Genomic DNA, 144179 nt, shown 5'->3' with positions numbered 1-144179 from the left:
GATATGGTAGGGATAAAGAAGTATGAGTGTAGTGAGGCTCTAAACTGTTTTCTGTGTTAAAGGCTTGAACTTCCCCTGAAGGCAGGGGAAATATAATAGTGGTGGTGACAAATGGAAATATTTAAACAGATAAGAATCCATCAGTAATAATCTGCATTTGAATCCCTCTTGCAGCCAGTGATGATGAAATCTCTGAGTGATGGTCTTTATGTTCCTCTGCCTGCACAGCAACTGGAGTCATCTCCATGTTCAAGCCTTTCTGAATTACAAAGCTATGCAGAGCACAGCAAATTACTGCTAGGTGGGAGACAAGCTTGGGAGCATATTACATTGCTCCTGCTGATCTGTTCAGGCAATGAATTCTATCCTCCAGGACCCATATTGTTCACTCAATGACCACTTAAGTTGTTGAATGGGCCACATTGTAGCGCTCTTCATCTTCAGTTTTAGCCATTTGCAGAGGGGTCATGATCCACTGAAGCAGAGGGTAAGCTATATTACCCAAAATCCATAAGAACACTTCACACTCTTCCCTGACTAGATCAGGAAGGCCTGAAATCCTGAGCACAAAAGCATTGTGAAAAATCCCTACAAATTTGACACTCATATGCTGAATTCTTTTGGAGCTGGTCACAAACAATTTGCACATTAAGCGAGCACTATCCTTTCCTGTTAGAAAGTTCAAAGCATTGACTGTTGTAGCTCTTAGTGGACCATGACTGTCAACTATTACACATTGAACTTTGGGGAAACCTGCAATATGATCAACTGTACAGTCACCCCAAATTGTATGAATTCCCCAACTTTCCTGAAGATTGAATTTCTGACTAGGCCCCCCTCTGCCCTGGGCTTCTCCACCTCTGCAATTGACATGAACCCCCTCCCCCCCATCAGTAAACCTGCTGAGGACCGTTTCCTTGTGCTCCAGTGATGGCCTGAAACTGTGCGATTTCTCCTTCCGCCCACTGGTCTGACATTTAAATGAGGCCCGGGAGTAAAAATTGTCTCGGTCTCACGCTGGCACCATTGTGGGTGCTCCCCTCATGCTCCAGTCCCAGGTTAAATCGGGCCTAAATTGAGTCAAAGTGACAAAAATGCAAATAATGGTTTTAGCGGCAGAGGGTTAATGTAGGCGCTGAGGTGGACTGCAGCAGTCAAGGTTGAAATTAAGGCATCTTAAAGATGGATCGTATAGAGGAATGTAAGACAATAAACCATAAGGAAAAGTTAAATTGAGAATATTACTTTCAATTAAATTGCAAGAGTAGAGCAGAAGACCACAGCTTCAAACAAATAAAAGACAAATTTAGAATTAATATCAGGAGGTTCTTCTTTGCACGGAGTGATCAACATGTGGAGCAAACCAATTTTGTAAGAACTTAGATGGGTCAAATGGCCTTCTTCATCAGTAATTATCTTGTGATTTTATGAGGTGGAAATTAGCAGTTTTGTTGATGGATAGGATGTGGAATTTGAAGCCCAGCTCTATCTAACGGCGCCAAAAGTTCGCATGATCTGGTTCAGCTTAAGCAAGTGCCAGGAGGGGGATGGAATCTGTGGTGAGGATGTGGAGTTTATGTCACTGGACAAAATTGATGGCTGCTACCTTCCCAGTGTTCAACTGGAGGGAATTGTGTAACTCTCCTGAAGGATTTGTGTACTAAGCCCCCAGTGTGGTGGGCAAGAAGCACGTGCACATTCCCGGCCAGAAGTGCACTGGCTGCCATATTGGGAAAGAAAAAAAATAGACGACCTTTGCCAACGCCCGAAGCAGGCATTATGCCCTTTGTATATGCAAATAAGGGGCCTAACGTCTGCTTGAGGCCCCCTCTCCAAGATCGGATTGCTCTGAGGCAGCCGAAGCCATCGCTGGCTGCACTCAGGGAAACCAGTCCTTGGGATTACCTGCCAACCAAGAAGGTATGTAACATAGGCGTGTTCGTCCCAACTCCATACTAAAGGAAACAATCGCTGCCTCTGCCCCCTCCCCCATCACCACTGTTCCTGATCTGCAATCAGCTCCCCACCTTCTATCCCGATCCCCAATCAGTTTCCCCCCAACCTCCTCTGCCGACCTCTGATCGATCCCCCCCACCCCAATCGGTCCCCGTGATTCTTGAATGCCCGATCCCACTGACCTGAGGGCCGCTGTGACTCTACCAGCAGCCTGATATTGCCCAATTCTTTACTGTTGGGCTCTGGTCCTGCGTTGGCTCCATTATATTGAGGATGAAAACCCAATATGAGGTGAGCCTAGGGCCTCACCATACAGGAAATATCCCTGCGCACTCCGCTCGCCCAAAAATGGGCGCTCCTGAATTTCTGGGGCAGCGCCTTCTTTTGTAACTGTATACATGAATGTACTCGCAACCATCAGCAAATAGGTACTATTGGCTAGAGTAACATGCTAATTGCTTTACAGTGAAAACCAGACTGTTAAAAGAATTCTGCCTGGGAAAGGAGAACAGCTGAACAGTAACATCTCATTTTTATCAAGTGCAAAAAGTGCAATGACATTTTTGTGAAATAATGGTCTGAAAGGGCCAGATGCCATTCCATTCCATTCACTCAGCTAGAGACTTGGCTGAGAAAGATGTTTGGAAACCTTGTGCTCATGCTTCAAAGGATAGGCATTCTACTCATGTTGATACTTTGAAGGGTTGAACCCCACCCCCCACCCCACCATTGTACAGGCTTAGGCACGTGACAGAGCAATCTTTCTCTCCCACTCTCAAACACAAAGTAAGCTGTGTGTTCTCGGAGGAAGCAATAGAAAGTTGCTTGCATTTTGAAAAGGTTCTACGTCAGCTAGCTATGAATAGCTTAGCTAGAGAAGTGAGCCCACGTTTATAGAGTTAGTAAATTACGTCTTCAGTATTTTCTACCACAAGTACTGAAAATTGATGTTCTCACTTTGAAAATTGTATTCTGTTCGTTCATATATTTTAGCCCATATTGGCCAGATCCAGGTCAAATCACCGAATCAAAGAATCATAGAATGGTTACAGCACAGAAGGAGGTCATTTGGCCCGTCGAGCCTGTGCCGGCTCTCTGCAAGAGCAATCCAGCTAGTCCCACTCCCCCACCCTTTCCCCAAGTACTTATCTAATTCCCTTTTGAAAGCCATGATTGACTCTGCCTCCACTACCCTTTCAGGCAGTGCATTCCAAATCATAGCCACTCGGTGTAGTTTTTCCTCATGTCGCCTTTGGTTCTTTTGCCAATTACCTTAAATCTGTGTCCTCTGATTCTCGGCCCTTCCGCCAATGGGAACAGTTTCTCTTTATCTACTCTGTCTAAACCCCTCATGATTTTGAATACCTCTTTCAAATCTCCTCTCAACCTTCTTTGCTCTAAGGAGAACAACCCCAGCTTCTCCAGTCTATCCACGTAACTGAAGTCCCTCATCCCTGGAACCATTCTAATAAATCTTTTCTGCACCCTCTCTAAGGCCTTCATATCCTTCCTAAAGTACAGTGCCCAGAATTGGACACGATACTCCAGTTGTGGCTGAACCAGTTTTTATAAAGGTTCATCATAACCTCCTTGCTCTTGTACTCCATGCCCAGGATCCTGTATGCTTTTTTAACCGCTTTCTTAACCTGCCCTGCCACCTTCAATGACCTGAGCACATATACCCCCAGGTCTCTCTGTTCCTGCACCCCCTTTAGAATTGTACCATTTAGTTTATATTACCTCTACTCGTTCTTCCTGCCAAAATGTATCACTTCGCACTTCCCTGCGTTAAATTTCATCTGCCATGTGTCCACCCAATCCACCAGCCTGTCTATGTCCTCTTGAAGTCTATCACTATCCTCCTCACTGATCACTATATTTCCAAGTTTTGTGTCATCTGCAAATTTGGAAATTGTGCCCTATACTCCCAGGTCCAAGTCATTAATATATCTCAAGAAAAACAATGGTCCTTGTACCAACCCATGGGGAACACCACTGTGCACCTTCCTCCAGTCCGATAAACAACCATTCATCACTATTCTCTGTTTCCTGTCACTTAGCCAATTTTGTATCCATACTGCCACTGCCCCTTTTATGCCATGGGCTTCAACTTTGCTGACAAGCCTATTATGTAATACTTTATCAAATGCATTTGGAAGTCCATATACACCACATCGACAACGTTGCCCTCATCAACCCTCTCTGTTTACTCATCAAAAAACTCAATCAAGTTAGTTAAAGACGATTTGCCTTTAACAAATCTGTGCTGGTTTTCCTGAATTAATCTACACTTGTCCAGGTGACTGTTAATTTTGTCCCGGATTGTCGTTTCTAAAAGCTTCCCCACCACCGAGGTTAAACTGATGGACTAGTTGCTGGATTTATCCTTACACCCTTTTTTGAACAAGAGCATAACATATTGAATCGGGGACAGGACTTGATAAAATTAACATAAGAAAAGCAACAGTAATGAAGAAAATAATAGCACTAAAGAGTGACAAATCCCCAGGACCAGATGGTTTCCATCCCAGGATTTTAAAGGAAGTAGGTGAGCACATTGCAGATGACCTAACTATAATCTTTCAAAGTTCTCTGGATTCAGGATCTGTCCCTCTAGATTGGAAAATTGCACATGTCACTCCGCTTTTTAAGAAAGGAGAAAGAGAGGGAAACCAGGGAATTATAGACCAGTTAGCCTGACATCTGTTGTGGGGAAAATGCTGGAGTCCATAATTAAGGATAGGGTGACTGAACACCTCGAGAATTTTCAGTTAATCAGAGAGAGCCAGCATGGATTTGTGAAAGGTAGGTCGTGCCTGACAAACCTGATTGAATTTTTTGAAGAGGTGACTAAAGTAGTGGGCAGGGGAATGTCAATGGATGTTATTTATATGGACTTCCAGAAGGCATTTGATAAGGTCCCACATAAGAGACTGTTAGCTAAGATAGAAGCCCCCATGGAATCGAGGGAAAAGTACGGACTTGGTTCGGAAGTTGGCTGAGCGAAAGGCGACAGAGAGTAGGGATAATGGATAGGTACTCACATTGGCAGGATGTGACTAGTGGAGTCCCGCAGGGATCTGACATGGGACCTCAATTATTCACAATATTTATTAATGACTTAGATGAAGGCATAGAAAGTCTCATATCTAAGTTTGTCGATGACACAAAGATTGGTGGCATTGTAAGCAGTGTAGATGAAAACAAAATTACAAAGCGATATTGATAGATTAGGTGAATGGGCAAAACTGTGGTAAATGGAATTCAATATAGACAAATGTGAGATCATCCACTTTGGATCAAAAAAGGATAGAACAGGGTACTTTCTAAATGGTAAAAAGTTAAAAACAGTGGATGTCCAAAGGAACCTAGGGGTACTGGTACATAGATCATTGAAGTGTCATGAACAGGTGCACAAAATAATCAATAAGGCTATTGGATTGCTGGCCTTTATATCTAGAGGACTAGAGTACAAGGGGGCAGAAGTTATTCTGCAGCTATACAAAACCCTGGTTAGACCGCACCTGGAGTACTGTGAGCAGTTCTGGGCACCGCACCTTCGGAAGGACATATTGGCCTTGGAGAGAGTGCAGCGTAGGTTTACTAGAATGATACCCGGACTTCAAGGGTTAAGTTATGAGGAGAGATTACACAAATTGGGTTTGTATTCTCTAGAGTTTGGAAGGTTAAGGGGTGATCTGATCGAAGTTTATAAGATATTAAGGGGAACAGATAGGGTGGATAGAGAGAAACTATTTCTGCTGGTTGGGGATTCTAGGAGTAGGGGGCACAGTCTAAAAATTAGAGCCAGACCTTTCAGGAGCGAGATTAGAAAACATTTCTACACACAAAGGGTGGTAGAAGTTTGGAACTCTCTTCCGCAAACGGCAATTTATACTAGCTCAATTGCTAAATTTAAATCTGAGATAGATAGCTTTTTGGCAACCAAAGGTATTAAGGGATATGGACCAAAGGCGGGTATATGGAGTTAGATCACAGATCAGCTATGATCTTATCAAATGGTGGAGCAGGCGTGAGGGGCTGAATGGCCTACTCCTGTTCCTATGTTCCTATATAGCATAGTCAGCTGCCAAGTAAGTCTCTTTCCAAGGATATTAAGTGAAATTAACAGGGGCAATTTTGACTTTTTGTGATAGTGTAAAGGGTGCATTATCAGCTCGGCCGCCCGTTAAAGACTTCTCCTGATTTTCGTTTCCATTGAGATCAGTGGCCGAGCCAATATCGCCCTTTTCACATTATCGTCTGAAGTCAAAATTACCCCCATTGAGTTTAGGTCAGTCACTGGCTAGGGGGTGGTGGTGTGTGTCAGCTTCACCTCTGACTTCTGAGCGGTCCGAATCGCTCCCATTCCCTGGGTTCTTGACCTTGGGCTTATTTGGGGGTTGTGACAAAGTGCAGCAGACAAATGGTTTTGGTGCAAGAAACTTTGACTTTTATTCAAGAGAGATAATACAACACAATAATCTTAACACTCTAATAAAATGGGGAACACTTTGGTACACACGAGGGAAATTACAGTAGAAAGATACCTCACCCCTCCCAATCCCACTGTACTAGCTAACTTGGACTCTAAAGGACCAGAGATAATGCTCACCAAACGAATCCTTGACAGTAATTCACCCAGAGGTAAGTCAGAAATAGATTGTAGAGTGGAAACTTTGCGGATCTTCGGTTTTCTCCCGAGTTGGTTTTCTTTGGTCGCGGTGGCCCAATATTACCCGGTTGGTTGGTGGCAATATTCAGTTGGTTGTTTCGCAAGGCCCTTGTTGCCGCGAGGTGTCTGATGGCCACTGGGGCTGTTGCTCTGGTTTCTTCTTGTGTGTCGGCCTGCTTCTAGAGCTGCTGGCCTTCCCTGTCGAACTGCTTTCCTTGTTGTTCGCTAGAAGCTGCTCTTCCTTCCAGAGACAGGCAGAACAAGACAAGCAGAACACAAGCGCCAGCAAGAACCAGAGAGAGAGAGAGAGAGGTTGAGTTTCCACTTCTGTATCCCTCTCTTACAAATGGTCTTCGTCACTTTAAAAAAAACACTTCATGTCTGTTTAAACAGTTCTTACAAAGTCCTTAAGAATCTTTGATGGCTTTTTGATGGTCCCTCATCATGTTGCAATTGCTTCTCCCGATGGGTCATTGTTAATTCCGATTTTTAGAGCTTGTCACACAAGGCTTCCTTTTGTATCCAACGTCCTAGGTGTTGGTGGGTTTTGCTTTAAAACAAAGGCATGGCCCCACCATGTCTGGAGCAGTTGCCTCTTTCAATGGCCGACTGCCTTTTGAATTCGTGCTGAGTGTCGACCACCTGCTGTAGGTTTTGCATTAAAACAGAGACATGTCTGAAGCAGTAATTCTCCCACATTCCATGTGTGTGTTGTGGATTCCTCTGGTGACCTCTCACCTATCCTTCCATCTTAGGATTTCAGTCAATGGCCAAAGTTTTCCCATACTCAGGGATTTTTAGGGTTTTTCTCCGAGTTTTGGGGGATCTGTGAATTTTGAGAATCTTACAGAGGCATGTATCAACGGCCCAAAACTGATGCTAATTTGGATCTAGTCAGCAACTTAACTCAATATATTTGATATGGGAGAGAGATGTCTTCTGTGGGGCTAAGGCAAGTTATTGGGGCAGAGGAGAGAGATCCTGGGTGGGGCCTCGATTTTCACCGCCCCCGCCAGGCGGAAAGCAGGGGTTGGGGCAGTTAAAATCAGGCCAATCACTTACACACTCTGATCCGACGGCCTTTCCGCCGTGTCCCAATCTTAACCTGCTCTTTTGAGCAGATGAGCGGGACACCCGCAGGAAGGCAGCGAGACCCTCTTTAAATAAGCAGATCGGGTCCGATGATGTTATCAGCACCCGATCTGCAGATGTAGTTGAAGGCCTGAACGGGGGTAGGGGGGTGGTCAGTGACGGCCTCTCCGTCAGGTCAGACCTGCTGGGAGCCCAATCGTGCGCCAGTAGAGGCCCAGCTGGTAACTTTTAAAATTTTACTTTAGGTTTCCCTGTGGGCAGCAGTGCTCCTCCAGGCCTCACAAGGAAGCCTTGCCCCGGGCTCCCCACATTCCCCGATCACAGCCAGAGAGAGCACACCAGCCGATTGCGGCCAAAACCCTCCCAGATCTCCTCCAGACCCACCTCCCCCACCACCCCCCACCAGCCAGGGTCCTCGTCTGCAGCCTCCTGCTGCCGAATTCCCCCCGGCTGCGGCCTCCTGCTGCCGAATCTCCGCCTCCCCCTCCCCCCAGCCAGGCGGTGGATCTGGCCAGGTTTGGGCTGGACTTCGGGGATATTTATGTAAATGATGCCCAGCCGTTAAGATCAGCCAGGCCTCCACAATGACCCCAGCCTCCCCGGACATGTTGCCCACTTCACTTCTGGACTCGCAACCCCCCCCCCACCAACTCTACAGCTGGCTGGGCTGAGACCTGATTTGGAAGCGCATGATGTTGACATTTGTTGGCAAAGGTGGGAAACGTTATCCATTCTGTTGCACTGATGAGCACAAAGTTCACCCTCAGTCGTTTTTGTGGGATCAATGGTTAAATGTTAATTTCCCAGGAATTGTGGGGTGATTGAACTTTGGAAGGCATTAAGATTCATTTGTCAGCTTTACTGCCACTTCAGATATTCCCCACCTCTTTTGGTTTAGGTTCAATTTCTTTAGTACAATGTACCAGGGACCAAAGGAGACAGAGGTAAGCCATAAAATGTTATTGGGTTGATTATGGAAGAAGCATATTCACAATTTAAATAATGTATTCAGACTTATGATTTAAACCTTGTGTTTACATTAAAATCTTTGTATAGACTAAATCCAACTGAGAAAGTATCAGTTTTATCTGAAGTCCTGACGACAAGGTCTATAAAATATTACAAATGTAGTCATATTGAATACAATGCACAACAAACTTTTATTAACAATCTTACAATAAAACAAAACTGGGAACAGATACTTGATGAGAAGCCTTGGGAAACAATTTATATCCCATGAGTGGGTTGACCTGATAAATCACCAGTCATGAAATCACAACTGAGTTGTTGTAAGTGTCACCAGGATAGATTGTGGCCCACAGGTTGTCATCACATATTCTGTTTATACTATACGTTAGGTAAGTAATCAAAATGAAATGGTAAAAGTTAAATGGAAATATCAGCTGGTTGCACTCTCACTTTTAAGTCATAAGATTATGGGTTCAATCCCCACTCCAGAGCCTTGAAAATTTGCATCCATTCCAACTAGGCTGGTATCTCGATATATTAGAAAGAAGAACTTCCATTTATATAGAGTCTTTTATGACCTCAGGTCATCCTAAAACACTTCACAGTCAACAAAGTACTTTTGAAGTCTAGTCACTGTTGAAATGTAGGGAATTGCATCACCAATTTACACACAAGGCCCCACAAACAGCAATGAAATAATAACCAGATAATCATCAGACTGATTCCTGGGAAGGCAGGACTGTCGTATGAGGAGAGATTGGGTTGACTCGGCCTGTATTCACTGGAGCTTAGAAGAATGAGAGGGGATCTCATTGAAACATATAAAATTCTGACAGGGCTAGACAGACTGGATGCAGGGAGGATGTTTCCCCTGGCTGGGGTGTCCAGAACCAGGGGTCACAGTCTCAGGATATGGGGTAGGACATTTAGGACTGAGATGAGGAGAAATTTCTTCACTCAGAGGGTGGTGAACCTGTGGAATTCTCTACCACAGAAGTCTGTGGAGGCCACGTCACTGAATATATTTAAGAAGGAGCTAGATAGATTTCAAGGGGTATGGGGAGAGAACGGGAATATGGTATTGAGATAGAGGATCAGCCATGATCATATTGAATGGCGAAGCAGGCTCAAAAGGCCGAATGGCCTACTCCTGCTATTTTCCATGTTTTTATGTTTCTATAATTTGTTTTAGTGATATTGATTGAGAAATACATACTACCTAGGACAGCGGGAGAACTCCCCTGCTTTTCTTTGAATAGTGCCATGGGGTCTTTTACATCCACCTGTGAGGTCAGGCAGGACCTCAGTTTAACATCTAATCTGAAAAACAGAACCTTTGGCAGTGCAGCACTCCCTCAGTGTTACACTGAAGTGTCAGCCTATATTATGTGCTCAAGTCCCTGGTGTGAGGCTTGAATCCATAACCATTTGACTGAGAGGCAAGAGTGCTACGACAGAACCAAAACTGACATATTCTGCCCAATGTTTTAAGAAGGCCTTAAGGGGGCAGAGCCTAAAGCAGGGAAGTACCCATGCTTGGGTCTACATTGAGGCTTGCTTTATGGTAGATGCAGGTACACCTGTTGAGTTCAGGCATTCCTACTAACCATGGGGTGGATGTGGGGGCCGCGTGGGGGTCCAGGCTGGGTAATGATTTTATGCCAGCCCCCTTACGAAAGTGGCCATTGGGGCAGCTGCAAGCTGTTCCAGACCAGGGCATCATGTTCCTCAGGGTTAGTCAGAAGATTGTCTTGGATTGGTTCAATGTTGATAATGAATGTGGAAAGAAAGCTGAAGGGAGTACTTCTGTTCCCAGTCTCTTTCTGAAAAAATAATCATAGGTATAAAAATTCACCTTATTTTATGAAGTGTTGTCAATTTTTCTGGCTTTGTAGAGACCTGACATTTCAGGTGAACTGAACTGAATGGCTGATTGGGGACAATTTAGTGTGCACTTTTTGTACATTTACACTATTTGCTGTTCTTTGTCATGTGTTACTTCTGAAAGCTACTGTTTGCTCAAGTATTGATTGCTGGTTAAATAGAATACTGTCTGATGACAGGAGAATTACCCTTAAGGTTTTAATTGTTTTTGATTTTTAAAAAATTGTTAACATATTTTCTCAATCACCTTATGGAGTAATTTCCTGTGAAACCATGTTAGCCATGGTAGGTTTCTTCAGAACCTCAACTACTGTTGACATAAACATTTTCAATATCATTGCGCAATTTGTTTGACATTTCAGTAGATTTTCAGAAAGTGACCATTGTTTGATGATGCTGTTCAACTCATTATCAGTGCTAGCTGTCACATGATAGGTGATCTTTTGGTATGCCTGTGATAAACCATGCAGAAGATTATTTTTCCTGAGATAAGCCCTTTTAATTCGCTATAAAATATATAAATAATTAACCTGGAGGCCTTTTGCAGCCAGATTCTTACGATGACTCCAGTGCAGTAAATTTATATTCACTGTTTTTAAAGTTACATGCTTCTTTTGCTCTAATTTTCTGTCTAAATTTAACTAGATTTGGATATTCATTTACATTACAAAACTTCACTTATGTGGAGAGGCCTGAGAAACTAGAATTATTCTCCTTAGAGCAGAGAAGGTTAAGGGGAGATTTAATAGAGTTGCTCAAAATTATGAGGAGTTTTTATAGGGTAAATAAGGAGAAACTGTTTCCACTGATGGGTGGGTTGATAACTAGGTAACACAGATTTGAGGTAAATGGCAAAAGAACCAGAGGGGAGACGAAGAGAAATTATTTTATGGAGTGAGTTGTTATGATCTGGAATTCACTGCTTGACAGGTTGGTGGAAGCAGATTCAATAGTAACTTTGAAAAAGGAAATTGGATAAATACTTGAACATAAATTTTTTTTACAGGACTATGGGGAAAGAATAGGGGAGTGGGACTTTTTTTTATTCATTCATGGGATGTGGGCATCGCTGGCAAGGCCAGCATTTATTGCCCATCCCTAATTGCCCTTGAGAAGGTGGTGGTGAGCCGCCTTCTTGAACCGCTGCAGTCCGTGTGGTGAAGGTTCTCTCACAGTGCTGTTAGGGAGGGAGTTCCAGGATTTAGACCCAGTGATGATGAAGGAACGGCGATATATTTCTAAGTCGGGATGGTGTGTGACTTGTAGGGGAACGTGCAGGTGGTGTTGTTCCCATGTGCAAGCTGCCCTTGTCCTGCTAGGTGGTAGAGGTCGCGGGTTTTCGAGGTGCTGTCGAAGAAGCCTTGGCGAGTTGCTGCAGTGCATCCTGTGGATGGTATGCATTGGATAGCTCTTTCAAAAAGCCGGCACAGGGACAATGGGCCAAATGGCCTCATTCTGTGCTGAATGATTCTGTGATACCCAGAAAATACCTTTAAAAATGTTTTAAAAACACATTCAAGTCTAAGACCATAAAGAGTTTTGAGCGTAATTGAAGAAAAAATGAGCTTGTCTGGAATGTGTTCTTTGAACAACAATGTTGCAATTCCTAGGTCGCCTTGAAAGCATTTGAGATAATACATGAGAAATACAGTACAAATTGAAACTTTGCAACATTTTATGAAATAGTAGGCTGACAACTTCTGACTTTAAAATATTTTTACTGAACGTTTACTTTATAAAGACTAGTTGCTCCAATATTTTTCTATGGTAGGAAATTTCTGAAACTGCTTGAAATATTAGTGCAATTGCCATTACCATGAAATGTATTTTCATTTCTTTTTTTTTAATCAACTAATAATTTTAAAGAATCAATGGGCTTTTGACTTCAGAAGGAGAGCAATCACCCAACTTATTCATTATGTTGACAATGCACACAAGCAACATGATGGGCTGTATTTTATTCTGAATTAAACTGAGTAAAATGGAGCAGTATTGCCTATCAACTTGGAACTGCCAATCTAAAAATACGCTAGAACTATCCTCCCAAAAATTGCCAACCTGCTTTAATGCCACCGGAAGCCTGTTTTGCCGCATTTGAATAGGTCATGTTGGCGTGGCTAACCCCTCCGATCCACTGTCTCCAACTTCCATTCCATACCCGTTCCAAATTATTACCAGCACTATATAATTGGTGGTATGAGCACCACTAAGCTGTACCACAGCTGGATCGAGGAGGCCATTTTGTTTCCTGGAATTTAAGGTTGATTTTGCCCACATATCAGTCTGTTTGCTACTTTGGAGTTTTCGGTCAGGTCTTTTGCTGGTATTTTTAGTCAACTCTGCAAACAGTTCAGTTTTGGATAGGGGACATGGATTTCCTGATGGGAATCCTGCTACTTCTATGTTAGGAAAAGGAGGAAGATGAGGAGCAATACAGTGAGATATCACAGAAGATGTTTGTTTCATACATGTAGATTGCCACTCAAAAGGGTTTACAGACCAAGAAGGTCTTACTTAGACTTCTACGCAGGTCACTGCCTTAGATGACTGCACTTCCCCCAGGGATCAATTAGGGAGATATCCCAGTTGCTAGCTGAAGATTTTCAGCCCACTATCACCAGGAGAACAGCATTCTTTGTATCAGTGAAAGTCACCACTGTCTTTTGTTTTCACTGGATCTTCCCGGGCAGTGTCTGGAGACTTTTACCACATTAATCAGGCAGCAGCTCACCAAGAAGGTGACCAATGCTCTCTTCAGGTGTGCTGTACAGTTCATTTTCCTTCTCAATGGATTCAGAGAAACAAAGAGAGAGACAGTTGTCCTGTTTCACAGTCTGGCATGATTTCTACATGTTCAAGGAGCAATTAATGGCATGCATATGGCACTCAAAGCTCCTTATGACAAACCCTTCAATTTAATGTACAGGAATTGCTTTTATACTGTTAGCTGGTGTGTGTTGTCAATCATCTTCTACAAGTGAATGTCCGCTTTCCAGGAAGCTGTGCTGATACTTTCATCTTGCAACAATCTAGCCAGACCAACCCTCATAACTCAAAGCATGTATCAAGATGGTTGATTGGTGATCAGGACTATCCCCTGAAATCATGGCTTATGGCTCTAGTAAGGCTTCTGCAGAAAGGGAGGACAACACATATAATGAGAACCATACAACTACAAGATGTGTGATAGAGCAAACTATAGGCATTCTCAAGTTTAATTTTAGGTGCCTGGATAAATCTGTGGAGCCCTGCAGTATGGCACTGCTAGAGTCTCCAGAATCATTGTAACATATTGCTATTATAAAACATTACAATGAAGAATGGCTTGCTGCTCCTGGAAGCTGAAGGTGGTGATGATGATAAGGAGTGGAATATTCTCCCCCTCAGAATAAGGAGGGTGCACAGGAAGGAGAGGACCTGGAACAGAACGTGGCCAACAGCCAGAGAAAATAGGACGTAATCTACGGCCCAGTACTTTCAATGAATAAAAGATAACGCACCAAATAAAGTTACTTCACAACCAACTGTTCTCCTTTCTCAAGAATTGGCAAAGACTTTGACCTATTTCTTTCATAAGGCCAAGGCCTGTCTTTCCCCTACCACCCTCCAGGTCCAAAAAGGACATACAGAAATGAATTCAACTCCATGTGGTCAAACAGTGTTTTCTTTAACAGAAACATTCATCAAAAGTGCCAAGAAAAACATTCACCATCTTCAATTCCTTCTTACACTGTATCTTCCACTCTGTACCAAACTTACTTGCTCTAGTTCCTAATCTACTACTCCTAGCGGGTGCTGCCTGAGTGAGATGAGGTTGAGAAGGTTCCCTTGGAGCCTTCGGGACCTGAGGTGACTCGAGTCATTGATGCTGCTGTCCCAGAGGGACCAGCTTGTGGTTGCCTTGCCCTTGTAGTGACAAGGGGTGCCAGGCCCATATCTGAAACTCCCACATGTGCAGGCATTGAAAGCAACCATAAGGAACCAGGCTCATTGCCACTCTCTGGAGACACAGCAACATCTGCGACCACTCCTCACAGCCTACTGGTACTGGGCACAGGCTCTGTGACGCTACTGGTCAGTATCAACACAGACCGAATAGTCCCAATTAGGTCTTAGAAGTCTTGTTAAAGTGTCCTGTTTAAAGCATCTATTGCAGCACTGTTAGCTGCCACTCCGGAAGCCACCAATGTCCTTAAAAGCTCTTTTTGGTGTGCATATGTTGCCAAAATCTTCAAGACTGTCACTCTTTCTAGGGTGTTCTGCAGATCATGAGAAACTTCCTGCAGTGTGTTGTAGATGCAGATAGTGGTTTCCTCTCACTAGTTCATCATCTCAACCAACTTCACACCCGTTCTTTCTTCCTTTTTCTCCTTCTGTCCCTTGTGCTTCCCAGTTTCTTATCTTCATTTTCATTGTTCCATCATCTCAACCAACTTCACACCCATGGAAATCAAAATTTCATCCCCCCCAATATTTCCCTGAATAAGGATACTAATATCTGAAAATTAAAAAAGTCTCCTTGATACTATGGTCTGGTCAGATTATAATTGATGAGTAAGGGAGGTTGGCGACTGAGTACATGGAATGCTTACGCATGGGCCATAAATCAAGTGCCCTCTTTTGGTCAGGCTGATGGTACTGTTCGGTGACTAATTTTGGAAGAGGTAAACTTTATATTTTTAAAAGGCAACACAAGTTTACTTAAGTATTTTGCAAAATGTTTTGGTTGCTCAACATTAGGGCCATTCATGACAAAATAGTTTATCAAAACACTGTTGTATCACCTGTATTACAACATTGGGACAAAAGTAAGACCCTTCTTGGAAATCTTCTAGGATAGCTTCCAACAAAGAATGTGATCCTCTTAAACATTTTTGCTGTGTATAGAGCTACTTTTCTAATCATAGTCGGTGTAGCACAAGAGGAGGCCACTCAGCCCATCATGCCCATGCCGGCTCTTTGAAAGAACTATCCAATTAGTCCCATTTCCCTGCTCTTTCCACATAGCCCTGTAAATTTTTTCCCTTCAAGTATTTATCCAATTCCCTTTTGAAAGTTACTATTGAATTTGCTTTCACCACCCTTTCAGGCAGTGCATTCCAGATCATTACAACTAGCTGCGTAAAAAAATGTTTCCTCTGACTCTTTTGCTGATCACCTTAAATCTGTGTCCTCTGGTTACCGACCCTTCTGCCACCAGAAACAGTTTCTCCTTATTTACTCTATAAAAACCCTTTATGATTTTGAACACCACTATCAAATCTCCCCTAACCTTTTCTGTTCTCAGGAGAACAACCCAGCTTCTCCAGTCTCCCCACACAACTCAAGCCCCTCATCCCTGGTACCATTCTACTAAATCTCTTCTGCACCCTCTCTAAGGCCTTGGCATCCAACCATTTAGTTTATATTGCCTCTCCTCATTCTTCCCACCAAAACGGATCGCTTCACACTTTTCTGCATTAAATTTCATCTGCCATATGTCTGCCCATTTCACCAGTCTGTTTATGACCCCCTGAAGCCTGTTACTATCCTCCACATTATTTACTATATTTCCGAGTTTCATGTCATCTGCAAACTTTGAAATTATATCCTCTATACCCAGTCCAGGTCATTAATATATTTCAAAAAGAGCAGTGGTCCTAATTCTGATTCCTGGAGAACACCACTGTATACTTCCCTCCAGTTTAAAAAACAACCGTTTACCACTACTCTCTGCTTTCTGTCCCCTAGCCAATTTTGTATCCACGCTGCCACTGACCCTTTGGTTCCGTGAGCTTTAATTTTACTAACAAGTGTATTATATGGTACTTTATCAAATGCCTTTTAAAAGTCCATTTGCACGACATCAACCCCCATTAACCCTCTTTGCTACTTAATCAAAGAACTCAACCAAGTTAGTCAAACATGTTTTTCCTTTGACAAATCCGTGCTGACTTTCATTTATTAACCCATACTTTTCCAAGTCTCAGTGAATTTTGTCCTGGATTATTGTCTCTAAAAGTTCCCTCACCACTGACGTTAGGCTGACTGGCATATAATTGTCGGGTTTATCCCTCTCCCACCTTTTTTGAACAGGACTGTGACATTTGTAATCCTTCAGACCTCCAGCACCGTCTCCATATCCTAAGGGGGATTGGAAGATTGTGGCCAGAGCCTCTGTAATTTCCACCCTTACTACCCTCAGCAACCTAGGATGCATCCCATCTGGACTTGGTGACTTTTCTACTTTGAGTACTGACAATCTTTTAAGTACCTCCGCTTTATCTATTTTTATCCTATCCAATATCGCTACTACCTCCTGCTTTACCACTACAATGGCAGCATCCTCTTCTCTAGTGAAGACGGATGCGAAGTATTCATTTAGTACCTTAGCCATGTCCTCTGCCTCCACAAGAAGCTCTCCTTTTTTGTCCCTAATCGACCCCAACCTTCCTTTAACTGCTTTTTTTACTATTTATATGTTTATAAAAGACTTTTGGGGTCCATTTTATGCTAGCCGCTAATCTATTCTCATACTCTCTCTTTGCCCCTCTTATTCCCTTTTTTAGATCTCCTCTGTACTTTCAGTATTCAGCCTGGTTCTCTACTGTATTATAAACCTTCCATTTGTCATAAGCCTCCTTTTTCTGTTTTATTTTAATCTCTATATCTTTAGTCAAGCAAGGAGCTCTAGCTTTGGAAGCCCTTTCTTTCCCCCTCGTAGGAATGAGTCTACTCCGTACCCGAACCAACTCCTCCTTGAAGATCTCCCACCGTTCAATTACTGTTTTGCCTGCCAATTTTTGATTCCAAGCCACCTGGGCAAGACCCCTTTTTAACTCCCTGAAATTAGTCCTCCTCCAGTTAGGTATTTTGATCCTTATCCTTTTCCATAACTATTCAAAGCCTGATTACATTATGATCACTGTTCCCAAATGCTCTCCCACTGAAACATACTCTACCTGCCCCACTTCATTCCCCAGAATTAGATCCAGCACTGCTTCCTTCCTCGTTCTCTTATACACAATTCAGGAATTCCTCCCTCTCTTTGCCCTTTTACACTGTTACTGTCCCAGTCTATATTGGGATAATTGAAGTCCCCCATTATCACTACTCTATGGTTTTTGCATCATTCTGTAATTTGCCTGAAAATTTGTTCCTCTATCTCCTTCCCACTATTTGGTGGACTATAGTATATACACCCAGTAGTGTTAGAACTCCTCTATTGTTCCTTAACTCAAACCAAATATTTTCTGTCTTTGACCCCTAAATTACATCATCCCTTTCCAGTGCTATAATAGTTTCTTTGATCAATACTGCCACCCACCCTTGCCCCCTCCTTTCTTTCCTTCCTGATAGTTCCTGAAATCTGATAGCCAGGAATATTAAGTACCCAATCCTCCCCTTCTTTGAGCTAGGTCTCTGTTATTGCCACTATATTATAGTCCCATTTGGCAACATGAGCCTGCAGCTCACCAACCTTATTTACCACGCTCCATTCATTTACACACTTGCACTCCAAACTCATCTTAGATTAACCTTGCATTTGCCCCTTGTATGATCCCTCCTATTTCTGAACTCTTCTTTACTCTAATGCTACTTGTCCCCAACCCCCCATCCCGCCACCCCAGTCCTCTATGCACCTTGTTTCCCCTCTCTAATGTTTCCTCCTGGTGCCCATCCTCCTGCCAAATTAGTTTAAACCCTCCCCCAAAGCAATAGTTAACCTCCGCGCGAGGACATTGGTTCCAGCTTTGTTGAGATGCAATCCATCCATCTTGAACAGATCCCTCCTGCCCTGGAACTGGTCCCAATGTCCCAGAAATCTGAAGCCCTCCCTCCTGTACCATTTCTCCAGCCACACATTCACCTTTCTTACCTGACTATTCCTATACTCACTAGCGCGTAGCAATGGGAGTAATCCAGAGATTACTGCCTTTGAGGTCCTGTTTTTTCACTTCCTCACTAGCTCCCTTTTCCTTCCTATGTCATTGGTTCCCACATGGACCACGACTTCTGGCTGTTCCCCTTCCCCCCTCAAAATGTTCTGCACCCTCTCAGTGATGTCCATTACCCTGGCACCAGGGAGGCAACACACCATGCAGGACTCTTGTCGGCGGTTGCAGAAATGCCTGCCTATCCCCCTGACTATTGAATCCCCTGTAACAACTGCATTTCTTTTGCCCCCCAAGTCTGCCATGATGTCATGGATTTGCCCCTAACTGCACTCCCCTGAGGTGTCATCACCCTCACTGGCATTCAACATTGAATACCAGTTTGTGAGGGCCACACTCCCAGGGGACTCCTGCACAGCCTGCCTGTTCCTCTTAGTCTGTCTGGTGGTCACCCACTCCCTCTTCACCAGAACTCTCTGTAGCTGCGGGGTGGCCACCTCCTGAAACATACTATCCACAAACCTCTCAGCTTCTCATGGCACTGTAGTGACACCAGCCGCCCCTAAAGCGCAGAAACTCTGAGCTTGAGCTTGAGCAGTTGAGCAGTTGGCGGCACTTCCTGCACATGTGGTTTTCCAGGACACACAAACTGTTCTGGAGATCCCACATGGTACAGAATGTGCGTGCGATGGGCCCCAGCTGTCCTGCCATGTAAGCTACAGTTATTTAAACTGTTTGTTTAGCTTTAAGGCAATTTATTGTATATCTAACACTAAAAGACTAACCGCTAAAAAACACTAACCATCCACCAATGCTCAGGAACTGCTTGAGTAACGGTTGCTGCAGTTCTGTAAGGTGCCTGTGAAACTGTGCCTGTGCAATACCCCAGACTCTCTGGGAACTATTTTTTTCCACACCTCTTTTCTTGAAGGAGCAAAGTAATGTTTAACACTGTTTCAAGGATTGAAGGCCGTTCATTAGACTTGCACTTGCCCATAGAGTTTCTGGGGATTAAATTGGATAAGGCCAATAATCGGGCACAGATAGCATGATCTGCAACCAACCCGATGGCCCATGCACAGGCAGCACCTGAACTTTGCGCTGCCTGCTAATTAGCATGATAGCTCCATGCAGCCTCTCAGCAGCATAGAGAATCAGGAAGCCCAAAATGGGACATGCTCAGCGCACATCATCGGCAGCCTGCTCCTCTTAAAGATGAAGGTGCACATTTTAAATGATATATGCATAGTCCACTTGAAGGAGGGAAAGATGGCCGGAAGGATGGTGGGACCGATGCGAGAGCGGGGCCCACACTTCTCCGATGATCCACTGGAAGCTCTTTTGGAGAGGGTGGACAAAAGGAGGGCAAACATGTACCCGCAGGGTGGTAGGAGACCCTCCAGCCCCACAGGCATTGGGAGACTGTGGCCCAGGAAGTGAACGCCAGGAGCATGGCACCACGCACGTGGGTGCAGTGCCGAAAGAAGTTCAATGATTTGACACGAGCGGTCAAGGTGAGTGAATGCAAATGTCAAGTGGCACATCCTACCAACTGCTCCACACATCACACTCCCCATCACCCACCCACCAACAAACACTGCCCATCCATACACAATGCTGTGCTTCGCATGCTGCATCTCACCCGCATATAGTACCACACTTGCAGACCACACAACCACCACTGGCAGGTCACACACAATAGCAACTATTCGATCATGACAGGCACATCACCCACACACCTTGCAGGATACTCACTGACACACTGCTCTCTGTCTTGCAGGAGAAGGTGGTACATAAAAGACAACAGCAGGAGAGACCTGAGGGAGGACAGACGCACCTACACGTCCTCGCCCCCTTGGAGGAGACTGTGCTTCGGATCATTGGGCGGGCCGTCGCTGCAGCTGTGACCACATGCCGCGTTGGAGGTCCCGATGAAGGGGGTCTCTGCATATCTAATGCTTCTTCTCGTTTCCCACATCTCCCTCCTTCCATAATCTTTTCTGACTCACGTGCTGCAGATGCGGTCAACACACACATCTTACTTGCTCCTCTCCCCACTCCACAACTCAACCTGTTTCCCTTTGTTATTGCAGATACCCAAGAACACGTGGCGGCACCGTCCGAGGAGGAGGAGGAGGAGGAGGACAGTGAAGCCACCGTTACTCGATCTGACACTCGCATCCACCAGCTCCGAGACTGATACTGTGTGTCCTTTAGAGGCTAGGGTAGAGGAGGGATCTGCACGTGGTGAGACACTGGGCACAAGTGCACAGGAGCCGGGGCGGGGGGAACGGATACCACAGGCACCAGCTCGCCGGAGGGCGAGGTCACTCACTAGTTCTGCTGCAGAGGAGTCAGATGAGGACTTCGATGGGCCAGGCTACAGAAGACGGCTGATGGACGTACACCACCAAATGCTTGGTGCACTGGAAAACCTGCCAGAAAGCCTGCACACAATGAGAAGGGGCATGGAGGAGTCCAGCTCCAACTTGGCACAAGGCTTTGCGCAGAGATTGGAGCCCACCCTTTCCAAAATGGAACGGGTGGTCACCTCCATCAGCAGACCGATGGAACCCACTATGATGCAGCGTCTGATGACTGATGTCACGGCTGCCATAGCAACACAAAACGACATAATCAAAGGCCTGCAAGCTACGGTTGCTGCACAGGCTGCTGCATTTGCAGCTCAGACTGCTGCCTTGGAAGCTCAGACTGCTGTTAACGTGGCTCTGGGGACCACTGTGGAACGGGGCTCCCAGGGTGTCACAGCACTCCAGCAATCCGTTCTCCAGCTGATCACCAGGATTGCTGAGGCGCCGCCCCAGGACAGTGGCAGTGGCACCATGGCAGTTGGACCTGCTGTCCTCTCTCAGGATGACAGCCTTCCTGCTCCCACCCCTACCACTCCGCCAGTCCCCTTGTTGTTGCCTATCAGCCAGCCAGACCAGGCTGCTGCAGCCCACGCTGTGATGGTGCAGTCTGAAGCCGGGCCCTCCTCAAGGTCATCCTCCAAAGCCATCTTCACGCTCCTCAATTGAAGGCCAGCAGCCTACCACCACCCATGCTCCAGCCATTGGGAATGCACCTCGTAGAAGCACTAGGCTAGGTAAAGGCACATGAACAACAGACATTAAGGGAATGCACCAGGGTGAATAGCCTTGTTCTGTTTGCATAATTTAATTTGTTAATTGATGAATGTGACTTTGATTTTGCATTTAGTGTTGGTTTTTATTTGTGCGATGAGCTGAGGGGGAAATCAATGTGTAATCAGATGGAGGGCAATTTGAAGGTCATGTGGGAGTGGAATGTGGGCAGTGTAGAACTGCTGGTGAGTTGGGGGATGTAGTTCACATTATTGACAGCGAGCAAGGATCAGGCGAGCATGCAGAGGCCTTGCAGACAAGGCATGTGTTCCCTGTTGCACCCTTGCGTCTTCTTCCACTTACTCCTCCGGCTTCTTTCCCTTCTCCTCCTCCACCTCTGGCTCAGGGTCTTCTCCAATCATTGGTGGCAAGGGCTGGTCTCTCATGATGGCGAGGTTGTGCAGCATGCATCATACCACCATGAATCTGCCCACCCACTCAGTGGAGTACTGCAGGGCTCCTCCAGAACGGTCCAGGCAGCGGAAGCGTTGTTTGAGGAGGCCTATGGTGTGCTCAACGACGTTGCATGTGGCAGCACGGCTCTCATTATAGGCCTGTTCTGTACGTGTTGTAGGGGGTGGTGGTGTGTGTCAGCTTCGCCTCTGACTTCTGAATGGTTCAAATCGCTCCCACTCCCTGGGTTCTGGACCTTGGACTTATTTGGGGGTTGTGTCAAAGTGCAGCAGACAACTGGTTTTGGTGCAAGAAACTTTGACCTTTATTCAAGAGAGAAAATACAACACAATAATCTTAACACTCTAATAAAATGGGGAACACTTTGGTACACACGAGGGAAATTACAGTAGAAAGATACCTCACCCCTCCCAATCCCACTGTACTAGCTAACTTGGACTCTAAAGGGCCAGAGATAATGCTCACCAAACGAATCCTTGACAGTAATTCACCCAGAGGTAAGTCAGAAATAGATTGTAGAGTGGAAACTTTGCGGATCTTCGGTTTTCTCCCGAGTTGGTTTTCTTTGGTCGCGGTGGCCCAATATTACCCGATTGGTTGGTGGCAATATTCGGTTGGTTGTTTCGCAAGGCCCTTGTTGCCGCGAGGTGTCTGATGGTCACTGGGGCTGTTGCTCTGGTTTCTTCTTGTGTGTCGGCCTGCTTCTAGAGCTGCTGACCTTCCCTCTCGAACTGTTTTCCTGTTGCCCCCTCGCCTTGTTGAACTGGAAGCTGCTCTTCCTTCCAGAGAAAGGCAGAACAAGACAAGGAGCACACAAGCGCCAGCAAGAACCAGAGAGAGAGAGAGAGAGAGAGGTTGAGTTTCCACTTCTGTATCCCTCTCTTACAATGGTCTTCATCACTTTAAAAAAAACACTTCATGTCTGTTTAAACAGTTCTTACAAAGTCCTTAAGAATCTTTGATAGCTTTTTGATGGTCCCTCATCATGTTGCAATTGCTTCTCCCGATGGGTCATTGTTTTAATTCCGATTTTTAGAGCTTGTCACACAAGGCTTCCTTTTGTATCCAACGTCCTAGGTGTTGATCGGTTTTACTTTAAAACAAAGACATGGCCCCACCATGTCTGAAGCAGTTGCCTCTTCCAATGGCAATGAGTGTTGACCACCTGCTGTAGGTTTTGCATTAAAACAGAGACATGTCTGAAGCAGTAATTCTCCCACATTCCACTGTGTGTTGTTGATTCGTCTGGCGACCTCTCACCTATCCTTCCATCTTAGGATTTTAGACAATGGCCAAAGTTTTTCCATACTCAGGGAAAAGGTGAATTCCCAGAATTCTTACAGTCGACCCTACGAGGAAGCGAGTCCCTTAAAGGACGTGGATTCCTCGAAAAGTACTTTTCCCTGGTTGATGCTTCCTGGTGCGGTGCGTGTGTGAGTCACCCTGAAATGGTGAGAAAAGAGTCCAAAGTCCTTTTCTTTAGGGTTTTTCTCTGAGTTTTGGGGGATCTGTGAATTTTGAGAATCTTACAGTGTGCGTGGGTTCCTGACCAGTGTCATTTTTTTTTTTTATTCATTCACGGGATGTGGGCGTCGCTGGCAAGGCCGGCATTTATTGCCCATCCCTAATTGCCCTCGAGAAGGTGGTGGTGAGCCGCCTTCTTGAACCGCTGCAGTCCGTGTGGTGAAGGTTATCCCACAGTGCTGTTAGGAAGGGAGTTCCAGGATTTTGACCCAGCGACAATGAAGGAACGGCGATATATTTCCAAGTCGGGATGGTGTGTGACTTGGAGGGGAACGTGCAGGTGGTGTTGTTCCCATGCGCCTGCTGCCCTTGTCCTTCTAGGTGGTAGAGGTCGCGGGTTTGGGAGGTGCTGTCGAAGAAGCCTTGGCGAGTTGCTGCAGTGCATCCTGTGGATGGTGCACACTGCAGCCACAGTGCGCCGGTGGTGAAGGGAGTGAATGTTTAGGGTGGTGGATGGGGTGCCAATCAAGCGGGCTGCTTTATCTTGGATGGTGTCGAGCTTCTTGAGTGTTGTTGGAGCTGCACTCATCCAGGCAAGTGGAGAGTATTCCATCACACTCCTGACTTGTGCCTTGTAGATGGTGGAAAGGCTTTGGGGAGTCAGGAGGTGAGTCACCCGCCGCAGAATACCCAGCCTCTGACCTGCTCTCGTAGCCACAGTATTTATATGGCTGGTCCAGTTAAGTTTCTGGTCAATGGTGACCCCCAGGATGTTGATGGTGGCGGATTCGGCGATGGTAATGCCGTTGAATGTCAAGGGGAGGTGGTTAGACTCTCTCTTGTTGGAGATGGTCATTGCCTGGCACTTATCTGGCGCGAATGTTACTTGCCACTTATGAGCCCAAGCCTGGATGTTGTCTAGGTCTTGCTGCATGCAGGCTCGGACTGCTTCATTATCTGAGGGGTTGCGAATGGAACTGAACACTGTGCAGTCATCAGCGAACATCCCCATTTCTGACCTTATGATGGAGGGAAGGTCATTGATGAAGCAGCTGAAGATGGTTGGGCCTAGGACACTGCCCTGAGGAACTCCTGCAGCAATGCCCAGGGGCTGAGATGATTGGCCTCCAACAACCACTACCATCTTCCTTTGTGCTAGGTATGACTCCAGCCACTGGAGAGTTTTCCCCCTGATTCCCATTGACTTCAATTTTACTAGGGCTCCTTGGTGCCACACTCGGTCAAATGCTGCCTTGATGTCAAGGGCAGTCACTCTCACCTCACCTCTGGAATTCAGCTCTTTTGTCCATGTTTGGACCAAGGCTGTAATGAGGTCTGGAGCCGAGTGGTCCTGGCGGATCCCAAACTGAGCATCGGTGAGCAGGTTATTGGTGAGTAAGTGCCGCTTGATAGCACTGTCGACGACACCTTCCATCACTTTGCTGATGATTGAGAGTAGACTGATGGGGCGGTAATTGGCCGGATTGGATTTGTCCTGCTTTTTGTGGACAGGACATACCTGGGCAATTTTCCACATTGTCGGGTGGATGCCAGTGTTGTAGCTGTACTGGAACAGCTTGGCTAGAGGCGCAGCTCGTTCTGGAGCACAAGTCTTCAGCACTACAGCTGGGATGTTGTCGGGGCCCATAGCCTTTGCTGTATCCACTGCACTCAGCTGTTTCTTGATATCACGTGGAGTGAATCGAATTGGCCGAAGACTGGCTTCCGTGATGGTGGGGATATCGGGAGTAGGCTGAGATGGATTATCATGAGCCATGGCATGAGGGGATTGTCCTTGTCGCCCAGTAGCCAGCCTTTGACCTGCCGAGCTGGGTGAAAGATAGCTGGCACGTTGGACTGCCGCATGGCGAAGGCATCATGACTGCTCCCAGGGCATCGACCTCCATGATTCGATGTGTGTGGTCGCACACCAGCTGCACGTTGAGGAAGTGGAAGCCCTTTCAGTTCAAAAGATGACCGAGTTGATATGGGGGGCACACAGGGCAATGTGCGTGCAGACAATGGCACCTTGCACCATGGGGAAGCCCGCAATGTGAACAAACCCCCGTCCTGGAAGACCGTCATTGGATACGGCCTCCTGCTCACTGCCCTGCGCCTCCTCCTCCTCCCTCTGCTCGCAACTTGATCTGTTGTGCGTGGCCTCTCTGCATGCTGCCAGTCATGTTCAATGCCCAGCGGGAGCCCCAATAGATCACTCATGTTTGCCAGGAATCTTGTTCAACCACAGTTGTAACTTTCCGAACTGTAAGTCAGTACCTACCAAACCACTCTCAAATGTACTCTAGGAACTCTCAGTAAGTATAGGGAGCTTCAAAAAACACTTCCTATTCCATCAGCAGCCAGAAGCAATAATCCAGCAACTAACCTGCAACACCTGCATGATCCCTTTAAAGAGCACTGGTGGGGGGGTCCTCTAGGCCGTCTAAGTCATGTTCAGGTGTGCATGGTTAAGACTGTGCGTTGAGTTGAGCGTTAAGTACCAAAATGGTGTCTATCACTTTAAATCAGCGTTGTACAATGTACGCATTTTCTCCCTACTTTACATGCTATCGGCGTTTCTCTCCTCACACACGCTAACTCCTATATCAAGATGGCATCCGGCGCACGTCACGCTAGAAATGTGCATGCGCAGCCAAGACGCCATCTTGGCACTTTGGGAGGCCACGTAGCACCGAAACAACGGGCGCTACACGGCGCAATTTCCAGCCCTAAATGAACATTTGCATGGCAAGTTGCTGTCAGTGGGACAGCCAAAAGGTGTGGCACCCTCGACAGGGATCTACGACCCGTGCAAACTGGTCAAACAACTGTGTATCCCCTTAATCAACCAGATTGAAGGATTGTAAAAAGAACAGTCTGAACCAGGAATTGTAAGTTAGAATAATGAATTCAATGTCAAATCAGATACAGAAAGTGAAATAGAGATGGAAAGAATGATTAGATTAAGGAAGAGAAAAAAAAAGAAAATAAAGTTTAAAAAATGTAATAACATTTTTTTAAAGAAACCTCTAACAACAATTAAATGCTGAAGAAATGAGACTCCACACTTGAAATAATTAATTTTCAGTGCCAGAGAGGTTGTTTGGCAGTAATTAAGACCTATACCAATGTTAACAAGGGGACGGTAGCATCGTGGTTATGTTACTGACTAGTAATCCAGAGGCCTGGACTAAAATCCAGAGTCATAAGTTCAAATCCCGCCATGGTAGCTGGTGAATTTAAATTCAATTAATTAATTAAATTCAACTAATTAAATAAAAATCTGGAATTAAAATACTAGTATCAGTAATGATGGCTATGAAACTACTGGATTGTCGGAAAAACCCATACTGGTTCACTAATGTCCTTTAGGGAAGGAAAACTGCCGTCCTTACCCGGTCTGGCCTATATGTGACTCCAGACCCACAGCAATGTGGTTGATTCTTAATTGCCCTCTGAAATGGCCGAGCAAGCCACTCAGTTGTAAAATCTCGCGACGAAAAGTCAGAATAAGAATAAAACCGGACGGACCACTAGGCACCGGACACGACAACGGCAAACCAAGCCCAGTCGACCCTGCAAGGTCCTCCTTACTAACATCTGGGGACTTGTGCCAAAATTGGGAGAGCTGTCCCACAGTCAAGCAATAGCCTGACATGGCCATACTCACAGAATCATACCTTTCAGCCAACGTCCCAAACTCTTCCATCACCATCCCTGGGTATGTCCTGTCCCACCGGCAGGACAGACCCACCAGAGGTGGCGGTACAGTGATATGCAGTCAGGAAGGAGTGTCCCTGGGAGTCCTCAACATTGTATCTGGACCTCATGGCATCAGGTCAAACATGGGCAAGGAAACCTCCTGCTGATTACCACCTACTGCCCTCCGTCAGCTGATGAATCTGTCCTCCTCCATGTTGAGCACCAACTTGGATGGAAGCACTGAGGGTAGCAAGGGCACAAAATGTACTCTGGGTGGGGGGCTTCAATGTCCATCACCAAGAGTGGTTCGGTAGCACCACTACTGACAGAGCTGGCCGAGTCCTGAAGGACGCAGCTGCCAGACTGGGCCTGCGGCAGGTGGTAAGCGAACCAACACGAGGGAAAAACTTACTTGACCTCGTCCTCACCAATCTACCTGTCGCGAATGCATCTGTTCATGACAGTATTGGTAGGAGTGACCACCGCACAGTCCTCGTGGAGATGAAGTCCTGTCTTCGCACTGAGGACACCATCCAACGTGTTGTGTGGCACTACCACCGTGATAAATGGGATAGATTCAGAACAGATCTAGCAGCACAAAACTGGGCATCCATGAGGCGCTGTGGGCCATCAGCAGCAGCATAATTGTATTCCAGCACAATCTGTAACTTCATGGTCTGGCATATTCCTCACTCTACCATTACCAACAAGCCAGGGGATCAACCCTGGTTCAATGAGGAGTGTAGAAGAGCATGCCAGGAGCAGCACCAGGCATACCTAAAAATGAGGTGCTAACCTGGTGAAGCTACAACTCAGGACTACATGCATGCTAAACAGCGGAAGCAACATGCTACAGACAGAGCGAAGCAATTCCACAACCAACGGATCGGATCAAAGCTCTGCAGTCCTGCCACATCCAGTCGTGAATGATGGTGAACAATTAAACAACTAACGGGAGGAGGAGGCTCTGCAAACATCCCCATCCTCAATAATGGCGGAGTACAGCACGTGAGTGCAAAAGACAAGGCTGAAGCGTTTGCAACCATCTTCAGCCAGAAGTACCGAGTGGATGATCCATCTCGGCCTCCTCCCGATATCCCCACCATCACGGAAGCCAGTCTTCAGCCAATTCAATTCCCTCCACGTGATATCAAGAAACGACTGAGTGCACTGGATACAGCAAAGGCTATGGGCCCCGACAACATCCCAGCTGTAGTGCTGAAGACTTGTGCTCCAGAACTAGCTGCGCCTCTAGCCAAGCTGTTCCAGTGCAGCTACAACACTGGCATCTACCTGACAATGTGGAAAATTGCCCAGGTATGTCCTGTCCACAAAAAGCAGGACAAATCCAATCCAGCCAATTACTGCCAGCCAAAGTCTGCCATGATGTCATGGATTTGCCCCTAACTGCACTCCCCTGAGGTGTCATCACCCTCACTGGCATTCAACACTGAATACCAGTTTGTGAGGGCCACACTCCCAGGGGACTCCTGCACAGCCTGCCTGTTCCTCTTAGTCTGTCTGGTGGTCACCCACTCCCTCTTCACCAGAACTCTCTGTAGCTGCGGGGTGGCCACCTCCTGAAACATACTATCCACAAACCTCTCAGCTTCTCATGGCACTGTAGTGACACCAGCCGCCCCTAAAGCGCAGAAACTCTGAGCTCGAGCTTGAGCAGTTGAGCAGTTGGCGGCACTTCCTGCACATGTGGTTTTCCAGGACACACAAACTGTTCTGGAGATCCCACATGGTACAGAATGTGCGTGCGATGGGCCCCAGCTGTCCTGCCATGTAAGCTACAGTTATTTAAACTGTTTGTTTAGCTTTAAGGCAATTTATTGTATATCTAACACTAAAAGACTAACCGCTAAAAAACACTAACCATCCACCAATGCTCAGGAACTGCTTGAGTAACGGTTGCTGCAGTTCTGTAAGGTGCCTGAGAAACTGTGCCTGTGCAATACCCCAGACTCTCTGGGAACTATTTTTTTCCACACCTCTTTTCTTGAAGGAGCAAAGTAATGTTTAACACTGTTTCAAGGATTGAAGGCCGTTCATTAGACTTGCACTTGCCCATAGAGTTTCTGGGGATTAAATTGGATAAGGCCAATAAAAAGCAGGACAAATCCAATCCGGCCAATTACCGCCCCATCAGTCTACTCTCAATCATCAGCAAAGTGATAGAAGGTGTCGTCGACAGTGCTATCAAGCGGCACTTACTCACCAATAACCTGCTCACCGATGCTCAATTTGAGTTCCGCCAGGACCACTCGGCTCCAGACCTCATTACAGCCTTGGTCCAAACATGGACTAAAGAGCTGAATTCCAGAGGTGAGGTGAGAGTGACTGCCCTTGACATCAAGGCAGCATTTGACCGAGTGTGTCACCAAGGAGCCCTCGTAAAATTGAAGTCAATGGGAATCAGGGGGAAAACTCTCCAGTGGCTGGAGTCATACCTAGCACAAAGGAAGATGGTAGTGGTTGTTGGAGGCCAATCATCTCAGCCCCAGGACATTGCTGCAGGAGTTCCTCAGGGCAGTGTCCTAGGCACAACCATCTTCAGCTGCTTCATCAGTGACCTTCCCTCCATCATAAGGTCAGAAATGGGGATGTTCGCTGATAACTGCACAGTGTTCAGTTCCATTCGCAACCCTTCAAATAATGAAGCAGTCCGAGCCTGCATGCAGCAAGACCTGGACAACATCCAGGCTTGGGCTCGTAAGTGGCAAGTAACATTCGCACCAGACAAGTGCCAGGCAATGACCATCTCCAACAAGAGAGAGTCTAACCACCTCCCCTTGACATTCAATGGCATTACCATCGCCGATTCCCCCACCATCAACATCCTGGGGGTCACCATTGACCAGAAACTTAACTGGACCAGCCATATAAATACTGTGGCTATGAGAGCAGGTCAGAGGCTGGGTATTCTGTGGCAAGTGACTCACCTCCTGACTCCCCAAAGCCTTTCCACCATCTGCAAGGCACAAGTCAGGAGTGTGATGGAATACTCTCCACTTGCTTGGATGAGTGCAGCTCCAACAACACTCAAGAAGCTCGACACCATCCAAGATAAAGCAGCCCGCTTGATTGGCACCCCATCCACCACCCTAAACATTCACTCCCTTCACCACCGGCGCACTGTGGCTGCAGTGTGTACCATCCACAGGATGCACTGCAGCAACTCACCAAGGCTTCTTCGACAGCACCTCCCAAACCCGCATCCTCTACCACCTAGAAGGACAAGAGCAGCAGGTACATGGGAACAACACCACCTGCACGTTCCCCTCCAAGTCACACACAATCCCGACTTGGAAATATATCGCCGTTCCTTCATCGTTGCTGGGTCAAAATCCTGGAACTCCCTTCCTAACAGCACTGTGGGAGAAACGTCACCACACGGACTGCAGTGGTTCAAGAATGCGGCTCACCACCACCTTCTCAAGGGCAATTAGGGATGGGCAATAAATGCTGGCCTCGCCAGCGACGCCCACATCCCATGAACGATTAAAAAGAAAAATTAGACTGAAATGGACAAGCCCTAAATTTTTGTGGTGTGTTCAGTTGGCATCTATTGTGCAAGTACAGGAATTTCATACCGTTCAATGCATTGCAATGGTGAGTCAGACAGCGAGATGCCATTTCGTGAAGCTAATGGTGGAGTGACACATCTCAGACAGCAGCTTCCAGATTTTCGTGTTTAACCACATATCTGCCCTTCCCTGAAGTTACTGTGCGATTTGCGCATCAATAACGTTGAGCGCTGTTAGCCGTACCATGGTGGCCCAATATTACCCGGTTGGTTGGTGGCAATATTCGGTTGGTTGTTTCGTAAGGCCCTTGTTGCCGCGAGGTGTCTGATGGTCACTGGGGCTGGTGCTCTGGTTTCTTTTTGTGTATCGGCCTGCTTCAAAAGCTGCTGACCTTCCCTGTCGAACTGTTTTCCTGTTGCCCCCTCGCCTTGTTGAACTGGAAGCTGCTATTCCTTCCAGAGACAGGCAGAACAAGACAAGCAACACACAAGCGCCAGCAAGAACCAGAGAGAGAGAGAGAGAGAGGTTGAGTTTCCACTTCAATGGTCTTAGTCACTTTAAAAAAAACACTTCATGTCTGTTTAAACAGTTCTTACAAAGTCCTTAAGAATCTTTGATGGCTTTTTGATGGTCCCTCATGATGTTGCAATTGCTTCTCCCGATGGGTCATAAGAACATAAGAACATAAGAAATAGGAGCAGGAGTGGGCCAATCGGCCCCTCGAGCCTGCTCCGCCATTCAATAAGATCATGGCTGATCTGATCCTAACCTCAAATCTAAATTCATGTCCAATTTCCTGCCCGCTCCCCGTAACCCCTAATTCCCTTTACTTCTAGGAAACTGTCTATTTCTGTTTTAGATTTATTTAATGATGTAGCTTCCACAGCTTCCTGGAGTTGCAAATTCCACAGACCTACTACCCTCTGAGTGAAGAAGTTTCTCCTCATCTCAGTTTTGAAAGAGCAGCCCCTTATTCTAAGATTATGCCCCCTCGTTCTAGTTTCACCCATCCTTGGGAACATCCTTACCGCATCCACCCGATCAAGCCCCTTCACAATCTTATACGTTTCAATAAGATCGCCTCTCATTCTTCTGAACTCCAATGAGTCGAGTCCCAATCTACTCAACCTCTCCTCAAATGTCCGCACCCTCATCCCCGGGATTAACCGAGTGAACCTTCTTTGTACTGCCTCGAGAGCAAGTATGTCTTTTCTTAAGTATGGACACCAAAACTGTATGCAGTATTCCAGGTGCGGTCTCACCAATACCTGATATAACTGCAGCAATACCTCCCTGTTTTTATATTCTATCCCCCTAGCAATAAAAGCCAACATTCCGTTGGCCTTCTTGATCACCTGCTGCACCTGCATACTAACTTTTTGATTTTCTTGCACTAGGACCCCCAGATCCCTTTGTACTGCAGTACTTTCCAGTTTCTCGCCATTAAGATAATGGGCTCGATTTTAGGGTCGGGTTACCTGCGGGTTTCCAGCGGGGGGGCCCCGAAAATCCCGATCTCCGATCACGTGACCGGATTCGGACGAAATCCCGGCCACTTCCGGGTACCGCGCTGACGTGCGGGGCTGCGCGCGCAAGCCCCGCTGGTGGGAATCCCGCAGGCAATTAAAGCCAGCGGGGTTCCACTTGAGTGTACTTAACTTGCTCGTTGTGGTCAGTTAATGAGCTGAAGCAGCTGTCAAAAGAGGAAGTGTGGGATTTTACGTTCAAAGCAGTCAGTTTCCCACACTGGGGGAAACAGGACCCTTCAAACCAGGCGTGTTGCAGCCAGCAGCCTGTGGCAGGTGCCAAGGTGCGCTCCACGGGGGAGCGCCCTCACCCACGCAGGAGGCCACCGCGTCACATAGGGCAACCCCTGCCCTCCACCAACCCCCGCCAAGCCAGAGGACAGACCGACACGAAACCGCAGCCCCAGTCCGAGGACCCACCCACCTACCCTGCACAACCCCTCAGACCAACACCTGCCAGATGGGTGGTGCGTTGACATCGTCGGAGGACGAACAGGATGACCAGCCCCAGCAGCCTCGCAGTCCACGCCGTCCGCCTCGGAGAGGTGGGGCCCCCCAACACGGTGCTGCGGCACACCCACCTGCACAGCAGGAGGGAGGGCAACCACAGAGAGAGATGCGTCGCAGGAGGCACTACCCTCCGCACAGGGTGTACAGAGCGAGGCTCAGCTTCATGGACCTCTCCGAGGAGCAGTGCATACGGAGGCTCAGAGTCAATCGCCAGGTAGTCGCCGACATCTGCAGCCTCCTTAACGACGAGCTGCTCCCTGATGGACCAAGCAGCATCTTCTTACCTGTCGCCGTCAAAGTCACCACTGCCCTCAACTTCTTCGCATCCGGTTCCTTCCAGGGTGCCACCGGGGACATCACCGGGGTCTGTCAGTCCTCTGCACACAAGTGCATAAGGCAGGTCACCGATGGGTTGTTCCGCAGGGCCTCCCACTACATCAACTTCGCCATGGACGAGCGCAGCCAGATGGAGAGGGCGGTTGGATTCCATGCCATGGCCGGCTTCCCACGGGTGCAGGGTGTAATCGACTGCACCCACATCGCAATACGGGCACCTCCGCATGAGCCAGGGCTGTTCATCAACAGGAAGGGGTATCACTCCATGAACGCCCAGCTCATCTGTGACCACCGCCAGAGATTCCTACACGTGTGCGCCAGATACCCTGGCAGCTGCCACGATGCCTTCGTCCTCAGGGAGTCCGCCGTCCCGCCCATCCTGCAGGCACCCAACGCCGGCAACGGCTGGCTCCTCGGCGACAAGGGGTATCCCCTCCACACGTGGCTCATGACACCTCTGAGGAACCCCATCACCGAGCCGGAGCGTCGGTACAATGACAGCCACACTGCTACCAGGTCTACAATTGAGCAGACCATAGGGCTTCTCAAGATGCGCTTCAGGTGCCTTGATCGTTCTGGGGGAGCGCTCCAATACACACCATTCAGAGTGGGACGAATCATAGTTGTCTGCTGTGCCCTGCACAACATGGCCCAACAGAGAGGGGTGCCGCTGGAGGAGGCCCCATCCACACCCGCCACCCACATTGAGGGAGGCGAGGGCGAGGAGGAGGAGGAGGAGGAGGAGGCGGAGGAGGAGGAGGCGGAGGAGGAGGACGCGCCCGAGGATGTTGGACGACCCATGCGCCGAGCCGCGACTCACCGGGATGGTCGCCGGGCCAGGGACGCACTCATACGTCAACGGTTCTCCTAGAGTCACACACTGCGAGGCGCTCGCATCTCCTCACCTACACAGGCGAGCGGCCATACCAGCCCCCTCCACTAAAGAGTGCTGCCAGTAATCCTGCACCCACAGCAGTGTGCCCAATGGGTGGCAGCAGGTGTTCGCCGTCATGATGGCCTCCACGGAACGCAACTACTGCACAAGCCGCGGAAGAATGGACGAGAGGTGGCAGGAGTGGTGAGAATAGACTATTTAATATCTGGAATGTGACATCATTTAAGAAACAAAGTACAAAATAATAAACACCCTGGTGTATTCCCTTTGTGATTATAACGCCTTTGGAATTCTTCTCCGGGAACCCCTACGTGGTGCTACCCCTGTGGCTCCAGCAGAGGTAGTGGCAGGTTGCTCGTCTTCTTGCCTTGACCGGGTAGATGCTTTTGGCGGACGGCCCCTGGGTTTCGGTGCCCGTGCGGGCACCTCCACAGACTGCTCCTCCTGCACCGGGGCAGGGGCAGACTCGGCCACCTGGAGAGGAGGCACCATTGCGGGTGCTGGTTGAGAGGTGGGCGACGGGTGGGACGTGGGGACGCCTTGAGAGGCGTCCCCGCTTCCATGTCCCCGGTCACCATCATCCCTCTCTTGGCCTCGGCCCACATCACCCCTTCCACCCTGCTGGACGGCAGTTTGGATGGCATGTGTGAGGCCTTGCAAGGCCACCCCTAGTGTATCCCTCAGCCTGTTGGTGGCGTCGGAATGTTGCTCACCCTGAATCCGTACAGACGTTGTCAGGGCCTGCAAGGACTCGAAGTGGAGCTGTGCGTGACGCTCGAGGGAGGCCAGCCTGTCCTCCACCGCAGACAGTCCCGCACCTACCCGCGACACTGTGTCGCCGGTACCCTCCTGTGCCTGCTCCACCAATGCCCACATGCAGGAGGTGGACTCCTCCATCGCCTGCGCTATTGTGGACAATGCGCGCGGCACCTCTGCCAGCACCTCAGCAATTAGCTGGTGGCCCTCGACGACTCTCCTTTTCTCTGGTGGCCCCCTGGGTTCAGCATCTGGGTCCGGCTGAGCAGAGCCTGGAGATGAGTGCTCCCTCCGTCGCGGACCCTCCGCGGCTGCCCCTGCCACCAGGGTCTGCTCATGCTCACTCGTGCGCAGTGACTCACCAAGTGCTACCCCAACTAGTTGGCGAGGGGGACCCACCGAGGTGCGTGTCTCTGCGCTGGTGGATGGTTGGCTCTGATGTGACGATGCACCCTCAGAGACCGCCATGTCCTCTGAGGAATCGCCCTCCACGCTCGCTTGATCCAAAGACGGACCTGCAAGAGAACAGAGGGCACTTTGAGCATGTGGACCAACTTGACAGTGCGCCTGATGGCAGGTGATGATACGGTCACTCGCGATCATGGGTGTTGAGTGTCAGCTTTCCCTTACCGGCCGTTTCGGCAGCGACACACTCGCCATCGGCCACCGACAGGCAATGTCGCGTGCGGGCGAGGTCGAGCGCCTCCACCTCTGCGTCGGTGAGCTCCACCACTTGCGGCGGCCCACCTCCGGTGCGTGCCCTTTCGCGGTTGTTCTTGCTCCTCTTCTCCTGTGAAGGCAAAACACAGATGTGTGAGTGGGTGCGTCTTGCATCGTGAGACGCATCGAGCATCGGTGTGGTTGGGTTGAGCGTGGCGCGGAACGGATGGGAGGAAGTGTGGGCCACGTGCCCATCCCATTGCATGGGGATTGGGGTGTGTGGTAGTGTTCGGGTGGGGTCAGGGACGGTGGGTACTTGCGTGCACGGCGAGGATGGTGAATGAGTGGCTGTGAGGATTGCTGATGGAGCGCAGTGGTGGCTGTGCAGGAGGGGGTTGTGATCTGCTTGGCGTGATGGTGGGGACGGGATGTGGGAGGGTGCGTTGGTGTACTCACCTTGCCAGACCTAGTCAGGTCATTGAAGCGCTTACGGCACTGCTCCCAAGTCCTTGGGGTGTTGCCCCTGCTGCTCACCTCCGCCGCCACCTCTGCCCATGCCTTCCTGGTTGCGGCGGCAGGGAACTTGCGCCCATCCTCAGGGAAGAGTGTTTCCCTCCTCCTCCTCACGCCCTCCAGCATCAGCTGCAGTGCCAGATCTGAAAAACGGGGCGCAGCCTTTCCCCTTTGTTGAGCCATTCTCCCAGACCTCTTGCTTGCAGCAGGAGGGGCTTTGGGAGACTGCCCCTTTAACTGGAGCTCCTACATCGCGTCGACGGTACTGCGCATGCGCAGCCGGCCGGCACGCAGCTGGGGAGTGCAGAACCCGGAAGCAGGCCTTAATGGGTCCAATTATCCCGCGATCGCGTGGGGGACGCACACAATTACCCGTCCGCGTTTTCCACGCTCCCGGAGGACCACCCGCTGGGAACCCGCAGGCCTGCTAAATTCGAGCCCAATAACTTGCTCTCCCCGATTTTTCCTCCCAAAGTGCATAACCTCACATTTTCCAATATTGTATTGCATCTGCCAAATCTCTGCCCACTCACCCAGCCTGTCTATATCCCCTTGTCGGTTTTTTATGTCCTCCTCACTCTCCACTTTCCCTCCCATCTTTGTATCATCCGCAAACTTTGATATGTTACACTCGGTCCCCTCCTCCAAATTGTTAATATAGATTGTAAAGAGTTGGGGACCCAGCACCGACCCCTGCGGAGCACCACTGGCTACTGGTTGCCAGTCCGAGAATGTACTATTTATCCCAACTCTCTGCTTCCTGTTAGATAACCAATCCTCCACCCATGCCAGAATATTACCCCCAATCCAGTGATTCTTTATCTTGAGCAATAATCTTTTATGTGGCACCTTGTTGAATGCCTTCTGGAAGTCTAAATACACTACGTCCACTGGTTCCCCTTTATCCACCCTGTACGTTATGTTCTCAAAGAACTCAAGCAAATTTGTCAGATATGACTTCCCCTTCGTAAAGCCATGCTGACTTTGTCCTATTAAATTATCTTTATCCAAATGTTCCGCTACTGTCTCCTTAATAATAGACTCCAAAATTTTACCCACCACAGATGTTAGGCTAACTGGTCTATAATTTCCAGCCTTCTGCCTACTACCCTTTTTAAATAAGGGTGTTACATTAGCAGTTTTCCAATCTGCCGGGACCTTTGCCGAGTCCAGAGAATTTTGGAAAATTATTACCAAAGCATCCACAATCCCTACTGCCACTTCCCTCAAGACCCGAGGATGTAAACCATCAGGTCCAGGGGATTTATCCGCCTTGAGTCCCATTAATTTACTGAGTACCAATTCCTTAGTGATTTTAATCGTATTTAGCTCCTCCCCCCCGAGAGCCCCCGTTTGTCCAGTGTTGGGATATTCTTAGTGTCCTCTACCGTAAAGACTGAAACAAAATATTTGTTCAGCATTTTTGCCATCTCCATGTTTCCCACCATTAATTTCCCGGTCTCATCCTCTAAGGGACCTATGTTTGCCTTAGCCACCCTTTTTCTTTTTATATAACTGTAGAAACTCTTGCTATCTGTTTTTATATTTTTTGCTAATTTCTTTTCATAATCTATCTTCCCTTTCTTAATCAATCGTTTAGTTACTTTTTGCTGTCTTTTGAAGACTCCCCAATCTTCTATCCTCCCACTAAGTTTGGCTACCTTATATGTCCTTGTTTTTAGTCGGATACTATCCTTAATTTCTTTACTTAGCCACGGATGGCTGTCATTTCTTTTACACCCTTTTTTCCTCAGTGGAATATATTTTTTGAAAGTTGTAAAATAACTCCTTAAATGAACACCACTGTTCATGTACCGTCTTACCCTTTAAACTATTTTCCCAGTCCACTTTAATCAATTCCGCTCTCATACCATCATAGTCTCCTTTATTCAAGCTCCGTAAGCTTGTTTGAGAACCAACCTTCTCACCCTCTAATTGGATATGGAATGTAACCATGTTATGGTCACTCGTTCCAAGGGGATCCTTAACTAGGACATTATTAATTAATCCTGGCTCATTACACAGGACCAGGTCCAAGGTTGCTTGCCCCCTTGTAGGATCAGTTACATACTGCTCATGAAATCCATCCCGAATACACTCAATAAACTCTTCCTCAAGGCTGCCCTGCCCAATTTGATTTGTCCAGTTAATATGATAGTTAAAATCCCCCATCATTATAGCTGTTCCCTTATTACATGCCCCGACTATTTCCTGATTAATACTTCTTCCAGCAGAATTGCGACTATTTGGAGGCCTATATACTACGCCCACTAGTGTTTTTTCCCCCTTATTATTCCTTATCTCTACCCAAACTGTTTCATTATCCTGATCCTTTGTCCCAATATCTTTTCTCTGTATTACAGTGATTCCTTCCCTTATTAACATAGCCACCCCACCTCCCCTTCCTTCCTGCCTGTCCTTCCTGATTGTTAAATACCCTGGCATATTTAATTCCCAGTCGTTGTCACCCTGCAGCCATGTTTCTGTAATGGCCACAAGATCATACCCATACGTAGTTATTTGTGCCGTTAACTCGTCCATTTTTTTACGAATGCTACGTGCATTCAGATAAAGAACTTACAAATATGTTTTGTGACACTTAGTTCCTGCTTTTTCCTTTTTTAACACTTTACCTTTTACTCCATACCTTCTGTCCCTTCCTGACACGCTTTCCTCTGTCTCTCTGCTCAGGTTCCCAACCCCCTGCCACAGCTTTGATGCTGGGTTAATCGCCTTACGCCTTCTAGTTTTCATTTTATCTGTCGTGCCTAAAGTACACTTTCTTTCCACTGCTCTACGCTTTTCCCTTTCACTTGTTCTTGAACAACTGTTTGTACTATTTGTATTGTAGATTTCCCCTGGGTCTTCCCCTCTCTTGCTGCTCTCAACTTTATTCCCTTCTGACTCCCCGCTCAGGTTCCCATCCCCCTGCCACTCTAGTTAGGGAGCCACTTATAATTGAGATAGCCCTATACGTCCTTGTGCAGGGTCATGAAGTGGCCCTGCAATTGGCTCTGCTACATTTGTTACTGTGGTAGTTGCCTGGTCCTGCCCATTCTTTGGTACATCTACTGTTATTTGAGAAGTGAAATCTTGATGAGCCAGATGTAGCAATGCCCTAAGAAACAGCAGCTTCATCCATGCTCACTCTAGCCATGTTCCTGCCACTGAGTCATCCATGTGCAGTGATTTGTGTGGGAGCAGACCTCTGTCTAGCAATGAAGTTCATGAAGCCTTGTGGTAGGCTCTCTCCATCCAATGGAATATGTTGAAGAGAAATTGTTGTACGTTGGAACCCAAGGCCTATATAAACAGAAAGAAACAACTTGCATTTATATAGCGCCTTTCACGACCTCAGGACATCCCAAAGTGTTTTACAGCCAATGAAGTACTTTTGAAATGCAGTCACTGTTGTAAAGTAGGAAACAAAGCAGCCAATTTGCGCACAGCAAGGTCCTACAAACAGCAATGAACATACTGAGGTGCTGAAGATGGCAAGCATTGTTACTATCAATTCATATTGTATGTGATGAATGTTAAAGTTGTGTCACCAGACGTTTGTCAGGTGCCAGTCTCTGCGTCCCCGATGGACAGGCACTCGAGGGTGCGGCTCAGCTCCAGCGCCTCCTGCTCCGCATCTGTGAGGGCGACGATTTCTTGCGGCCCCCCTCTGGTTCTCACCCTCTCCCGTGCATTCTGAGCTCTCTTCTCCAATTGGGAGAAAGTACAGACGCGTGAGTGAGTGATGGCGACGTGGCTAACTGATGATTGCATTGGTTTGGATGCGGCTGACCGTGAAAGAGATGCACCAGAGGGTGAGTATGAGACAGAGCCATGATATTGTATGAGGAGTGGGGTGAGTGGTAGTAATGGGGTGACTAATGGGGAGGTGAGGAAGTGCTGAGGAAGTGCAGGTAAGTTGAGGATGAGCTTTCAGTGGGTGTGAAGAGTGATGTGATAGACTAGTACTGGCAGTGCAGAATGAGTTAGGGGGGTGGGGACGGTGATGTGGAAGATGGAATGTAGGAGAATGAGTAAGTGTACTCACTTTGGCTGACCTAGTTAGGTCATTGAAGCACTTCCTGCACTGGATCCAGGTGCTGGAGATGTTGCTGCTGCTAGTGACCTCCTCTGTCACCTCGAGCCAGGCCTTCTTGGTGGCAGAGGCAGGCCACTTCCTCCCGTCCGCCGGGTAGAACACATCCCTCCTCTTCCTCACCCCATCCAGTAGCACCTGGAGTGAGGCAACATTGAATCTTGCAGCAGCCTTGCCCCTGTACTGCTCCATTGTGGTGTGTGGGTGTTTGCTCCAGGAGCAACCATTGGAGGACTGCCCCTTTAAATACAGCTCCTCCAGCTGACAGTCTGTGATGCAGTTGCCATCCTTGTAAATCTTTTTTGCACCCATTCCAGTGCCTCTATATCCTTTTTATAAAATGGAGACCAGAACTGTACACAATACTCTAAGTGTAGTCCAACCACGGTTCTGTACAAGTTTAACATAAAGTCTCTGCTTTTCAATTCTATTCCTCTAGAAATGAACCCCAATGCTTGGTTTGCATTTTAATGGCCTTATCAACATACGTTTCTTCTTTGAATGATACGTGAATGTATACCCCTAGATTCCTTTGCTCCTCTACCCCATATAGACTCCTTATTCCTCCAACCGAAATGCAGCACCCCACACTTATCTAATTGAAATTAATTTGTCATTTGCACATCCATTCTGCAAGTTTATTAACGTTTTCATCATTTACAGGGGGTCCACTTGTGGGAGTGACCAGTGCCGCTGAACCAGAGAGATATCTAAAGCAGATATAAAATTTGTAAGTTACCATCTCCCTGGAAATGAAATTTCTGTTTTTGCAAATTTTTATAATACATTAGGCAAGGTATTAAGTGGAGTTTGCTTCACCGAAGATGAAAAATTTCAGTACTCTTCTCATGTCTTTTACTCTTTTCTTTCTGTGTTTCACTGTTCCATGTGTGTGTGTTTCTATTACTTTTTCTTTTCTCTCTGTGTTTCCCTGTTACTCTCTCCCTTTCTCTTAGTTACTCATTCCTGGTGTGACTTTATTAATGTCCTCCTTCTTTTCTATGTTTTCCTCTCTGTTACTCCCTGATAGTTCCTGGTGCCTTTTTCATTACTCCAGAGATCTCCCGATTTTACCAATTGCCTTTCCCTCCAGCATTCTCTGCCAGTTCTACACTCCATCAATGTGCATATTGTATAAGAAGTATAAGATAACAGCATACTCCGCTGTTCTCTGGACACAGAACAGCTGATCGGTGCACCATATGAGATGCTCCTCCACTTCTTGTGCCCTTGAACAGCTGATTGAAAAGATAAGATAAATCAGAGTGTGTGAGATTTATGCAGCTTGGCATCAGGGTATCTTGAGTTTCACCCCTTGAGCTACTTCTAACGCAGAACAAATTAAATTCCCAAGAAAAAAAAACACAGCAGGTAGCATTTCTCCCAAATACTTGTCTCAGAACTGCTCCAAAAAGTCTAGTCCATAGTTTAATTTTGCCATAAAACTACTTATGCCATGGTGAATTTATTCCAAAACAAAATATAAAAAGTCCAGCTCAGCTGTTAGGAGTTCTTCATAGCTGGGTTCTTTTCTTCATATTTCTGTATCATTTCATCCCTAGCTCTGTATTGTGAGTTTTCACAGATTTTTTTTTATTCGTTCATGGGATGTGGGCGTCGCTGGCGAGACTGGCATTTATTGCCCATCCCTAATTGCCCTTGAGAAGGTGTTGGTGAGCCGCCTTCTTGAACTGTTGCAGTCCGTGTGGTGAAGGTTCTCTCACAGTGCTGTTGGGAAGGGAGTTCCAGGATTTTGACCCAGCGATGGTGAAGGAACGGCGATATATTTCCAAGTCGGGATGGTGTGTAGCATCGAAAAATGTGTTTTAATTGAGTCCAGATTGCTCTTGATATGGATCTAGGATAAATTATCCCATTCAGTACATCCAGCAAAGCAACACCCAAGTAACCCAAATCCAGTCTTTATATTCCACTTTCTGATTTGGATCCATTTCAGTTTTGGTTCAGGCAGGAGCAGCTAATATGTGATGGCAAAAGTGTGACTGTGACAGAACAAAATATGACAATTACAGGAAATAAGTGATACACTACAGAAAGATGTAAGATTTTTAATATATAACTAGCAGATCTCCTGTCGAATTACTCATGGTATGCTAGAGGATACGCTGTTTCAGAACAGCGAGAGTTTTAATGTCATACAGGGCCTAACATCAGGGCCATTGATCTACAGTGACTGAATGAGTCCAGTTTGTCTACTGTAACTTAGGTGGGAGAGCCAGGAAAACCTAAGATAAACACAGCCTATGCCATTTTTCCAGGATTTCCCAAGCTCTTCCACTGAATTTACGGCAGGTGAGTGGGAAAAAACCCCACAAAAATTCACCCTCTTAAAGTTCAAGAATAAAGAAGGAATTTGGTTAGGCTACAGTTAGCATAGTGTGCGTAATTTTGGATGCCCCATCTGGTTGGGGAGTCAGTAATGAGGGGTCACCTACTTAAAATGAACACTAAGAGAATGAGGAGAGAGGTTAAGAGAAATTGCTTGACACAGAGCGTTGTCGGAGCATGGAATGTTTTGCCATTGGAAGTGGTTCAGCCAGAGACCATTGCACCTTGTAAGGAAAGATTGGATAAATATTTGAATATTTGAAAAAGATACAAGGCTATAGAGGAGCGGGGAAGTGGGATTAGTTTCAGATTGCTCTAGCAAAGAGACAGCACAGACCCGATGAGTTGAATGGTCTCCTTCTGCATTGTGAGCTTTTTACATAGAATGTACAGTACAGAAACAGGTCATTCAGCCCAACAGGCCCATGCCAGTGTTTATGCTCCACACAAGCCTCCGCCCTCCCTACTTCATCTAACTCTACTATGTCTACGAAAGGTTCCTCAAGTGGCTGATTAACTCCTTCAGTAGGGTCATCGGCAATGTCCAGGGATGCTCTTCAACATGTGCTAATGTCTGGAGATTTGGGATGGGGGGGCATGTCCAGTTTTCAGCTTCTCTCTTCTGTTGTATGCTTCCTTGACCTGCAATGAGAAGAAAGTAATGAATGAATGACTGAGTCTTTCTTGAGGCCTCTCAGAGCTAGGGAATTGGCCATTGTGCTTCCCTAAACAAGAGTGAAAGAAAAGACATCGTGCTAAAAGGGTTCTGCGAGAATCTTTAACAGGCCAACCCACTGTCAATGGAAAGGTTCCAGGAAAGGGATGTTTAAAGCATTACAGATGAGCATGAGCAATGATTAAGTGTGTGTTACAGGCATGGCATTGTAGACCATTATAAACAGGTAATTAGAGGACTCATTCGCCTTGGCAAACTTCTGGAAGGTGCTAAATTTCTTTCTCACCTGAATGGTTGTTCTCTTAACTTCAGAGACTGCATTCACCTGCTCTGCCACTTCTTCCCATGCAACCCCTGATTGCATTTTGCAGAGGAGGATGCCACCCCAACCTGAATGTGTCACCTTGCCAGCACTTCACTCAACATTAGGATTTTCTTGCAGAAGGAAACTTTCCTGCCTCTTTTTAAGAAAGGAGAGAGAGGGAAACCAGTGAATTATAGACCAGTGAGCCTAACATCTGTTGTGGGAAAAATGCTGGAGTCTATAATTAAGGATAGGGTGACTGAACACCTCGAGAATTTTCAGTTAATCAGAGAGAGCCAGCATGGATTTGTGAAAGGTAGGTCATGCCTGACAAACCTGATTGAATTTTTTGAAGAGGTGACTAAAGTAGTGGCCAGGGGAATGTCAATGGATGTTATTTATATGGACTTCCAGAAGGCATTTGATAAGGTCCCACATAAGAGACTGTTAGCTAAGATAGAAGCCCCCATGGAATAGAGGGAAAAGTACAGACTTGGTTAGGAAATTGGCTGAGCGAAAGGCGACAGAGAGTAGGGATAATGGGTAATTACTCACATTGGCAAGATGTGACTAGTGGAGTCCCGCAGGGATCTGTCTTGGGGCCTCAATTATTCACAATATTTATGAACAACTTAGATGAAGGCGTAGAAAGTCTCACATCTAAGTTTGTCGATGACACAAAGATTGGTGGCATTGTAAGCAGTGTAGATGAAAACATTAAATTACAAAGGGATATTGATAGATTAGGTGAATGGGCAAAACTGTGGCAAATGGAATTCAATGTAGACAAATGTGAGGTCATCCACTTTGGATCAAAAAAGGATAGAACAGGGTACTTTCTAAATGGTAAAAAGTTAAAAACAGTGGATGTCCAAAGGGACTTAGGGGTTCAGGTACATAGATCATTGAAGTGTCATGAACAGGTGCAGAAAATAATCAAGAAGGCAAATGGAATGTTGGCCTTTATATCTAGAGGACTAGAGTACAAGGGGGCAGAAGTTATGCTGCAGCTATACAAAACCCTGCTTAGTCCGCACCTGGAGTACTGTGAACAGTTCTGGACACCGCACCTTCGGAAGGACATATTGGCCTTGGAGGGAGTGCAGAGTAGGTTTACTAGTGTAAGGGGTTAGTACTGTTTCTCGGGCTTATTATAGGTCAGCCAGTTATGTTTTTCCTGAGCTGCCCTGCCCGCTGTGCGGTTGCGAATCGCTTTCCCCTTCCTGATTCTGAGCTGAGGACTTATCGGGCGGTAACAAGGACAGACGAACAGACCAGTGGATTGGTACAAGGAAAACCAATGTTTATTAATAAGAAAACTAAAACTACAAGGTAAACAGTATTATACAGAAGATAAAAAGAAAATTGCTATGAATGCAATACAGTCTTACACTTAACGGGGTGGAAGAAATGGACACATCGAGGGAAAATTGTAAAATCACAATTTTAGCAATACCCCTTTAACCCCCACCCTTATACCTAGCTAGGTTGTCTTGTGGCGGCCAGAAAATTAATGCTCACCGGTGAAACAGATGAAAAGGCCTGGCCCCGGTGCTCTGCTGCTGCCGTCGACATGTGGTTGCGAGGTTTACTGGATGGCCTTCCTTCTTAATTGCTAGCAGGCAGACAGGACACCGGGCCAAGAGGCGAAGAGAAGAGAGAGAGAGATTCTGGGAAGCCCCAGTTATATCCTCCCGGTAACAGGTTATTTTCGCGCCTCATCAGTTTGCTCCATTGTCCGATTTGGGCTGAAAATGTAAGACAAAAGGGGTCCCGATCTCTGGCCCATTTACATAAATGGCCGGTTCCTGTACTGATCTGTTCCATAACTGTTATCCATTGTTCCGAATGTTCCTTGATGGTTCACCTTTTGTCCTGGGATTTCTCCTGCTCGAATTTTGATGTGTAGGCCGACCATGTTGATGGCTTGCCTCAGGGCTTGAATGCAGCTGCATTGTTCAAAGAAACCTGTCTGAAACACAAAGCCTGCCAAGCTGTTAGAGAATTTTGCAGGCTTTTAGGCCATGTGTCTGACCGCAGCCATTTTGAAAGACCCTGGATTTTTTAAAACACAGTCACACCAGGGTTTCTTTAATAACTCCAATAAATCTTCGGGGGGGGGAACATGTGAAATTTTGCGAATCCCTTCACTAGAATGATACCTGGACTTCAAGGGTTAAGTTACGAGGAAAGATTACACAAATTGGGGTTGTATTCTCTAGAGTTTCAAAGTTTATAAGATATTAAGGGGAACAGAAAGGGTGGATAGAGAGAAACTATTTCCGCTGGTTGGGAATTCTAGGAGTAGGGGGCACAGTCTAAAAATTAGAGCCAGACCTTTCAGGAGTGAGATTAGAAAACATTTCTACACAAAATGGGTGGTAGAAGTTTGGAACTCTCTTCCGCAAACAGCAATTGATACTAGCTCAATTGCTAAATTTAAATCTGAGATAGATAGTTTTTGGCAACCAAAGGTATTAAGGGATGTGGGCCAAGGACAAATATATGGAGCTAGATCACAAATCAGCCATGATCTTATCAAATGGTGGAGCAGGCACGAGGGGCTGAATGGCCTACTCCTGTTCCTATGTTCCTATGCCACCACCCTGGGAATTATTGGACGTCAGGCTCTTTTTTTAAAACACTTGTTACAATTCCAGAATCAAAAGAAGGTTTTGCCTCCACAACAGGAAGCACAGGTATAGCTTTAAGGTGCTGCACCTGCACTTTTAAGCCTTTGTGCCTCCTCCCCCCATTACTGTGTCCCAGTGCAAAGCGCATTGGGGGCGCAACAGCAATATGCTAATGAAAGAACCTCTCAAAATCTGGAGAAGGCCCCTCAGTGTGCTGGTCACACAAGGTGCCCCTTGCCAATAGATGCCCAGATGCAAACTTTCAGGCCCTTGCTATTTTTACAGAACTTAAAGAGCTTATACTGCAATTTCAACAGTATGGGCACTTTAAGCACTTTAAAAGAGATAGGTGCTGGTTCCTGTAAGGGCACTGGCAGAAAATGATGAAAAGATTGGAAGGGTTGGGAGCAAATGGGACCTATGCTCGATGATCAGGAGGTAAGAGAGGAGGGGGAGTTGCGTTCTTGATTAGGGAGAACATCACGGCAGTAGTGAGAGGGGATATATCCGAGGGTTCGCCCACTGAGTCTATATGGGTAGAACTGAAAAATAAGAAGGGAGAGATCACTTTGATAGGATTGTACTACAGACCCCCAAATAGTCAACGGGAAATTGAGGAGCAAATATGTAAGGAGATTACAGACTGCTGCAAGAAAAATAGGGTGGTAATAGAAGGGGACTTTAACTTTCCCAACATTGACTGGGACAGCCATAGCATTAGGGGCTTGGATGGAGAGAAATTTGTTGAGTGTATTCAGGAGGAATTCCTCAGTCAGTATGTGGATGGCCCGACTAGAGAGGGGGCAAAACTTGACCTCCTCTTGGGAAATAAGGAAGGGCAGGTGACAGAAGTGTTGGTGAGGGATCACTTTGGGACAAGTGATCATAATTCCATTAGTTTTAAGATAGCTATGGAGAAGGATAGGTCTGGCCCAAAAGTTAAAATTCGAAATTGGGGAAAGGCCAATTTTGATGGTATTAGACAGGAACTTTCAGAAGTTGATTGGGAGAGTCTGTTGGCAGGCAAAGGGACGTCTGGTAAGTGGGAGGCTTTCAAAAGTGTGTTAACCAGGGTTCAGGGTAAGCACATTCCTTATAAAGTGAAGGGCAAGGCTGGTAGAAGTAGGGAACCTTGGATGACTCGGGAGATTGAGGCACTAGTCAAAAAGAAGAAGGAGGCATATGACATGCATAGGCAGCTGGGATCAAGTGGATCCCTTGAAGAGTATAGAGATTGCCGGAGTAGAGTTAAGAGAGAAATCAGGAAGGCAAAAAGGGGACATGAGATTGCTTTGGCAGATCAGGCAAAGGTGAATCCAAAGAGCTTCTACAAATACATAAAGGGCAAAAGGGTAACTAGGGAGAGAGTAGGGCCTCTTAAGGATCAACAAGGTCATCTATGTGCGGAACCACAAGAAATGGGTGAGATCCTGAATGAATATTTCACATCGGTATTTACGGTTGAGAAAGGCATGGATGTTAGGGAACTTGGGGAAATAAATAGTGATGTCTTGATGAGTGTACATATTACAGAGAGGGAGGTGCTGGAAGTCTTAACGCGCATCAAGGTAGATAAATCTCCGGGACCTGATGAAATGTATCCCAGGACGTTATGGGAGGTTAGGGAGGAAATTGCGGGTCCCCTAGCAGAGATATTTGAATCATCCACCGCTACAGGTGAGGTGCCTGAAGATTGGAGGGTAGCAAATGTTGTGCCTTTGTTTAAGAAGGGCGGCAGGGAAAAGCCTGGGAACTACAGACCAGTGAGCCTGACATCTGTAGTGGGTAAGTTGTTAGAGGGTATTCTGAGGGACAGGATCTACAGGCATTTGGAGAGGCAGGGACTAATTAGGAACAGTCAGCATGGTTTTGTGAGAGGAAAATCATGTCTCACGAATTTGATTGAGTTTTTTGAAGGGGTAACCAAGAAGATAGATGAGGGCTGTGCAGTAGACGTGGTCTACATGGACTTCAGCAAAGCATTTGACAAGGTACCGCATGGTAGGTTGTTACATAAGGTTAAATCTCATGGGATCCAAGGTGAGGTAGCCAATTGGATACAAAATTGGCTTGACGACAGAAGACAGAGGGTGGTTGTAGAGGGTTGTTTTTCAAACTGGATGCCTGTGTCCAGCGGTGTGCCTCAGGGATCGGTGCTGGGTCCGCTGTTATTTGTTATTTATATTTATGATTTGGATGAGAATTTAGGAGGCATGGTTAGTAAGTTTGCAGATGACACCAAGATTGGTGGCATTGTGGACAGTGAAGAAGGTTATCTGGGATTGCAACGGGATCTTGATCAATTGGGCCAGTGGGCCGATGAATGGCAGATGGAGTTTAATTTAGATAAATGTGAGGTGATGCATTTTGGTAGATCGAATCGGGCCAGGACCTACTCCGTTAATGGTAGGGCGTTGGGGAGAGTTATAGAACAAAGAGATCTGGGAGTACAGATTCATAGCTCCTTGAAAGTGGAGTCACAGGTGGATAGGGTGGTGAAGAAGGCATTCGGCATGCTTGGTTTCATTGGTCAGAACATTGAATGCAGGAGTTGGGATGTCTTGTTGAAGTTGTACAGGGCATTGGTGAGGCCACACTTGGAGTACTGTGTACAGTTCTGGTCACCCTATTATAGAAAGGATATTATTAAACTAGAAAGAGTGCAGAAAAGATTTACTAGGATGCTACCGGGACTTGATGGTTTGACTTACAGGGAGAGGTTAGACAGACTGGGACTTTTTTCCCTGGAGAGTAGGAGGTTAAGGGGTGATCTTATAGAAGTCTATAAAATAATGAGGGGCATAGATAAGGTCGATAGTCAAAATCTTTTCCCAAAGGTAGGGGAGTCTATAACGAGGGGGCATAGATTTAAGGTGAGAGGGGAGAGATACAAAAGGGTCCAGAGGGGCAATTTTTTCACTCAAAGGGTGGTGAGTGTCTGGAACGAGCTGCCAGAGGCAGTAGTAGAGGCGGGTACAATTTTGTCTTTTAAAAAGCATTTGGACAGTTAAATGTGTAAGATGGGTATGGAGGGATATCGGCCAAGTGCAGGCAATTGGGACTAGCTTAGTGGTATAAACTGGGCGACATGGACATGTTGGGCCGAAGGGCCTGTTTCCATGTTGTAACTTCTATGATTCTATGATCAAGGCTTGAACTGCTGGAGGGGTTGGGAGGCGAGACAGGTGGATGCCTGGAGGCCAGGTGGAAGAAGAAGCTGCCGAAGAAAACATTGAGAGCAGGAATCAGAAATGAGTGAGAAGACCAGGAGGGTGATTTTAAACCCCAAGAACGGGTGGGTTGGGGGCGGGTGGGAGTTGAAAATAGTTGTTTTATGGGTCGCGACCGCAACCCGGCTTTATTTCCGGGTTTAACGTTAGCGCGGAAAAGTACAGGCTTCCCACTGGGAATACAAAATCCGAAAACTTTGCGACTGCGACCCAAAAAAACAACTATTTTCAACTCCCACCTGCCCCCAACCCACCCGTTCTTGGGGTTTAAAATCACCCCCCCCCCCGGATGTCCGAAAGAAAAAAACTGGGAAGGGAAGATTGCAAATCTGGTAGAAGTTGAGGAGGCCAGGCAACCAACAAAAAAAATGAGGAGTCCAAGATACGGAATCTGGGAGGTCAGTCAACCACGTAAAAATATTTGGAGGTTAGGGTTGGGACTGGGAAGCTGAAGAAACTTTATGGGTGACCAGGACTGGGAAGCTGTGGGGTGGCCAGGTGGTCGAAGAGAAAAGTGGGAATTCCAGCTAAATGATTATTGGCTGAGGACCTGGAAGTGGCACAGAGGCCCACAAATTTAAGTGTAGGCCTCAGGCAACTGAGAACAACACTGTGGGAGGTGGATGATGGAATAATGGAGCTGCGGACACTACACGTCACATAAAGAACCAGCCAATCAAAGACAAGGCAAGTAGAAACCTTGATTTAAAGCAACAACAAAGCATTACAATGACCGATTCCTGCATATCACAAAATCATGGTGCAAAAAGTAAGTAAAACAACAAGGAGTGCACACAGATGCAAGGCTTTTAATATATTAGGCTCCGCTTTGCACCTGGACACAAAGGAGTAAATTTTAACCCCAAGAACGGATGGGCTGGGGATGGTTGGGAGGTTAAAATAACAGCTTTTTGGAGCGGGACCGCATTCCGGCTCCAACTCGCCCACTTCTGGGTTTAATCTAGGCAGCTTGGTCTGTGTGTGCACAGCAGACACCAGAAAGTCCCGCCCCCACTAAGTCCAACGGGCCCACATTTAAAAGGGCAATGTTCCTCATTGAAATACTTGAGGTACTTAATATTTTGTGTATTGGAACATTAAAATGAATTTAACCTTACCTGTTCGGGTTTCCCATCACTTCCGAATCACGTCAGGCGAAAGCAGGCAGGAAGAGCCTGGGTCCATGAGGTGAGTGCCTTTATTGTACTGCTTGTGGGCCCAGAGGAGCAGGAGTGCTTCATTCAGGCCCAACAAGCTCACCTGGCCAACAGGGCCCCTGCGATCGGTCGCCCACCGCAACCCCCCCCCAACCCAATGTTGGACCCCCACCCCCATGGTGGATCCCCAACTGCCTCCGAATCTCCACCCGACCTCCAGCGACCTCCGATCTTCTTCCCAGCCTATGATACCTCCCTCCCTCCCTCTGATCCCTGGCTGCTGCCGCAGGCCTTCCTGCCCGACGACCAACCAGTCCGTCAATCAGGTTGACTGCCAGGTGCAAAACCCAGAAGTCAAATTTATTGGCCTCATTAAGGTCGCAATCGCACTTACCTTCTGGGTTTCGCACCTGAAAATCTTGCCCCCGCTCCCTTCCTGGCTGGAAGTGAAAATTCTACCCAAAGAAGAGGACAAAATGTTCCAGACTGTTCTGGCTGGAACATTCTCCCTTTGCATTTCACAGCCATATGCAAACAAAAGTAAATGATATGGGAATGATGTCAGAGCAGTTCACTTGATTGGCACCCTTGAGAATGTATCTGCAGGATGCTCTGCAGCAACACAGTGTGAACTAAGAGTTTGGTAAGTGTGGGAGTCTAAGGGTTAATCTCTTTAAAATCTAGTGCATATTGCTTTCAACTGTTTAAGTTCAATTGCTATTAACTGTTTAAGTTCAATTTTTAAGTTTAAATTTTTAAGTTTCTGTCAGGCTTCAGCAGAGAGAGCTGCTGTAGGAAGTTAATTGGTTAGCTAGATTAAACTGATACCTGAAGGTGGGGCAGGCCTGACTCATCTGAGTCACAAACTGTAGAAATACAGGGGCCGGTCAGTGCGACAGCACGGTGTGTGGACAACACAGTGTGATCTGAGAGTTTGGTAAGTGTGGGAGTTGGAGGAAGTGGGGGAAGGAGGTGCTGTTTTGCCTTGCTTTTCTTAACTTTTTCCCCAGAGCAGCAGTGGACCTGAGAGTAGAAGACTGAGATTGGGGAATAAAAGCAGCAGCAGACCTGCAACAAGAGAAAACTACTGTGCGACGTCACAGGTGAGGCAGGAGAGTCCGGGAGGTGAGCACAGTATAAAAGGAGAGACCAAGAGCGGGAGGAGAGTCTGAGAGTCTAAGGCAAGTCATGGCAGCACAGCTCGCACCCGTGATATGCTCCTCCTGCACTATGTGGGAAGTCATGGACACTACCAGTGTCCCTGGCGACCATGTGTGCAGGAAGTGTGTCCAGCTGCAGCTACTGACTAAATGTATTTCGGAGCTGGAGCTGCGGGTGGATTCACCGTGGAGCATCCGCGATGCTGAGACTATCGTGGATAGCATGTTCAGTGAGGTGGTCACACCGCAGGTAAAGATTACGCAGTCAGAAAGGAAATGGGTGACCGCCAGGCAGAGTAAAAGGACTAGGCAGGTAGAGCAGGAGTCCCCTGGGGCCATCTCCCTCTCAAACAGATATTCTGCTTTGGATACTGTTGGGGGAGATGGCTTATCAGGGGAAAGCAGCAAGAGCCAGGTTCGGGGCACCACAGGTGGCTCTGCTGAACAGGAGGGGAGGAATAAGAGTGGCAGGGCTGTAGTGATAGGGGATTCAATTGTAAGGGGAACAGATAGGCGTTTCTGCGGCCGCAAACGTGACTCCAGGATGGTATGTTGCCTCCCTGGTGCTAGGGTCAGGAATGTCACGGAGCGGCTGCAGGGCATTCTGGAGGGGGAGGGTGAACAGCCAGTAGTCGTGGTCCATATTGGTACCAATGACATAGGTAAAAAAAGGGATGAGGTCCTGCAAGGTGAATTTAAGGAGTTAGGAGATAAATTAAAAAGCAGGACTTCAAAGGTAGTAATCTCAGGATTACTACCGGTGCCACGTGCAAGTGAGTATGGGAACAGGAGAATAGACAGGATGAATGCGTGGCTGCAGGGATGGTGTAGGAGGGAGGGATTTAGATTCCTGGGACATTGGGACCGGTTCTGGGGAAAGTGGGACCTGTACAAGAGTGACAGGTTACACCTAAGCGGGACCGGGACCGATGTCCTCGCGGGGGTGTTTGCTAGTGCTGTTGGGGAAGGTTTAAACTAGAGTGGCAGGGGGATGGGAACATGAGCGGGGAGTCAGAAGGGAATAAAGTTGAGAGCAGCAAGAGAGGGGAAGGCCCAGGGTAAATCTACAATACAAATAGTACAAACAGTTGTTCGAGAACAAGTGAAAGGGAAAAGCGTAGAGCAGCAGAAAGAAAGTGTACTTTAGGCACGACAGATAAAATAAAAACTAGAAGGCGTAAGGCGATTAACCCAGCATCAAAGCTGTGGCAGGGGGTTGGGAACCTGAGCAGAGAGACAGAGGAAAGCGTGTCAGGAAGGGACAGAAGGTATGGAGTAAAAGGTAAAGTGTTAAAAAAGGAAAAAGCAGGAACTAAGTGTCACAAAACATATTTGAAAGTTCTTTATCTGAATGCACGTAGCATTCGTAACAAAAATGGACGAGTTAACGGCACAAATAACTATGTATGGGTATGATCTTGTGGCCATTACAGAAACATGGCTGCAGAGTGACAACGACTCTGAATTAAATATGCCAGGGTATTTAACAATCAGGAAGGACAGGCAGGAAGGAAGGGGAGGTGGAGTGGCTATGTTAATAAAGGAAGGAATCACTGTAATACTGAGAAATGATATTGGGACAAAGGATCAGGATAATGAAACAGTTTGGGTAGAGATAAGGAATAATAAGGGGAAAAAAGCACTAGTGGGCGTAGTATATAGGCCTCCTAATAGTTGCAACTCTGCTGGAAGAAGTATTAATCAGGAAATAGTCGGGGCATGTAATAAGGGAACAGCTATAATGATGGGGCATTTTAGCTATCATATTAACTGGACAAATCGAATTGGGCAGGGCAGCCTTGAGGAAGAGTTTATTGAGTGTATTAGGGATGGATTTCTTGAGCAGTATGTAACTGATCCTACAAGGGGGCAAGCAACCTTGGACCTGGTTCTGTGTAATGAGCCAGGATTAATTAATAATGTCCTAGTTAAGGATCCCCTTGGAACGAGTGACCATAACATGGTTACATTCCATATCCAATTAGAGGGTGAGAAGGTTGGTTATCAAACAAGCGTACTGAGCTTGAATAAAGGAGACTATGATGGTATGAGAGTGGAATTGATTAAAGTGGACTGGGAAAATAGATTAAAAGGTAAGACGGTACATGAGCAGTGGTGTTCATTTAAGGAATTATTTTACAACTTTCAAAAAATATATATTCCACTGAGGAAAAAAGGGTGTAAAAGAAATGACAGCCATCCGTGGCTAAGTGAAGAAATTAAGGATAGTATCCGACTAAAAACAAGGACATATAAGGTAGCCAAACTTAGTGGGAGGATAGAAGATTGGGAAGTCTTCAAAAGACAGCAAAAAGTAACTAAAGGATTGATTAAGAAAGGGAAGATAGATTATGAAAATAAATTATCAAAAAATATAAAAACAGAGAGCAAGAGTTTCTATAGTTATATAAAAAGAAAAAGGGTGGCTAAGGCAAACATAGGTCCCTTAGAGGATGAGACCGGGAAATTAATGGTGGGAAACATGGAGATGGCAAAAATGCTGAACAAATATTTTGTTTCAGTCTTTACGGGAGAGGACACTAAGAATATCCCAACACTGGACAAACAGGGAGCTCTGGGGGGGGGGAGGAGCTAAATACGATTAAAATCACTAAGGAATTGGTACTCAGTAAATTAATGGGACTCAAGGCGGATAAATCCCCTGGACCTGATGGCTTACATCCTAGGGTCTTGAGGGAAGTGGCAGTAGGGATTGTGGATGCTTTGGTAATAATTTTCCAAAATTCTCTGGACTCAGCAAAGGTCCTGGCAGATTGGAAAACTGCTAATGTAACACCCTTATTTAAAAAGGGTAGTAGGCAGAAGGCTGGAAATTATAGACCAGTTAGCCTAACATCTGTGGTGGGTAAAATTTTGGAGTCTATTATTAAGGAGACAGTAGCGGAACATTTGGATAAAGATAATTTAATAGGACAAAGTCAGCGTGGCTTTATGAAGGGGAAGTCATGTCTTAGAAGTTTGCTTGAGTTCTTCGAGGACATAACGTACAGGGTGGATAAAGGGGAACCAGTGGACGTAGTGTATTTAGACTTCCAGAAGGCATTCAACAAGGTGCCACATAAAAGATTATTGCTCAAGATAAAGAATCACTGGATTGGGGGTAATATTCTGGCATGGGTGGAGGATTGGTTATCTAACAGGAAGCAGAGAGTTGGGATAAATGGTTCATTCTCGGACTGGCAACCAGTAGCCAGTGGTGTTCCGCAGGGGTCGGTGCTGGGTCCCCAAATCTTTACAATCTATTATTAATGATTTGGAGGAGGGGACCGAGTGTAACATATCAAAGTTTGCAGATGATACAAAGATGGGAGGGAAAGTAGAGAGTGAGGAGGACATAAAAAACGTACAAGGGGATATAGACAGGCTGGGTGAGTGGGCGGAGATTTGGCAGATGCAATACAATATTGGAAAATGTGAGGTTATGCAGTTTGGCAGGAAAAATCAGAGAGCAAGTTATTATCTTAATGGCGAGAAACTGGAAAGTACTGCAGTACAAAGGGATCTGGGGGTCCTAGTGCAAGAAAATCAAAAAGTTAGTATGCATGTGCAGCAGGTGATCAAGAAGGCCAACGGAATGTTGGCTTTTATTGCTAGGGGGATAGAATATAAAAACAGGGAGGTATTGCTGCAGTTATATAAGGTATTGGTGAGACCGCACCTGGAATACTGCATACAGTTTTGGTGTCCATACTTAAGAAAAGACATACTTGCTCTCGAGGCAGTACAAAGAAGGTTCACTCGGTTAATCCCGGGGATGAGAGGGTGGACATATGAGGAGAGGTTGAGTATATTGGGACTCTACTCATTGAAGTTCAGAAGAATGAGAGGCGATCTTATTGAAACATATAAGATTGTGAAGGGGCTTGATCGGGTGGATGCGGTAAGGATGTTCCCAAGGATGGGTGAAACTAGAACTAGGGGGCACAATCTTAGAATAAGGGGCTGCTCTTTCAAAACTGAGATGAGGAGAAACTTCTTCACTCAGAGGGTAATAGGTCTGTGGAATTTGCTGCCCCAGGAAGCTGTGGAAGCTACATCATTAAATAAATTTAAAACAAAAATAGACAGTTTCCTGGAAGTAAAGGGAATTAGGGGTTACGGGGAGCGGGCAGGAAATTGGACATGAATTTAGATTTGAGGTTAAGATCAGATCAGCCATGATCTTTTTGAATGGCGGAGCAGGCTCGAGGGGCAGATTGGCCTACTCCTGCTCCTATTTCTTATGTTCTTATGTTCTTAACTCACTGAGGCTACTACAATAGCACCTTCCCTTCCCTGAGACCTCGAAGAAGGAGAAGAGCAGCAATAGTGTGTCGGAACACCATCATCTCCAAGTTGCATTCCATCCTGACTTGGACATATCATGGAGATTTATTTATGGCACAGAAGGAGGCCATTCGGCCCATCGTGTCTGTGCCAGCTGAAAATGAGCTATCCAGCCTAATCCCACTTTCCAGCTCTTGGTCCGTAGCTCTGTAGGTTACGGCACTTCAAATGCATATCCAAGTAATTTTTAAATGCGATTATGGTTTCTGCCTCTACCACCCTTTCAGGCAGTGAGTTTCAGACCCCCCACCACTCTCTGGGTGAAAATTTTTTCCTCAACTCCCCTCTAATCCAATTACTTTAAATCTATGCCCCTTGGTTATTGACCTCTCTGCTAAGGGATATAGGTCCTTCCTATCCACTCTATCTAGGCCCCTCATAATTTTATACACCTCAATTAAATCTCCCCTCAGCCTCCTCTGTTCCAAAGAAAACAACCCCAGCCTATCCAATCTTTCCTCTTAACTAAAATTCTCCTGTCCTGGCTACATCCTCGTAAATCTTCTCTGCACCTTCTCTAGGGCAGTCACATCTTTCCTGTAATGTGGTGACCAGAACTCTATGCAATACTTTGGCTGTGGCCTAACTAGTGTTTTATACAGTTCTAGCATAACCTCCCTGCTCTTATATTCTATGCCTCGGCTAATAAAGGAAATTATCCCATATGCCTTTTTAACCACCTTATCCACCTGCCCTGCTACCTTCAGGGATCTGTTGACATGCACCCTAAGATCCCTCTGTTCCTCTACACGTCTCAGTATCCTCCCATTTATTGTGCACTCCCTTGCCTTGTTTACCCTCCCCAAATGCATTACCTCACACTTCTCTGGATTGAATTCCGTTTGCCTCTTTTCTGCCCACCTGACTAATCCATTGATATCTTCCTAAAAATCTACAGCTTTCCTCTTCACTATCAACCACACTGCCAACTTTTGTATCATCTGCAAACTTCTTAATCATGCCCCCTACATTTAAATCTAGATCATTGATACATACCACAAAAAGCAAGGGACCTAGTACTGAGCCCTGCAGAACCCCACTGGAAACAGCCTTCCAGTCACAAAAATGCCTGTCGACCATTACCCTTTGCTTCCTGCCACTGAGCCAATTTTGGATTCAACTTGCCACTCTCCCTTGGATCCCATGGGTTTTTACTTTTATGACCAGTCTGCCATGTGGGATCTTGTCAAAAGCCTTGCTAAAATCCATGTAGACTACATCAAACGTGCTACCCTCATTGACCCTCCTTGTTACCTCCTCAAAAAATTCAATCAAGTTAGTCAGACACAACCTTCCCTTAACAAATCCATGCTGACTGCCTTTCTAAATGACGTTTAATACTGTCCCACAGAATTTTTTCAATAATTTGCCCACCACCAAAGTTAGGCTGACTGGCCTGTAATTACTTGGTCCATCCCTTTCTCCATTCTTAAACGACGTTACAATGTTAGCAGTCCTCCAGTCCTCCAGCACCAGACCTGTGACTGGAGAGGCTTGGAAAATTATGGTCAGAGCCTCCACTGTTTCCTCCCTTGCTTTTCTTAACAGCCTGGGATACATTTCATCCGGGCCTGGCGATTTATCTACTTTTAAATCTATCTTAATATTTCCTCTCTAACTATATTTATCCCTTCCTATATTTCATACTCCTCCTCCTTAACTACAATGTCAGCATCATCACCTTCTATTGTGAAGACATACGCAAAGTATTCATTAAGAACCATACCCAAGTAATCCGCCTCCACACACAGGTTACCTTTTTGGACTCTAATAGGCCCTACTCTTTCCTTGGTTATCCTCTTGCTCTTTATGTATTTATAAAACATCTTTAGGTTTTCCTTAATTTTACTTGCCAGTATTTTTTCATGCCTTCTCTTTGCTTTCCTAATTTCCTTTTTAATTTTACCCCTGCATTTTCTATACTCCTCTAGGCTTTCTGCAGTATTGAGCTCTCGGTATCTGGCATAAGCTTCCGCTTTTTGCCTTATCTTACCCTGTATGGTTCTTGACATCCAGGGGGCTCTAGATTTGGGATATTTCACCATTCCTTCATTGTTGCTGGCTCAATATCCTGGAATACCCTACTTGATACAATTGTGGAAACATAATCTTCACAATAGTTCAAAGACCCACCATCACCTTCTCAGAGCAACTAAGGATGGACAATAAATGTGGCCTTGCCAGTGTCATCCACATGCTGAGAACAGTTTTCCTGGATCTCTGCCTGGCAGAAGTTGAAAGGCTGGAACACCCCTGAAATTGGACCTTGGAGGTAGTGCTTAGCCTCTGCAGATTGGAGAATCTGTGAAGGATCTGCCGGCAACCTCCTCATGCTTCCTAACTGGTCAAGTCCTTCCTCTTCAGGACCTGCAAGGAAGGATCAGCAGGGCTTGAGAACTTTTGGAAGTTGCTTTTGAACAGCAGCCAGAGGAAGCAGAAGCCAGTGTGTATTACCACTACTGCAGGCTTTTCAGCCCTGGAGCATCAGTCCATTTTCCTCTCCTGCTTTTGGGTATCCACCCATTCCGAGAGGCATACCTCAATGGTTTATATCAAGGTCATTCTAATGGCCTCAACCCAGAAGTATGGGTGGATTCAGGTTTGCACAGGCAGTGCATATTTCGGGTGCACTTGACCTGACATGCGCTTGGGCCAGGTCAGGGGGAGGAAAATCGACACATTATAGATATAAACAGTGTATCACTTTAAGAATTTATAAAAACTTCATGCTGTTTGTTAGCTCAATGCTGGAAACCCAGCACAAAGAGAGGACTCATCACGTGGGAGGTCCAATGGCCAAGTAGGGGTGGAATGAATTGGGATAAGGAGTGTCGTTCGCAAAGTCAAGGGTTGCAAGGTCAGGCTAACAATTGCATAGGGGTAATTTTAACCCCCAAGAATGGGTAGGCAGGAAGCAGGTGGGCAGTAAAAATAGTTGATTTTTGGAGCGGGACCGCTCTAACACACCCATTCCCGGGTTTAACCCAGGCGTGTTTGGATGCGCGCACGCAACAGAACAACAGAAACCCGGAAGTCCCGTCCCCACTTAAAGCCAGTGGGCCAATACTTAAAGGGGTAATGTACCTCATTGCGATAGTTGAGGCACTTAATTTTTTGTGATTACAAATGTCAAACAAATTTAACCTCACCTACCGTGATTGGACGCCCGCGATCGGCTGATCCCCCCCCCCCTCACATAGTGGACCCCTCCCCTGACGCTGGACCCCCCGATCTTCTCCAAGGCCCACCACCGGTGTCATCCATACCCCCCCACCTCCCCCAACCCTCCAATTTCTTCCATGGCCCATGGTCTCTCTCTCCCTCCCCCCCACCTCCAATTTGTGGCTCCTTTCCCTTCCTACAAGCAACCAGCCTGTCAATCAGACCACCTGGTGCGTGGGAAATCCGAAACACTTACCGTCGATTGAGTTGCGATCGCAAATTGTGACGCACTCATTTGGCTTCCGGGTTCCCCACACGAATATCTGCAGACTCACTGGGTTCCCGGCTCAGAGCTAAAATCATGCCCCATAAGTCGGGGTCTCAATATGGGGCATAGAGGACCTGAGGCCTGAGGTAGTAGACTCAACAACCACCAATGGGGACATGAAACTTGGGGTGGGAAGAAGGCTGATAGGAGAGGCCCGAAATCATAACTTGGCAGTCGGGAGTGGGTTAAATGAGTCGTCCCGAAGGCACAAAGACCAACCACTACTACTGAGTAGTGGTTGGTCTTTGTGCCTTCGGGACGACTCACGGAAACCAAGTTGGGGAGGGGAGGGGGTGCGTGGTAACACCAGGTAGGCTATGGCCCGAGGCACTAAAGTGGAATTGGGCAGAAGCAAATGGGCCAGTTAGCTAGAGGGATGAAACCAGGCTGACCTGAGTAATTAGCTGAGGACTGAGTTGAAACTGAAAATTGGATTTTTAAAAGAATCATGTATTAAAAACCTGAATATTGAAGAAAAAATGGGTGGTGGACTCAGGAGATGTGATAGGGAAAAAGCAACATCACCATCTGGTGACCAGAAGCTGCAATGTTTTGTAATTTATAAAATACTTTATCTAAGTGTGAAAGCCAAATGCTCATGTATAGATTAACACAGGGAAATAGGAACAGGAGTAGGCCATTCAGCCCCTCGTGCCTGCTCCGCCATTTGATAAGATCGTGGCTGATCTGTGATCTAACTCCATATAACTGCCTTTGGCCCATATCCCTTAATACCTTTCATTGCCAAAAAGCTATCTATCTCAGATTTAAATTTAGCAATTGAGCTAGTATCAATTGCCGTTTGCAGAAGAGAGTTCCAAACTTCTACCACCCTTTGTGTGTAGAAATGTTTTCTAATCTCGCTCCTGAAAGGTCTGGCTCTAATTTTTAGACTGTGCCCCCTACTCCTAAAATCCCCAACCAGCGGAAATAGTTTCTCTCTATCCACCCAATCCGTTCCCCTTAATATCTTATAAACTTCGATCAGATCACCCCTTAACCTTCGAAACTCCAGAGAATACAACCCCAATTTGTGTAATCTCTCCTTGTAACCCTTGAAGTCTGGGTATCATTCTAGTAAACATACGCTGCACTTCCTCCAAGGCCAATATGTCCTTCCGAAGGTGCGGTGCCCAGAACTGCTCACAGTACTCCAGATGCGGTGTAACCAGGGTTTTGTATAGCTGCAGCATAACTTCTGACCCCTTGGCCTCTAGTCCTCCAGATATAAAGGCCAGCATTCCATTAGCCTTATTGATTATTTTCTGCACCTGTTCATGACACTTCAATGATCTATGTACCTGAACCCCTAAGTCCCTTTGGACATCCACTGTTTTTAACTTTTTACCATTTAGAAAGTACCCTGTTCTATCCTTTTTTGATCCAAAGTGGATGACCTCACATTTGTCTACACTGAATTCCATTTGCCACAGTTTTGCCCATTCACCTAATCTATCAATATCGCTTTGTAATTTAATGTTTTCATCTACACTGCTTACAATGCCACCAATCTTTGCGTCATCGGCAAACTTAGATATGAGACTTTCTATGCCTTCATCTAAGTCGTTAATAAATATTGTGGATAATTGAGGCCCCAAGACAGATCCCTGCGGGACTCCACTAGTCACATCCTGCCAATGTGAGTACCTACCCATTATCCCTACTCTCTGTCGCCTTTCGCTCAGCCAACTTCCAAACCAAGTCCGTACTTTATCTTCTATCTTAGCTAACAGTCTCTTATGTGGGACCTTATCAAATGCCTTCTGGCAGTCCATGTAAATAACATCCATTGACATTCCCCTGCCCACTACTTTTGTCACCTCTTCAAAAAATTCAATCAGGTTTGTCAGGCACAACCTACCTTTCACAAATCCATGCTGGCTATCTCTGATTAACTGAAAATTCTCGAGGTGTTCAGTCACCCTATCCTTAATTATAGACTCCAGCATTTTCCCCACAACAGTTGTTAGGCTAACTGGTCTATAATTCCCTGGTTTCTCTCTCTCTCTCCTTTCTTAAAAAGCGGAGTGACATGTGCAATTTTCCAATCTGGAGGGACAGTTCCTGAATCTAGAGAACTTTGAAAGATTATAGTTAGGACATCTGCAATGTGCTCACCTACTTCCATTAAAACCCTGGGATGGAAACCATCTGGTCCTGGGGATTTGTCACTCTTTAGTGCTATTATTTTCTTCATTACTGTTGCTTTACTTATATTAATTTTATTGAGTCCCTGTCCCCGATTCAATATTAGTTTTCTTGGGATTTCCGGCATGCTATCCTCTTTTTCTACTGTAAATACTGACACAAAGTAAATGTTCAAATGTCCGCCATTTCCCCATTGTCAATGACAATATCCCCACTTTCAGTTTTTAAGGGTCCAACACTGCTCCTGACCACCCTCTTTTTCCTAATGGGTTGAGCTAAAGAACAAAAAAGGGGCAGTCACACTGCTGGGAGTATATTATAGACCCCCAAATAGTCAAAGGGAGATTGAAGAGCAAATATGTAGGCGACTTTCTGAGAAGTGCAATAGGGCAGTAATAGTAGGGCATTTCAACTACCCTAATATTAACTGGGACACAATCAATGCAAAAGGTATAGAGACCGCAGAATTCTGAAATTGCATTCAGGAGAGCTTTTTTAGCCAGTATGTAGCAAGCCCATCAAGTTGGGGGTGGGGGGCGGGGGGGGGCAGTTCTGGATTTAGTTTTACGGAATGAAGCTGGGCAGGTGGAAAGAGTATCAGTGGGAGAGCATTTTGGTGGTAGTGATCATAATTCAGTTAGATTTAGCACAGTTATAATTATGGAAAAGGACATAGATAGAACAAGAGTAAAAGTTCTAAATTGGGGATAGGCCAATTTTACTTAGCTGAGAAGTGATTTAGCAAAAGTGGACTGGAAACAGCTACTTGAAGGTAAATCAGTGTCAGAACAGCAGGACGTATTCAAGGGGAGATTCAAGGGGTTCAGAGTAAACATGTTCCCACAAAGTAAAAGGGTGGGACTGCCAAATCTAGAGCCCCCTGGATGACAAGGACCATACAGGGTAAGATAAGGCAAAAAAAGGGAAGTTTATGTCAGATACCAAGAGCTCAATACTGCAGAAAGCCTAGAGGAGTATAAAAAGTGCAGGGGTGAAATTAAAAAGAAAATTAGGAAAGCAAAGAGAGGGCATGAAAAAATACTGGCAAGTAAAATTAAGGAAAACCCAAAAATGTTATATAAATACATAAAGAGTGAGAGGATAACTAAGGAAAGAGTAGGGCCTATTAGAGACCAAAAAGGTAACCTATGTGTGGAGGTGGAAGATGTGGGTATGGTTCTTAATGAATACTTTGTGTCTGCCTTCACAAAAGAGGGGGACGATGCAGAGATTGTAGTTAAGGAGGAGGAGTGTGAAATATTGGATGGGATAAACATAGTGAGAGAGGAAGTATTAAGGGGTTTTGCATCTTTGAAAGTAGATGAATCGCCAGGCCCGGATGAAATGTATCCCAGGCTGTTAAGAGAAGCAAGGGAGGAAATAGTGGAGGCTCTGACATCATTTTCCAATCTTCCCAGGCTACAGGCATGGTGCCAGAGGACTGCTAAAGTTGTACTGTTTAAAAAGGGAGAAAGAGATAGACCGAGTAATTATAGGCCAATCAGTCTAACCTTGGTGATGGGCAAATTATTGGAATCGATTCTGAGGGACAGCATAAATCATCATTTAAAAAGGCACGGGTTAATCAAGGACAGTCAGCATGGATTTGTTACGGGAAAGTCGTGTCTGACTAACTTGATTGAATTTTTTAAGGCGGTAACAAGGAGGGTCGATGAGGGTAACACATTTGATGTAGTCTACATGGATATTCGCAAGGCTAAAGTCCCACATAGCAGACTGGTCAAAAAAATACAAGCCCATGGGATCAAAGGGAAAGTGGCAAGTTGGATCCAAAATTGGCTCAGTGGCAGGAAGCAAAGGGTAGTGGTTGACGGGTGTTTTTGCGACTGAAAAGCTGTTTCCAGTGGGGTCCCGCAAGGCTCGGTACTAGGTCCCTTGCTTTTTGTGGTATATATTAATGATTTGGACTTGAATGTCGGGGGCTCGATCAAGAAGTTTGCAGATGATACAAAAATTGACCGCGTGGTTGATAGTGAGGAGGAAAGCTGTCGACTGCAGGAAGGTATCAATGGACTGGTCAGGTGGACAGAAAAGTGGCAAATGGAATTCAATCCAGAGAAGTGTGAGGTCATGCATTTGGGGAGGGCAAACAAGGCAAGGGAGTATACAATGAATGGAAGGTGAAGAGGTGAAGAGGAACAAAGGGACTTGGAGTGTATGTCCACAGATCCCTGAAGGTAGCAGGACAGGTAGATAAGGTGGTTAAAAAGGCATACGGGATACTTTCTTTTATTAGCCAAGGCATAGAATATAAGAGCAGGGAGGTTATGCTAGAACTGTATAAAACATTGGTTAGGCCACAGCTTCAATACTGCATACAGTTCTGGGGTCACCACATTACAGGAAAGATGTGATTGCACTAGAGAAGGTGCAGAGGAGATTTACGAGGATGTTGCCAGGACAGGAGAATTTTAGCTATGAGGAAAGATTGGATAGGCTGGGGTTGTTTTCTTTGGAACAAAGGAGGCTGAGAGGAGATTTAATTGAGGTGTATAAAATTATAAGGGGCCTAGATAGAGTGGATAGGAAGGGCCTATTTCCCTTAGCAGAGAGGTCAGTGACCAGGGGATATAGATTTAAAGTAAATGGTAGAAGGATTAGATGGGAGCTGAGGAGAATTTTTTTCACCCAGAGGGTTGTGGGGGTATGGAACTCACTGCCTGAAAGGATGGCAGAGGCAGAAACCCTCAACTCATTTAAAAAGTACTTGGATATGCACTTGAAGTGCCGTAACCTACAAGGCTATGGACCAAGTGCTGGAAAGTGGGATTAAGCTGGAAAGCTCTTTTTCAGCTGGCATGGACACGATGGGCCAAATGGCCTCCTTCTATGATTCCATAAACCTCAGGATGTTCCAAAGTGCCTCACAGCCAACAAATTACTTTTGAACTTTAGTCACTGTTGTAATGTAGGGAAACACAGTAGCCAATTTGTGCACAAATATTCTGCAAAAAGCAATGAGATAAATTGCCAAATAATTTGATTTAGTGATGTTAGTTGCGGGGTAAATGTTGGCCAGTATGGGGCCCCTACATTTACTAGGCAATGGTACTAAACGCTACCTACTAAATACTGAGGGCAGAATTCTAACTGTGAAAAACGGGTGGGTTAGGGGCAGGGGGTCATTGAAAATTGCAACAATTTCAGACCCGCCCCCAACCCGCCCATTTCCGGTTTTCACCGGGGATGGACGAGGGGCGGGCAACCAACCTGCTCTCAGGAGGCGGGTTGGTCACTAAAACCTTTCAAGAAGGCTGCAGGCATCCATTTTGAAAGGTTTTGCGATTTCAACCCCTGGGGGTTGGGATTCCCGAGTCTTCACCTTCACGCTGTGTGAGAGGAGGCGAAAAGGCCCGAAACTTCAGGTAAGTGCTTTTATAGCACAGCTTGTGGGCCCAGAGGAGCAGGAGTGCTTCCCCCAGGCCTACAAGCCTACCTGCAGTGACCCCCCCAACGATCACAGACCGCCTTCTCCCACAATGATCGTGGCCCCCCCAAATGATTGCAGACCCCCCCCCCAATGATTGCGGACCCCTTCACAACAATCACAGATCCCCCCCATGAACGCGGACCCTCCAACGATTGCGGACCCCCCCAACGATCACGGACCTCCCCCTCAATGATCCCGGACCCCCCCCGCAAATGATCATGAACTCCCCCCAACGATCGTGACCCCCGTGTTGACCCCCGATCCCAACCCCCGTGCCCACCCATGCCCCAAAGCCCTGCCTTCTCCATCCATACAATCTAAGACTTACCTGAACCTGAAGACGTCCTCTTCCTTGCTCTGCTCCCATCTGACTGAGACCAGCCTGTTAACCAGGCTGGCCTGTAGGACCGGAAACCTATGGGTTCCCGTCTGCGATTCGCCCTCTTCAGGTTCCAGGTCAAAATCCTGGCCGAAGCTCATTGCCAGCACTCTCACCTTGGAGTCAAAAGTTTGTGGGTTCAAGTCCCACTCCAGAGACTTTAGCACAAAACCTGGGCTGACACTTCAGTGCCGTACCGAGGGAGTGCTGTAATGTCAGAGGTGCTGTCTTCTGTCCTGTACCAGGTGGACATCAAAGATCTCATGGTGCTATTTGAAAAAAAGCGGTAGAGTTCTCCTGGTGTCCTAGCCAATATTTATCCATCACCCAAATCACTGAAACAGATTATCTGGTCATTATCACATTGCTGTTTGTGGGATCTAGATGTGCGCAAATTGGCTTCCACGTTTCCTACATTACAACTGTGACTGCACTTCAAAAGTATTTCATTGGCTGTAAAATGCTTTGGGTTGTCTTGAGATCCTTTCTTTTTACTTAACTTGGTGTCAATTCTGCACATGTACAATCGTGAAAAGTTATGTTTACAATATGTAATATAAAAATTGTTAACAAAATGATAAGCAATTGATAACATGAGTAAATAACATCGACTGAGTATGAAGATCCTGAAACACTGATGTTATTTCACTATATAAACCGCATGACAACAGAGAGAGTAGATTTCTGTGCTTTTACTGCATTTAAGTCTTTTTGTAGTAGTCAGGTGGTACTTACATTTTGTGAAATCTGAATATCATCTTCTCCTTCTCCCACCTCAGCCATGATTGTGGGAGGGTCAGTGGGGGAGGTGAGAAGGCGAACGCTGAGGTCAGAGTCTGCTGCAGGCTGTTGGTTAATCCCCTGGATTACGACACTTACTACATAGAGTTACATTGAATTTACAGCACAGAAATAGGCCCAACTGGTCTATGCCAGTGTTTATGCTCCACATGAGCCTCCCCCCACCCCTCATCATCTAATCCCATCACCCTCTGCTCTCCTCGCACCTCTCTTTCCTCTCAGTAAGTAAAATAATATGGCCTCATTGTTGTAAATTATAAAAATTACCTTTCATCACTCTTAAGGCTTAGGTTGGGTGTTAAATGATCAGCTATTACCATCCCGTAGATGTCCTCTCATTGGATCCGCCTGGAGCTGGCTCACTGTCCCTGTTCGCAATTCAGTAACAAAGCATAATGAAATTGCTACTTTCTTTTTGTAACTATAGCCCTGTACATTTAGCAAAAATGTCTTTGAGCTTTCACCTTCAGTGCTTGCATTTCTTATGATGAGTGTATGAACATGCTTGGTGTACGATAGATTCGGTCTTGACACCAATACGGTTACCAGTGATTTTTATTGATTACTAATCCAAGCATTTAACACACTTGATGTCTAAGCAATAACATACACAGAGATCAGAACCATTTCTTTTATATTCCAAATTATACTTTATTTCATAAAATTTAAAAATACCACAATTCCAAGGCGATACAATTCAAAACAAGACAACATGAATCATACACAATACGATTCCAATATTACAATTTAAAATGTAGTACAGGTAGGATGGCCTTACACGGTGGCCTTTCCCCATAGAGCCTTTGCGTAGGTTGTACCTTGCTTCAGTGCGTCCCGCAGCACATATTACCGGACCTTGGAGTGTGCCAGTCGGCAACACTCGGTCATGGACAGTTCCTTCAGCTGGCAGACCAAAGGGCATCCTTCACCGAGTTGATGGTCTTCCAGCAACAGTTGATAACTATCTCGATTTATGTTGCAGGGAACAGTTCGTAGAGCACAGTGTCCTGTATTACCAAACTGTTGGGAATGAACCGGGACAAATACCAATGCATCTCTCTCCACACCTTCCGCGCGAAGGGGCAGTCCATCAGGAGGTGGACGACGGTCTCATCCCCGCCGCTGCCTCAGCGGCAGCTCGCGGTGACTCTGAGATTTTGTGTGTGTTGGAAGGACTGCACTGGGAGGGCCCTTCTCAGATCTGAAACATATTACCCATATGGTCCCTGGGCAGAGTGCATAACATAGTTTCCCTCAGCTGGTGTCTCTACACTAGATGTGCCTGTGACCCCCAAACCATTGAAATTGCTGTGGATAGCACATTTCCAGTTTCGTCTTCCCTTATCAGGCAGCGTGTATACTGTTTGCTGACTTGTCTGCTTGATTAAGTTAACCTTTGCTTCTTTACGGCATCTCAGAAAAATTTTAATGTGATCTGGGGCCATCTGTTTGCCAATTCTGCATTTCCCATTGTTCAGGTAATCACAGATACTAGCTCTTCCTTATATGATGATTGTAAGGAATCTTACAACACCAGGTTATAGTCCAACAATTTTATTTTAAAATCACAAGCTTTCGGAGATTATCTCCTTCGTCAGGTGAGTGAGTGATTTTAAAATAAAATTTTTGGACTATAACCTGGTGTTGTAAGATTCCTTACATTTGTCCAACCCAGTCCATCACCGGCATCTCCACATCATTATCTGATGATGAACTCCTGATGTGATTAACTTCTGATTGGTATGAAGTTCCAGTAGTCTTTGTTCTCTCAGTCTACTCGACTATGTAAAGTAAGCTGCAAAAGATGTCAATTTCTAAATCCTTATATTGGTCATCAAACTGCAGTTCATATTATAATCATATCCTCAGATGTAGACAGTGTTTGGAATTGCTGGGAAATTTGAGTAAACTGAGATGCAGTATCACTCCAGGCTATGCAATCATTGTGCATGCCAAGACAAATTGGCCTCAGATCAGTAAGCACAATTTAACTACAGACTAAATAATTTCAATGAAATTAAATAACAGTTATGCTGTTCATCTTATGTTAGGCGACTCAAAGATCAGTTTGCATCAATGCAAAATGTGTACCATAACTGTCCCATAAAAAGAGTATTTGGGTTAAAGTTAAGACTAGGGACTGGGGTTGATAGATTGAGATTGGAGCAGACACCGGGATTGAGAATTGAGAGTCCAGTCTGGGATTGGGAATTGAGAATCCAGACTGGGATTCGGAATTGAGAGTCCAGACTGGGATTGGGAATTGAGAGTCCATACTGGGATTGGGAATTGAGAGTCCAGACTGGGATTGGGAATTGAGAGTCCAGATTGGATTGGGAATTGAGAGTCCAGATTGGGATCGGGAATTGAGAGTCCAGATTGTGATTGGGAATTGAGAGTCCAGACTGGGATTGGGAAATGAGAGTCAGAATGGGATGAAAGACTGCAGTCAGGAAGGATTTTTTTTGCAGTGCCTGATTTTGATCGGAGTTCAGTCTCAAATTATTTTTTGAGCTGCTCGGCTCACAATCCCAGCGGAGGATTTTTTTTGCTGCAAACTGTGTTATCATAGACTCAGCCTGCTCTGGGCCTCTCTGCAGCTGCCTTTCCCCACTGTCCTGAAGAGCACTGGCCCATGTTGCTCACTGCTGGTAGGCCTGTGCAGGAAGTACTCTTGGTGCTTTTCTGAATAGCATCTTCATTCGTTTCTTATATTACTCAGGTTATAGCGAAATGGCGGGGCCTAGGCACAGCTTCACCATTACCAGGCTATGGCAACAGTGGACCCTGAGAGATAAGAACATAAGAAATAGGAGCAGGAGTAGGCCATACGGCCCCTCGAGCCTGCTCCTCCATTCAATAAGATCATGGCTGATCTTCGACCTCAACTCCAATTTCCTGCCCGATTCCCATTTCCCTTTATTCCCCTAAACGCCAAAAGTCTATTGATCTCAGCCTTGAATATACACAATACCTCAGCATGCACTAGATGATCCTCCAGATCAGCTATTACTATTACTGGATCCGCTCTGGGGCCCCAGACTGGTTCAGGGCCCTGTGCAATTGCACGGGTTACACTGCCCTAATGCTACCTCTGTATGGATAGAAAGTTGATTGATGGACAGAAAACAAAGAATTAAGGCTAAAGGGCATTGCTCAAATTAGAGAAGGGTTGGAAGGTGTAATCCAGGGTCAGTGCTAGGTTCGCTTTTTGTTCTTGGTGTATACAGATGATTTGGACTTGGGCATAAGGAACACAATATCAAAATTTGCTGATGTCACAAAAGTAGAGAGTTTGTCAAAAAGCGAGGTAGATTGTTAAATATTTTAGAAAGACATAGGTCATTGCAATGGGAAGCCTGGTGGCAGATGCAATTGAATGTGAATAATTATAAGGTAATATATCTGGGAGGAGAAACAAGAAATAGGAGTGTCACATTTCTGGATTTTTTGATTGATAGGAGTCGAAAAAAGAGTTGCTTTTAATGCTGAGTTTTTGAAAGCAAAGTAGATTCTCACAAGTTCTTTTTTTAAAAAAAGCACCGAGACAAAAGGTGGTTAATATGCTAATCGGAAGTTGCTTCCCCCAGAGACCAAACATTAAACAATTAGTTAGGATATTTGAATATTCAAAAAAAAGCCACTTCTCACCATTGTCTTGGACAAGCGTTTGATCGCTGTTGTCTGTGAGAGGGGGAATAGAAGAACAACAGATTTTTTAACACCAGGAGAGAGGCTTTTATACAGTCAGAACACAGACATCAAAAGGTCTATCATGCAGGCACAAGTCAGGAGTGTGATGGAATACTCTCCACTTACCTGGATGAGTGCAGCTCCAACAACATTCAAGGAGCTCGACACCATCCAGGACAAAGCAGCCCATTGATTGGTACCCCATCCACCACCCTAAACATTCACTCCCTTCACCACCGGCGCACCATGGCTGCAGTGTGTACCATCCACAGGATGCACTGCAGCAACTCGCCAAGGCTTCTTCGACAGCACCTCCCAAATCCGCGACCTCTACCACCTAGAAGGACAAGAGCAGCAGGTACATGGGAACAACACCACCTGCACATTCCCCTCCAAGTCACACACCATCCCGACTTGGAAATATATCGCCGTTCCTTCATTGTCGCTGGGTCAAAATCCTGGAACTCCCTTCCTAACAGCACTGTGGGAGAACCGTCACCACACGGACTGCAGCGGTTCAAGAAGGCGGCTCACCACCACCTTCTCAAGGGCAATTAGGGATGGGCAATAAATGCCGGCCTCGCCAGCGACGCCCACATCCCATGAACGAATAAAACAAAATGAAGTACTACGAGAAGTTTAAAAAGACAAGGTACTGTAGGAAGGAAGAGAGATCCAGCCCTGGATTGTAGGACAGATGCAGAGGTGTTAATCAGTTTAAGTCAAGTAAGACGACCCACCAAAGTAGGGGTAGTGCTGTGTGTTCTTTATTTTATATCTTGATGTAAATATAAGTTATACTGTTTGAACTAATGAAACTCTGATCATACGCATTGGAGAGGCAGGCCTCCACCTTGGACGGATTGGTGGCCTGAAAAGATAGGGACTTTCAAGGAGTCACTCACCTTCTGCAGCCTGGCCTCCTCCAGAGCAGTGGACGTGATGAGCCCCAGCCTTACAGAAGTGGCAATGGCGCTATGGGAGCAGTTCATGTTGCAGTCTCTCGGGATGTCAGTGCATTGGTTCCTTTGCCACCCCTCGACCAATAATCTCCACGGTGCCAGAAAGTCAGCAGCCGGGTCCTTATGCACTCGAGCACCCAGAAGTCACCGGCCACGAGCATCTCAAGGGTCCCAACATGAGCAACACCCGCCTTCCACCAGCTTTTCTGAAGCCATTAGGAGCAGTCGACTTAGTAAACCTAACTTTTTAAGAAAGGCTGAATGGTATCAATGTTCTTTAATGCAGGATGAAGGAAGTGGTGAAGGATGTCACAAGGACTGTTCATGCAGAGGGAATGAGCTGATCACCGAAATTGCTGTGCAATTAACTCATCCACGGCATCTCTTATTGCAAGGTGTTGAAGTGGACCTCCTTCTTCTGCTGCTTCCCTTCCTTCACCCTGGTCTTTCTCGTCTGATGAGGACTGCTGCTGCTGCTGGTCCTCCTCCAAATCCAAATGCAGCACACCACTATGATGTGGGGGGACCCTTTGCGCAGCATATTGTAAGGAGCCCCCAGACCTGTCCAGAAACCTGAACCCTAGCAGCCCTATGATAGAATCGATAATCATTCTGATTATACTTGTGTTGCTCAGGTATGTTGGGGTTTCAGAGAGGTGTCATGGGCCACATATTTAGGGATATCCCTTGTACCCCAGCAACTGCCCTGTCACATTCCTGGAAGGGTCGAATATTGGGGAGATGGCTATGTGTCACAGGATAAAAGCATTGTGACGGCTGCCTGGGTACCTTGCACAAACTTGTATGATCCTGTTTCTGTGATCAGAGACTAGCTGGACATTAATGAAGTGGTAGCCATTCCTATTCACGAAGGCTGCAGGTTGGTGTTCTGGAGCCCTGATGGCAACATGCGTGCAGTCAATGACACCCTTGACGTGAGAAAAGCCAGACATTCCCGAGCTCTCCCATGTTGACTGTCGAGGTCAATTGAGAAGGTGATGCACTGGTTAGCCCTGGTAAACAGAGCTTTGGTGTCCTGCTTAAAAGCAGCTGTTTACCACAGACTGGGAGATGCGGGAGATGTCCCCTGTAGCAGACTAGAAGGAGACAGTAGAAAAGAAGTTAAGGGCTGTGGTGACTTTGAGAGGCATTGGCAAAGCATGGGCCTCTGATCCAGGAAACAGAAGGTCATAGAATCATAGAAAATAGGAGCAAGAGTAGGCCATTCGGCCCTTCGGGCTTGCTCTGCCATTCAAAATGATCATGGCTGATCGTCTAACTCAGTACCCTGTTCCTGCTTTATCCCCCTATCCGTTGATCCCTTTAGCATTAAACTGACCATTTCACAAGGTCCTGTTGTAGGAGACCACAGGGGTCAGCAACAGTCAGCTTGGAGAACCACAGCCTTCTGATGCACTGCTCTTCAGATAGATTGAAGAATGTGACTCTTGCCTTTACACCCTGTGTGCTGGGTATGGCCTTCTACAAGCAGTCCCCTAATCTGCTGTCTTCTAACAGTGCTGGCTGCTGAGGCTGCTGCTGCTCCTCTTCTTCCACCTCTTCCTCCATCCAATTCATGATGTGGAGATGCCGGTGATGGACTGGGGTTGACAATTGTAAACAATTTTACAACACCAAGTTATAGTCCAACAAATTTATTTTAAATTTCACAAGCTTTCGGAGGCTTCCTCCTTCCTCAGGTGAATGTTGTGGAAATGAAATCTTCGAATCCTACGCATTTATAATTCACAGAACAATGCCTGGTGATTACTGCCCGTTGCCAAGGCAATCACAGACAGAGAGGTGTCAACTACAAGGCCACCGAATATACAAACCCCAAAAAAAATAAAAAGAGAGAGAGAGGCAGAGACATAGAGACATCCGGAAGGAAGACAGCAAATGACCCGTTATATTAAAAACAGATAACATTTGTTCGCTGGTGGGGTTACGTGTAGCGTGACATGAACCCAAGATCCCGGTTGAGGCCGTCCTCATGGGTGCGGAACTTGGCTATCAATTTCTGCTCGACGATTTTGCGTTGTCGTGTGTCTCGAAGGCCACCTTGGAGTATGCTTACCCGAAGGTCGGTGGCTGAATGTCCTTGACTGCTGAAGTGTTCCCCAACTGGGAGGGAACCCTCCTCCCTCTACAGCAGGCCCACGGACAACCTCACGATGCTCCACTTTTCCAGCTTCCACCCTAACCACGTCAAAGAGGCCATCCCCCATGGACAGGCCCTGCGAATACACAGGGTCTGCTCAGATGAGGAGGAACGCGATGGACACCCACAGACGCAGAAAGATGCCCTAGTAAGAACAGGATATGACGCTCGACTCATCGATCGACAGTTCCGACGGGCCACAGCGAAAAATCGCGTAGACCTCCTCAGAAGACTAACACGGGACGCAACCAACAGAGTACCCTTCGTCGTCCAGTACTTCCCCGGAGCGGAGAAACTACGCCATGTTCTCCGCAGCCTTCAACATGTCATCAATGACGACGAGCACCTCGCTATGGCCATCCCCACACCTCCACTACTCGCCTTTAAACAGCCACCCAACCTCAAACAAAACATCGTTCGCAGCAAATTACCCAGCCTTCAGGAGAACAGCGTCCACGACACCACACAACCCTGCCACGGTAACCTCTGCAAGACATGCCAGATCATCGACACAGATACCACCATCACACGAGAGGACACCACCCACCAGGTGCACGGTTCATACTCCTGTGACTCGGCCAACGTTGTCTACCTCATACGTTGCAGGAAAGGATGCCCCAGAGCATGGTACATTGGCGAGACCATGCAGACGCTGCGACAACGGATGAACGGACACCGCGCAACAATCGCCAGACAGAAGGGTTCCCTCCCAGTCGGAGAACACTTCAGCAGTCAAGGACATTCAGCCACCGATCTTCGGGTAAGCATACTCCAAGGCGGCCTTCGAGACATACGACAACGCAAGATCGTCGAGCAGAAATTGATAGCCAAGTTCCGCACCCATGAGGACGGCCCCAACCGGGATCTTGGGTTCATGTCACGCTACACGTAACCCCACCAGCGAACAAATGTTATCTGTTTTTAATATAACGGGTCATTTGCTATCTTCCTTCCAGATGTCTCTATGTCTCTGCCTCTCTCTCTCTTTTTTTGGGGGGGTTTGTATATTCGGTGGCCTTGTAGGTGACACCTCTCTGTCTGCTCACTGTGATTGCCTTGGCAACGGGCAGTAATCGCCAGGCATTGTTCTGTGATTTATAAATGCGTAGGATTCGAAGATTTCATTTCCATAACATTCACCTGAGGAAGGAGGAAGCCTCCGAAAGCTTGTGAAATTTAAAATAAATTTGTTGGACTATAACTTGGTGTTGTAAAATTGTTTACAATTGTCCATCCAATTCATACTGGCAATAATAGCACCTATGATAAACAGATAGAGCTTACTGAGGGTAAGCAAGGCAAAAAATGTCAGAAAGAAGCAATCTGGAAGCTGGAAACTTTCCTGGAAATCCAGAGAGCACATTGAGGTACAGATCCTATGATCCAAATGCCAGCAGCTGAGTGCCCCTTTAAATATTACTTCCAGTGGCTCTGAGAGATCAATCCCACTCGGTATGACTGGCGGATTGGGTGGATTTTTTTTCATGCATGCTGTTTGGTAATACTTTCTCTAGGTGAAAATCATTTCAAAGCAATCCTTTTCTTTAAACCTTAATGGCCATTTGTGTACTTAACTGCTGATTGGTGATGAAGTACTGATCATTTGAATATGTAATGAATCACTCAATATTATAAATGGTGAGTTTCTGTGTGCCAGTGATATACAAGCTGGTTTAGAAGCAGGAAACTTTTTTTGCCAAGGTAAGGTATTAAAAATCACACATATATATATATATATATATATAAAGTTATACCATATACTTTCATGCATGCTATTTGGTAGTATTTCATGAAGTTTGTATTTGTTTTACAATGAAGTGCTCTTCTTTTTTTTTGGCTGATTAAAATTAACTGGATTACTAGAAAATACTTTTTAAAATCAAATTAACTTTTAAACTTTAAGGTGTTTCAAACATAACTATAAAGAAGAATCAAATGTTCATCAAACTTGAAATTTTAAATGGAGTGAAATTATTTCCATTATTCCCTCTTAATTGCTTCTTTTGGAACCCATTTTTTTCTTAATTCTGAAGTGTATTAAATCTATGAGTGTACTTTGAATGTTGTAAATCCCAGACTTCTGTTTTAAAAAAAAACTCCAGACAAAACGTAGCACAGGAGCAATGTAGGATGAAGCTTTAAACGATTGGAATAAAAGTTTCTCACTTTAATTGCAAATCCTGGGGAATAGGAAAATTTGATTATTGTATTACTGAATGACTAATATGAGTGTATTACTGAAGAACTAATGTATGAGGATATATACAATTTACCAATGCATGTCAATTACAGAATTCTTTTACAGGCACTCAAAACATTTATGCAGTTCCCAGTACCAAAGTTTTATTATGTTAGTGCTTTTGTAAAGCATTTAAAGAAACTAAAGGTCCTGGAGTTTTAATATTTTATTCTACTTACAACAGTCAGGTGTGGGGAAAATGGGTTCTGAAAGAAGCAATTAACAGAGAAAAATAGAGTTGCTGCAGTGCAGACTGTAGATAGATAGTACAGCCACAGTGTGTCACTGTTGGAGGGGTAGAAACTGAGGCCAGTGCAGGGGAGCCAATCAAGTGAAGCTTCTTGAGTGTTACAGCTACAGACATCCAGGTAAGGGGTGACTATTCAACCACATTGCTGACTTGAGATTTGTAGATGATGGAAAGACTTTGAGGGGTCTGGAGGTGAGCCACTCATCAGTTTTTTTTTCAAAAAATACACTTTATTCATAAAATTTGCAGTAATGCACACAATACAGTTGTTATATCACATTCCAAACATACACAATACAGATTATACAATTATACAGGTTATATTAAGTACAGTTCAATGAACACATTGTACATAATTACAGTTCATGACACTCCAGGGTGCCTCATTGCATTACAGTCAATACAGATTATTGATTAGATTCATTATAGGTACATTACATCAATTTGAATTTTACATTCTGCCCAAGGGGTTTTTCCCTGATTGCAGCCCTTCGGTATACAATGGCGGGAAGGCTCTAAACGGTTGCCTTTCCCCACAGAGCCTTTGCAGCGGCCGCACCCATCCTCAGTGAGTCCCCGAACATGTAGTCCTGGACCTTGGAATGTGCCAGTCTGCTCTGCCCTGCTCTTGTGGCCATAGTGTTGATATGGCTGGTCTAGTTCAGATTCTAGTCAATGGTATCCCCCAAGATGTTGATGTTAGGGGATTTGGCAATGGTGGTACTATTGAAGGTCATGGGGACATGGTGATGTTCAAGATTATTAACTTGTACATATGTAATGCAAATGTTACCTACCACTTATGTACCCACACCTGGATGTTATTCAAGTCCTGTTGCAGGTTGGGATATGGTGCTTCATTATCATACAAGACCCACCCATTAGCCCCTCCACACCCCCAATTTTTCACATTGTCAATGAATGCTTGATGACCAATGGAGGTAGTTTGCCAAACAACATATTTAAATGAAATCAATCCAAGGCAGAACAGTAACTGGAGTGACAGCCCAGTGTAGTAAAATGACTGAGCTGCTCAGTAATGCTATATTCAAACCTCATATTCAATAAATATGTATGGTCGTTGAGGTAACTTTAAATGGGTAGAAATTAGCACAAACAGTGGGCAGGCAGAAAGAATGTGATGTCCTAGGGAATCTTTTTAGAAAGCCTCAATCTCATTAATAATTTTTTATTGCATAAGTATATCATATAGTATTATTCTAGTATTATATTGCAGTATAGCATACACAAATATGCACTTTGTCAAAAATTTGGAAGCCTTATTTAAATTTCAAAAGTTCCTTTATAAGCCACTACAAAATCTTTTCATGCTTAAAGGTCTCTAATGTAAATCAAAATTGTTGGGCCATTGAAATTTAAATACATTAAATCTGCTATTTACAGCATTTAAGTTTACATAACGAGTGGATCAATCTGGTAACCCTTAAGAAATTACCCATTTTTAATGCGCAGAACAACCTATTTTAATTAGTACATATATTAAGTTCTTTTTGTGATTTTTGTCTTATCAAGACGAAGGATGTTAGTGCTGGGGAATAGAACATTTACCATTTCACCCATCTAGCATCAGCAGTAAGCACTCCCAGGTTAATTGTAAAATGTTGCTCTGCTCTGCCCAACAGTATATCTTAGAGTTGCATCCTATATTGCATTATTAGGTTATTTTTCCATTACCCACACCAGTCATCCTGTGGCTTCTAATTAAAATTGCTAATTGAATGCTTGTTAGTACTGAATTAGGGGTAACTTCCTGCAGTGGGCTTATGGCTTTAGGAACTGTTACACTTTTTAGCTTTTAGACCTAACAGTTGGTTCCCTGTGATTCCACCTGCTCGCTCCTCCTACTACGGTTCCCATCTCCACTCCCTTAAGTCCAAGGGATGCAGACTTGAATGTTTATGGCGGACAACTGGTTTAGCCATTCATCATTAGATCTGACCGGACCACATAAAGCACTATTGGGTCCTGCTCTCCTCTGCCAAAACTGCTCACTATTCCAGGATCATCCTGGAATGCAAAGCTAACCTTTGGCTTCTCTTCTCCACTACAAACCATCTTTTTAAACCTCTCTCCCCTCCATCCTCACCTCCAACAAATGCGAGGTGCTCATGGACTTATTTGTCACTAAGATTGAGACCATATGTTCAGCTGCCTCTGCCACTTCCTTCTCTCTTTCCCAAGCCCACCAACCCAAACTTCCCCTAAGGTTCCCCCCTGCCCTAGTCCTGAACTCACATCTTTTTCTAGTTTCTCTCCTATCTCTCCTCATGCCTCTCCAAGCTCATCTTGACCATGAGACCCACCTCCTGCTCCCCTGACCCTATTCCTGCCAAAGTGCTGACCACCCAACTTCCCTTCCTGGCCCCCATGTTAACTGATATTATTAACAGTTCCCTCTCCTCATGTAGTGCTCCCTGCCCTTCAAATCTGCCGTCATCACCCCCCTCCTCAAAAAACCATCCTTGACCCCTTTATCCTTGCAAACAACCGCCTCATCTCTAACCTCCCTTTCCTCTCCAGTCCTTGAACCTCTCAAATCTGTGCCCTTCTTTCCTGCAACTCCATGTTTGGACTGCTCCAATCAGGTTTCCACCCCCGCCACATCACTGAAACAGCCTTTATCAAAGTCACAAATGACATCCTGTATAACTCTGACCCTGGTAAACTATCCCTCCTCATCCTTCTTGAACTGTCTGCAGCCTTTGACACGGTTGACCACACCATCCTCCTCCAACGTCTCTCCTCTGTCATCCAGCTGGGTGGGACTATCCAGTCATAGCCAGAGAATCACCTGCAATGTCTTCTCTTCCCGCTCCCACACGATTATTTCTGGAGTCCCCCATGGCTCTATCCTTGGTCCCATCCTATTTCTCAACTACATGCTGCCCCTCAGCGACATCATCTGAAAACATGTCAGGTTCCACATGTAGCTGACGACACCCAGCTCTACCTCACCACCACCTCTCTCGAGCCCTCCACTGCCTCTGATTTGTCATGCTGCTTGTCTGATGTCTAGTATTGGATGAGCAGAAATTTCCTCCGACTAAATATTGGAAAGATTGAAGCCATTGTCTTCGGTCCCCACCACAAACTCCATTCCCTAGCCACCAACTCCATCCCTCTCCCGAGCCACTGTCTGAGGCTTGTTGGCCAGTGGCTGCAGAAACTACTTTATATTCTGTGACCACTCAGGGAGTGTCAGAGAAACCTAGTGGGTGTGTGTTTAGATCCTAGTTTGGGTATAAAACTGTATAACCTGGTGCAAACTGCATGTCTATCTAACCAGACGTATAAGCCATATGTATATGATCTAACGGCGTGAATAAAGCAAATTGAGAGTTAAAAGAGAATTGACTTGTCTCCTCTTTGTGCTAAGCCAATAACCGTAACCGGTGACCTCCGGTCAACAGGCTGAACCAGGCCGTTCGCAACCTGAGCTGAGCTTCCGACCCCCATATTCGCTCCATCACCAAGAATGCCTACTTCCACCTCTGTAATATTGCCTGTCTCCGCCCTTGCCTCAGATCATCTGCTGCTGAAATCTTCATCCAAGCATTTGTTACCTCTAAACTTGACTGTTCCAATGCTCTTCTGGCCAGCCTCTCACCTTGCGCCCTCCATAAACTTGAGCTCATCCAAAACTCTGCTGCCCTTTTCCTAACTCACACCATATCCTGTTCACCCATCACCCCTGTGTTTGCTGACCAGCATTGCCTCCAGTCCAGCAACACCTGGATTTTAAATTTCCCATCCTTGTTTTCAAATCCCTCCATGGCCTCGCCCCTCCCTATCTCTAACCTCCTCCAGTCCTACAACCCCCCAAGATCTCTACACTCCTCCAATTCTGGCCCTTTGCGCATCCCACATTTTCTTCACTCCACCATTAGCGGCACTGCCTTAAGCTCTAGAATTCTCTCCCTAAACCTCTCCGCCTCTTTACCTTTTTTACCTCCTTAAAAGCTATCTCTTTGACCAAGCCTATCCTAGCATCTCCCTAAGTGGCTCGGGTCAAATTCTGTTTGATAAGCACTCCTGTGAAGCATCTTAGGATGTTTTACTACATTAAAGGCGCTATATAAATGCAAGTTGTTGTTGTTGTGCTAGTGAATTAGTTTAAGTTTGCATTTTTATTCTAGGTTCCTCAACATCGCAACAATGTCCAAGAGCTATGAACTTTATCAGTACAAAGGCTGTAACTTTATCTCCAATATTCACGTAATAGAGTATTTGGAAAAAATGGATCATTTTGAAATAAGGGACAGTGATGTGACTGCAGTCACATATCCAAAATCTGGTAAGGAAATGCTGTTGTTGATGCGTTCACTTTCACAGGGATCACTGGATAGCTAATCAAGAGTAAGAATTCTGGCAGATTCAATTTTCTCCCTAGGCCAGGGGTGATAAGGTCAGTTGCAGTGCCCTTTCTATCCATCATAAACCAGGAATCAATCCAGGAGTCAAACTTCCCAGTTTGCATGACTCAGTATACACGATCACAAGATAATTACAGATGAGGAAAGCCATTTGGCCCATCTCAATTCATCCATCCAGAGAGAACTTAACTCCCCATCCTTGTTGCATCCAATTGTTTATTAAATAATTCCAGAGTATTTTTTCCCTTGACTACCCTATCTAGAAGTTTATTCCACGTGTTGGTCACACTTTGAAGAATTTCCTGATATTAATCCCAAAATTACCATTTACTAGTTTGAACCTGTGTCTCCTAGTTCTACTTCCAGTTTAATTTAAAGTGACATTCCTGGTTAATTTTTTCTATCCCCTTAACAACCGTATATATCTCTATAAGATCACCTCTCATACATCTCCTTTCCAAGCTGAAAAGCCCAAGTCTCTTTAGTCTTTCCTCATAACTTAGAACCCTGACATTAGGGATCAACCTTGTGGCTCTTTTCTGTACTGTCTCCAGCATTTGATTTCTCTCGTTTCTTGATCAGAATTGAATTCGATATTCTTGATGCAATCTGACCAGAACTTTACAGTTTGATCATTATCTCCTCTGCCTTATATTCTACTGTTTTAGCTATGTAGTTCAAAATTCTATTGATTTTGTTGATTGTTGCTCTGCATTGATTGAACATATTTAACATCAAGTCCACTAAGACTCCTAGGTCTTTTTTATATTTCAAAATATACTTTATTTCATAAAATTAAAAGATACACACAATTTACACACTGCTCAAATAAAGGGCACAAAATGCAGCACAGCAATTCAAAGCAATACAGTGCAGATCGTATACACTATAATCTCATTGTTACAATTTTAATCACCGTACACCTTTTCGAATACATTCCGCACAATACGAGATGGGATGGCCTTAAACAGTGACCTTTCCCAATAGGGCCTGTGCGTAGGTTACACCTCGCTTCAGTGTGTCCCGCAGCACATACTCCTGGACCTTGCAGTGTGCCAGTCGGCAACACTCAGTTGTGGACAGTTCCTTCAGCTGGAAGACCAGCACGTGAATGGTGGTGGACAATTAAACAACTAATGGGAGGAGGAGGCTCTGTAAATATCCCCATCCTCAATGATGGCAGAGTCCAGCACGTGAGTGCAAAAGACAAGGCTGAAGTGTTTGCAACCATCTTCAGCCAGAAGTGCCAAGTGGATAATCCATCTCGGCCTCCTCCTGATATCCTCACCATCACAGAAGCCAGTCTTCAGCCAATTCGATTCACTCCATGTGATATCAAGAAACTGCTGAGTGCATTGGATACAGCAAAGGCTATGGGCCCCGACAGCATCCCAGCTGTAGTGCTGAAGACTTGTGCTCCAGAACTAGCTGTGCCTCGAGCCTAGCTGTTCCAGTACAGCTACAACACTGGCATCTACCCAACAATGTGGAAAATTGCCCAGGTATGTCCTGTCCACAAAAAGCAGGACAAATCCAATCCGGCCAATTACCGCTCCATCAGTCTACTCTCAATCATCAGCAAAGTGATGGAAGGTGTCGTCGACAGTGCTATCAAATGGCACTTACTCACCAATAATCTGCTCACTGATGCTCAGTTTGGGTTCTGCCAAGTCCACTCGGCTCCAGACCTCATTACAGCCTTGGTCCAAACATGGACAAAAGAGCTGAATTCCAGAGATGAGGTGAGAGTGACTGCCCTTGACATCAAGGCAGCATTTGACCGAGTGTGGCACCAAGGAGCCCTAGTAAAATTGAAGCCAATGGGAATCAGGGGGAAATCTCTCCAGTGTCTGGAGTCATACCCCGCACAAAGGAAGATGGTAGTGGTTGTTGGTGGCCAATCATCTCAGCCCCAGGACATTGCTGCAGGAGTTCCTCAGGGCAGTGTCCTAGGCCCAACCATCTTCAGTTGCTTCATCAATGACCTTCCCTCCATCATAAGGTCAGAAATGGGGATATTCGCTGATGATTGCACAGTGTTCAGTTGCCCTCAAATAATGAAATAGTCCGAGCCCGCATGCAGCAAGACCTGGACAACATCCAGGCTTGGGCTGATAAGTGGCAAATAAGATTTGCGCCAGACAAGTGGCAGGCAATGACCACCTCCAACAAGAGAGTCTAACCACCTCCCCTTGACATTCAACGGCACTACCATCACCAAATCCCCCACCATCAACATCCTGGGGGTCACCATTGACCAGAAACTTAACTGGACCAGCCACGTAAATACTGTGGCTACAAGAGCAGGTCAGAGGCTGGGTATTCTGCGGCGAGTGACTCTCCTCCTGACTTCCCAAAGCCTTTCCACCATCAAGCCAGGAGTGTGATGGAATACTCTCCACTTGCCTGGATAAGTGCAGCTCCAACAACACTCCAACTCTCCAACAACTGGATGAGTGCAGCTCCAACAACACTCAAGAAGCTCAACACCATCCAGGACAAAGCAGCCCGCTTGATTGGCACCCCATCCACCACCCTAAACATTCACTCCCTTCACCACTGGTGCATTGTGGCTGCAGCATGTGACATCCACAGGATGCACTGCAGCAACTCCCAAACCCGCGACCTCTACCACCTAGAAGGACAAGAGCAACAGGTACATGGGAACAACACCACCTGTGCATTCCCCTCCAAGTCACACACCATCCCGACTTGGAAATATATCGCCGTTCCTTCATTGTCGCTGGGTAAAAATCCTGGAACTCCCTTCCTAACAGTACTGTGGGAGAACCGTCACCACACTGACTGCAGCGGTTCAAGAAGGCGGCTCACCACCACCTTCGCAAGGGCAATTAGAGATGGGCAATAAATGCTGGCCTCGCCAGCAACGCCCACATCCCATGAACGAATTTTTAAAAAAAGTTTTTGGGCGGACTAAAGGGCCTCCTTCACCGAGTTGATGGTCTTCCAGCCACAGGTGACAGCTGTCTCGGCATGTGTCCCGGGGAACAGTCCGTAGAGCACTGCGTCCTGTTATCGAACTATTGGGGATGAACAGGGACAGATACCAACACATCTCTCGCCACACCCTCTGCGCAAAGGGACAGCCCATCAGGAGGTGGATGACAGTGTCCTCCCCGCTGCAGCCTCGAGGGTAGCTCAGGGTGGCGCTGAGATTTCGTGCATGTTGGAAGGACTGCACTTTCTCACCACCATCCAGGCTACATCCTTGTGCCTGTTTGTTAGTTCTGGGGATGCGACCTTCTGCCAAGTGGCATCGACTGTCTGGTCGGGGAAAAGCCCGATCGAGTCCACCATCTCCTTTCCTTGCGGGACTCAATGTTTCGTGTCGACCACTGTCTGATGGCCTTGTGGTACTTCTCCACCTGGGACAGGTGGGGGGGGGGGGGGGGGGGAACGGTCCAGCTGGATGGGAAGTCCTGCTCAGCCAGCGTGGCCAGACCTAGCCTTCTCAGTGCATTGGACAGGTAAAAACTCAGCACGTAGTGACACTTGGTGTTTGCGTACTGGGGCTCTACACACATCCTCCTAGGTGTCTGTCAGCTTCCCCCATAGCTATTTCAACACTATTCATAGAATATGCATGCCATTTGTTTTTCCTCCTTACGTGTAGCACTTTACACTTGTTAGTAATAAATGTCACCTATCATACATTTGCATACTTTGTCCAAACTATTCTTCTGTAATTCTTGAGTTACCTCCTTTGATTCTGCTGCCCATCCTATTTTAGTATCATCTGCAACTTTGACCATTTTGCATTGAGTTTCTGAATCCAGGTCATTGATGCAAATTAAAAATAGTAGCAGACCCAGCACTGAGCCTTGACAGGCACTCAGTACCTGCCCCCCCCAACTTTGATATAACTCCTCTAATGGGTACTCATTGTTTCCTTTGAACTTTCTTATTCATTCTCAGCATTATCTTGAAGCCTCACAGCTTGGAATTTAATTCATAGGCTTTCATTTGGAAGTTTATCAAAAGCCTTTCGGCCGTCGAGATACAACACGCCAAAGGGCTTTATGCGGTCCACAAGGGTTGTCACTTTCTCAAAGAGACTTTTCAAGCAGGATCTTCCGCCTCTGATTCCATGCCGACTGTTGTGAACTAAATTATTGTTGTACAGATGATTCTCAAGTTTACTGTTGATGAATGATTCCATTATATTACATGGAATGGAAGTAAGAATGGTGAGTCAGTAATTGCCTGTGTCTGCTTTGTTTCCCTTTTTGAATATGGACACCACATTAACCTGTATCCAATCCACTGGTGCCTCCCCAGTGTCTATATTGTAGAACTGTTTGCATTAATGCTAAAAATATATTTTTTGTCACAATGCATCCCAACCCATAAAACTATTCTAACCATCAAACATATGGACCTGTATACAGCACATGGAGGTGAAGAGTATAATGCGATTTTACATTTCCCACAAATCAACAGGTGTCTTTATTGTGATCTTTTCCTTACATGAACATAAAAAGATCCACGGCATTAGGTTCTTAAATATTGCTTAATAATAGGAAAACTAGTTTTATTCTAACTGGGACTATCCTCTCTCCTCAATTGTGGCCATGCCACCAAAGTCAGTTGAGGCTGAGGCAATGAATTACTTCAGAAAGGAACTGGATGACTTAACTAAAGCAAAATATTAGGGATGCTGGAAATCTGCAATAAAAACAGAAAATACTGGAAACACTCAGCAGGTCAGGCCTCATCTGTGGAGAGAGAAACAGTTAACGGGGTCAATATTAATGCCCCCATGACAGGCGGGAGAGAGTCAGGGTGGGGGGGGTTAAAAATTAAAAATTGCAAAACACAACCCCAACCCACCGGGTACTCACCTGCCACCATTTTAATGGAAGCAGGTTGTGTGCCATGTCTATGCCCCACTCTCAAGAGACAGGACACTTCATTATAATATTTAAATCAGGCTTGTACAGTGCAGTTGGGAGCCTGATTTAAATTTAACGTTGGCCGGCCAGGTTTTCCAGGGCTGGGGAAACCCGGCAGATAAATGAAGATGGGAGCTGCTGGATCAAGCAGCTAAGTGCTCTTTATAGCAGTGCTTGTGACCCAGAAGAAGCAGGAGTGCTCCCCGCTGCCGCCAACCAAACCTTCTGCTGACCAAGGCCTTTCCTCGCTGCCCCGCCATCGGCCGACCCACCCCCCTTCCAAACTAGCGATCCTAAGCCTTCTGCCCCGCAATTTGCCAACCCCCCCCATTCTGCCCCATGATCTGCCGACCCCCCCCAAACCCATGACCTTTCCCTTCCAATTGCCAGTCTGACCCCCCCCCCCCCCCATCCTTATGCCCAGCAATCTTTGCCAACCCCCATCCTTCGAACCGCGCTCCCTCCCTCCCAATTGTCGGTCCGACACCCCCCCCCCCCCCCCGATGCCCCCTAATCTTTGCCGATTGCCAGGGACTGTACCCAGTGGTCCCCTGCTGTGGCCTTCTAACATAGGCTTTCCTGCCTGGCAGCCGGCAGCCTTCAATCTGACCTCCTGCTTGGAGGGAAACGGAATAATAAAATGATAATTAAGTCCTGCCATTAAATTTGGACATCCGCGTACACAGGATTTGTGGGTTTCCCTCCCGCAAACAAGCTCCCCTGGTCCCTCCCTGCCTCCCCGTGAATATTAGGGCCAACATTTCAGGTCGATGTCCTTTCATCACCGGATAGCTTAACTGTTTGGGAACTGGATTAAAGTTTACGGGGATAGAAGTAGAATGAAATGATCAAATGCTCCAGAAGATTCAATGGTTGACGCTGAGGCAGCCTTGCAAGGCAATGTTGTCTGGAGGACAGAACTTCAGGGTTGCATTAATGGTAATGTGAGGGTAAATGAATATTATGAAATTTTGATGCATAACATTTGCAGATCGCACAGAATTTATGGAGAACATTCCCTTGAGATAAATGGGTATTGTAAAATTCATAATAGGATAAATTGTGCAAAGGAGTTGCCATAATGACTTAAATTTCCTTTATTCATTCCATGCTTTCTTTTTATAACTTTTTTTGTCAATTGTGTGCATATCAAAGTGAGGAATGTTACAGCTGGCAAATGGAACTCTTGCCATTTTGGGCACCAAAGACATATTTTGCGTTACCCTGGACCATTAAATGTGCAATTTCCCAAAGGTCAGTTTGGTTCCTGGGAATGAGAGGGTTGTCCTTTGAGGAGAGATTGAGTAGAATGGGCCTATGTTCTTTGGAGTTTAGAAGAATGAGAGGTGATCCCATTGAAACATATAAAATTCTTAGTGGGCTTGACAGGGTAGATGCTGAGAGGCTGTTTCCCCTGGCTGGGAAGTCTAGAACTAGGAATCATGGTCTCAAGATAAAGGGTCCGCCATTTAGGACCGAGATGATGAAAAATGTCTTCACTTGGAGGGTTGTGAATCTTTTGGAATTCTCTACCCTGGAGGACTGTGGATGCTCAGTTGATGAGTATATTCAAAACTGAGATTGATAGATTTTTGGACACTAAGGGATATGGGGATAGGGTGGGAAAGTGGAATTGAGGTTGAAGATCAGCCATGATCTTCTTGAATGGCAGACCAGGCTCGAGGAACCGTATGGCCTACTCCTGCTCCTATTTCTTATGTTCTTATGTTGGGCCAAATTAATGAGGCTAAGTTATCAGCTTGTACAGCCTTTTTAATATTTTAATGGAGTCCCAAATCTTACAACTTTCAGTGAGGCTCTGCCCAGAGCACAGACCAGGCTGCACCAGAGACCGTGTGGTCTTTGTCTGCTGAAAAAAGCTTCTTAAAGGAAAAAAATAACTATTCAATTACATTTATTTTGCATTTTCCTGCACCCTTGGCTGCAATTTTGCCTAATGCATTAGCTGGTTTTGTTGGGTTGGCCTCCATTTTGGGGTGGTCTTTCCCTGCTACTACCTTTCTCCATTATTCCTGTGTACTGCTGGCTTTGATGATGTACCTTACAGAGAGCTGAAAATGGGTAATCCTTTGGGGTTTTCAAATGCACTGCATAATTTAGATGAGGAAGCGTAGTTTATGAGAGACCAACAACCCCTGAGATATTTTGGCCATGCCTATCACTACCCTGTTACCTGTACCTGGACATTAGAGGAGGCTTGTCTTCACCTCTGCTTCAGAAGACAGATTGCCACAGAGTTGTGCCATCTTCTGCACAATGATCTGCAAACAACATCGGGATCAGAGTTGGCTCTTCCCTTGGAGGTGAAGATTACCCCAACATGAAGTCAAACTACCACATCCTTCCAAGCCACCCCTAACATCCACCAAATTAGGCAGTCTGCAATACACACGTGTATGCAAGGGCCAACATCGTCATCACTTTTTGTGTGGAGAGGAGGCATCAGCTAGACCCTAGCTAGGGTACGGTAGCATAGTGGTTATGTTACTGGACTAATAATCCAGAGACCTGGACTAAAATCCGGAGTTATGCATTCAAATCCTGCCATGGCAGCTGGCGAATTTAAATTCAATTAATTAATTAAATTCAATTAATTAAATAAAAAATCTGGAATTAAAATACTAGTATCAGTAATGGTGGCCATGAAACTACCGGATTGTCGTGCAAACCCATCTGGTTCACTAATGTCCTTTAGGGAAGGAAACCTGCCGTTCTTACCCGGTCTGGCCGATATGTGACTCCAGACCCACAGCAATGTGATTGATTCTTAATTGCCCTCTGAAATGGCCAAGCATGCCACTTAGTTGTAAAATCTCGCTACTAAAAGTCATAATAAGAATAAAACCGGACGGACCACTAGGCACCGGACACGACAACGGCAAACCAAGCCCAGTCGACCCTGCAAGGTCCTCCTTACTAACATCTGGGGACTTGTGCCAAAATTGGGAGAGCTGTCCCACAGACTAGTCAAGCAACAGCCTGACATGGCCATACTCACAGAATCATACCTTTCAGCCAATGTCCCACACTCTTCCATCACCATCCCTGGGTATGTCCTGTCCCACCGGCAGGACAGACCCACCAGAGGTGGCGGTACAGTGATATGCAGTCAGGAAGGAGTGTCCCTGGGAGTCCTCAACATTGTCTCTGGACCCCATGAAATCTCATGGCATCAGGTCAAACATGGGCAAGGAAACCTCCTGCTGATTACCACCCACCGCCCTCCCTCAGCTGATGAATCAGTCCTCCTCCATGTTGAGCAAGACTTGGAGGAAGCACTGAGGGTAGCAAGGGCACAAAACGTACTCTGGGTGGGGGACATCAATGTCCATCACCAAGAGTGGCTCGGTAGCACCACTACTGACCGAGCTGGCCGAGTCCTGAAGGACATAGCTGCCAGACTGGGCCTGCGGCAGGTGGTGAGCGAACCAACAGGAGGGAAAAACTTACTTGACCTCGTCCTCACCAATCTACCTGTCGCAAATGCATCTGTCCATGACAGTATTGGTAGGAGTGACCACTGCACAGTCCTCATGGAGATGAAGTCCCGTCTTCGCACTGAGGACACCATCCAACGTGTTGTGTGGCATGACCACTGTGCTAAATGGGATAGATTCAGAACCGATCTAGCAGCTCAAAACTGGGCATCCAAGAGGCGCTGTGGGCCATCAGCAGCAGCAGAATTGTATTCCAACACAATCTGTAACCTCATGGCCCGGCATATTCCTCACTCTACCATTACCAACAAGCCAGGGGATCAACCCTGGTTCAATGAGGAGTGTAGAAGAGCATGCCAGGAGCAGCACCAGGCATACCTAAGAATGAGGTGCCAACCTGGTGAAGCTACAACTCAGGACTACATGCATGCTAAACAGCGGAAGCAACATGCTATAGACAGAGCGAAGCGATTCCACAACCAACGGATCAGATCAAAGCTCTGCAGTCCTGCCACATCCAGTCGTGAATGGTGGTGGACAATTAAACAACTAACTGGAGGAGGAGGCTCTGCAAACATCCCCATCCTCAATGATGGCGGAGTCCAGCACGTGAGTGCAAAAGACAAGGCTGAAGTGTTTGCAACCATCTTCAGCCAGAAATGCCGAGTGGATGATCCATCTCGCCCTCCTCCCGATATCCCCACCATCACAGAAGCCAGTCTTCAGCCAATTCGATTCACTCCACGTGATATCAAGAAACGGCTGAGTGCACTGGATACAGTAAAGGCTATGGGACACGACAACATCCCAGCTGTAGTGCTGAAGATTTGTGCTCCAGAACTAGCTGCGCTTCTAGCCAAGCTGTTCTAGTACAGCTACAACACTGGCATCTTCCCAACAATGTGGAAAATTGCCCAGGTATGTCCTGTCCACAAAAAGCAGGACAAATCCAATCCGGCCAATTACCGCCCCATCAGTCTACTCTCAATCATCAGCAAAGTGATGGAAGGTGTCGTCGACAGCGCTATCAAGTGACACTTACTCATCAATAACCTGCTCACCGATGCTCAGTTTGGGTTCCGCCAGGGCCACTCGGCTCCAGACCTCATTACAGCCTTGGTCCAAACGTGGACAAAAGAGCTGAATTCCAGAGGTGAGGTGAGAGTGACTGCCCTTGACATCAAGGCAACATTTGACCGAGTGTGGCACCAAGGAGCCCTAGTAAAATTGAAGTCAATGGGAATCAGGGGGAAAACTCTCCAGTGGCTGGAGTCATACCTAGCGCAAAGGAAGATGGTAGTGGTTGTTGGGGGCCAATTATCTCAGCCCCAGGACATTGCTGCAGGAGTTCCTCAAGGCAGTGTCCTAGGCCCAACCATCTTTAGCTGCTTCATCAATGACCTTTCCTCCATCATAAGGTCAGAAATGGGGATGTTCGCTGATGATTGCACAGTGTTCAGTTCCATTCGCAACCCCTCAAATAATGAAGCAGTCCAAGCCCGCATGCAGCAAGACCTGGATAACATCCAGGCTTGGGCCCATAAGTGGCAAGTAACATTCGCGCCAGATAAGTGCCAGGCAATGACCATCTCCAACAAGAGAACATAAGAACATAAGAAATAGGAGCAGGAGTAGGCCAATCGGCCCCTCGAGCCTGCTCCGCCATTCAATAAGATCATGGCTGATCTGATCTTAACCTCAAATCTAAATTCATGTCCAATTTCCTGCCCGCTCCCCGTAACCCCTAATTCACTTTACTTCTAGGAAACTGTCTATTTCTGTTTTAAATTTATTTAATGATGTAGCTTCCACAGCTTCCTGGGGCAGCAAATTCCACAGACCTACTACCCTCTGAGTGAAGAAGTTTCTCCTCATCTCAGTTTTGAAAGAGCAGCCCCTTATTCTAAGATTATGCCCCCTAGTTCTAGTTTCACCCATCCTTGGGAACATCCTTACCGCATCCACCCAATCAAGCCCCCTCACAATCCCATATGTTTCAATAAGATCGCCTCTCATTCTTCTGAACTCCAATGAGTAGAGTCCCAATCTACTCAACCTCTCCTCATATGTCCACCCCCTCATCCCCGGGATTAACCGAGTGAACCTTCTTTGTACTGCACATTTTAAATTGTGCCCCTCTGTACAAGCAGTTTATTTTCTGAATTTATTAATCCATGCAAATTCTAAAATCAGATCACTTCACATCAGAATAACTAATTTACCCAGGCTGTGGGGGAACTATGGTACACTTCCAAACACCAGTATCCCTATTCTTCTTATTCATCAGGTGCTTAGGCTTACTATCAGCTGGGGTTTTTTTAAATTTGACTGATACAAGCAGATACTCGAAATTGTGATATGGGGAAAAAGAAGTAATTGACTGTTCTATAATCTGCATGAGGTCATCGTTTGACCAGAAATGGATCACAATTGATTACAGTGAGCCAGAGCCAAGATAAACTCCATATCTGGAACATATCCAGGTCATACCAGGCTCACAGCAATAAAAACAACGACATTGATCAGAATTCCAATCTTCTGCCACATACTTTTGAAAAGCAACACCAAATGATAACATGTCATGTCCTGCACTCAGCAGCTGAGCTACAGATCTGTTAAGCTGTTTCCAGTTGATTAAAGTTCTCAAACATTGTAAAAAAACCACAGGCTAAATCCATTCTCTAAGCAAAAGAATGTTCCTGCTATTCGAATATAGACAGGGCCTGATTTTCAACTATTTATTTTTTTCCCCCAACAACTTTGGAACAATTCCCATTCCATTGAAAAATATTTTTCAAACTGCGATCTTTTTAATCAACTTGCAGAAGATTTGCAAGAAGTCACAGGAAATTCAGCAAACCATTCAGAAACGCACTGTAACTGCACACAAATCTGCTTTTTCAAAAGAGCTCCAGTTGAATAAAAAACTTGTATAGAACCTTGGTTAGACCACACTTGGAGTACTGTGCACAATTCTTGTCTCGATATTATAAAAGGGATATAGAGCCATTGGAGAAGGTGCAAAAAAGATTAATTAGGATGATACCAGAACTAAGAGAGCGTCTAACCACCTCCCCTTGACATTCAACGGCATTACCATCGCAGAATCCCCCACCATCAACATCCTGGGGGTCACCATTGACCGGAAACTTAACTGGACCCGCCATATAAATACTGTGGCTACGAGAGCAGGTCAGAGGCTGGGTATTCTGCGGCGAGTGACTCATCTCCTGACTCCCCAAAGCCTTTCCACCATCTACAAGGCACAAGTCAGGAGTGTGATGGAATACTCTCCACTTGCTTGGATGAGTGCAGCTCCAACAACACTCAAGAAGCTCGACACCATCCAAGACAAAGCAGCCCGCTTGATTGGCATCCCATCCACCACCCTAAACATTCACCCCCTTCACCACCGGCGCACTGTGGCTGCAGTGTGTACCATCCACAGGATGCACTACAGCAACTCGCCAAGGCTTCTTCGACAGCACCTCCCAAACCCGCGACCTCTACCACCTAGAAGGACACGAGCAGCAGGCACATGGGAGCAACACCACCTGCATGTTCCCCTCCTAGTCACACACCATCCCAACATGGAAATATATCGCCGTTCCTTCATCGTCGCTGGGTCAAAATCCTGGAACTCCCTTCCTAACAGCACTGTGGGAGAACCATCACCACACGGACTGCAGCGGTTCAAGAATGCGGCTCACCACCACCACCTCAAGGGCAATTAGGGATGGGCAATAAATGCCAGCCTCGCCAGCAAAGCCCACATCCCATGAACGAATAAAAAAAAACATCTGGCAGGGTTCACTCGAGTACAAAGAGTTTGAAATCATACCTAAGTGGGCATCAGGGCACCATTATGCACATCAGTGGCCATAATTCAGTAAGTAGCCATGATGCTTTTCTTGACACAGCACTTATAGATTAATCCAAAATGTCACACCATATTTTTGGCTCACTTCATGAAATCAACTGCATTACAAGCAGTTTCTAATATGTGGGTCCACAATCCCTTTCTGTCCTTTTCTGTTTCCGTTAACTACTACTATTGCTTTATCTTAGAAGTATTCTGAAGGTTGCTACATTTCTTTATTCTGGAGGGTTGTTTTTTATGGGGCAAGAACTGGAAGATGGAATAGAATCTACCTCCACCAGGTTTCCCTCGCTCAAGAGATGCACTGGCAAACTCCAAGGGAGGTGGGGGGAGGCACTTCCTCCATCCACTCCCTCCCTGTTCCCAACTTCAATTTGGAGCATGTCTTGGGGCATTCCAGGCTCCCCCAGAAATCCGCAAATGGGCCCCATCAGGAATATATCAAACAGCAATTGATTCCAGAGGGATTGATTGCAGTTTGGCTCTGGGCCTACTAGCGAGGAAGTAAAAGAATAACACAGCATTCTTCGTCTTCATCCAGACAGTCCTGTGGTTTCTCTGTCGTAGTGGCAAGGTGCCGCACTGAAATTCTTGCACTTCGGCTGGTGAGTGCCACTGTAGTGTCGCTACCGGTACAGGTACCTACCCTTAATAAAATAACGACCCCATCACTGGAATTTAGGACAGGGTCACAGCAGGAAAAAAGCAGTTCTGCTCCATTGCACTTCCTACCACAATGTCCACCTTTGCAGCAATGTCTTCTCAGGCATGTTGCTACCTGGTCTTTGTGGTGGTGACCTCCAAAGATTCAAAAAGGTCAACCTGCCCCTCCAGCACTGTAGCAATTCTGAAAGAGCCCTATCAGTGAAATTGTTTTGTTCTCTGCTGTCATGCCACAATTTCTGCTGAAGTTACTCTCCGCAGTGCTGTTTATCTCTGGAGCTGCTACTTAAATTAGCCGTTAAGCCATTCAAAAAATGTGAAATTGGCATGATGATAGGTAACTTTATAGGTAACTCAGGAGTTTCCAAAGGTAACTTTATCTTCACAGTAAGTGAATGTTGTTTCCAATAGAAAACACAGAAGCATTCCACTTGATTATAGATTAATCCAAAATGTCACGCCATATTTTTGGCTCACTTCATGAAATCAACTGCATTACAAGCAGTTTCTAATATGTAGGTCCACAATCCCTATCTGTCCTTTTCTGTTTCCGTTAACTACTACTATTGCTTTATCTTAGAAGTGTTCTGAAGGTTGCTACATTTCTTTATTCTGGAGGGTTGTTTTTTATGGGGCAAGAACTGGAAGATGGAATAGAATCTACCTCCACCAGGTTTCCCTCGCTCAAGAGATGCACTGGCAAACTCCAAGGGAGGTGGGGGGAGGCACTTCCTCCATCCACTCCCTCCCTGTTCCCAACTTCAATTTGGAACATGTCTCGGGGCATTCCAGGCTCCCCCAGAAATCCACAAATGGGCCCCATCTTGATTAAGTCAAGAACTAGGATTAGTAACACTGAAAAAACAAGAAGTAGGAGAGAAGCATTAATGCTCCCTCAAGTGTGAACGTTGGTTAATGGAGAACTGAGTAAAGCCATTTGGAACTGTTGCAGTTTGAAACCCTACATTGCACATTGATTGGTTGAGACTGACTAACTGAAAAGCTTTAGGTCCACAACTGAGAATTTGAAAAATACAGTACAGTTTTCTTAATTGTTGGAGGAATAGAGGGAACCCATCTGATTTACTCAAATAACCACTTTGCAGATTTTCAGATGACTTCTGGAAACTTGAAAGCAAATATTGATTCTGCCATTGAATGTTGAAGGTTGTAATTCTAGCACCTGTTCTGCAGCCATCTATTTTACAATCTTTTCATATTTCTATCACACACCAGGTACCGTATGGATGCAACAAATTTTGAGTTTAATTTATTCGGATGGTGACCCAGCTGCCGTACAAAGCAAACCAGCGATTGAACGTGTTCCTTGGATGGAGCTGCCATTCTCAAATTTTGAGTCACGCCCATCACCTCGCCTGAGTGTCTCTCATTTGCCCTACCAATTAATCCCAAAGGATTTCAAAAAGGCAAAGGGAAAAGTAAGGTGATCTCTTATTGCTTTACATTCTTCTTTAATCTCTTGTTCTTATTTTAATTGGGTGGATGTGTTTCCTTTCTTCTGTGTCCTTTTACGTTACTTGTGTGTTTCCTCTGTATATTCCGGGGTGCTTTCTGTTTGAGCATGTGAGTGATTGGTGGATAGCTAAGATGGTTAGTAATACATTGAGGAGGTTACAATATAAAGATACATGATGAGGAGCTGTGGATTATGATTTATATCCCATAAATAGTTTGAACTGATAATGAATGAGTACCAAAATCACAAGTGAGTTACAGTCAGTGTAACAAGTAGGATATAGATCGTATCCCACAACTTGTTATGGAGGTAATTTTCTGAGGCTCCCTGCCACCATCACAAACTCAGAAAATTACCCCCTATGGGGTAGATCTTGACTTTGTGCGATAGTGTAAAACGGGTGATAGCGAGTCGGCAGCCCATTTTTATTTTCATTGCAGTCAATAGAAATAAAAATCAGGAGAGATGTAAAACGGGCTGCCGACTCGCTATCACCCGTTTTACATTATCCCACAAAGTCAAGATCTGCCCCAATGTGTTCTGAATTAGCACTTCTGGCAGAGAGCTTGAATTTATAGGTGGAATATTGCATGTGGCATGCTGACGTCCACCCTGAATACCCAATATGTGCCCCTGTTGCATAAAGCTCCGTGCCAGTAGCACCATTTTGTAAAATGTGCCTCGATACATTAGGTAAGTAATTCAAATTATATTATAAGTGTAAATTTAAAATTAATTGTAATGGGAACTAAGCTGACATATGAACTGTGCTGTGAAATTAACATTCACCTTTTTATTTTAATTTTCCTCAGTGGTCCATCTGCCCTCCATTATGATGCCAATTCCATGAACTAAGAAATCAAATCATAGTAGTGGCATCATTAGGGGTTGCATAAGATATCAGGAATTGTGAGCACAAAAGTTTGATTGGTTTGTCAATGCCAAATGACCATTGCTCAGATGTGTTACTTACTGTCTTGAAGTGTGCTACACATGAATATATACTGTACACTTAACAGATTTTCAGCAAATTAAGACTTTAAAAAAATCTTACTTAGAGAAGAAATTTCAAAGTAATGGACCTTTGCTGTAAGTTTCCTAAGGTATTTAGTCTAATTTGATTAGCTAGATAAATCAAACTTCTGAGCAAATTGCACAACTTAGATTGCAGAAATATCGTACTATCTGACTCAACCTTCTGTAATAATTGTTACCTGACTGAATGATCAAGAAGATAGTATGGTTGTAAATCATGTAATAACAGCTCTGCAGAGACATGGTTCATAAGGAAGTACTCACTATTGGTAACTACTTTTCACAAATGTTCTTTTCAGTATTATAGACAATCAAGAGCAAAATAATGGACTACAACTATTGGTACTTTGTTGGGTGTTGTGGAGGTATCATTGGCAACAATAGTTTACATTTTATAGCACTTTTCACAGGAGCACATTATTAAACAAGCTGGAATTAAGGAGAAGTTAGAAGTGTTGACTGAAAGCATGGCCAAAGACATAGATTTTGAGGATGCTTCTGAAAATGGGGAGAGGGGTAAGCAAGATGAAGAAATTTAGAGAGAGATTTCCAGAGTACAGCAGTTTGATGGCTGAAAGCCCTGCCAGTAATAATTGAGCAGAGGGAGGTGGAACCTGAAGTCAGAGTAGAGGGTCTATGTTGGGGCATAAGGTTAGAAAAGATTGCAGCAGTAGGATAGAACAAGGCCAGGGGGAGACTTGAAGAGGAGAATGAGGATTTTAAAATTGATGCACTGGAAGACAGAGAGCCAGTGAGGACACATTGCTTAAAGATGACAGAAAATTGAGGGTAAGTACCTTTGTTCAAAGTACTCCCCTTAAACAGGTAATTTCACCCTGCTAATTCCAATTAACAGGACTGCTAACAATTAAAAGCAACAAATTAACATTAAATTAGTTTTGACAGCTTTTCTATTTCATTGTATGATTTCAAATATCATAAAGCTATGAAATAAGTATAAGCAGTTACATGTAATCAATAACTTCCAATAATAGAATACAAATGTACTCTACAAATTCTTTTTTTTTTACGATTTCACATTCAACTAATCTAATATTTTAAACGCAGGTTATCTATGTTGCTCGAAATCCGAAGGATATTTTTGTGTCTTTATATCACTTTCAAAATTATGTTGTCGTCTTGGAAGCACCATTGAGTTTTGAAGACTTTCTTGAGAAATTCATGGATGGCAGAGGTAAATATTTAGCATTTACCATATCATGTATTTTATTCCTTGTCTTTTCTTTGTTTTTATCATATTTTGGCTCACTTTGACTTCAGACTTTCAGTCCTATGAACCAATCATAGATCCCTGTGATTCACATCTCGCGTACATCTCTTGCTTCCTTAGTCCTTGATCTGAGGAGTGCTTCTCTTATTGCCAATCAATACCAGATTGTTAGAGTAGTGAAAATAATTTGGAAGCAACTTCCTAGCATTCAGAGGGAGTGTCCCATAGCCTTTAAGCTTTCAAGGCTGAATAATTCAGCCATTTTCATTTCTGATGGTGCGAGCTCCTTCAGTTGTCAGGTTTCTTGTTCTATCAACCTCCTTCTTTGGCTTGGCTTGAACTTTTTCATGCACTCTTTTGTGCACCTCCTGCCATTTGCACCCATATCTTATGATTACATTCAACTGCTAGGTGATATGCAGTCAGGCTTCTGTACTCATCATAGGATTAGAGAATTACTGATCCTCCACTGTGAAAGATTATAGTACTCCTAGACAGTAACTTGTCGAATTTTAGCTACAAATGTCAGCTTTGTTGTTTGTATTATTACATGTTTTATTACAGAGGTCAATTGTTTTATTTCAGGTTTCTACAGGTGTTTAACTGGGATTATGTACAGTCTCTGAAGATTGGGTGGCTTGCATGTCTATTGGCCAAATTATTAAATTCAGGGAAGCAGAAATTATTCTCTACGCATCTGAGATCAGACCACCATTCTTTACTATACAGAGTATATGGCTTGTGCCAGGACCCCAGCAGGCCCAAAGGGTCTGTGGGGTTTCCATGCGCAGCTCAAAGATCGAAGAACACTCATGGGCTGTAAGTTTGCAAAGACATTCAGCCCCACTCCCCTCACCCCCCACCCCTCCCAACCCCTGCTAGGGCAATATTCAGACCTTGAAGCCTTCTGGCTGCTGTTCTCCATGCAAATAACCCAGGACAGAAGACTCGTGGGAACTTTTCCTTCTGCAGGTGCAGTGCACTTCAAGTACACTGCACCCAGCAGGTGTCCAAAAAGGAAATTTAAGTCTGATACTTTATTGCATTACTAAAAATGACCATGACTTTCAATTTCATTTGCCATTTGGTATCATGTAAATGTTTTCTCTGACAGTGATATACGGCTCTTGGTTTGACCACATCCATGACTGGTACATCCACAGGGATGAATTCAATATCCTATTTGTGACCTATGAGGAAATGAAGAAGGTAATTAGTTTAACGTTGTATTTTTATTGAGAAACCAAGAAGAGCTCAGCTCATATTTCAAGTAAAGCAGGAAGTCATGATTAGATTTTGGCAAGCTAGAGTTTTCAAAGTCTGAAAACTGTATGAGGATACAAAGACAGAGAGATCCCCGATATTACCAGGGAGGTGGGATGGCAGCTGGGGTGGGGTGGTGGGGAGTGACTGGGCGCATGGGTAACCCGCCCAGTAAAATCCATCTGTTTCCCGACCCGATCGCAGGTAAATTGAAGGCACTTACCGTGGCTTTCGGGTTTTCCGTCGTCAACCTGTGCAGCGGGCGGACTGCACACCCGCATCACAGGCTGTCAGCTGGAGGAGCCCTATTTAAAGGGGCTGTCCTCCAATGCTGCTCCTGCAGCAAACAACCAAAAGTACAGAATGGAGCAGACCAGGGGAAAGGCTGCTCCCAGATTTACCGATGTCTCACTCCAGGTCCTACTGGATGGGGTGAAGAGGAGGAGGGATATTTTCTACCCAATGGACGGGAGGAAGTGGCCTGCCTCTGCCACCAAGAAGGCCTGGCTCGAGGTGGCAGAGGAGGTTACCAGCAGCAGCAACGTCTCCCGCACATGGATCCAGTGCAGGAAGTGCTTCAATGACCTAATTAGGTCAGCCAAAGTGAGTACACTTACTCATTCCCCAACACTCCATCTTCCACCTCACCGCCCCCACCCCACAACTCCTTCTGCACTGCCAACACTACTCTATCACATCACTCCTCACACCCACTCAAACCTCATCCTCAACTTACCTGCACTTACTCACCTCCCCAGTATTCATCCCACCACTCCCACTCAACCCAATCCTCATACAATGTCATGGCTCTGTCTCATACTCACCCTCTGATGCATCTCTTTCACGATCAGCCTCACCCAAAGCAATGCATTCAGTGGTTGGCCACGTCACCATCCCTCACTCACGCCTCTCTACTTTCTCCCCTTATAGGAGAAGACAGCCCAGAATGCACAGGAGAGGGCGAAGACCGGAGGGGGGCCGCAACATCAGGTCGTCCTCACGGATGCGGAGCAGGAGGCTCTGGAACTAAGCCGCACACCTCGAGCGCCTGTCCTTCGGGAACGCCGAGACTGCCACCCGACAAACGGCTGGTGACAGAACTTTAAGATTCAGCACTCACAATAGCAAATGATGTTAACATGCCTTGCCATCTTCAGCACCTCAACATATGTCATCATGCTTAATATTGCCTTCAGTTCTCTTACAGGGCCTTCAGCGACCGCCGTGACAGCCTCTGAGGGGGCACAGTCACATCTGAGTTAGCCATCCACCAACGCAGATACACATACGTCGGTGGGTCCCCATCCTCAGTTAGTAAGGGTCGCACATGGTGAGTCACCACACGCATGTGAGCATGAGCAGACACTGGTGGCAGGGGCAGCTGTGGAGAGTCCTCGTCGGTAGGAACACTCTTCTCCAGGCTCTGCTCAGCCGGACTCAGATGCTGAACCCTGGGGGCCATCCTTTAAAAGGAGAATGATCAAAGGGCAGCAGCACATTTGAGAGGTGCTGGAACAGGTGCCACGCGCACTCTCCACAATCGCACAGAGGATGGAGGAGTCCAACTCCTGCATGAGTGGAAGGGTGGCACAGGTACAGGAGGGGATCTCTGAGATACTGTCACAGGGACGTGAGGGCGTCTCTGAGATAGTGTCGCGGGTAAGTGCGGGAACGTCTGCGATTGATGGAAGGCTAGCCTCCATCGAGCTTCAAGCACGGCTCACAAATGAGTCCATTGAGGCCCTGACAATGGCCCTTCGGACTCAGGGTGAGCAACTTTCTGCCGCCTTAAACAGGCAGGCAGATACTCTGGCACTGGGCCTTAAAAGGCTTCACACATGTCCTCCAAACTGTCATCCAGCGGGGTGATAGGAGTGATGTGGGCCTGGCCCAGGAGAGGGATGATGGCGAAAGGGGACATGGAAGTGGGGACGCCACTCAAAGTGCTCCCACGTCTCACCCGTTGCCCCCCTCTTAGCCAGTATCCACAATGCTGCCTCCTCTCCAGGTGGTCGAGTCTGCCCCTGCACAGGTGCAGATGGAGCAGTCTTTGGAGTGGCCCTCATGGGCACCAAAACACAGAGGGCGTAGGCCCAAAGCATCTAATCGGTCAGAGCATGAACAAGAGCAACCTGCCACTACCTCTGCTGCAGCCACAGGGGAAGCACCACGTAGGAGTACTCATAAGCGTACGGCAAAGGTTTTGTGAGCACAAAGGGGATGCACAAGGGTGTTTGATGGTTTGTCATGTTTTTTATTTATATTTGATTTTTGTTAATGGCACATTAAATATCATTATTGTCACCACTACTGCCACGTCTTGGCCATTCTTGACTGGCTTGTGTAATAAGTCCCTTTCACGAGGTTCACCATAAACACCCACACTTGATGCCACCCATTGGGTCACCCTACAGTGGGTGTATGTGTAGTTGCACGACTATTTTGTGCAGGTGCCTGTGGCGCAGCACTGTGTTGTGGAGCTCCACGTGGCGGAGGTGGACAGTGTGCCTGGCGAGGCTGGTGATGTTGCTCGTCCTCGGATGAAGTGATGAATGCAGTTATGGCGCCCCTCCCCCCCCAATTCTGATGGTGTGAGTTTGAGAGGGTCCGCAAAGTAGGTAAATGTGTTTGCACAGCAGAGTTCAGGGTATAAATTAATAATTTTGAGTGGAAAGACAAAGGTGTTGCAGCCAAAACTTTGTCTGAAGTGACAGAGTGCCCTGCTGCAATAAATGAGATTTTACCCCCACCTGTCAAATAAACCTTTGCATCTCTCACTGACTGACTGAAACACATCTGCTCCAACAGGGAGTATATCCCACAGCACGGGAAACACACTGAGGATCCTTCAAAATTGCACCCCTGCCAAAATCTGTACTCAATGAGGTTTGTCAAGTATCTAACTAACTATGTGAAGTAGCATCCCGCCGGCTTTAATTGCCGGTGGGAGTCCTGCATGCGGGACCTGCACGCGCACCCGAACGCATCACTGGGGAACCCGGAAGTCAGCGGGTTGGAGCCGGGCTCTGAACCCGCTCCAGGATTCCGCCATTTTAGGAGCCCCCCCGCCCCCAACGCACCCGCTCAGCTATCCGAAAATCGGCCCCACGGAGTCCCATGGTGTTAATGTCCTGGGAAAGAATGCAACTGATTTTCTTCAGCATTATGCCCCACATGTGCCTATTTCAAGCACAGAGAGCAGAGGAAAAAGGGGTGGAGATCTCTTGCAGCTGGCCCCTGTCTCATTTGTGGCTCACACAAGCTCCTGGTTGGCTGAAACAGGTATAACTAATCAAATGAGCCAGAAATTGTACAATTATTTTTATGTAATTTCGTGGTGGTGGGATGTCAAAAAAGGAGCCAAAACCCAGACTTTTGCGTTTACGCCCCTTTAACATCACCCAGAAAATTGCGCTCAGTGGGGAGGGGGTGGGCATGGTAGCTCACATCATTCCCTTAGCATAATGGGTTCCTCATTTCGAATCCCACACTACACATGCGACTTAGAGGAAGTGGGGGAGGATGAGGATGAAGTATTTTTGAATGCCAAGGAAATGATACTTCATTGCAGGGTCAGCGCCCCTGTCCGGCGTGACCCTGCCAACTGAATATGTCAACCACAGAGAATTATCTGGATCTTATCGAGGAGCAATGCCTCCAGAGGCTAACCCCACAATTTCCTGGATAGCACTTATGTGGAGCTATGTAAATGAGTGGCAAGAGGTTTAGGCGGAAGTATCTTGGAAGCAGCGTAAACGATCAAGGAAACTCACACGGAGCAATGTGTCATCATAAAACCTGTGTAAATCAGTTATCTGCGAAATTCCACGGGAAAAGCCAGCGCAACGCTGCTCTTACACCATAGTTATAGCAGAACTTTTCAGGAAATTCTGGGCTGTATAGGGAAACAGTGATGGAGTTTTATGCCATGCGACAGGACCATCTGCAGCCCAACTCTAGGGCATGGATGGCACTGCCAAAAGCAGTAAAAGTGCCATCCTGAACTTTTTTGATTCTAACTCTTTCCATGGGGCCAATGGGGCATCAGTAACATCAATCAGTCTGTAGTGTATAGTTGTATAAAGCAAGTGAATGATGCCTTGTTTACCAGTGTAAGCAGATAAATCACTGGGTAACAGAGAAAAACAGCAGCGAGCTCTACGTTTTTTTTAAATGGCAGGGTTCCTTAAATTGTCATTGATGTACCGAAAGAACCCCACATGCTCCTTCATACTGGAGAGCCTCATACATGTTTCTATCTACCCTGTCCCAACCCTTCAAATCATCTTTTAATCTCCCTTGTCTATGAAAAGTCTTTCTTCATATTTTTATTTCCTCATACCAGGCAGCATCCTAGTGAATCTGCGCCCTCTCCATAACCTCAACATTCTTCCTATAGTGTGGTGCCCAAAATTGCACACAGGACTCCAACTGTGTCCTTATTAAGGCTTTATGTAGATTCCCCATTACATCTCAATTTTTATATTGTACACCTCTTGCCATAAAACCCAGTATTCCATTAGTTTTTCTTTCTGACCATATCCACTTGAGGTGCTGCCTTTAATGTTTTGTGAATCTGACCGCCACCCCCCCACCCCACCACCAAAATCTTCTGCTCTTCCACATCACCCAAGCTTTCCCCCATTCAAAATATAATCATTAGTTTTTCACCAAAATGTACCTCCTCACATTTACCGACATTGAATTCCACCTGCCACTTTTTTTTACCCATTCCACCATCTTATCAATATCCTCTTGTAACTTGATTTAGTCCTTAGAAATATTTACCATGCCTCTTATTTTAGTATCATCTGCAAATATGGAAACTATTCCCTCTAATCCTAGATACAAATCAGATATTTACACCATGAACAGAAGCAGTTCCACATACTCTTGAAAAACTGCCCTGAAATCCTCACCTGTTTCTTCCTTTCTAACCACCTTTTAATGACATTTGCTACCCTCCCCAAAATTCCATAGCTTTCAATCTTCTTCAATAGACTCCTGTGCCTAACTTTGTCGAAGGATTTCTGAAAGTCCATGTAAACCACATCCACTGCAATTCTTCTCCCACCATATCTGCAACCTCCTCAAAGAATTCTTTTAGGTTTGTCAAATATAACCTTCCCCTCTGAAATCTGTGTTGGCTGCTTCTAATTATTTCTCTTTGTTTAGATATTTAATAATTTCATCTTTAATTTCCCCTACCACAAATGGTAAACTGACTGACCTGTAATTACCCAGGATAGCTGTGTCTTTTGAAAATATGTATTACATAGGCCAATCTCCAGTTCTCCAGCACACATCCACTCTCAATAATACTCTGAAATATAATTTCTAGGGCCTCCACTATTTCTTCTCCCATTTCCCTCAGGTTCATTGACTGTATCGCATCAAGTCCTGGCACATTGTCTTCCTTTAGCTTAACTAATTTTTGTAATACTTTCGCTTTATTTATTATATCTCTCATCTCACTTCTAACCAATTCAGGATTTACCTCCTTCCCCATAACTTTCTCTTTTGTAACATGGTGGGTATGACATTAGATGAAGAGATCAAAAAAGATATAAAGACATTTAAGCTAGAAAGGGGGGAGATAATTGATAAACTAATCAAACTTAGAGAGGATAAAACCCCTGGTCCAGATGGATTGCATCCACAAATATTAAAAGAAGTTAGAGAAGAGATAGCAGAGACATTGGGCTCGATTTTCCGATCGCGTTTCCGGCGGGTTTCCAGCGGGTTGGCCCCGAAAATCCCGATATCCGGTCACGTGACCAGATCGCGACGAAATCCCGGCCACTTCCGGGTACCGCGCTGACGTGCGGGGCTGCGCGCGCAAGCCCCGCTGGTGGGAATCCCGCAGGCAATTAAAGCCAGCGGGGTTCCACTTGAGAGTACTTAACTTGCTCGTTGTGGTCAGTTAATGAGCTGAAGCAGCTGTCAAAAGAGGAAGTGTGGGATTTTAGGTTCAACGCAGTCAGTTTCCCACACTGGGGGAAACAGTACCTTTCAAACCAGGCGTGTTGCAGCCAGCAGCCTGTGGCAGGTGCCAAGGTGCGCTCCACGGGGGAGAGCCCTCACCCACGCAGGAGGCCACCGCGTCACATAGGGCAACCCCTGCCCTCCACCACCCCCCGCCAAGCCAGAGGACAGACCGACACGAAACCGCAGCCCCAGTCCGAGGACCCACCCACCTACCCTGCACAACCCCTCAGACCAACACCTGCCAGATGGGTGGTGCGTTGACATCGTCGGAGGACGAGCAGGATGACCAGCCCCAGCAGCGTCGCAGTCCACGCCGTCCGCCTCGGAGAGGTGGGGCCCCCCAACACGGTGCTGCGGCACACCCACCTGCACAGCAGGAGGGAGGGCAACCGCAGAGAGAGATGCGTCGCAGGAGGCACTACCCTCCGCACAGGGTGTACAGAGCGAGGCTCAGCTTCATGGACCTCTCCGAGGAGCAGTGCATACGGAGGCTCAGAGTCAATCGCCAGGTAGTCGCCGACATCTGCAGCCTCCTTAACGACGAGCTGCTCCCTGATGGACCAAGCAGCATCTTCTTACCTGTCGCCGTCAAAGTCACCACTGCCCTCAACTTCTTCGCATCCGGTTCCTTGCAGGGTGCCACCGGGGACGTCACCGGGGTCTGTCAGTCCTCTGCACACAAGTGCATAAGGCAGGTCACCGATGGGTTGTTCCGCAGGGCCTCCCACTACATCAACTTCGCCATGGACGAGCGCAGCCAGATGGAGAGGGCGGTTGGATTCCATGCCATGGCCGGCTTCCCACGGGTGCAGGGTGTAATCGACTGCACCCACATCGCAATACGGGCATCTCCGCATGAGCCAGGGCTGTTCATCAACAGGAAGGGGTATCACTCCATGAACGCCCAGCTCATCTGTGACCAACGCCAGAGATTCCTAAACGTGTGCGCCAGATACCCCGGCAGCTGCCACGATGCCTTCGTCCTCAGGGAGTCCGCCGTCCCGCCCATCCTGCAAGCACCCAACGCCGGCAACGGCTGGCTCCTCGGCGACAAGGGGTATCCCCTCCACACGTGGCTCATGACACCTCTGAGGAACCCCATCACCGAGCCGGAGCGTCGGTACAATGACAGCCACACTGCTACCATGTCTACAATTGAGCAGACCATAGGGCTTCTCAAGATGCGCTTCAGGTGCCTTGATCGTTCTGGGGGAGCGCTGCAATACACACCATTCAGAGTGGGACGAATCATAGTTGTCTGCTGTGCCCTGCACAACATGGCCCAACAGAGAGGGGTGCCGCTGGAGGAGGCCCCATCCACACCCGCCACCCACATTGAGGAAGGCAAGGGCGAGGGCGAGGAGGAGGAGGAGGACGCGCCAGAGGATGTTGGACGACCCATGCGCGAGCCGCGACTCACCGGGATGGTCGCCGGGCCAGGGAGGCACTCATACGTCAACGGTTCTCCTAGAGTCAGACACTGCGAGGCGCTCGCATCTCCTCACCTGCACATGCGAGCGGCCATACCAGCCCCCTCCACTGAAGAGTGCTGCCAGTAATCCTGCACCCACAGCAGTGTGCCCAATGGGTGGCAGCAGGTGTTCGCCGTCATGATGGCCTCCACGGAACGCAACTATTGCACAAGCCACGGAAGAATGGACGAGAGGTGGCAGGAGTGGTGAGAAAAGACTATTTAATATCTCGAATGTGACATTATATAAGAAAAAAAGTACGAAATAATAAACACCCTGGTGTTTTCCCTTTGTGATTATAAGGCCTTTGCAATTCTTTTCCGGGAACCCCTACGTGGTGCTACCCCTGTGGCTCCAGCAGAGGTAGTGGCAGGTTGCTCGTCTTCTTGCCTTGACCGGGTAGATGCTTTTGGCGGACGGCCCCTGGGTTTCGGTGCCCGTGACGGCACCTCCACAGACTGCTCCTCCTGCACCGGGGCAGGGGCAGACTCGGCCACCTGGAGAGGAGGCACCATTGCGGGTACTGGTTGAGAGGTGGGCGACGGGTGGGACGTGGGGGCGCCTTGAGAGGCGTCCCCGCTTCCATGTCCCCGGTCACCATCATCCCTCTCTTGGCCTCGGCCCACATCACCCCTTCCACCCTGCTGGACGGCAGTTTGGATGGCATGTGTGAGGCCTTGCAAGGCCACCCCTAGTGTATCCCTCAGCCTGTTGATGGCGTCGGAATGTTGCTCACCCTGAATCCGTACAGACGTTGTCAGGGCCTGCATGGACTCGATCTGGAGCTGTGCGTGACGCTCGAGGGAGGCCAGCCTGTCCTCCACCGCAGACAGTCCCGCACCTACCTGCGACACTGTGTCGCCGGTACCCTCCTGTGCCTGCGCCACCAATGCCCACATGCAGGAGGTGGACTCCTCCATCGCCTACGCTATTGTGGACAATGCGCGCGGCACCTCTGCCAGTACCTCAGCAATTAGCTGGTGGCCCTCGACGACTCTCCTTTTCACTGGTGGCCCCCTGGGTTCAGCATCTGGGTCCGGCTGAGCAGAGCCTGGAGATGAGTGCTCCCTCCGTCGCGGACCCTCCGCGGCTGCCCCTGCCACCAGGGTCTGCTCATGCTCACTCGTGCGCGGTGACTCACCAAGTGCTACCCCAACTAGTTGGCGAGGGGGACCCACCGAGGTGCGTGTCTCTGCGCTGGTGGATGGTTGGCTCTGATGTGACGATGCACCCTCAGAGACCGCCATGTCCTCTGAGGAATCGCCCTCCACGATCGCTTCACCCAAAGATGGACCTGCAAGAGAACAGAGGGCACTTTGAGGCATGTGGACCAACTTGACGGTGCGCCTGATGGCAGGTGATGAGACAGTAACTCGCGATCATGGGTGTTGAGTGTCAGCTTTCCCTTACCGGCCGTTTCGGCAGCGACACACTCGCCATCGGCCACCGACAGGCAATGTCGCGTGCGGGCGAGGTCGAGCGCCTCCACCTCTGCGTCGGTGAGCTCCACCACTTGCGGCGGCCCACCTCCGGTGCGTGCCCTTTCCCTATTGTTCTTGCTTCTCTTCTCCTGTGAAGGCAAAACACAGATGTGTGAGTGGGTGCATATTGCATCGTGAGACGCATCGAGCATCGGTGTGGTTGGGTTGAGCGTGGCGCGGATAGATGGGAGGAAGCGTGGGCCACGTGCCCATCCCATTGCATGGGGATTGGGGTGTGTGGTAGTGTTTGGGTGGGGTCAGGGACGGTGGGTACTTGCGTGCACGGCGAGGATGGTGAATGAGTGGCTGTGAGGATTGCTGATGGAGCGCAGTGGTGGCTGTGCAGGAGGGGGTTGTGATCTGCTTGGCGTGATGGTGGGGACGGGATGTGGGAGGGTGCGTTGGTGTACTCACCTTGCCAGACCTAGTCAGGTCATTGAAGCGCTTGCGGCACTGCTCCCAAGTCCTTGGGGTGTTGCCCCTGCTGCTCACCTCCGCCGCCACCTCTGCCCATGCCTTCCTGGTTGCGGCAGCAGGGAACTTGCGTCCATCTTCTGGGAAGAGTGTTTCCCTCCTCCTCCTCACGCCCTCCAGCATCAGCTGCAGTGCCAGGTCTGAAAAACGGGGCGCAGCCTTTCCCCTTTGCTGAGTCATCGTCTCAAACCGCTTGCTTGTAGCAGGAGGGGCTTTGGGAGACTGCCCCTTTAACTGGAGCTCCTACATCGCGTCGACGGTACTGCGCATGCGCAGCCGGCCGGCACGCAGCTGGGGAGCGCAGAACCCGGAAGCAGGGCTTAATCGGTCCAATTATCCCGCGATCGCGTGGGGGACACACACGATTAGCCGTCCGCGTTTTCGACGCTCCCGGAGGACCACCCGCTGGGAACCCGCAGGCCTGCTAAATTCGAGCCCATTATTACATATGTATAAAAATTCATTAGAAAAGGGAATAATGCTAGAGCTAATGTGATTCCTATATTTAAAAAGGGAGAGTCCAGAGAATTATAAACAAATTAGCTTAATGTCAGTAGTAGGAAAGATAATGGAATCCTTACTCAAAGATGTAATAGAAAAACATCTAGGAACTGAAAATATAATAAAGCATAGTCAGCACGGATGTCAAAAGGGAAGGTCATGCTTGACCAACCTTGTTGAATTATTTGAAGAAGTAACAGAAAGGTTCGGCAAGGGCATTGTAGTAAATGTAATATATTCGGATTTTCAAAAGGCCTTCGATAAGGTACTGCAATGTAGACTCATGACTAAGGTCAAAGCATGCAGTATGGATAGCAAGTTGGCTACAAAACAGGAAACAGATTAGGGGTTAAAGGTAGTTACTCAGACTGAAAAAAGGTGGGAAGTGGTGTTCCACAGGGATCGGTGCTGGGACCACTGTTCTTTACCATTTACATAAACGATTTGGACTCAGGAAATGGAAGTACAATTTCAAAATTTGCAGACAATACCAAGTTGGGGGGTATAGTTAATACTGAGAAGGACTGCGACAAAATACAGGAAGACATTAATAAACTTGCAGAATGGGCATGTAATTGGCAAATGAATTTCAATGTAGATAAGTGTGAGGTGGTACATTTTAGTAGGAAGAATAAAGAGGCCACATACTCCTTAGAAAATAAGAATCTAAATGGGGTAGAGGAGCACACGAATCTTGGGGTACAGATACACAAATCACTAAAAGTAGCAACGCAGGTTAATAAGGCCATAAAAAAGGCAAACAAAGCACTGGGGTTCATTTCTAGAGGGATAGAATTGAAAAGTAGAGAAGTTACGTTAAACTAGTATGGAGCCTTGGTTAGACCACACTTAGAGTACTGTGAGCAGTTCTGGACTCCATATTATAAAAAGGATATAGAGGCACTGGAGAAGGTACAAAAAAGGTTTACTAGAATGATACTAGAACTGAGAGGTTGCACCTATCAGGAAAGATTGAACAGGCTGGGGCTCTTTTCTCTAGAAGATAAGACTGAGCGGTGACCTGATAGAGGTCTTTAAGATTATGAAAGGGTTTGATAAGATAGACATAGAGAAGATGCTTCCACTTGCTGGAAAGACCAGAACGAGAGGCCATAAATATATAATAGTCACTAATAAATCCAATAGGGAATTCAGGAGAAACTTCTTTACCTAGAGAGTGGTTAGAATGTGGAACTCACTACCACAAGGAGTATTTGAGGTGATTAGCATAGATGCATTTAAGGGGAAGCGAGATAAACACATGAGGGATAAAGGAATAGAAGGATAGATATGTTGATGGGGTTAGATGAAGAAGGGTGGGAGGAGGCTCGTGTGGAGCATAGACCTGTTGGGCCGAATGGCCGAATGTGCTGTACATTCTATGTAATTCTATGCACGGATTATCTACTAATTTACTATTCCTTCCTCAAAGGGCCCCATCTCACATTTGACAATTCTCTTTTTACTGATATATTTGTACAATACTTTACTGTTCTTTAGTATTTGTTGAGATTCTAATCTTATACTCCCTCCTTGCTTTCCTTATCCTTTTCTTAACCCTCTTCCTTATTTTCTCATTCTCTCTTAATTTTATTATTTTATCATACCTATAGGTCCCATATTCCACCTTCAATTTTAGTTTGTTTCTAACATCTTTATTTATCCATGGCATTCTGATACTTGAAGTAGTCTCCTTTTTTGTTAATAGTATACTTTATTGTGCAACTTTGTTACCTCCTTTTTAAGAATATCCTATTGTTGATCTACAGACCTTTGTGCTCATTTCTCTTTTCAACTCATGTCAGCTAACTCACTCCTCACCTTTCTAAAATTCACCCTATCCAATGGGGTGCCATTGTTTTTGACCTAACTTTTTCCCTTTCTATTTTGACCTTATAATCTTATAATATTATGGTCACTACTCCCACTGAGCACACCCATATTTAACTCATCTATGTGATTTTGTTACTTATAACTAGAACTAACAATGTCTCTCCCCTTGTAGGCACACAAACATACTGCTTGAGGAAGTAATCCTGCATACTTATTAGGAATTTCATTTCTTTTTCTCCATTTACTCCCTCCCTTAAGCAGTGCTTCTGGTGCCTCGATGGGTCAAAGGGCTTCCTTCAGTATAATCGAGCCAAAGTCTCCCAGATCATTGTGATCCTTCTTTTAAAAGCTGATCCCCAGATATCTGGAGCCCTGCCCTTCTCAGCTGTGGCGGAGATAACTTTACCCTCGGACCAGGTGCTCCTTTTTTTTATTTGTTCATGGGATGTGGGCGTCGCTGGCGAGGCCAGCATTTATTGCCCATCCCTAATTGCCCTTGTTCCTCCTGGACCACCTCCACTTTTTTCCAGGTTCACTTGTGCTCTGCCATTTTTTGGAAATGAAAGAAATATCTTGGAAGTGATTTAGCCCATAGGCTTACCATTTCTTGACGTTAAGATTAAAGTATAGACGCCCCCCACCCCCAAAATGGTAAATGTACATTTACTAATATCATGGAACCTCTTGTTACTCTTATCTTTCAAATGTCAAGGATTAGTAACTAATTCATTACGTTTACATGCTACAGGATTTAAGAGCATCAATACAAAAAATGTGTGACTTCCTTGGGAAAGAGTTGGATGATGAAAAACTTGACTCTGTTGTGGAGCAGTGCACCTTCAAGACCATGAAAATGAATCCGATGGCCAACTATGAAAAGGTTGACAACAAAAACCCAAAGGGGGCATTTCTTCGAAAAGGTAAGAATTCTAAATTCCTATATTCAAACATTAACTATTAGGTTGATTGGTAATTTAATTAGCTGAGTTGGAAGCACTCTCTTTGGTTCAGAGGGTTGAGGGCATGTATGGGGGCAATCCTGGACTTCCCCAGGAAATTCAGCCCAGGACATCAATGAAACCCACACCTGAGATCAGTGTAAGTGTCATCATGGGCCTTCGAAAGGCCCCAAAATGCTTCAGAGGAAAGTAATTGATCCCAGAGGGGATGCACTCTTTTGGGACAAGGAGGAAAACTTTCATACTAATTATCTTGGCCTGATCAGGTTGCCACTCTTCCAGGCTACTATTAGGGCAGATGGTGCTGATGAATCCTTATATGCGGACTGCCCACTACATAAATACAGGTGACCCCATCGCTGGGATTTGAGATGGGGGTCTGCATCTTTGCGCATGAACACTTAAGGCTCTTTCCACTGCTCGTCCGCTGGTGGAGAAGGCTGGTCAGAATTTTGGGTATACACGTGCTGAAAATCTGTGGAAGCCTGAGCAACTTTTCGGCATCCACATCTGCCACCTCCAGCCGTAAGAAAAGTGTGTCATGTGTGTGTAAAATGGCAATGGTTGTGTACAATGCTGAAATGATATCTCCCAGAAGAGTTTCCAACTTAGGCTTGTGTGTGTGGAGTATTTTCCTACTGCAGCAGGTAGGGTTGACCTGTAGAATCTGACTGTTTTTCTACACCAGCATTTTGTACAATACAGTCAAAACTCACAACCTTCACAGATTTAGAATTGTTGATTTTATAAAAAATGTTCATTCTACTCTTTTCATTTATTTTGCTCTCAATTTATTTCATTTAATAATTCCAAAATGTTATTCCTCTCTTTTTTTTTGCCCTTCCAGGAATAGTTGGAGACTGGAAAAATCATTTCACTGTGGCTCAATCAGAGATGTTCGACAGAGTATTCCAAGAAAGAATGAAGGACGTCCCTTTCAAGTTCATCTGGGATAATGAATAACTAAAACTCAGATCATTGACACTTCAGAGGGGACAAAGTTTCAGAAATAAGTGAAGAGATATATTTACAATACAGGCCTATGACATGTATCTATTTGCTTTTTGGGTTCATATTAAATTAGAACTTCATTCTTTATAGACAGGATATGAAACATAAAAGGAGAGAATAAGGCTTCAATTTTTAAATCAAATTGTGGGTGCGTTGGGGCTGTGAAAATGGCGACAATCCCGAACGGGTTCAGAAGCCGGCTCCAACCCGTCGACTTCCGAGTTCCCCACAGACACGCCTGTGTGCGTGCATGCGTTTCATGAATCTGATAGTTAAAAAACCAAATGTACCTCATTGAGGTACTTAAGGTACTTTATTTCTGATGTAGTAGATAGTTGAAACGATTTTAAACTTACCTGGGCGGCTTTCCCACAGCTTCCGATTCACGGCTGGTGAAACCAGACATGAAGGGCTGGATCAGGCAAAAATAAACAAAATAAATTAAATAAAAAACCATTGCACACAGTTTAAAAAAACAAAATAAACCTACCTTTCCACCCTGCTCCGATGTCCGATGACCCTCTCTCAGCCCCCGATATCTCCCCTCTCGCACCCCCGATGCACCTCTCTGATCTCCCCCCTGTCTTCCTTCCCCCCCTCTTTCTTCCTACCCCCCCCCCCCCGATCTCCCCCTCTCTCTTCCCCCCCAAACCCGATCTTCAGCATCCCTGTTCCAGCGCTGGATGACGTCTCGCGCTCTCTCTCTTTCTCTCCCCCTCCCCCTCGACGTTGCAGCTCCTGTTGGCAGCCAGTCTGTCAATCAGGGGCTGCTGGACGCGAAACCCAGAAAGAACTTTAATCACCATCAATTACATTGCGATCGCGTCGGAAAAGGTAATTTTTGTTTTTTCGGGTTTGTCACGCACACCTTCACCGCCACCACCACCCCCCCCCCCACCCCCACTACTGCAAACTTACCACCACTTCAAAATTGTGGCCTACGTATCTGAACCTAAAGCCATAAGCCCTTGATGCTGTGAAATTTATGAACCCTGCTTCCAGTTATTGCTGATCTACAGTCTTGTGTTCCAATTTCTCTTTCCACCTCACCTCAGCTAGTTCACTCCTCGTCTTTCTAAAATCTGCCCTATTCCAAACTGGTGCCCTTGGTTTTGTATTAATTTTTCCCCTTTTCATTTGGTCCTTAAACTTTATCATATCACTTCGTATTTATCATTTGAACAGTGAGACAGCCGGCAAGATGTCCTTCCTGCAAAGCTTCTGGATGAGCAGGGCACCTGGTGCAGCAACTTCCAGATTTCCGCGTTTAACTATGCATGTGCGGTCGTCGGAAGCTGCTCTACCAGAAGAACAGAAATAACGGCGAGTGCTGTTCGCCTTGCCATTATTTTCAGAGCAAAATCCAGCCCATTAAGGTCACTACTCCCAAGTGCTCATCCCACATTTAACTCATCTACCTGATCTATTTTGTTTCTCACAACTAGACCTACCAACGCTTCTCTCCCTGTAGGCAAGTGAATATATTTCTTGAGGAAAGAGTTCCATACACATTTTAGGAATTCCATTCCTATTTTTCCATTTACTCCCTCCCTTTCCTAATCAATGAGCTGGTAATTAAATTACCATAGCACAATAATTCTGTTATTCTTCCTTATCTGTCCACACATTTCCCTTCCTGGATTAGGGGGTCTGTGGTGCAACCCCCACTAATGTAGTAATTCTATTTTTATCTTTGATCTCTAATCTCTTTTTTGTGCACATCAGTCTTCCCTACAGCTTGTATTCACTTATTCACCAATATTGCCCTTCTCCTTCTCCTATCTTACCTATTCTGTCCCTCCTAAAAATATTATCCCACCTAGTTTGCAGCTATGTTTTTGTTAGTGCTGTTCAATTTATATCTCCCAGTGACATAATTGTTTCTAATTCCCCCAGTTTATTTCCCACACTCTGAGTATTGCAATACATGTCCTTTATCTTTTTGTTCTTCATATTTAAAGCCATTCTTTTCCTTTGATCTTTTTGTCCAAGTTAACACCTGATTCCTTTGTCTCAATTTCCCCTGCTTATAACTGGCTGATATGATTTTCTTCCTCTACTCCCTTTATTCTTTCTGCATGCTATTCTTTTTGTTAAATCCTTTTTTATTTGTATATTTCCCTCATCTATTGATATCTTCTTTACTTTTTTATTTTCCTTGCTCCCTTCCTATTTTAAATGACTCTTCACTTCCCTATTTATCTGTTTTGCCAGTCCATTAGCCCACTTCCTGTTTGGATGTAGCCCATCATACAAACATATGAAATCGACAGGCAGGAAAAGACCAGCTGGATAATCAAGCCTGCCTCACACTCATGATGGCCGGGGTATCATGACTAGATTCTTACCCGCCACCACCCCCTGCTATAGCCACATAATCTCCCAAGAGAGGCAAAGTAACAGAGAAAAACCCAGAACCAATAAGAGAAAAAAATACTCTGGAAAATTCCTCCCCTACCCCGTCAGGCGATCAATACCAGTCCAGGAGATCATATGGACCATCTGTTATCTATAAAGCCATTTACCTTCTATATGATGTGATCTCTGCCCCAGTCAAGAACCAGTCCAGTTCCCACCAGAGGCAGAACCCACCACATTGTTGTGGAATAGCTCCCATCTTCACTAGATCTGATGCCAATATCCTATAAAAACAAAAACTCTCTTCCTGACACCCATGTGTTGAGCTCCCTAATCTTCCTATCATTCCTTATTCCAGCATGTGGCTGAGAGATAATCCAGAGATTACCACCCTTGAAGGCCTGCTCACACGCGTGCTTTCTAATTTCTTAAACTTCCTTTGCAGGACTTCAGGCCTTCTCTTTTCTATATCTTTTTCACCCATTTGGACACAATGGGCTTTTTCAATCTTTCCCAAATGTCCCTTACCCCAGCACCAGGCCACACAAAGGTAACAAAGCATTTGGGACTGAGCTGAGGCCTAAGAAAGGTCAGTGATTGGGGCCTGAGGAGAGGAAGAGGTGCCCACTACTGTGCCCTCACCCTTCAAAACAGCCTCAGGGCGTACCGCCACTCTGGGGTATGCAGGGAAATCAGCCGGGTACCTGGGCCTTGCCCCCCACCCACCCCCAACCCTGGAGTTGTCATTTAAATGCAGCAAGGAAGGGAGGAAATTTATTGCAGCACCGGTAGTGACAGGGTTTTGGCAGCAAGTCCCAGGCCCAATATCCCTTCATTTTCTGCTGTTATACCATCCTTTAAATATATTGGCATAAGTTTTGAAGGATCAATGAGGTTATCATACAACACATATGATATGGGCCCAAGGCAGAAAATATCTTTCTTTCAGCAGTGGGTGAGAAATAGTCCTGAGGCCTACTCACCCAATTTTCTGAAACCTGCTCACTAGTGAGGGTCCAAATCATGAGTGGGTGGTAATTACTCACCGTTTTGTTGCTCAAATATTACATGATTTAATAAAAATCAGGTTCCTTTTCATTTACTGCAGGTATATTTTCCAGTAGTTCCTCAGACAATTCAGTATTGATGTGGACTCCTATTACTGGTTCTTCCAATTAGGAAATCTATGCAGAAATGTGCACTAAAATGTGCATCCCATAATAGCACAAAACAAAACTAAATGAATAAAATAGAAAAATAAGCATATCAGAAGAAATAAAAGTCCAATAATGGGAGTCGACACCAATACTGAATTGTCTGAGGAACTACTGGAAAATAAAGCTGCAGTAAATGAAAATAAAGGAACCTGATTTTTATTAAATCATGTAATATTTGAATAAACGCTGCAGATAAGTGTCCATGCCTTGAGCAACAAAACAGTGCGTAATTACCAACCACTCATGATTTGGACCCTCACTGCTTTTCTTGATATATATTAATGACTTAGACTTGGGTGTACAGGGTACAATTTCAAAATTTGCAGATGACACAAAACTTGGAAAGGTAATAAACAGTGAGGAGGATAGTAATAGACTTCAAGAGGATATAGACAGGCTGGTGGCGTGGGCGGACACGTGGCAGATGAAATTTAACGCCGAAAAATGTGAATTGATACATTTCGGTAGGAAGAACGAAGGGAGGCAACATAAACTAGAAGGCACAATTCTAAAAGGGGTACAGGAACAGAGAGATCTTGGGGTATATGTGCACAAATTGTTGAAGATGGCAGGGCAGGTTGAGAAAGCAGTTAAAAAAGCATACAGGACCCTGGGCTTTATAAATAGAGGCATAGAGTACAAAGGTAAGGAAGTCATGATGAACCTTTATAAAACACTTGTTTGGCCACAACTGGAGTATTGTGTCCAGTTCTGGACTCCGCACTTTAGGAAAGATGTGAAGGTATTAGAGAGGGTGCAGGAGAGATTTACTAGAATTATTCCAGGGATGAGGGACTTTAGTTATGTGAATAGACTGGAGAAGCTGGAATTGGTCTCCTTGGAACAGAGATGGTTGCGAGGAGATTTGATAGAGGTATTCAAAATCATGAAGGGTCTAGATAGAGTAGATAGAGATAAATTGTTCCCATTGGCAGAAGATTCAAGAACCAGAGGACATAGATTTAAGGTGATTGGCAAAAGAACCAAAGGTGACACAAGGAAAATCTTTTTTACACAGCGTGTGGTTAGGATCTGGAATGCACTGCTCGAGGGGGTGGTGGAGGCAGATTCACTCATGGCCTTCAAAAGGGAACTGGATAAATACTTGAAAGGAAAAAAATTGCAGGACTACGGGGATAGGGCGGGGGAGTTGGACTAGCTGGATTGCTCTTGCATAGAGCTGGTGCAGACTCGATGGGCTGAATGGCCTCCTTCCGTGCTATAACCTTTCTGTGATTCTATGATTCGTGTCATTTATGGTGTTAGTCACGGCACAATGGTAGCACTCTCACCTCCGAGTCAGAAGATCATGGGTTCAAGTCCCACTCCAGAGACCTGAGCACAAAATCTAGGCTAACACTCCAGTGCAATACTGAGGAATTGCTGCATTGTTGGAGATGCCATTGTTCAGATGAAACGATAAATCATGACCCCATCTGCCCTCTCAGGTGGATGTAAAAGATCCCATGGCACTATTCAAAGAAGAGCAGGGGAGTCCTCCTAATGTCCTGACCAATATTTATCCCTCAACCAACATCACTAAAACAGATTATCTGGTCATTATCACATTGCTGTTTGTGGGACTTTGTGTGCAAATTGGCTTCCGTATTTCCCACATTGCAACAGTGACTACACTTCAAAAGTACTTTGTTAATGTAAATAGCGTTTAGGATGTCCTGAGGACATGAAAGGCTCTATATTTAAAGCATAAAACTAAAAGCCTGCAAATGTACCTGGCAGGCATTATCTATAGAATGTCAACAAACCTTTAATGCTGTAACCGACATCATATAATATTGTTTTGGATAGCTCAAACCTTCTCATAGATATATCTGTATATGTTTATTTTTTTCTGTTCATGTAAGCAGATAAGGTAGTTTACGTTATCGACTGAGAATGTGCTGTCAATGTTTCAATTTTGTCCCACTTTGAAGAGCCAATGCAATATGGTGTATGTTTCACGCCAGGATGAATTTGGAGTTGTTGCAGCATAAACTATGATCAGGCGTATCTGATATCTTGTTATCATTGTGTATCTATTTCATCAATAAACACACAAACTTGTCCTTCTACAAGTATAATATGGTCTTTCAACATACCACAATGTTTCACAATCCGCCACTTGTACAAGTAACATGAAGATTCTTTGGACCCAATGAATACAGTTTTCACAAAAATTTCAGATAGCTTAGAAAATGACAATAAAGTGAAAAGCATAGGTGTTCTAAAGGAATCTCTCATGACCAAGAGGTCCAGGGGGCGATTTTCATCTTGCTAATGCCCTATTTACGTTTAAAAGCGGGCGGTTGTGGGATCAATATCATGTGGAAAAGATTTACCTGCTGACTTATTGCTGGTTGTCTGTCCATTCTCATTTTTGGGCAGACCTCGATATAGAAGGCAACCAGAATTCCCACCAGAAACAATTAGGGAGAAATGACACTGTTAGTACCCCAACGCTATATCTGCCTCTTCCTACATTGCAAACCAACAGTTCTTCAAATTGCCCAAAAGTCCTGGGCAGTAGAAGCCAGGAAGTGGCCATTTCCAGCAATGTTTAAAGGGATTCTCACCTCACCACTTCATTAATGTGCAACGAGAGTGTGATCACCAGCAGCACATCATGCAGGTCTCTGCCCACTTTCCTGACAGCTGTTTTTATATTGCGGCAATCCTCCCCTCCCCCCCCCACTCTTTACCCCTGCACAGCAAGTGGCTTGTAACTCCTCTCAAGAACACACATTCAGCAGCAGAACTGCACTACAATCAGGTCCATGGCTTAACTACAGTCCTCATTGATCATAGAAACATAGAAACATAGAAAATAGGAGCAAGAGTAGGCCATTCGACCCTTTGGGCCTGCTCCGCCATTCAAAATTATCATGGCTGATCATCTAACTCAGTACCCCCCTATTCCTGCTTTTTCCCCATATCCCTTGATCCCTTCAGCATTAAGAAATATATCTATCTCCTTCTTGAATACATCTAATGACTTGGCCTCCACTGCCTTCTGTGGTAGAGAATTCCACAGGTTCACCACCCTCTGAGTGAAGAAATTTCTCCTCATCTCGGTTCTAAATGGCATACCCCGTATCCTGAGACTGTGACCCCTGGTTCTGGACTCCCCAGCCATCGGGAACATCCTCCCTGCAAATAGTCTGTCTAGTCATGTGTAAGGGGTTTCTTTTTTTTACTGTTACTCGGGCTTATAATAGGTCAGCCAGTTATGTTTTCCTGAGCTGCCCTGCCCGCAGTGCGGTTGCGAATCGCTTACCCCTTCCTGATTCTGAGCTGAGGACTTATCGAGTGGTAACAAAGACAGACAAACAGACCAGTGGATTGGTACAAGGAAAACCAATGTTTATTAATAAGAAAACTAAAACTACAAGGTAAACAGTATAATACAGAAGATAAAGAAATCGCTATGGACACATCGAGGGAAAATTCTAAAATCACAAGTTTAGCAATATCCCTTAACCCCCAACCTTACATTTATGCTAGGTTGTCTTGTGGCGGCCAGAAAATTAATGCTCACCGGTGCAAACAGATGAAAAGGCCTGGCCCCTGTGCCTGCTGCTGCCGTCGACATGTGGTTGCGAGGTTTACTGGATGGCTTCCTTCTTAGTTGCTAGCAGACAGACAGGATAGGGCCAAGAGGCGAAGAGAGCAACTCAAGAGAGATATCCTGGGCAGCCCCAGTTATACCCTCTTGGTAACAGGTTTTTTCATACCTTATCAGCTTGCTTCATTGTTTGATTTAAGCACGAAACGTAAGACAAAGGACCCCATCTCTGGCCCATTTACATTAATGGCCATTTCCTGTATCGATCTGTTTGCTAACTGCTTTACCATTGTTCCGAATGTACCTTGATGGTTCACCTTTTGTCCTGCGATCACTTCCTGCTCGAATTTTGATGTGTTGGCCGGCCATGTTGATAGCTTGCCTCAGGGCTAGAATGCAGCTGCATTGTTTAAAGAAACCTGTCTGAGACACGAAGCCTGCCAAGTTGTTGAGAATGCAATTTCAAATCTGCCGGTCCTCGGCCATGTGTCTGACTGCAGCCATTTTGAGAGACCTTGGATTTTTAAAACAGTCACACCAGGGTTTCTTTAATAACTCCAATAAATCTTCGAGGTGGGGGGAACATGTGAAATTTTGCGAATCCCTTCACTCCCCCCTGTGGATACTTAAACTTGCTTGAAGTGTCCATGCAAGGTGAGCAAAGATTTCTGACCGTCGCAAACAACCTTCCCCTTTATTTACCTATCCCTAATCCCTCGACACATACATTCCCTTACTTGGAGAGAACCCCAGTGTATGGCAGGCATTCGGATAGAAAACAAGGTTGAATTACAACAATCCCAGCACGGAGGGGTCCAAATACCCCTGCACCACTTGGGATGAAACAGTATTTCGCATACAATACAACACAACAATGAACAATCTTTATTCAAAATAACATCAAAACGTAAACTTACTTTATTGAAAACAACACGGAAGGGACCATCTTTATTAAAATAATGAAACAGGCTGCCATCACTCGCAAGGGATGCGTCCCCGAACTCACACGGGTGTTTCGTCTACCCGAGCATACTGGTCCTTCCATACCCTTTGTGTTGTAACTACTACCTCGAGACCCCTATTCCTACACTGGACACAAACCAGGTAGAGGACGATCCCGAGCTGACAGATTACTAGCACGTGTGATGCCAGACGAATCCAGGAGGGGACCTCTATATTCTCAAAGATGTCCCACCAGGGTGGGGTCGTAATACTCAGAATATCGGCCCCTATCTGGACAGTCTTCTGTTCCAGCGTGTAAAAGTGTTTTTGGGACACCCCTACTGCTTTTAATAATTTAACGAGGTGTTCTGGGAGAGGGGGGATCTGATAGCCAAAGTGGGCTGCATACTTTTGGAGGTTGGTGAAATTCTCTTTCACAGTGAGGTGAACAGTGGATGGTTCAGGGATGGGGACAATTCGTATCTGTGCCACTTGAACTTCTGCCTCGGGTTTAAAGCAGAAACTGCTGTCACTCACCGCACACCAGCTGTGCTGACCATGCTGGTAGTGAGACGCTGCTGTGGTGATGCAATATGTCCCACCTCCTATATACGCCACCTGTGGGGGAACATGGCCTTGTGCCATGGCTTCCATGGTGCAGTTTATAGGCTTCGCGTCAGCAGCTCTGAACCCGCACTGCGGTTTTGAATAGGCGTTCAAGTGCTGGGGACACAGGATTATGTGTGATCCCCGGCTCTGGCACCCCAAGAGGTCAGTACCCGTCATAGCGTGCTCCCACTTTATGACGTAGGGCGGGACCGCTGTGAAACGAACGTGTGCACCCCCCTGAATGACACCAATGTTCTCCACCCTGTACACCGGCTTAAATTGCATTTTTAAACCATTAATCTGGGTCTGCAGCTCGATGTCATCTAAGCTGTTGATGACAGGAGACCCCGTGTTAAAACCAGTTAAGACATCGTTAAAAACACCCCTTCTTTGTCTCCCAAAAGCTCGTGGGTGTTTAGTCTGGTTCTGTCACCATCTGAAAAATCAAACTGATAAAATTTAACATCTGGCCGGGCCCCATACAGGCTGCCTGGCTCGGGTGAAGTGTGAGCGGGTCCCTCGACCTCGGCTCACGTAGACAACACTGGAACGGTTCCATCTTAAAATTACATTACGGTTCCACACCTTATAATAAACCTATACATCTTAACTTAAAACTACAAACTTAACTGCTAAAGTTATATACATCCGCCGCCCGTCTCCGAGCGGCCAGCTCAAATTCTGTCAGGACTGCTGCAGGCTGCTCCCTGCGGCTTGGCTGTACTGAGCTTTACTTCCGGTCCCTCACAGCCCGCGACTGCTGGCTGAGGACCTTTGTCTTTCGACTTAACTTTAGCACGGGAGGTAGCCCTTTTAAACTGGGGAGCCGGCGACCATGCCTTCCTAGGCTGGGGTGTCCGAGGGGACCTCCTAGGATGTGCTGTTGGTGGGGCTACCCTGGCGAGCGGACCCTTGCTGTGGGTCGCAGTCCTCGCTGGCTGGGGGCTTTTCCCCTGTGGCTCCTCCCTTCCCAAGTCTGAGCTGGGGACAGGCAACCCTTCGCTGCCTGCTGCCGGAGGCTGAGAGTCTTCCTCTCCAGGTTCAAAACCTAGGTCGGGGGCGGGGCTACCTGCCTCGAGCTCCTCCTCCTCCCCACCTGAGTCCCAGAAGAGAGGGGGAATGGTTTGGACAGGGGTCTGGGTGACTCCTCCCCTGACTGCCCCTGCAGGTGCTGCCTGTGAGCTGTGACCTGCTGGGAGCTGGGGATTTCTAACCTCGGGTTGGATCCCAGCTGCCTGCTTTTTCGCCTCCGATCTAAACAGCTTACATTGGTTTATATGAAACCATTTCGTCCGCCGGGGCAATTTTACAGCGTAAACCATGGGGCTGGCTTTATCTACTATGCTATAGGGTCCCATGTACAGTGGCTCCAAACTCCCCACTCGGGCGTAGTTCCTCACCATTACCTGGTCCCCTATCTCCCACTGATGACTTTTGTTAGGCTCGAGCAGCAATCGGTTATTCCGATGCTGCTTCCCCATACTACCTGCTGCCTGTTCGTAAATCTGCTTCAGGCGCTCGAGGAGTGTTCGGGCGAATTTATCCCGGTTTACCTCCCGAAGCTGCCCTTCAGTAAGAACTGGGGCTAGGACATGGGTGGGGGTTCTCATGACCCTACCGGTCATGAGCTCGTGCGGGGAATACCCCGTACTCTTTGACTGACTGGCCCGGATCCCCATGAAGACTAGAGGCAGGACCTCTGCCCATTTTCGGGGTGAGTCCGCTGTCTCCTTCCTCAGCCTTTCTTTGACGGTGCGGTTCATGCGTTCCACAATCCCTGAGGACTGTGGATTGTGGGCTACGTGCCACTTCCCCTTTATACCGAGCAGCATAAGTGTATTCTGCATGACCTGGCCGGTGAAGTGGCTTCCCTGGTCGGACTCCACAAACTGGGGTAGTCCCCACCGCGAGAACACCTCCCGTACCAAGATCTTTGCAGTCCCTAATGCTGTGGCTTTTCTACAGGGGAAGGCCTCGACCCACTTGGAAAACACATCCACCAGGACGAGGCAATATTTGTAGCCTCCCTGGGCGGTGGGTAGGGGCCCGATGTAGTCGATCTGGATCGACTGCCATGGTCCCTCTACCCTCCTAACGTGTCCCATGGGCACCTTCCTTCTATGGGGGTCGGGGTTATTTGCAGCGCACACAAGACAGCTGGCATAGAACTCGCGGACATCTTCCCGGAGACCTGGCCACCATCCTGCCTGTTCCACCCGCCGCCAGGTGGCCTCAGGCCCGGGGTGTCCTGCTCCCGGCCCTTCATGGGCCAGTTGAAGGAACTCCCTCCGGTGCTGCTGGGGTACTACCCACTGTCCTTCCTTGAACAGCATGCCCTCTCTTATGGAGAGGGCTGCCGCGCCATAAGGGCCCTCTATCCTCCTACCCTCGCTCACTGCGCTAGTGACGGTTTTCAGGACAGGGTCCTGGGCTTGGACTGTTTTAAGATCCGGGGCTAATGCTACGCCTAAGCTCCTCTGGGTCCCACCCCTGCCTCTAACTGCCGCCACGGGCCCGGACCCATAGGGGTCCCAGAAAATGCCGGTGCGGGCACCCTCCTTGGCCAGCGTGTCGGCTTGCTGGTTGCCCTGGCTGCGGGGTTCTGTGGAGGAGTGGGCCTTCATTTTGTGGATGAAGACCTCGCCTTCCTCCCCCACGGCTGCCAGGATTTTCTCCAGCAGGGGTTTTACTGTTAAGGGCCTCCCGTCGGCGGAGGTATATCCGCGACGGGACCAGATTGCCAGGTATTCCGTGCACGATGTAAGGGGTTTCTTTTTTTTACTGTTTCTCGGGCTTATAATAGGTCAGCCAGTTATGTTTTCCTGAGCTGCCCTGCCCGCTGTGCGGTTGCGAATCGCTTACCCCTTCCTGATTCTGAGCTGAGGACTTATCGAGTGGTAACAAAGACAGACAAACAGACCAGTGGATTGGTACAAGGAAAACCAATGTTTATTAATAAGAAAACTAAAACTACAAGGTAAACAGTATAATACAGAAGATAAAGAAATCGCTATGGATGTAATACAGTCTTACACTTATCGGGTTGAAAGAAACGGACACATCGAGGGAAAATTCTAAAATCACAAGTTTAGCAATATCCCTTAACCCCCAACCTTACACTTATGCTAGGTTGTCTTGTGGCGGCCAGAAAATTAATGCTCACCGGTGAAAACAGATGAAAAGGCCTGGCCCCTGTGCCTGCTGCTGCCGTCGACATGTGGTTGCGAGGTTTACTGGATGGCTTCCTTCTTAGTTGCTAGCAGACAGACAGGATAGGGCCAAGAGGCGAAGAGAGCAGCTCAAGAGAGATATACTGGGCAGCCCCAGTTATACCCTCTTGGTAACAGGTTTTTTTCATACCTTATCAGCTTGCTTCATTGTTTGATTTAATCACGAAACGTAAGACAAAGGACCCCATCTCTGGCCCATTTACATTAATGGCCATTTCCTGTATCGATCTGTTCGCTAACTGCTTTACCATTGTTCCGAATGTACCTTGATGGTTCACCTTTTGTCCTGCGATCACTTCCTGCTCAAATTTTGATGTGTTGGCTGGCCATGTTGATAGCTTGCCTCAGGGCTAGAATGCAGCTGCATTGTTTAAAGAAACCTGTCTGAGACACGAAGCCTGCCAAGTTGTTGAGAATGCAATTTCAAATCTGCCGGTCCTCGGCCATGTGTCTGACTGCAGCCATTTTGAGAGACCTTGGATTTTTAAAACAGTCACACCAGGGTTTCTTTAATAACTCCAATAAATCTTCGAGGTGGGGGGAACATGTGAAATTTTGCGAATCCCTTCACTCCCCCCTGTGGATACTTAAACTTGCTTGAAGTGTCCATGCAAGGTGAGCAAAGATTTCTGACCGTCGCAAACAACCTTCCCCTTTATTTACCTATCCCTAATCCCTCGACACATACATTCCCTTACTTGGAGAGAACCCCAGTGTATGGCAGGCATTCGGATAGAAAACAAGGTTGAATTACAACAATCCCAGCACGGAGGGGTCCAAATACCCCTGCACCACTTGGGATGAAACAGTATTTCGCATACTATACAACACAACAATGAACAATCTTTATTCAAAATAACATCAAAACGTAAACATTACTTTATTGAAAACAACAAACGGAAGGGACCATCTTTATTAAAATAATGAAACAGGCTGCCATCACTCGCAAGGGATGCGTCCCCGAACTCACACGGGTGTTTCGTCTACCCGAGCATACTGGTCCGTCCATCCCCTTTGTGTTGTAACTACTACCTCGAGACCCCTATTCCTACACTGGACGCAAACCAGGTAGAGGACGATCCCGAGCTGACAGATTACTAACACGTGTGATGCCAGATGAATCCAGGAGGGGACCTCTATATTCTCAAAGATGTCCCACCAGGGTGGGGTCGTAATACTCAGAATATCGGCCCCTATCTGGACAGTCTTCTGTTCCAGCGTGTAAAAGTGTTTTTGGGACACCCCTACTGCTTTTAATAATTTAACGAGGTGTTCTGGGAGAGGGGGGATCTGATAGCCAAAGTGGGCTACATACTTTTGGAGGTTGGTGAAATTCTCTTTCACAGTGAGGTGAACAGTGGATGGTTCAGGGATGGGGACAATTCGTATCTGTGCCACTTGAACTTCTGCCTCGGGTTTAAAGCAGAAACTGCTGTCACTCACCGCACACCAGCTGTGCTGACCATGCTGGTAGTGAGACGCTGCTGTGGTGATGCAATTTGTCCCACCTCCTATATACGCCACTTGTGGGGGAACATGGCCTTGTGCCATGGCTTCCATGGTGCAGTTTATAGGCTTCGCGTCAGCAGCTCTGAACCCGCACTGCGGTTTTGAATAGGCATTCAAGTGCTGGGGACACAGGATTATGTGTGATCCCCGGCTCTGGCACCCCGAGAGGTCAGTACCCGTCATACCATGCTCCCACTTTATGACGTAGGGCGGGACCGCTGTGAAACGAACGTGTGCACCCCCCTGAATGACACCAATGTTCTCCACCGTGTACACCGGCTTAAATTGCATTTTTAAACCATTAACCTGGGTCTGCAGCTCGTTGTCATCTCAGCTGTTGATGACAGGAGACCCCGTGTTAAAACCAGTTAAGACATCGTTAAAAACACCCCTTCTTTGTCTCCCAAAAGCTCGTGGGTGTTTAGTCTGGTTCTGTCACCATCTGAAAAATCAAACTGATAAAATTTAACATCTGGCCGGGCCCCATACAGGCTGCCTGGCTCGGGTGAAGTGTGAGCGGGTCCCTCGACCTCGGCTCACGTAGACAACACTGGAACGGTTCCATCTTAAAATTACATTACGGTTCCACACCTTATAATAAACCTATACATCTTAACTTAAAACTACAAACTTAACTGCTAAAGTTATATACATCCGCCGCCCGTCTCCGAGCGGCCAGCTCAAATTCTGTCAGGACTGCTGCAGGCTGCTCCCTGCGGCGTGGCTGTACTGAGCTTTACTTCCGGTCCCTCACAGCCCGCGACTGCTGGCTGAGGACCTTTGTCTTTCGACTTAACTTTAGCACGGGAGGTAGCCCTTTTAAACTGGGGAGCCGACGACCATGTCTTCCTAGGCTGGGGTGTCCGAGGGGACCTCCTAGGAAGTGCTGTTGGTGGGGCTACCCTGGCGAGCGGACCCTTGCTGTGGGTCGCAGCCCTCGCTGGCTGGGGGCTTTTCCCCTGTGGTTCCTCCCTTCCCAAGTCTGAGCTGGGGACAGGCAACCCTTCGCTGCCTGCTGTCGGTGGCTGAGAGTCTTCCTCTCCAGGTTCAAAACCTGGGTCGGGGGCGGGGTTACCTGCCTTGGGCTCCTCCTCCTCCCCACCTGAATCCCAGAAGAGAGGGGGAGTGGTTTGGACAGGGGTCTGGGTGACTCCTCCCCTGACTGCACCTGCAGGTGCTGCCTGTGAGCTGTGACCTGCTGGGAGCTGGGGATTTCTAACCTCGGGTTGGATCCCAGCTGCCTGCTTTTTCACCTCCACAGTACTGGGGACTGGTAGCTCTTGGACCGCTTCCCTCCTAGCCTTGTCTATGGCTCGTTCCCCTGCGCGGACGGTCAGGCCCAGGAATTTAACTTCCTGCTGGCCGATCTGCGCTTTCTTCTCTAGTCATAGCGGGGCATCGTCAGGGGGGGCTGAGGGAGCTACCACACCGGTAGTGGCTGCTATTCTTCCCTGGCTGGCCATAAAAGATCGCATGGCCTCAAAAAATGACTCCATGGCAGCGGGGGCAATTCCTGTCTCTGCCTCCCCCGTCGCTGCCTTTTGGGCTGGGGCGGTGGGATTCTTTCCCTTGGTATCCTTCCAGGGGTTTTTACAATCTTTGCGCAAGTGGCCATCCTTCCCGCACCCAAAGCAGTTTAACTTAGCTTGGGCGGGACGATTCCCTTCCTGGTGCCATTCCCTTTTATGCTGGGCCCCTGGTTTAACCTCGTGGACTTTCCCCTTGGGTTGGGGCGTCTCGATACCCCTGATATTTTTAAATGCTATCGTGAGCTGGCGGATCACCGTTTCCTCGGTGGTCTGGGGGCTATGGGGGTCAAACCAGGCCGCAGCTCGTGTTCGAATTTGGGGCAGGCAGTTTGTCATGAGACAGCGGAGCCAGTGGGCTAATTGATCTCTGTTCAGGAGTGTCCGCCCTGGCATTCCCGGGCATGCGCTCCGGTAGACTGGCCACAGCCTGTCTGCGAAAGCCTGTGGGGACTCCCCAGGGAGCTGTACCGTTTTTCCCACCCGGGCGAACGGACTCCCATCATTTAGCATTTAGTCCCATGGCCTCCAATATCTCATCCCTTAACTCCTCGTAATCTTTCTGCCCCCTTTTGCACTCATCTGATAAGGTTTGGAGGAGGTCACCCCCCAGAGAAAACAGCAGCATTTTTGCTTGTTCTGCTTCATCGCAGTCATTAACGCACGCTGCCTGCTCTATCTCACGGAAGTGTAGAGAGGGGTCTCCCTCCACTGTAAGCTTAGGGATATGGCTAACCATGGCCCTGAGCTGTGGGGTCCATGCGGCACTACAAACTGGTTCTGGATGGCCCTTAGGTCCTCGCCATCGGCGGGCGGGCCGTACCTCCGTTGTCGGAGGGGGTACACTGGTCCTGGTCCTGGTCTATCTACCAGGAATTGCTGGGTCTCCCCTAATGCTTCATCCTCCACCCCCCCTTGCTGCCAGACCTCCTGAAAACTCGGGGCTATGGGTGGTGGCCGTGAAGCCTCTGGTTCCCTAACCAGTGTCGTTCTGGGAGCTGCCTGTGGGACTTCCCTGCTTGGGTTGCCGGTAAAATCCGACTTGCCCGCCTTCGGGCTAAGGAGGCATACCATGCCCTTCGCCCTCGCTAAGGCCATGCCCAAACGTTCTATTTCTTGCCTGCAGGGGCGATGATCTGCGTCCTCAAACCCCTGGGCGCAGGCCAGCTTATATGCTGCCTTTACCTCGCCTACTTTCTCCTCCTGCTCTTTTAATTCTTGCGTGAGGCTGTGGATCTTATCCATTAACCTAGCCTCACTGCCTCTCGCCTCTCTGACCTGGTATTCCAGGTGTTCCATTCTACCCCTAGTGCTACTTTTGAGCTCAGCGATCTGGTATTCCAGGCGCTCTACCTTTGCCTGGTGGTCCCTTGCCATCTGCGCCCTTTCTTGGCTAATTGCCTGGAGCGCTGCTAACCCGTGCTCTTCGGCTGCTGTCTTTTCCTGCAGCTCTAGGGTCAACTGTTTAATCTTGGCTGCTCGCGCTGCTACAGCACGGTCTAGAACTAAGACCTGCTTTTTAAAACACAAGAGCCAGACCGCCTTCTCAATACTTTTCTTATATTGTTTACTTGCTGTCCACTGGATGGCTGCATCTATGGGACGCTCGGCCTTTAACATATCGCCCACCCACTTTTTCGCGATATTTACCTTGCCGCACACATAGGCAGACAACCTTATCTCCATTGCGGATTCCTCCTCCGCACCACTGTCTGCCTTGTTACACACTTTCGCCTCAGCTCCTGCCTGACTCGCCATTTCTGTAAGGGGTTTCTTTTTTTTACTGTTACTCGGGCTTATAATAGGTCAGCCAGTTATGTTTTCCTGAGCTGCCCTGCCCGCAGTGCGGTTGCGAATCGCTTACCCCTTCCTGATTCTGAGCTGAGGACTTATCGAGTGGTAACAAAGACAGACAAACAGACCAGTGGATTGGTACAAGGAAAACCAATGTTTATTAATAAGAAAACTAAAACTACAAGGTAAACAGTATAATACAGAAGATAAAGAAATCGCTATGGATGTAATACAGTCTTACACTTATCGGGTTGAAAGAAACGGACACATCGAGGGAAAATTCTAAAATCACAAGTTTAGCAATATCCCTTGACCCCCAACCTTACACTTATGCTAGGTTGTCTTGTGGCGGCCAGAAAATTAATGCTCACCGGTGAAAACAGATGAAAAGGCCTGGCCCCTGTGCCTGCTGCTGCCGTCGACATGTGGTTGCGAGGTTTACTGGTTGGCTTCCTTCTTAGTTGCTAGCAGACAGACAGGATAGGGCCAAGAGGCGAAGAGAGCAGCTCAAGAGAGATATCCTGGGCAGCCCCAGTTATACCCTCTTGGTAACAGGTTTTTTCATACCTTATCAGCTTGCTTCATTGTTTGATTTAAGCACGAAACGTAAGACAAAGGACCCCATCTCTGGCCCATTTACATTAATGGCCATTTCCTGTATCGATCTGTTCGCTAACTGCTTTACCATTGTTCCGAATGTACCTTGATGGTTCACCTTTTGTCCTGCGATCACTTCCTGCTCGAATTTTGATGTGTTGGCCGGCCATGTTGATAGCTTGCCTCAGGGCTAGAATGCAGCTGCATTGTTTAAAGAAACCTGTCTGAGACACGAAGCCTGCCAAGTTGTTGAGAATGCAATTTCAAATCTGCCGGTCCTCGGCCATGTGTCTGACTGCAGCCATTTTGAGAGACCTTGGATTTTTAAAACAGTCACACCAGGGTTTCTTTAATAACTCCAATAAATCTTCGGGGTGGGGGGAACATGTGAAATTTTGCGAATCCCTTCACATGTTAGAATTTTATATGTTTCTATGAGATCACCTCTCATTCTCCTAAACTCTAGTGAATATAGGCCTAGTCGACCCAATCTCTCCTCATACATCAGACCTGCCATCCCAGGATCAGATTATTGCATGTCTCAAGCAATGATTCTAATGCCTGGATCGGTCTGTTGGCTTCCTCCAATATAGCCCACAAAGAGAGGTAGATCTTGATTTTGTGCGATAGCGCAAAACGGGTGATAGCAAGCTGGCAGCCCGTTTTACATCTCTCCCAACTTTTATTTCCATTGACTTCAATGTAAAATGGATTGCCGGCTTACTATCACCCATTTTACACTATCGCACAAAGTCAAGATCTATCCAAGAATGCCCTGTATGATCGTAGTATACTATCTGTATACTGTATACTGCATGGCTTTGATCTGCAATGGAGACAACACATGAATGAGGACATGAGGACCTTTCAGCACGACGACATCGAGGATGGTGAAGAAGTGGGAGGGCTCCAACACCTGCCTGCAGCCAGAGCTCTTTGGCAGCAGCTCATTGAAGAGAGCTTCAGCTGAACAATCCCTGGTCCCCTGCATTAACAGTCATGCCCCACATTTGTTCCACCCTCAAATAAACTGGATCTGCCTAAAGACCAACATTTATGTTCATGCCAACTAACATTGGGTCATCAGGAACACTCTCTGCGGAGAATGATTTCAAAAAGGATTACCATTTTCCTGGCTTACACAAATGCCTACACATTAATTATTACCCTGGTTTGAGCTTATAGTGCCTGTCGTAAGGGGTCTGTTACCTACTCTAGTGCTCCTATCAGGAGCTCCTGCAGTGGTTTCTGCACGGGAGATGGCACAGTCGAGGGCGCTTGTGCTACTCGAGCTTGAGATCGCCTGGCTACAGACTGAAGCAACTCCGCGGCTGCTGGGACACCCTGTTCCAACCGCCTTTCTGGCACCAGTGCGGACATTAGTCGAGGGACAGGTGAGAGTGGAGGCATGCTGCCATCCTGAGAGACAGCAACATATTCCATTCCTGCACACAATGTAGGTAATTTTCATTTTCACATCGGCACTAAATTGGCAAAGCAGATTGCCTGTCCGTTGTAGAACCCGCCCGATTTTCATCCCATTGATTTTGGCCGAACGATCCACTCCCATGCACTGAAGGTAAAAATTACCCTCACCTTTAAAAGAGGTTTATCATTTTACTGGTTTACATAAATGCCAACATACTAATTATCACCCATGGTGCTTGTCTTAAGTACCCTTTTACCTAGTCTACTGCTCCTACAAGGTGCTCCCCCAGTAGCTGCATCACGGGCTCAGTTATGGGTTTATGAGGTGTTCACGGTTGACAACCACTAAGAGCTCTGGACTGAGAGGGCCAGGCTGCAGACTGCAGAAATATGGCAGCTGCCCAGCCAGTCTGGCCTAGCTGGCTTTCTGACACCAGGGCGGGCATTGGTTCAGTGGGCGGCAAGAATCCAGATGTGCTGTCATTCTGAGAGATAGCAACATGTTCCACTGCCCTTGCACAACTGCCCCTGCTATCGGGCTTTGGCTCAGCAATCCCACTGACCTGCAGGAGAGTAGACAACTGTGATGCAATCAATTCAGTCTCCCAGCCTGTCCAAGGTGGAGGAGATGGTAAACCCCAGACCCTGCATGGTGCCAATATGAGCATCCCTGAGAGGTCCCTGGGGTTCCGCAGGGCTCAGTACTAGGTCCCTTGCTTTTTGTCGTATATATTATGATTTAGACTTAAATGTAGGGGGCATGATCAAGAAGTTTGCAGATGATACAAAAATTGGCCGTGTGGTTGATAGTGAGGAGGAAAGCTGTAGACTGCAGGAAGATATCAATGGACTGGTCAGGTGGGCAGAAAACTGACAAATGGATTTCAATCCAGAGAAGTGTGAGGTAATGCATTTGGGGAGGTCAAATAAGCCAAGGGAGCACACAATAAATGGGAGGATACTGAGAGGTGTAGAGAAGTGAGGGACCTTGGAGTGTATGTCCATAGATCCCTGAAGGTAACAGGACAGGTAGATAAGGTGGTTAAGAAGGCATATGGAATGCTTTCCTTTATTAGCTGAGGCATTGAATATAAGAGTAGGGAGGTTATGCTAGAACTAAAACACTAGTTAGGCCACAGCTTGAGTGCTGCGTACACCACATTACAGGAAAGATGTGATTGCACTAGAGAGGGTACAGAAGAGATTTATGAGGATGTTGCCAGGACTGGAGAATTTTAGCTATGAGGAAAGACTGAATAGGCTGGGGTTGTTTTCATTGGAACAGAGGAGACTGAGGGGTATATAATTATGAGGGGCCTACACAGAGTGGATAGGGAGGACCTATTTCCCTTAGCAGAGAGGTCAATAACCAGGGGGCATAGATTTAAAGTAATTGGTAGAAGGATTAGAGGGGAGATGAGGAAAAATGTTTTCACCCAGAGGGTGGTGGAGGTCTGGAACTCACTGCCTGAAAGGGTAGTAGAGACAGAAACCCTCAACTCATTTAAAAAGTACTTCGATATGCACCTGAAGTGCCGAAACCTACAGGGCTATGGACCAAGTGCTGGAAAGTGGGATTAGGCCGGGTAGCTCTTTTTTGACCGGCGCAGACACGATCGGCTGAATGGCTTCCTTCTGTGCTGCAAATTATTCACTGTTTCTATGGTACTACTGGCGCCACAGACTCCTGTAAGGAGGGCAATATACTCCATGGAGTCTTGATACCATGCATCACAACCACACAGAAATTTGTAGTGGACTCCCCCATGCTCTCTGACATGTTGTGAAGGTTCCCCAGGAGACTGTCCAATGCATTTGAGCAATTGCTGGTGCACAGAAATCAACTTTCTTTGAACGACCAGCCCGCCACCCCCCGCCCCCACAGTCTGCATCTCTGTCCTCTTCAGCAGAGCTAGAACACAGGCTAGTCCTCCAGTGCGCTGCTTCCTGGGGTGTCCTTTCCTCCTGCTCCTGCTCCTGCTTACTTGTGCTCAGTGAATCACCCAGTGAATTATCCTCTAACTCACTATACCATGCAGGGTGCCGAGTGCTTGTAAGCGTGAGAGCCAATGATGATGCATCTTCAAGAGGGTTCTCCCCCTTAGTCTCTGTGCCTTGAGAGCCTGAGCCATCTGAAGGAATTAGGAAAAAGGGAGAGGGACAAGGGTTAACACATAGTGGCAAGGGTAAGCAGTAGCAAATGAGTGGCAGTACCAGGTTGTCATGCTGAGTGTGTGTGTGTGTGTGTGTGTGTGTGTGTGTGAAGTAGAAAGAGAAAAGGAAGAGAAGATGCCAACACCATGCTGTGCATGGCCACCAGCCTGGTCATCTCCAAAGCTACGTGCCCTCTCTCTGCCAATGTTCACATCCTCCATTGGTTTGCCTTACAGCAGGACGTCCTCTTCTTGTATTCTCCTTTCTATTGTGTGCCAGCATCTCCTGAGAAAAGAGTGGCAATGGGTTAGTGTGTGCCATGTTGAAGGATTTGAAGATGAGTGAGGCAGCTTAGCATAGTGTGCATGAAGAAGCAGCAAGTATGCCCAATAGGGCAGTAGTAGGTGTTGAGCGTGTGCCCAAGTAATTAATTCAGCCAATTATTAGATTAGCAAACGGGAGCAGGAAATAATCCCCACGCCCAAAGACAGAGTCCCGAAGATCACTAGAAATTGGTCCTCCGGCCTTAATTACATAATCGGGGTGAGCTGCTGGTGCCTTTTTTTTATTCATTCATGGGATGTGGGCATCGTTGGGAAGGCCAGCATTTATTGCCTATCCCTAATTGCCCTTGAGAAAGTGGTGGTGAGCCGCCTACTTAAACCGCTGCAGTCCATGTGGTGAAGGTTATCCCACAGTGCTGTTAGGTAGGGAGTTCCAGGATTTTGACCCAGTGACGAGGAAGGAACGGTGATATATTTCCAAATCGGGATAGTGTGTGACTTGGAGGAGAACATGCAGGTGGTGTTGTTCCCATGTGCCTGCTGCCCTTGTCCTTCTAGGTGGTAGAGATCGCAGGTTTGGGAGGTGCTGTCGAAGAAGCCTTGGCGAGTTGCTGCAGTGCATCCTGTGGATGGTACACACTGCAGCCACTGTGCACCGGTGGTGAAGGGAGTGAATGTTTAGGGTGGTGGATGGGGTGCCAATCAAGCGGGCTGTTTTGTCCTGGATGGTGTCGAGCTTCTTGAGTATTGTTGGAGCTGCACTCATCCAGGCAAGTGAAGAGTATCCCATCACACTCCTGACTTATGCCTTGTAGATGGTGGAAAGGCTTTGGGGAGTCAGGAGGTGAGTCACTCACTGCAGAATACCCAGCCTCTGACCTGCTCTTGTAGCCACAGTATTTATGTGGCTGGTCCAGTTAAGTTTCTGGTCAATGGTGACCCCCAGGGTGTTGATGGTGGGGGATCCGGCGATGGTAATGCCGTTGAATGTCAAGGGGAGGTGGTTAGACTTTCTCTTGTTGGAGATGGTCCCAGACTCTTCCATCACCATCCCTGGGTATGTCCTGTCCCACCGGCAGGACAGACCGATCAGAGGTACAGTGATATACAGTCAGGAGTCCTCAACATTGACTCTGGACCCCATGAAATCTCATGGCATCAGGTCAAACATGGGCAAGGAAACCTCCTGCTGATTACCACCCACTGCCCTCCCTCAGCTGATGAATCAGTCCTCCTCCATGTTGAACACCACTTGGAGGAAGCACTGAGGGTAGCAAGGGCACAGAATGTATTCTGGGTGGGGGACTTCAATGTCCATCACCAAGAGTGGCTCGGTAGCACCACTACTGACCGAGCTGGCCGGGTCCTAAAGGACATAGCTGCTTGACTGGGCCTGCGGCAGGTGGTGAGCGAACCAACACGAGGGAAAAGTGCATGCGCATCCAAGAAGCCATCTCAGATGTCGGAGAGGGTCGTGTAGCGCCGAAACAATGGGCGCTACACGACCCAATTTAGCGCCCAGAGGATTTGAAGACATGTCTTGGTTACAATCATTTATTACTTTTACAAAAAAAGGGTCTGTTTTATAATTTAGAATACATCACAACTGCATCCATTTCAGACTTCATACCTTAATTAGCTGATAGGATAGCCATTCCAGGAGACAGACACATTTCCTTATCAGACTTTGCGTATATCACTGCAAATGCATCACTGTCCCTTATTTCAAACTGTTCCAGTTATTGTAAATGATGTATTGTAGTAATATTGGAAGTAAAATTACAGTCTTTGTACTCAAATTGGTCGTTTGAAGAATCTGGTGTTTTTTACATACACTGTGTTTAAAACCTACAGCAGAAACACAAATATTCACCAGTTTAGGATCTCACTATATCATATCAAGCCCTTGCACAAAATATACCTATTTGTGCGAAAGCAGTGCAAGTTATTCCCCTTGGAATATGTAATGACTGATTTGGTTTCTGATTCCGAGGAAGTCTGCTGCTAATAAGTGTTTGGTTTTGTAATGATTAAAATACATATCTTTAGGGACTGAACCAAGTAGTTCTTTTAAAAATTATTTTTTTTACAAAAAAGTAAAGCACAACAATATGTATAGTTGCAGCTGCTGTAGGGAGTAACACCAGACTCTTAGGAAATAACCCACAATTTTGAAAGTTAAAGATAAAGTAGTTAACTTTTCAGACTAGTGCATAATATTTGTATGTTGATAGATTATGAAGATGTGCATTCTGAACATATTTCAAAATCATCCCTGGAACATTACATTCTGTAAATGTTGATTAGAGGAGACAAAAAGCAAAGTGGTATACAAATAAAACCAGAAAATGCTGGAAACACTCAGCAGGCCAGGCATCGTCAGTGGAGATAAAAGACATGGACCCGTCATCAGAACTGGAAGATATTACAGATGAACAGATCAAGGAAAAGGAGAGGTGGAAAAAGAAATAGAATGGCCTATAAAGCACTTAATTGGAGAACAGGAGAAGGTTGAATGGCAGTTAATGAGAGGAATAAAGGAAATAAAAGACATATATGATACATATTGCCCTGGATCTTAACCCTCCAATGGGTTTCTGGTGGGAAACTGCACTGGGGAATTCATTTCCTGCCCATCCGCAGTAGAATGAGTCCTGGCTGATTTTAACGGGTGGGCCGGGCCTCATTTAAATCCCGCCGGCCAACATCCCACTGTGCTGCATATTTAATGAGGACCCCGCCAGGTGGGTGTCCTTGCAAGTGGGTAAGTCCCTCGATCCATTTTAACTACCCCTCCCTGCCTGGTTTCTGCCACCAGCACTGTTCCCAGGATTTGGCTGCAGTGCAGGAAGAAATGTAATTGCCTCAATAGAACCGTCAATCTTCACATCTCTCTAACTCTCTGTACAGACCTGCACCACTCGACTTCAGCCCCACCTTCCATGCCTCTCCTTCAAACACAACAGAACACTTCACGACACCTTCTTCTGATTCCACTCACAGGAGTAGAAATTGGAATGCATTGTGCCTGTTTATTGGGTATAAAATGGGTACAATGCTGACCGACTTAGCAGTGGGACGACCTGAGCCCAATCTATGCCTGTTGAAGGACCCCTGTTGCAAATTGGGCTGCCCTGAGAGAAACAGGTGCTGGGCAACCTCAGGTTTTCCAGGAATCCATGTGGCCTAACAAATGGCCGCCGCTGAAAAATTAAGTAGTAGATTTTATTTGCTTTTAACGTGGAGCTGACTGGAGCTCTCCTGCTCCCCCCGCCTCCACAGTCCTCCTGAAGGTCGCTGCTGGCTGCAATCGAACCCGTTTCCACTGTTCTTCCCTCCCTCCTGGGACTTATTTGATTGCCGCTTTTGGCGAGGCAGGTGGCCCGAAATTGAATTCTTCCGTTGGACGAGCTGCCTGTGGAGGCGCGACAGGCATAGATTCAGAACAGATCTAGCAGCTCAAAACTGGGCATCTATGAGGCGCTGTGGGCCATCAGCAGCAGAATTGTATTCCAGCACAATCTGTAACCTCATGGCCCAGCATATTCCTCACTCTACCATTACCAGCAAGGCAGGGGATCAACCCTGGTTCAATGGGGAGTGTAGAAGAGCATGGCAGGAGCAACACCAGGCGTACTTAAAAATGAAGCTACAACACAGGACTACATGCACGCTAAACAGTGGAAGCAGCATGTTATAGACAGAGCTAAGTGATTCCACAACCAACGGTTCAGATGAAAGCTCTGCAGTCCTGCCACATCCAGTCGTGAATGGTGGTGGACAATTAAACAACTAACGGGAGGAGGAGGCTCTGTGAACATCCCCAAACTCAATGATGGCAGAGTCCAGCACGTGAGTGCAAAAGACAAGGCTGAAGCGTTTGCAAATATCTACGAGTGGATGATCCATCTCGGCCTCCTCCCGATATCGCCACCATCACAGAGGCCAGTCTTCAGCCAATTCGATTCACTCCACTTGATACCAAGAAACGGCTGAGTGCACTGGATACAGCAAAGGCTATGGGCCCCGACAACATCCCGGCTGTAGTGCTAAAGACTTGTGCTCCAGAACTAGCTGCGCCTCTAGCCAAGCTGTTCCAGTACAGCTACAACACTGGCATCTACCCAACAATGTGGAAAATTGCCCAGATATGTCCTGTCCACAAAAAGCAGGACAAATCCAATCCGGCCAATTACCGCCCCATCAGTCTACTCTCAATCATCAGCAAAGTGATGGAAGGTGCCATCGACAGTGCTATAAAGCGGCACTTACTCACCAATAACCTGCTCACCGATGCTCAGTTTGGGTTCCGCCAGGACCACTTGGCTCCAGACCTCATTACAGCCTTGGTCCAAACATGGACAAAAGAGCTGAATTCCAGAGGTAAGGTGAGAGTGATTGCACTTGACATCAAGGCAGCATTTGACCGAGTGTGGCAACAAAGAATCAATGGGAATCAGGGAGAAAACTCTCCAGTGGCTGGAGTCATATCTAGCACAAAGGATGATGGTAGTAGTTGTTGGGGGCCAATCATCTCAGCCCCAGGACATTGCTGCAGGATGTCCTCAGGGCAGTGTCCTAGGCCCAACCATCTTCAGCTGCTTCATCAATGAACTTCCCTCCATCATAAAGTCAGAAATGGGGATGTTCGCTGATGATTGCACAGTGTTCAGTTCCATTCGCAACCCCTCAAATAATGAAGCAGTCCAAGCCCGCATGCAGCAAGACCTGGACAACATCCAGGCTTGGGCTGATAAGTGGCAAGTAACATTCGCGCCAGACAAATGCCAGGCAATGACCATCTCCAACAAGAGAGAGTCTAACCACCTCCCCTTGACATTCAATGGCATTACCATCGCCGATTCCCCCACCATCAACATCCTGGGGGTCACCATTGACCAGAAACTTAACTGGACCGGCCATATAAATACTGTGGCTACAAGAGCAGGTCAGAGGCTGGGTATTCTGCGGCGAGTGACTCACCTCCTGATTCTCCAAAGCCTTTCCACCATCTACAAGGCACAAGTCAGGAGTGTGATGGAATACTTTCCACTTGCCTGGATGAGTGCAGCTCCAACAACACTCAAGAAGCTCGACACCATCCAGGACATAGCAGCCCGCTTGATTGGCACCCCATCCACCACCCTAATCATTCACTCCCTTCACCACCGGCACACCATGGCTGCAGTGTGTATCATCTACCGGATGCACTGCAGCAACTCGCCAAGGCTTCTTCAACAGCACCTCCCAAACCCGCAACCTCTACCACCTAGAAGGACAAGAGCAGCAGGTACATGGGAACAACACCACCTGCACGTTCCCCTCCAAGTCACACACCATCCCGACTTGGAAATATATCATTGTTCCTTCATTATCGCTGGGTCAAAATCCTGGAACTCCTTTCCTAACAGCACTGTGAAAGAACCTTCACCACACTAGTGGTTCAAGAAGGCAGCTCACCACCACCTTCTCAAGAGCAATTAGGGATGGGCAATGAATGCCGGCCTTGCCAGCGACGCCCACATCCCATGAACGAATAAAAAAAAGTTGACCTCACTCACCTTGTCCACTCATGTCAAAGCGTTGAACTTCTTCCTGCACTTAATTCATGTTCATGATGCTGTGCGCCTGGCATTGACTTCGTCCCCCGGTGCCTCCCACTGCTTTTTGGATATATGTCTGGAGGGCTTCTTGCCACCACCACTGCCCACCCCCCTCACCCCCCGCAGATATAGGATGTCCCTCCTTCTGTCCACCTCTTGCACCAAGGTGTCTAGTGCATCAGCAGAGAACCTTGGTGCACGCACTCTCGCAGGCCCGGTACCAACTCAGATCGGCAGATTGGTGAGGTCTGGCATGCGGATTGGAGGATGTGGGATTTAATAGTGTGCAACTTTTGTTCAATGTTTTAACATAACTCATCAGTGTGTATACGTAGGGATGGGACCTGCATCTGTGTTTTACGTGTGCGATGTCTGATTTCCGTTCAGACTCCATCAGTCAGTAGACTGTTATTTTCAGCAAATAACAGGTACCAGCTACGTTTACGAGATTTCTAAGAAACATCTTCCCTTTAAGAGAGTGAGCTTCCCCTGGTGGTGGAAAGTGCAAACTGCTTTGATTCCACATGCAAGGCCGGGAATGGAACATTGATTGCAGGTGAGTCCTCGGGCCGGCCGAAACTTGAGTCCGGCCTGTGCAGGGGTATTGGGCATGGGGTAATAGTGCGTCACGCTACCTATGCCCCAAAACGGCCCCTATTCAATTTTTCCCCCTCTGTTTTTATACACATGGGTGTTGTGTGGATGCAACAAATTTTAAGCTTGATTTATTCTGATGGCGATGTAACAGCAGTGCAAACCAAGTGGCATTTGGCCATGTCCCATGACTTGAGACTCCATTGCAAAATCTCAGGCATGTCCAGCATCTCGACTGTGTGTCTCTCATGGATAAAGGGAAAAGTAAGAACACTTTCTGCTATTAGGTTTGCCCTTTTTTTGTTGTTATAACAATTGCATTTTAATTGTGCTGCCTGAACTGAATTTCTTTTTCTGTAATGTTAAATTCAGTGGTTTTTTCCATCAGTAGCTGGTTCTCAGTCAGTAGCAGTTGTTTTGTGAGTGCTTCAAAATTTTAGTGTGAATAAACATAGTGAAAACTTGCAAAAGTGCTATGGATTTTCCCTTGAAATTTAACTTATTTTGTAGGATATTTATGTTGCTTAAAATCCCAAGGATGTGTTGGTATCATACCAGTCCTATCTTGTCTTATTGGAAACACCAAGAAGCCTTCAAGATTTTCTGAAAAATTCCTAGATAGTAGAGCTAAATATTTATATCCTACAAATTATTGTGCTATTCTATAAATACTTAACTTGTTCATGTATCTTGCTGTTTTAACAGTATCATTAACCTGATTATCTTAAATGGGTGAATCCATCCATTTAGAACAGACATACAAATTTAATGAAACCATTAACCATTCGTATGGCATGGTATAACTTATATCTTGTATCTTAAACTACTTTGTTTTTGTTAGCTCTATCTTCTAATCTGCATAATCCTGAGAAATATTTGTGATGGTCTTATTTGGGTGGCAGGATAGTTGCTGAATGTCCTTCCTCCTTTTTTATAATAAGATCTTTTTAAAACCAGGGAGGGAATAATAGATGGATAGATAGGCAAGAATTTGATGGTCCAGAAATTCCTTTCCTCCAACTAACTCCTGAAGTAGAAATGATTTGAGCGTACTTCCCTTTTCTATGAACTTCATTTTCCTTTCGGGATGGGGTCCTAGTCAAAATTGATGACATTTCCAGGCCTTTAGATGAATTAGAACTAGGGGGCATAGTCACAAGATAAGGGGGCGGCCATTTAAGACTCAGATGAGGAGGAATTTCTTCACTTGGAGGGTTGTGAATCTTTGGAATTCTCTACCCTAGAGGGCTGTAGATGCTAAGTCATTGAATATATTCAAGGCTGAGCTAGATAGATTTCTGGACTCTAGGGGAATCAAGGGATATGGGGATTGGGCAGGAAAGTGGAGTTGAGGTCAAAGCTCAGCCATGATCTAATTGAATGGCGGAGCAGGCTTGAGTGGCCATGTGGCCTCCTCCTGCTCCTATTTCTTATTAATTCAATATTCATTCTAAAACTGTACACCTTAATATGCTAACTAATGAAATTCAAATGTGTTCTCCGCTGTGGTGTATAGCTCCTACTTTGACTACATTAAGGACTCATACACTCACAAAGATGAATTCAACTTCCTGATCATAATGTATGAAGAAATAATTGAGGTAATGCATATAGTTGATCCATGTATTGAAAATCTATTCATTCAATTTAGCCCTCATTAGTCTGCACTGCATGTAATGCCTTTTCATATTTATAAAATTAAAATTCTTTTGGAAGCCGCCTAGTTTCATAAGTTGCAGATTTGCAGATATGGAGGTAGAAATTCAACTCACGGTTGCCTGCTTTGTGTCTGAAAACAGGTGGCCAGCAGTTGAGGCTGAAAGTAGAACTGGGGCTGAACTTGGAACCTTTCTAGTAAGTGTGGCTCAATACCATACCAGGTGGCACATTACTGTTGCTGTTGTGCAAACAGAATTAGAAAGAAAGAACTGACATTTATATATAACCTTTCACAACCTCAGGACGTCCCAAAGTGCTTTACAGCCACTGAAGTACTTTTGAAGTATAGTCACTGTTGTAATGTAGGAAATGTGGTAGGCAATTTGTACGCAGCATGGTCCCACAAACAGCAGTGAAATAAACAACCAGATAATCTGTGTTAGTGATGTTGGTTGAGGGATAAATGTTGGCCAGGACATCGGGAGAACTCCCCTGCTCTTCTTCGAATAGTGCCATAGGATCTTTTACATCCACCTGAGAAGACAGAAGGGGCCTCGGTTTAATGTCTCATCTGAAAGACGGCGCCTCCAACGGTTTGGTGCGTCCTCAGTACTGTACTGGAGTGTCAGCCTGGATCATTTGCTCAAGTATCTATAGTGGGACTTGAACCCATGACCTTCTGACTCAGAGGCAAGAGTGCTACCAGTGAGCGAAGGCTGACATTTAAATTAAGGTTATGAATGAGATGGAGCTCAAATTTTAAAGAAGCCTCATTACAAAATTACTTTTTTTTAAAAAAAGCTGAATGCAGGTTCTTTATAAACTGAGGGACTGTCTGGTGGAAAAGTAATTCAGTCAGTATAAAGTTGGGTCAATCCAATGTCTACTGCAAAGAAGTTCACTTGTTAAATCTTGGCAAATGATCTAGTTCTTACAATTATATTAAGGGGAAGCTAGATAAGTACATGAGGGAGAAAGGAATAAATGGTTCTGCTGATAGGGTTAGATGAAGTAAGGTGGGAGGAGGCTCATGTGGAACGCAAACACCGACATGGACCAGTTGGGCCGAATGGCCTGTTTCTCTGCTGTAATTTCTATGTAATATAAGGATGGTCTTCTCCCTAAGCCAAAGTGCTTATCAAATCAACATCATAAAATCGAGCCAGACAAGGAGATATTAGGACAGGTGACCGAATGCTTGGTCAAAGAGGAAGGTTTTAAGGAACGTCTTAAAGGAGGAGAGAGAGGTAGAGAGGCGGAAAAGTTTAGGTAGGGAATTCCAGAGCTTAGGACCTAGGCACCTGAAGGCACGGCAGCCAATGGTAGAGCGATTAAAACTGGGGATGCGCAAAAGGCAAGAATTGGAGGAGCACAGAGATCTTGGAGGGTTGTAGGACTGGAGGAGGTTACAGAGATAGGGACACACAACATGATTAAATGGTAAATTTAATAGTGAAATATGTCACTTCTAATTTTTAAAAGATCTTATTTTATTTACTCAATTTTACTAAAGGAAAAAACTGGCTGATGAATATTTTCAGAAAGCACTTTGAGTGATCTGAATGATTTATCAAACCATGAAGATGGAAATGTTTACATACTGTTCATAATTGTAAACAATTTTACAACACCAAGTTATAGTCCAGCAATTTTATTTTAAATTCACAAGCTTTCGGAGGCTTCCTCCTTCGTCAGGTGAACGATGTGGAAATGAAATCCTCGAAATGAAGTCGCATTTATAATTCACAGAACAATGCTTGGTGATTACAGACAGTTTTTTCAACTGCCCGTTGCCAAGGCAATCAGTGTGCAGACAGACAGGTGTTACCTGCCAGGTCTCACAGAATATACAAATCACCAAAAAAAAACAACAAACAAAAAAAAACAGAGATAGAGAGGTAGAAACATAGAAAAGACAGCAACTGACCCGTTATATTAAAAACAGATAACATTTGTTCGCTGGTGGGGTAACGTGTAGCGTGACATGAACCCAAGATCCCGGTTGAGGCCGTCCTCATGGGTGCGGAACTTGGCAATCAATTTCTGCTCGACGATTTTGCGTTGTCGTGTGTCTCGAAGGCCGCCTTGGAGTATGTTTACCCGAAGGTCGGTGGCTGAATGTCCTTGACTGCTGAAGTGTTCCTCGACTGGGAGGGAACCCTCCTGTTTGGCGATTGTTGCGCGGTGTCCGTTCATCCGTTGTCGCAGTGTCTGCATGGTCTCGCCAATGTACCATGCTCTGGGGCATTCTTTCCTGCAACGTATGAGGTAGACAACGTTGGCCGAGTCACAGGAGTATGAACCATGTACCTGGTGGGTGGTGTCCTCCCGTGTGATGGTGGTATCTGTGTCGATGATCTGGCATGTCTTGCAGAGGTTACCGCGGCAGGGTTGTGTGGTGTCGTGGACGCTGTTCTCTTGAAAGCTAGGTAATTTGCTGCGAACGATGGTCTGTTTGAGGTTGGGTGGCTGTTTAAAGGCGAGTAGTGGAGGTGTGGGGATGGCCATAGCGAGGTGTTCGTCGTCATTGATGACATGTTGAAGGCTGCGGAGAACATGGCGTAGTTTCTCCGCTCCGGGGAAGTACTGGACGACAAAGGGTACTCTGTTGGTTGCGTCCCGTGTTAGTCTCCTGAGGAGGTCTATGCGATTTTTTGCTGTGGCCCGTCGGAACTGTCGATCGATGAGTCGAGCGTCATATCCCGTTCTTACTAGGGCGTCTTTCAGCGTCTGTAGGTGTCCATCGCGTTCCTCCTCGTCTGAGCAGACCCTGTGTATTCGCAGGGCCTGTCCATAGGGGATGGCCTCTTTGACGTGGTTAGGGTGGAAGCTGGAAAAGTGGAGCATCGTGAGGTTGTTCGTGGGCTTGCGGTAGAGTGAGGTGCTGAGGTGCCCGTCTTTGATGGAGATTCGTGTGTCCAAGAAAGAAACTGATTCTGAGGAGTAGTCCATGGTGAGCTTGATGGTGGGATGGAACTTGTTGATGTTATCGTGTAGTCTCTTCAGTGATTCTTCACCGTGGGTCCATAGAAAGAAAATGTCGTCGATGTATCTGGTGCATAGTGTTGGTTGGAGGTCTTGTGCAGTGAAGAAGTCCTGCTCGAACTTGTGCATGAAAATGTTGGCGTATTGGTGTGCGAATTTGGTCCCCATGGCTGTTCCGTGTGTTTGGGTAAAGAACTGGTTATTGAAGGTGAAGACATTGTGATCCAGGATGAAGCGGATGAGTTGTAGGATGGCGAAGACGGGCACCTCAGCACCTCACTCTACCGCAAGCCCACGGACAACCTCACGATGCTCCACTTTTCCAGTACTTCCCCGGAGCAGAGAAACTACGCCATGTTCTCCGCAGCCTTCAACATGTCATCAATGACGACGAGCACCTCGCTATGGCCATCCCCACACCTCCACTACTCGCCTTTAAACAGCCACCCAACCTCACGGCGAAGAATCACTGAAGAGACTACACGATAACATCAACAAGTCCCATCCCACCATCAAGCTCACCATGGACTACTCCTCAGAATCAGTTTCTTTCTTGGACACACGAATCTCCATCAAAGGCGGGCACCTCAGCACCTCACTCTACCGCAAGCCCACGGACAACCTCACGATGCTCCACTTTTCCAGCTTCCACCCTAACCACGTCAAA

At 46.4% G+C, this 144179-nt stretch overlaps 1 protein-coding gene across 2 annotated transcripts; it reads left to right on the top strand.

Moving 5' to 3' along the window:
• Positions 1 to 40659: 40659 nt before the first annotated feature.
• Positions 40660 to 115116, top strand: LOC137321888 (amine sulfotransferase-like). Of its 2 annotated transcripts, none has more exons than XM_067984716.1 (7): positions 40660 to 40728; positions 79586 to 79743; positions 93973 to 94175; positions 96317 to 96443; positions 97594 to 97688; positions 110240 to 110411; positions 111298 to 115116. In XM_067984716.1, the coding sequence occupies exons 2-7, from the start codon at positions 79605 to 79607 to the stop codon at positions 111411 to 111413; spliced, it is 852 nt and encodes a 283-aa protein (XP_067840817.1). In that variant the 5' UTR covers positions 40660 to 40728; positions 79586 to 79604; the 3' UTR covers positions 111414 to 115116. The 2 variants fall into 2 exon arrangements, with proteins under 2 accessions (XP_067840817.1, XP_067840816.1); XM_067984715.1 differs by lacking the exon at positions 40660 to 40728 and adding an exon at positions 74558 to 74640.
• The last annotated feature ends 29063 nt before the right edge of the window (positions 115117 to 144179 follow it).

This window comes from Heptranchias perlo, chromosome 5, assembly GCF_035084215.1.
Source record: "Heptranchias perlo isolate sHepPer1 chromosome 5, sHepPer1.hap1, whole genome shotgun sequence".
Lineage (NCBI taxonomy): Eukaryota > Metazoa > Chordata > Chondrichthyes > Hexanchiformes > Hexanchidae > Heptranchias > Heptranchias perlo.
Note: the sequence above shows the minus strand (reverse complement) of the source record. Positions and strands in the feature narration are given on the sequence as shown.

Coding starts and splice junctions, on each gene's coding strand:
- LOC137321888 (XM_067984716.1), top strand. CDS start 79,605: ATGTCCAAGAGCTATGAACTTTATCAGTACAAAGGCTGTAACTTTATC. Junction 79,744..93,972: donor AGTCACATATCCAAAATCTG/GTAAGGAAATGC, acceptor ATCACACACCAG/GTACCGTATGGATGCAACAA. Junction 94,176..96,316: donor TCAAAAAGGCAAAGGGAAAA/GTAAGGTGATCT, acceptor TTTTAAACGCAG/GTTATCTATGTTGCTCGAAA.